Raw genomic sequence first — 144,179 nt, forward strand, 5'->3', positions numbered from 1 at the left:
GTGATGTTTCAACCTTAGCCTACAAGATAACGATACTCACACCATGTGAAATTTTTGCGAAGTATTCTGTTTGTGCATTCTGCGACTTAAAAGGAAGAGGTCCGGACACTGACCAAAATGGTTTAAAGTACTTATTTGAATTTTTGAAGTTATTTGAATTTATTTGAATTTGAAAACGTAAAGAACTATTTTAAACATTTTGGTCGGTGTCTGGACCTCTTCCTTTTAGTATGCATCATCCCGACCAGACGGGCTTTCGTCATACACTCCACTTCATTCAGTCTGCAACTGTACAATGGGCTGTCATTTTTCCTAAAATCTGAGGTGGCCAAGATGCACTTGGAGTGGTAGCATTGAATGGCCCAGCACTGTTGAATAATTGGTGATGCTATGTTTAAATATTCATGCGGTGTCTGTTTGCAATACAATAGTACATAATCTATTTACGTTTGGTTTTCCAGAATGCTCCCTATCATGCCCTGCCATCTCAACAGTACCATGGCGTTTTGTGTGGATTCCTTCGCTTTTGAAGGCCACCACTGTTTGCACAGCATCACAGCCTGCCTGCCTTGATCTTGCGGAAGAAGAAAATACAAAATGCCTATTTTTTGAAATGCATGCATGGCTCCATGCAACACCACCTGTCGTCGGGGTGTTAAGGCTTTTTGCAGAGAAAATGTAATGACGCCTTATGTGTGCCCTGGTGGCAAAGTGTTTGCCTCTTTGCCTGTGTAAAAATTTCACACTTATGCATACTGTTAAGGGTTCCTGTATCATATTTTCTTTCACATCCTAAGAAATTTTTGTTTCATTATAAAACTAAAAATTATAGTTGAATTGCTGCTTTGTGTGATATGCAATATTCAGCTGAAGGTGATCAGCAGAGGTCGAACAAGTGTTATATCAGGTGGAGAAATTTTTTTGAGAAGTGGACTTCTTCATTAGGGTAACAACCGTTTTCCTTGGCAGTATTTATATAGTTCACTTTTCTCCCCTCCATGGATATCCAGCAAAATGAGTGAGTGCATAGAGAAGGTGAGGTAAGTTTAAATGCTCACCATGGGGGTTTAGTTGGGGTAGCAAGGTGTGTAGAAGTATGGGAGTTTGGCAGGTTGCTGGCACCAATTTCTATGAGTGATCTTGTTGTTTGTGTCTATGTCATTTATATAATGCGAGGCGTCTTCTGAGGCCAGAAATTTTGAAAAAAAAATTCCTTATATTTGTGGAAATTCAGTATGTGCCCCTGGGGCTACTACGAGCACTTGGGGCCACTGGGTAGATGTAGCTCTCCAATGAACTTTTTTGACACAAACTTGTGTATGTACACTGGGTGTGTGCCACTGCATATGTGCCACTCTTTAATGAACCTCTTTGATGCTGACTTAGGTCATGGGGCATCACAACACAAACCTATGTAGCGACATCTGTGTATGCAAGTAAGTGTGAGCTGGAATTGTCTGCTTGGATTTTCTTTCCCTGACGACGACTAGTCCCCTTGTTGAATTAACTTCAGCCTGAGATATCACCTGTTTGTCTACTGTTATCACATTATGCCCATTTTGCTGTGAACTTGTCATGTTCTCTAGCTGGCAAGCTTGAATTTCAGGTACTGCACGCTAAGGAAATTGATTCAGAGTGGGTGGTACCACCTCTGCTTTTTCTTTGCAGCTGTGTGTTACATGAGAGAATAAGTTGTACGTAGATGTCTATTAGAAATAGCATAGGTATTCAAAGGTACTTTCATTATGTTCTAGGTCATTGGTGCTGTCTGGCCTCCTTTGCATCACTTTTGTAGCATGCTTTTTACATGCAAAAACAAATGTGGCCTATTCTAATGCATGCAAGGACTGCCCAATAGCTCATGATGTTTTGAGCCGCTGAATTTCAGTCTTGGCTGCACTTGTGGATTTTCAACTGTACTGAAGCTTGCAATATGCTTGAATTTCCTGTCAAACTGGTTTGCTTGTTTGTATCCAATTTATTGAATTATTTCACTTTCATTATGCTAATAGTCATTGATTGTACTATCATGCTGGCACATTTGATTCTGGAACTGCAATAAATTTCCAGACATTTTATTGCTTTGTCATGGTTTTTGCACTCGTCAGACACAATCTACTGAACACACACACAACCTCGTAAAATTCCCCAAAAGTGCATAATAAACTCCCAGACCTACCTGTAAAAGCTCTAATAAGGAGCTAAAATGCACTCCCAAAACATCTGTTTAAAACTCCCTTAGTAAAACAGCTCCCTAAAGCTGTAAAAATTCACTCCCAAGCATTCTCCTATATGTTCCCATAAAAAGCAAAAATCAAACTCTCAAAACTATCCATAAGTGCTCCCTTAAGCAGAGCTCCCAAAATATGGGAACGGTTGCTCCCAGGTTTACACCTAAGCACTCCTACAAGGAGGTAAAATAATTTCCCAAAGGTATCCTTTAAAACGCCCTTAAGAAGCCAAACGTTTCCGAAAATATGTACGTAAGAACTCCCATCGCTTCTCCTATCAATTCCCATAAGAAGCAAAATAAAATACCCATGTCAACTTGTAAAAGCCCCCAAAGCTCCTCATAAGAACTTCCATAGTTCTGGTGTTCAAAAGAGGAATGAAAAACTCCCAACGTTCCCCATATAGACTCCTGCAACCACTCGGGGGTTGGTGTTCAAAGGAGAATTAAAAACCTCCCATAATTCTCCATATAGACTCCTGCAACCACTCAGGGGTTGGTGTTCAAAGGAGAATTAAAAAACTCCCATAATTCCCCATATAGACTCCTGCAACCACTCAGGGGTTGGTGTTCAAAGGAGAATTAAAAAACTCCCATAATTCCCCATAACACCACCAAACACAAGGGTGTGAAAAAAAACTCCGTTCGAATGGAGGATATGGTCCTCCCTTAAGGGCTGAAGTTATGCAACGAGGCCAAAACTCCCTAAAAGGGTCAAACCTGTTTACAATGTGTGACGAACCTCGGCGTTTTTTTTTTTTTTTGTGGCTGACAGAAAGCGGTGCAGGCTGAATATGCCACAGCGGCACAGCTCTCGACGTACATCGTGTTCGTCGCAAACGGTGTTTTGCAATCTGCTTCGTTTTCGGTGCTTATTTGCACATCCATATATGACGCAGTGACGCCCCGATGATGTTCTGTACTTGGATGTTGCGGGCACAGACATATTTACACATTGAACACCCCGTAACACACGCACGCTGTACATGCACGCGAACGCGTCTTGGCAGCTCGGGGAAGACGGCAGCTGTGTTGCCAGATGGCGCAGAGTGCCGTAGCCAAAGTATAGGAAAATTGGAGCCCAAAAATAGCCAACCACACAACCAGGCCAAGACAGTTAGTAGCCAAAATGTAGCCAACATTACCCATCGGACAGTGAGATGAAGTTTTTTTATTCGCAACTAAAATTCGAACGGAAAACAATAAACTTGTTACAAAAAATACCTACGGTTGACTAGACCAAGTGACGCAGCAGAGAGCGACAACTATCGCATTCGTAAAAAAAAAAAAAAAAGCGAGATCACTAGGCTATAAAAATCTTACTCGCGTTGACACATGGCCACTCAAGGAACATGTTTCAGATTACCGCACACCCGTTTATACCCTTCATTCATTCACATCACTACTCGTGCATGACAGCACTGTTAAACTTCTCCAAGAAACGCGGGCCTGGTTCAAGATTGTTGCAGCACCCGTACTCCTTTAAGCCACATCGCACATGGAGTATCATTTCCAAAGTACGCACGCTTAGCTTGTTTCGATGGTCTGTTTTAGTTACGGTCACCAGACTGAAAACTCTCTCTACAGCGGCGTTTGAGACTGGCAAGCACAGAAGTGCGAAGGCAACTGCCGACAATTTAGGAAAGAGAGGTTCGCCTGCACTGTTAGTGAATTTCGCGACCGCTCGCCAGAATTCACTCACATTGTCACTCATAGCGAGAGACGGGAGCATCGACTGCAATGTTCCGTACTCGCTTTCAAGGGTTGATGTGCTACTCGGTGCTGCAACAATGGAAATGACTCTGTGAAACGTACGAAACGGCGTGTCACGAATGCATCTGGGCCTCAACAGTTTCAAGTTCTGCAGTAGCTCTAGGTTGTTAGGCAGCCTTTTTAGCAGTGATTTGATACACGCCACAAGGTACACACGACAGCGGTCAAGCATCTGGTCGTTCTCGCCGTCTGAAAGCGAGCTCTTGTGAAAGGCGTCAGAGAAAACAGTTCCGTAGTTACACGCACGTACGTGAAGCAAGTGCTTCTCGCACTCTTCAGTTGGACAAGCATGCTCCTTCAGGACCACTCTAAACAGCATCGACCTGACATGCATATCTAAATCTTCAAAAAGCTTAACTGGATCAGGATTTTCCGATTGAAATAACCTATTGACTCTGTCGAATTCCGAGATGATGGGCTGAATGAAAAGCATGTGCAGATAATTTTTTTCGTCTTGGAAGATTTCGTGCAGTAGTCGTGCTGTATAACACCGCTCTGTGTTTTGAGCTATCTGAAAATGCAACCGCAGCTCCGTCCACTGGTCGATAATGCGATTCACAACTGCAGCAACACTCAGCCACCGAGTGTTCGCTATGCTGACCAACCTGATTGGATTGGTCTCATTGATAGCAGAGTAGATAAGGCGATACTGCTCTCGCCGTTTTGGTGGACATGAAAACCAATTATAGCACTCCCGCACAAGAAATTCAATGTTAGCAGGAAGAGCAGCGGTTGCTTCACTGCAGGCTAGGTGGAGGGAATGGCAAGTAAACTTCGCAAGTTTAAGTTTTGGGTTTTCCTCTTTTAGAAGAGAATATAACGAGTGGTGCCGGCCGCACATCACGCTGGCACCGTCCGTACCAATGCCAACACATTTTGTTAAATCTAGGTTGCATAACTCATGAAAAGATTTAGGTTCCACAAACGTGCCTTTAGCAGACGCGTCAGTGATAGGGATCAGTCCCCAAAACCTGGTCTGAAAATCATCTGCTTTCATAGAAAATAACCGAACGACAACGCCCATCTCTTTTTCGCATGAAATGTCCGTGCTCTCGTCGATGATAAGGGAGTAGGGCTGCTCTCCGATGTCTTCGAGTAGCATCTCTCGGAAGGTAGGTCCAAGAACCTTTGAGACCAGAGCCGTACACTTGGTGCGTCCAAGCGTTACTCCGACCGCAACATTTGACTCGGGAAATGTACTTGCCAACAGTGGAGCCAAGTGATCCGCAGAGCACAGCGAGCTATGCACGGCGACATGCGCTGCCAGGCGCAGCTTTGCAATCTTCAGCTGAGTTGATGTTGGCTTCGAAGGCCCGGGCTTGAAGTGCGAATCGATAGGCCTGGTTACAGACGCAAGCTTCATCGATTTCATATTTTGAATGTGCTTGTGCCTCGAAACATGGACCTTGAGGTCCTGCACGTGCGGCCTCAGCTTGCACTTGTATGCTTTGCAGTATACCATGTCGATGGCGTCTCCGTTGCCCTCCTGTCTCGAAGGCATGATCCAGTCTATTTAAAAAAATAGTAAACTGTGAATTTATGCTATAAACCTGTCGTAGACTATAAAATTAGCTAACAGCACATACTTACCTTTGTAATCTGGGTTCTGCTCCCATTCTTTCTGGTATTTCCTTGGGTATTTCGCCCACTTCCCCACTGTGCACAAATGAAGAGGCGAGACAAACACACAGAGCGAGCACAACAGCAGCAGCTTTCATGCATGCATGGTTTCACTATCCAGACACCATAGTTTCACTTTAAAGCAAGCGAGCAGGAGAGCGGCTTTGGCTAAATGCGCCGTACGCAGAATCCCTAGCCAAAAAAAGCCACGACATTCTCCACGGAAACACGCCACGTAGACGGAAGCAAAGAATGCAAGCAAGCCGCGAAAAGGCTGCAGCAGCTACTAATTAAACGTAGCGCTCTTCCAAAAACACGCTTTTTTACCATTAAAAATTTCAGGGAGCGTATAGCCCAAAAATAGCCACAACGCCAAATTATCTAAAAAGCAGCCAGGAAATATTTTAAATAGCCCAATTTGGCTATAAATAGCCCAATCTGGCAACACTGAGCCTGTTCGCCGGGTTCCGGGGTATGCGCTATGCCCACCCGGTTCGAGACTATCATGTCCTGGTATATAGGGGGTAAGCACATCACGCCATCATCCGCGAAGAGCGCTAGCATCATCCACGGTTTTCACCATATTGCCGGTCGCTATTTTGAGCGTTCGCGTGTTTTGTGTGTGTCACCTTGTGTTGAAGCGGACGTACCGTCCTTCGCTCTCGTGTGACATTTACAGCGAAGCTGTATGTAGCTACCAAGGCTACCCAGGCTGCCAATGTAGCTACCCTCCGGCGGTGGTCGATGGCCGTCCATCGACGCGTCGCGTCGACACGAAAGATAATTCCGGCCCCAGTTTCTCGCGAATGCTCTGTGGCTCTCAGTATAATGGAAAAAATCATACTGAAATTGGCCGATAAAACAACTCTATCATTACGCTGAGTCTTATTTACTTGTCGTAATTGGGTAGCTCACAGTGAGGTTGTAAAGGTTACATAATTCCCGTCTGATGTGAATAGATGGCCGTTTACGGAGGGAGTATGGTCACAGAAAACGGCTGTAACTTGTTTTATCGAAACTGTCCCGAAAGAAATTATGTGACAATTAGCCGCTAAGACGAATCTAACATTAAGCCGAGTTTCATCTGCTTTTCATAATTGCGTAGTTCACAGTGAAGTTGTAGGTATTCTGGAACTCCCGTCTGCTGTCAATACATGGGCTTCTACGGGAGGGAAACGGACAGCCCCATGTTTGTCGGCTAGAATAAAACTCTAGTCCTCCCTATAGTTTAATTCAACTAATTAACTGGGAAGTATGCTCAATCGCAAATTACAAAAAAAAGAAAATTTTTTTTTTTGTTTCGTGCAGTGCTCTGACTGAGCTCCGGCCAACGCATGTCGTCACTCGCTTCGAGGCTCGGTTTAACGGCCACCTGCGTGCTATACACACGGTTACCACCAGTGGGCGTTGTGTGTTGTGGTCCCGTCATAGTCGCCTAGGCGACCTTATTGGCAGTTTCCACGGGGCTCTGGCCTTGGCTCTGGTATGTCCTGGACGCGTGTTGAGCGTAGTACTATGGTAATACCTATATATGCACGGATGCGTCGAATTAGGTAAAACACACCACAACTTCGCTGCTCGTCCTTCTTCCCAGAGTGTGAGGGCTGATGATTTTTTTACTTCGTCGCCTACCCGTGTAGGTGTCATCGAGTGTAAAAGAAAAAAATCGATATGAAAGAAAGAATCGAAGAAGTTTCTCGCTTAAAGGCGGCGATCCACTGCTGCCATCACGCCCGCACATGGAGCCTGGCGGGCTATTTGAGGCATTTTTAGGCGTCTGGACAGCCCACCACACAATCGTTATTGTTCTACATGCACTGAAGCTTCGGCCACTACACACATGTGATAAGTGTTGCTTGTCTTGCTTTGGAATCGTGAATCAAACAGAGACGCATTAGCAGCGACGCAGAAACCTATACGGTTGACGGCTGCTTCCTTCTCTACCGCACTTAGGAAACAAGCCACCAATGGCGCGTCTATACCGGCACGCTGTAAGCGTTCCATACTTGTTCATAAATATATACGGAATATCACAGTGACGCGGACGGCGAAAATTCACCTGCAGTGTAGAACTAATTCGCAATAATATTTATTTTCCTGCAAAGGTATCTGCTGTGGTTTGAATTTATCCGGAGCTGCAAAGAAAACATGCGATACTTCAAAATAATACCACGCGATTACGCTCTTGTGCGCACTGACATTAATGTCCTTCATGATGATGATATATTGGCATTCCTTTGGAAACAGGGCGGTGACAAATAGTCACGGTCACGGCTTGTCACCCGTTCGCTGTCGGCGCGAAGTCGTCGACGGGGTATACAAGCCGGTTGGTCGTTCCGTACTCAAGCGAGGACAAGGAAGGGGGCAGAGTTGGGAGAAAGAAAGAAAGAAAATTCTTGACTTGACAACGACAAACAAATGAAAAAAAATAACACAAGAGTACTAACACACATGTACTTAATACGGATCAATGATGACGACAAAATAAATAGAACGAGCAAGCAATAGTGGATATACAAAGTAACAATACACAATGATGCACTTAATAACGCTCCACTAAAACAGTGCTCAAAAGAATACAAATGATGCCATAAGCATGGCCGGGCAGCAGCAGCAAGTCCATAAACCGTGGAGTCGACGGCAGAGCTTTGCCGAAGAACGCTGGCGAGCCGATCTCGTTGCGGTGGATGCGACTGCTATGCTGGGTTTACCGGGAGTCTAGGTCTGACGACTTCCCTCGGGAAGGTTGAGCTAACTCGAGGGGAAGTACCATGCGCTTCGTTGCAGACGTTGGCTGTCTCTTACGTCAACTCATCACTCGGAGTTCTGAAGTAGCTAGGCGGCCCATGCGATACTGTACCGCGCTAGCCCCTCAACGCTTCTCAGCAAATAATAGGCACAGCTTGAGACTGCTTAGCTCGGTCTAAAACCTACGTTTAAATAACTTCTCCCTTCCATGATTCCCTTGGTTGGGGAACTGCAGACACTGGTGACGGCTCAATCAAGTTCACCTAAATGTATCACGACTCCCCCCAATGTCTTGGCCGCGCTCCTATTGATTAGGGGCGAGGGAGCGGGTGAGTCTTTCCTGCTGTTGGAGGTCGAGCCCTTACATAGCTCCACACGGACACATACGCACACTCTCGAGTCTGTGGCGAACCTCTACTAACCGTTGACAAATGGAAGAAATAACGGCAGCCGAACATATGGCGCGAAACCCTCCGGCAACATATACACTATTAGCAATTGGTGGAAACGGTATTGCACAGAGACACCAAATATTTCAGGGGAATCACAGCGCCTCCCGTCTTAGCAACCTACTCCATGCACGCGCGAGGCAGGGAATGCACAGGGGGTTTCTACAAAAGACTCTCGGGACTTCAAGGTATACCTCCACACACAAAAAATCTCTAAATCTAGCTTCGACATTTTCAGCCGCTTGCCCGCGTGGCCGGCAATACCCGTCTTGCTTGCTGGTTCCTAGTCCCACGACCTTTTGGCGCCCGTTGATCACTGCTTTGCCTACTCGAACAATGCCGCACCGTGACAATCACGTGGGCTGCTTGAGCTAATCAAGGAATCGAGTAATAATTATCCGTCTACCATTTTGTGTGTCTCTCCTTAATCTTTTGTCTCCTCCTAAAAACTTTATCTACCTTGTACAGTTCCTAATTATGGGTGTACTGGATTCGGTCCTATAATACGTTTCCCTGCTTCCACCAACACTCTAATCATCTGCTATCTCAACTGCGCACCAGTAAATCCTTCCATCTTCGCCGAATACCAACGCTTCTGTAAGATGGGCACTCCCTATGGGTCTCGCTGGGTGAATATCCTGGCATTCCATTAGGGTTTTTATGTCCTTGGGCAACAAGCAGCTCGAGCCTCGAATAGGAAGGCGCTGCCCTTTGCGTTGTCGTACAGATTTTGACTTCTGCTTTCATTCTTGCCAGTTTTTCATATGTTCTCCGCGAAATTTCCGTGAAGTCAGTTCATACAAGGTGTGGAACAACCAGGCACAGCAGTGTCTACAGTATGCGGCAATTTTTTTTTGCTGCGCCAAAATGCGACGCGCGTTATCAGCTGCGTTGGGAGTATGTATTGTGAAATATGTTCGGCTTCCGACCAAGAACCAGTGTCTGTGAATTGCCAGAGTGAACTGGAAAATCTTCTATCGGATCGCTTTGCGTGGGAACTAAGCCTAGGAGTTCTCGTGTGCAACCAACCCAATGGAACCCCGAAACATCTAAGCGTCATTGATTATTTGCGTCAGCCATCTGTATCGTTATCACGCATTTTATGTTTAGTGTATTTTAGGTTACTATAATATGTCTACGTTTGCCTCCTGTATGAGTAGGGTTGTTCGTTTACGGGTTTTATATATTTTTAAAATAGGGGTGTAATAATTGGGTGATAATTTTCAAATTGATAATCGAGAAGAAATCGTTTTTTTGTGAGAAACCATTCCGAAATACGGGTTCTCTCGGGCTATACCTACAGATGGACGAAGCAATACGCTCAGTTTATCTTATCAGAACGTATCACGGGCTTCTTAAGTCTAACGCGTTAAAATTGTTGTTTCTTTCAAGCTGGTAATCGGGGTCTACATCAGCGTTCTCTAGAAAGTGCTCTCCGGAATTTGGCGTTTGTTTGGAAAGGAATCAGTAATGATGACAATAAAGAGCTTTGATAACTTCTTAGAAATGAAACATTTTATTCGCAAAAAGCTGGTCATGGATTTTTTACACAACCTTGTTTACATACATTATCATCCGCATGCGCAACATGTAGGTCTCCATTCGAGGTCTGCCCGGTCGTTGAACGCATCTCAGCTGGGAGAAAGTTCTCTCGACATCGCAGCTTCCATTAGTATAGGCACAACACTGTCAGTGCAGCCGTTGCCAGCCTGGGGTACCGAATGGTAGAATCATGCCAATACTGAATGAGTTCGACAGCTGTGTTAGTGGGGGCTTGCTTCCAGCAAGTAATGGTTGAACCTGTCGTGAAATGCATCTACATCGTCGGTTACGGACGTGAACAAAGGCTGGTAGTCACCACATGACTGCCCCAACAGACGCTTCCGAAATGGATCCAGGACGGCTCCCAACTTCCTCAACGTTAGCTGGTTTTCGGCTTTGTCTCAGACGTTCCGTTCAAAAGTGCAGTGCCATTTTGTGGCGAGTTTCGTGCAGAACTCTTCACAACATGTTTTTACTAATGTGGCGCTGCTCTTGGGTAATGTAGACAAAACAGCTCCGGCCTGATCACCTTTACGGATCATCGTTGAAAGCTCACTGACAGTCTGCTGCTGCTTGACGTTTACCAGGTGATCAAAACTGGGCATCAAAAGTTTTCACCTTTCAAGCGTTTTCTGGACGTCTAAAAAGGTGTCGAATGTGTCTCTCGTCAGGATTGCCTTCGAATAAACAACTGTGTTTTTCAGAAACGAGAAGAAAGGGGGTTAACCGAGAGGCCCATTTTTTAGTAATCATATGATAAGAAGCCAACAAACAAAGGCACCAAGGACAACACAGGGGAGGTTATTTGTACTTACAAATTAAAAATAAAGAACACTCTCAGGGTTAGTTCTAGTAGTAGCACATAAATACCCCGGAAAATGTATGGGAAGACGGCGTTGTGGTAGCTCAATTGGTTGAGCATCTCACGCATAATGCGAAGACGTGGGAATGTTCCGACCCTGCGGCAAGTTGTTTTTTCATCCACTTTCAATTGAATTAGCCTATAATTTTTTTTATTTTCAGTTAGCAAGTACAAGTAATTTCCCCTGTGTTGTCCTTGGTGTCTGTTTGTTGGCTCCTTATGATATTCTTTTTCAGAAAATGTCACTCAAATAGGTTCCGCTTTGCTGCTATCTTGCGAGCTTTCAAGAAGTTCCATGAACGAGATCCAAATTTCTATGACAACCACAAGCGCTTCGTAGAAGCTTTGCCATTTATTCGCAACAAGAGAAGGTGGCTTCTTAACATCAGGTCCAAAGAGGCCATTAGAAGCACAAATTTAGGTGCACTTTTGGTAGAGCTTGTTAGCGTGCTTAAATAACGCTCCAAACTTAATCACTACGGATAGAACTGCTGACATGCATGAATTGAATTATGGCGTTTTACATGCCAAAACCACTTTCTGATTATGAGGCACGCCGTAGTGGAGGACTCCGGAAATTTCGACCACATGGGGTTCTTTAACGTGCATCTATATCAAGGTGCACTCCCTAAATCTAAGTACACGGGTGTTCTCGCATTTCGCCCCCATCGAAATGCGGCCGCCGTGGCCCCATTTCGATGGGGGCGAAATGCGAAAACACCCGTGTAAAGATATGGTATGGTCAACACTCACATGAATCAATCGATTCGCCGCCAAGGGGCCGTGGAGTACTGACGTGCCTCACATGGGCTCCTGCGTCCTGCGCTCATCTCTACAGAAAGGCCGCTCACCCCTTTCATTTTGCACCGTTAGAATCGGCAAGATTCAAGGAACCAGCGGATACCACCTACATTAAATGTGAGTGCGTTTTGGTCAAGATTTCGAGCTTCATCTTCGCCGACCGCCCCGCGCCTTGCTACGCCTAACGCCCCTCGAGACGACGGCGGTCCGCCGGGGAGAACACCTGTCGCACGTGCAGCAGGCACACGGCGCGTGGAAGGAGTCCGACAGCGCTCGATGCCGCACGAGCAACAAGCGTTGCACGTGCACTGTGAGCTGAAGCCGACGCATCCAACACCCGAGGGTCGTTTCGCGGAAGATATGATAGGCTGCGTGTCGCTCTGAAGTCTCGGGCCAAGATGGTTTTCGCTTCGCCCGGAGAGCGCCCGCCACGCGTTCGCCACCGTCGCCATGCCAGTTTGAGCCTGGTGACACTCGGCCCTGCATCCCTCGACGAACTCCGGGCAAGGGAGGACCTGGAACTTCGTGCCACTCGTATGCTGGGCCAGTGGCTCAGTCAACGGGCCGCCACGCTCGATCTCCCTGTGGATCCCCCCCTGCCTACTACCGCTTCGAAGCCTCTCCAGGACGGGCACCCAGTACAAGAGCCCCATGCTTCGGTCCCGCTCCCCCCCTCCGACGACGAGGACATGGATATGTCCAGCTCCCGGAAACGCGCCCGCGAGACGGGGAGCGAGGACGAGGAGCCAACCGGGCGACGTAAGCAGCCGTCGAGCTCTCCCCCCAGCCCGGAGCAGCACACGGCAGCCAGCTGCCACGTGCAGCAACCGGACCACGGCAGCGCCATTTCCCCACAATCGGGCGAAACAGCCGCCACCTCCTCTCCGCCTGCCGCCCAAGACGGAGGCCCTCCAGGAAGGGCGAGCACCACCTCTCGACATCCCGCCGAGTCTACAGCCGCCGCCTCCGCGGCCCCTCAGAGCAAGGGCGCGCCCGGAACCATCCTCAACGCGCCGTCTGCTCCTGATGGCGGCGCGTCCACTGCAGCGTCTGCTAGCGAACCAGCTACAAACGAAAGCGCTGCCGACGAGATGGAGCTGACGGACGCAACACCCACTGTTTCGTCACATCAGGGCCCTGATCACCCCGCGGCGCGGTTCCTGAAGGACCCACCATGCCAGCCTGCTTCGCGGCCGAAGCCAAAGGGGCAGAAGAAGAAGCAGAAGAAGAGGAAGGAGCCTGCCCATGTTTCCCGTTCGTCTCCCGGGGCAACGGACGACTCGCGGCGCCCACCCGCTACCCTGGTCACCCCTAGTGTGCCTACAGCCGCAGTACAGAGAGTGACACCATCCGCCCGCGAGTCCACCACGTACGACTTCACGCTGGTGCAATCAAAGAGGGACCGACGCCGTGCACGAGCCCTGGAGACTGCTGCACTCCCGGTTGACCCCGCGGTCGTCGGTACGGTGCTCTTCTGTCCCTCGGCGCCCGGCGGAACCTTCCGAGGAGCACCGCGCCTCTCACTCGCTGCAACCCTCTCTTCGCGGCCCGGTGTTGCAGTGGTTCGCGTTAACCATAAGCGCAACATCGTGGCCGCCGATACTACCACCCGGGAGTGCCTGGAGGAGCTGCTGGCAGCCACTGAGCTGCACGGAATTCCAGTGACTGCCCGACTGCCAGCCGAGCGCGGCAAGAGCACCGGCTTCCTGCACGGGGTGGTCGGGTTACCCGCGGACACAGACCTGCTGGGAGCCATCGAGTCGAGCGTTCCCGTGCTGTCGGCAACGAGGGAGGAGAGCACCATCACCATCCGATTCACGGGACCGGTCCCCCCTGAACACGTGCGCCTTTTCAAGCTCGGGTTCAGGGTGAGACCTGCCTGGCCCCGTCCAGTGCAATGTCGGCAGTGCGGCCGCTTCGGGCACGTGCTGGAGTCCTGCAGATGGCCGACCGACTGCATGTCCTGCGGCAAAAGCCACGCGGAGGGCGCCTCCTGCGAGAAAGTCCGCTGCAGGAACTGCGGGGGCCCCCATAGGGCCGACACTCCCGCCTGCCCCAAATGGCAGGAAGAACGGGAGGTGGCCACCATCATGGCTTCCTCCACCTCGGCATTGTCGAGGCGTGCTGTCAGGGCAGCAGTCCGGGAGGAGAAGCAGCCACAGCAGTCCTCATCTTCGGCGCGGTCCTATGCGAGCGTGCTGATGGGCCCCAGTCCTGCACCTAGGCATCCGGTACCAGCCCCTCGTGCCTCTCAACGCCAGCAGACACAGGATACTGCTGCTCCACCCGCCCAAACTACTATGGATCAGCTGGTAGAAAACTTGCTGCTCACCATGCAAGCAGTCAGCACCTTGCTGCCAGCTGACAATCCGCTCCGGGCCATCTGCCTGCAGGCAGTGGCATATCAACAGCAACACAATCACCATGGCTAGTCGCACAGCAAAGCGTCGGCCGCGCATCCTGCAGTGGAACGTGCGCTCGCTGCGCCGACGACACGCCGAACTTTCCGAACACCTACTTCTGCACGAGTAAGACGTGCTCGCGTTGCAAGAGACATACACGCGCGACGGGGAGTGCAACTTTCCGGGATTTGTGGGATACCACAGTGCGACCACCTGCGAGTTACGGACTTGCGCCAACGTGCAGTGCTGTGATCCGCTCCATCCACCCGGTCGCTCCCGCGCGTCTATTTACGTCCGTGCGCGTCTTGCCCAAGCCGTCGTTCGTGTGGCCGACATTGTACCCACCTCCGTAGAGTGTGTGGCTGTGACTGTGCGCGTTGGGGGGGCCGACACTTGTGTCGCCAGCGTGTACGTGCAACCCGTACGACGGTGGGATACGACCTTCATCGAGAGCCTCACCGCGCGCATCGGTGGTGACTGTGTCGTGTGCGGTGACTTCAACTCCCACCACACGGCGTGGGGCAGCGCCCACAGTGAGCCGAACGGCAGGGACCTGCTGAGTTCCATCCATGCTTCGGGCCTGCTAATCATCAACACCGGAAGTCCCACTTTTGTGCGTCGGAGGGTACACGGGAGTGCGATAGACTTGTCGCTCGCGAGTGAGCGATGCCACTACGAGTGGGTTCGCAGCCCTGACACGCAGGGGTCGGATCACTATCCGATCTCTCTCGACCCGCTCGGCCTGAACCGCACGCGGACATGTACGTACCGCGTCACGGACTGGTCCCATTTTCGGTCCCTCTGTGCCATACCCCCTCCGGCGAATACAAACTTTCTTACGCATCTTACGAGGTGTTTGCATGCCGCTACAAAATCGTGCGCGGTGCCTGCTGGAACGCCGGTCCCCGATATCAAGCTTCTCAATCTGCGCGCTGTCCGTCGTCGCGCCGAACGCCGTGCCATCAAGAGCGACAAGGTGGAGCATTAGACTCTACACAACCGCCTGGACGCTGCGTGTCGCCGTCACGCCAGGCAGCGCCGCAATCAGAGCTGGCAAAGTCTCTGCGTGTCATTGGCGGACACTCTCCATCGCGGTGGCTACGGGCTTGAGCACAGAGCAACTGGCCGAACTCTTCGCCGATGCCTTCGCTCCACCGCCACCGTCTGTGCGCCCCGTCAGTGCACCCTGCGAACTACCGCCGCACAACAAGGCTGAACTCCTCGCTCCCCTGCGCTACTTTCCTACGAGGGCAATCTTGGAGCACGTAGAGGTGCTTTGCTCGGCCGAGTTTACCCTCAGTGAGTTGCGCATTGTTTTGAACACGCGTAAACGACGCTCAGCGCCTGGTGCCGACGGACTAACTCATCAGGTCCTCAGGAACGTCGATGCAGCGCAGCTCCCTTCCCTACTCGAGGCCTTCAATGGCGTCTGGCGCAGTGGCATTATTCCTGCTGACTGGAAAGAGGCGATCGTCGTCCCTATTCTCAAGCGCGGCAAAGCTGCCACGAGCGTCAGCTCCTATCGCCCAGTGTCGCTTACTTCGGTAGCCGGCAAAACTCTGGAGGCCATGGCTTTGCGCCGCCTTGAGTGGATTGCCTCCGCCCTCGACGCTTTCGCCCCTGAACAGAGTGGTTTCCGGCGACTGCGCACAGCAGCTGACTCGCTCGCGGACGTCGTGGCTACGCTAGAGCACGCAGCAAGTCGCCAAGAAGCCGGATATCTCGTGCTGCTCGATGTGCAACGCGCATTGATGGTCTCCCTCACACCACCATCATTCAAGCCCTCCGTGAGCTACGTGTCACCGGCCGCCTCTTTGACTACATCGCGGCCTTTCTCAGTGACCGCACGCTCAGAGTGCGAGTTGGCGACACGCTCAGTGCCCCTCGCAGCGTGACCTCCGGGGTTCCCCAGGGAAGCGTGATCAGCCCATTTATTTTTAACTTGGCTCTGGCAAGACTACCCGACTACATCCCCAAGATGACAGCCCACGAAGTCCGCGTGGCGATCTACGCCGATGACATTGCACTGTTTGCGTGCGGGCCCACTGCCCTCGGCTTCCAAGTGCGAAAATCCCTGCAGTTGGCGATCAACGCCGTCGATGAATATCTCGCCAGCATAGGGCTCCAGCTCTCGGCGTCAAAAACTGAGGCGTTGTTAGTACACCCCCGTGCTCGTGCGCGCTTCGAACAGCCTTGTCTCACGCTGCGCGGAAGCCCCCTCCCGTGGCAGAGAAAAGTGCGCTATCTCGGACTCGACATCGACTGCCGGGTCAACTTTAACGCCGCCGTCTCCCAGCTCTGCAAGAATTCTAAGAAGGTGGCTGGCGCCGCACGCTCCCTGCTCGCCCGTGGTCGTGGTTGTACACCGCAACTTGCGCTTCGAGTTTACAACTCCGTCGCAACAACGCGAGCACTCTATGCGCTTCCCCTCACGAACGCCAGAGCCACCAACTGGAACGCCATCGACATGGAGCACCGCACCGTAATTCGTCAACTTTACGGGCTTCCCCGCAACTCGCAAGTAGGAGCAACTCTCGCCGAAGCGGGAGACTGGCCGCCCTCACTTCGCGCACGGAAGCAAGCGATGAACCACATCGAGCGCCTTCAACGATCGCCACAGGGACAACGCCTCGTTTGTCGCCTCCACACCCTCGAGGGCTCGGGCATGGGCCAGCGCGCCACCGAGTTCAGCGCACTCGTCGCGTCGACGCCGCAATTCCTACCTCTGCCGGTATCGCCGCACGCCTCCGCGCTACTCGATGTAAACACCACGGTGCCAGGCGTCAAGTCCAAGCGTCGAACAGCTGTTTGTGCTATGCAGCAGGAAACGGCCGCACTGCTACACGAGCGCCTAGGGGGCCGGCTGCTCGTTTACACCGACGGCTGCGTGGCGAGTGATGGTTCTGGTGCTGCAGCGTGCACGGCGCCGGATATTTGCGCTACACGGCAGTGCCGCCTTCGTGTTCTGTGGTCGTCGACGGTGGCCGAGCTTGCGGCGATCGACCTAGCCGCTGATCTCCTGCTTCAACAGCGCAGTGTTGTTTCTGCCGCGATCCTTTCGGACTCGCGCGCGGCACTGTGTATGCTGGCGAAGGATTACCTTGGACCTCCGTTGGTGCAGCGCGTCGGCTCAAAGCTCCGCCATCTCGTCAGCCAGGGCTGCGATGGCGCACATCGGCCTGCTAGGGAACGAAGCCGCGGACGCTCTCGCAAAGCAGGCTCACTCTCTGCGCTTCCCCCTCGCTATCTCGGTCAGCGGCTTCGACGTGGCCAAAGCAACCATTCTGCGAACGCTCCGTGCGCAGCATCCGGACCAGCGCGTCGCCGCGGGTGCGTCACTTCGACTCCTCCCCTGCGTGGGCTTCTCCCGGGCGGACCGCTCTTTCCTGCTTCGCCTGCGCGTCGGCTGCTACAGGACGGCTGCTAGAACGCACAGGCTTCAGGGAATTGGCGACCCCGCGTGCAGCAACTGCGCCGATCTGGAGACGCTCGACCACTTGCTACTTCGCTGCCCTGCCTTCGATGTGGAGCGCACGGACTTGTGTACAGTCTATCGGCGACTGGGACTGACTTACGATACGGCGACCGCGCTGCTATTCCCTGCAGCCCACTCGTCCATCGTGAAGCACGCTCTTTCGGCACTGCTAGACTACTGTAATGCGACACACTTGAGAGCGCGGCTCTGAGACCCGCACTCACATTTTTTTTCCCCCTTGCCACGTACGACCTGTCTTTCTCTCCTTCATCTTTTTCTTCCCATTCCCCCTTCCCCGTGCAGTGCTGTTGAGGTGTCCTCCTGTGAGAGACAGTTACGGCGCTGCACTCATCTCTTCCGTTTCCTTTCCTAAAATCACTTCACACACACACATGAATCAGGTCTGGTAAATCTCTCACATGCAAGGTTTGGATCCCTTCAGTTTGACAGATTTCTCGTAACATTTTTTGCGTGTACTCCGCTGAGTGTGTGGCTACAGCCACAACGTCTTTCCACGTCTTGCCTACACTCAGGAGAGCCTTTCTGACTACGCTGGCCACCGTGTTCGAAGCATTTGCTATGTCGATGTTGACCAAGGTAACCTGCTCCTTCACGTTTTTTTTGGCCATAGTAGCCCAGGAGAGTGTTGATGGTAGGCACTCCAGTGATGTCTGGGGATTCGTCTACGATGACACTCGCCATCATATCTTGCATATCGTCGCGGATTTTCATCATGTCCTTGTCAAAAGCGTCTTTCAGGTAGGTATTTCAGCCTAAGTCTGTCCTGTTGGCATGGTCTTCGCGGCCTTGCAGCATTTGCGTACGATATCCCCCAGAGGTCCGTCCGCCTGGTGCATGCTGACTCCACTGTACGCTAGGGCACGAGAGAAGTCCTGGATTACGCCGTCCGCTTCACTTTATTTCCCACGTTGTCTACAGGACATGTCAAAGAGCGTCTACTGAGATGTTCCAGCCTACTTAGCTTCCTGGCTCTAAATCTTGAACTTCTTATGACGAGATGACGCTAGATGCTTGCGAATTCGGTCGTAGGGCTTCTTCGCTAGAACTTGAGCTATACTAGTAAGGTAAAATTCCTTCACAGCCTGCTGGTAAATTCACTGTCTGTCCGTCCCCTGCGCGGATATTTGACAAACATGAAATGTCTAGGTAAATGGTTTACGTCGCGTTAGCAGATGATGTAGTGTTCCAAAACGCCTTCCTTATTTAAAGTGCACTTGACAGGTCTAGCGAGAATTTTTGGCGACGTTCTCGGCTCGTGTCATCGACACGTTCCAAAAAACATTTCGCATCACTGTCCGTAATACATCATGTGTGACATAATCAGATCGATCACTGGCAAAGATGATTCGCACGGGCCTATTTTTAGCCTCATTTATTGCTATGAGAATCCGGAAATCCCATATGCATCTATATATCGAGGAGACTATTACGTTTCTAGCAATTTTGTAATTTAACGACGGTTGCTTTGTTTACTCGGTAACGCTCACTGTAATTCAATTACCTTTTTAATTATTCAGTTACACTTAACCAGTTACATTAGTCAGCTTTGAGCCCTTAAACGTGGCACGAACTATGTACAGTGTTCAAGGGGATGAAAACGCATACGTATATGGTTACATACTCCCCGCAATTAACGTCCTGCACTTGTGCCTCGATTACCTGAACAAGCAGTCCTTTCAGATATGCGCACCTGTTTTGGAAGTCCGAGCATGAACTATTCTCCTATAGTAATATAAGAAGCCGAAAAACACCGACACCAAGGACAACATAGGGGAAATTACTTGTGCTCAATAAATGAAATAAGGAACGCTAAATTAATGGAAATGAAAGTGGATGAAAAAACAACTTGCCGCAGGTGGGGACAGAACCCACAACCTTCGCATTTCGTGTGGGTTCTGTCCCCACCTGCGGCAAGCTGTTTTAATTAATTTCGATTAATTTATCGTTTCTTCATTTCACTTATTAAGCACAAGTAATTTCACCTATGTTGTCCTTGGTGTCAGTTTTGTTGACTTATGATATGACTAATAAAAAAAAATCGGGCCCCTCGGTTAATCCCTTTCCTTCTCGTCTCCTATAGTAAGTATTTCTCTCTCTCTCTCTCTCTGTTTCTCGTAAATGCTTTTAAGCGACCTTAATAGGCGGATAGAGCTGCTTCTCAAGTTTTCTTCACTTAGTGCAGTCTGCGAGTTTTTAAACATAGACACGTGTTTTTGGCAGTTAAACGCTTATATTTCTCTCTGTCTGATATATACGTGACTTACATACAGCTATTATTTCTGTAAAACATGAATAGCATTTTAGGGCGGAATAACACGCAGCTTTATATTAAACTACCTTATTTATTTGGCTGCCTTCGTAAGAAACGTGTACGTTTACTGGCATCCGTTACAATTAGTCGTTTAAGTTTAAATGGCTAACGATTGAAGAGTGCCGGGAAAAGGTCCACCAGATGGCGTCCGACAAATTGACACGCCGCTTCTATGGTTATCGGGAGCGCCTTCAACTAGCCCCAGCAACAGTGAAGCGTTGCGCTTCACAGAGAGACCCAGACCACGAGAATCGCGGCATTGAGTTACCACAATCTTGTGGGGGTAGTGGCAGTCTGGTGGCAGTGGCGGTCTGTTGCAAATGGCGAGTTTAGCCAGGCGATCGAGGCCGGCAGTCCCTCCACCCGAGCGTATATTACAACATTACTGTGGTATGTCGTCAGACTCATCACATGTTCAGAAAAACAGACTTTCTTTGGAATGCAGCAGGAATACTTGATGCTTTTTGTGGGCTATAGCTAACCATTCTGGGAACACGAGGTGTTGCAGGCGCGCATACGGAAGGTCATCTTCTTCTTTGCAATTTCTCAAGCAGACTCCCTTTCACCTCGATGATTTGGGCAAGACCACGGAAAGTGTTCAATGTCTGCTGTGTGTTCGAGTGCAGTATAGGTGGGAGAATCAATACGCCCCCGCCCTAAATAGCCATGCTGATGTATCAGCCGATCATAGCTTCTGAGCGGGTTGTTCGTACGTTTCATCACGAGCCTTCTCTTCAGCGCACACCGAGCGAGATTACAGTGTCGCTACCAGATGTCTTCGCAAGAAAACGAGGGAAAATTACTGAAGGAGCTTTCGAAAAGCAATTCTTAGTAAAAAATAAACATGTGAAGAGCTGGGTAGGACGCACTGAAAGAGGCAGTCTAGCTCGTTCTTTTTTTGTATTTATGCAATGCTAATAAAGGCAGGGTCGAAAGTAACGCTAAAGTAATCGATCGACTTTTCGTGAGGCTGTATTTATAACCGTAATCAATTACATTTCGAATGAAGTACTTGTAATGGGTGAATATTTTTCTCTGTAATGGGTGCAACGCTGAACCAAGGGCGTGCTGCTCCGGATGATTCAGTTGTTTCAAAAGCATACGAAAGGAACGAGTGAATGTGCGAAACATTTATTTTCTTCCAATGTTTTGGCCGGGGTGTGGCATTTCTCACAGAAGTTACCTCTTAAATGTTCCCAGATGTTCAACTCATTCACTCACTCTTTCACTCTCTCTCTCTCTCTCTCTCTCTCTCTCTATATATATATATATATATATATATATATATATATATATATATATATATATATATATATACCAGAGAAAAAGCTATTCTGGGTCCGGGTAAATATTCACAGTGAAGTGACGCGCGTATGAAGCGGTTTATTGACGTTTCGGCCGGGGTCCGGCCTTCATCAGAATGATTAAGGCCGGACCCCGGCCGAAACGTCAATAAACCGCTTCATACGCGCGTATACTTCACTGTATATATATATATATATATATATATATATATATATATATATATATATATATAAGCGGAAAGCGTAGGGCACCGCACCCTTACCACACGCTGATGGGCAAAAAGAAAAAGAAAATAAATACGAAAAGCACGAGACGTGTCCATCTAAGCCTTAAACTTGTGCAGCTTAGGAAAACATGGGTAATGCTACTCCATCGCGAATCGTACACTCACTCACTCACTCACTCACTCACTCACTCACTCACTCACTCACTCACTCACTCACTCACTCACTCACTGCTTCTTGTTCTGTGTCCGAACAGTATGCGAGTAAGAATTGGAACTGCGCCCAACTTTTCTTGTATGTCTATACTTTCCACGTTGAAACTCCTCCTTGACATACTTTTACTTTTGTTTGTAGCAAGGGGCATACATCCAGCTACTGTGCTCCTTGCGAAGGAAGTGTTTGGTTTCGTATCGACTTAACCTGCAGAGACGCGCGACACTATTTCGGGAAGTGACAGGCACGTGACCCCTCGGTGCTCTTTTAGAGGCCAAGTTTGCCCTAACCCGTGAACAGCACCAAAAGCGAAAGCCACCCGTGAGGAAGAAGTGCTATCCGTTTCCCCGCCGGCCCGACCTCGCCAGTTCCCAGAGCGAAGGGGACGCAGCAAGGTCGGGCTCTTCCTGACATGTCCAAATGACGTCGCGCACCCGCTCAATGCGCGCCGTTCTTTTGTCTTCTTTCCCGGTGTACCCTTTCAAGGTTGCCCGGCGCCTAGGCTGTACACGCGTTTAGCGTTCGCTAATCGTATGCGCGGATCTCCATTCAGTCTCACATGAATGCAACTCGTGCAGGTCGAATGAACGGACGACATTAAACGAGTAACGAGGCGGAGAAAAAAAAAGGAACGAGATGGAGGTTGCCTGTTCGTCACTGCCGATGCTGCAGTCGGTTGTAGCGAGTTGGCAGACGTGTCACCCTATGTAGCAGACGACACAAAAACCGTTGAGTTGTGACAGTGGGAATAAGAACTACCGCGAACGCGAAGCCTGGAACTTCGGATACATCGCTCCAAAGCCCGCAGGCGTCAAAAAACGCGTCACCGCCTTTGCCTGGATTCGGATTTCGAAAAGAATGAAGGTGAGTCATAGCAAGGTTCGTTACAGTGCATCGCAAGACGAGGACAAGAGAAGGTATAAAACGACGACACGGCGCTTTACACAAAGAAAAGAGCCCCGAGTACTAGAAATATACTGCATCAAGACGGCAAGTAGGGCCAGTTGGTTGGCATTCACAGTAAGGTTCATTACAGCGCAACACAAGACGAGGACAAGAGAAGGCGTGTCGTCGTTTTGTACCTTCTCTTGTTCTCGTCTTGTGTGGCGCAGTAACGAACCTTACTGTGAATCCCAACCAACTGGCCCTACTTGCCGTCCTAATGGAAGTGAGGTTGCTGAAAGACGCTGGTGAATTTCTACGTAGAGATCCAAACGAGCTGTCCTGCATTTGTGGACAGCTACATTGCAAAGTCTACTGTAGCTGGAGGCATCGGAGAATCAATGGTTGATGTTATTTAGGAAGGCACTCGGGGTAAGTTGGCAGCCGCGCCATTTGCATGAGGACTATACGCGCGAGACTTTCACGTGGACCTGAGTGGTATTCGCACTGCGTGAGAAGTTTTCAGAGAAATCAGTGACAAACCACTGTTGAAAAGCCTTGCATGGTTAAGCACTTCGGATAGAGCACGTAGACTTTGCGAGAGAAGTCCTGTACAGATTTCTCCTATCTTGCGGTGCCTGCTATGTCGGTCAGACACGAGGATGTGTGAAATATTGGCTTCGCGAGCACAGCAACAACACCAAACGAAAATTAGTACTTAAATAGTTTAGTACTTAAAACAGAAGTACTAAAGTACAAAGCTGGACTATTTAAGTACTTTAGTACTTAAATAGTTTAGTACTTAAAACAATAAACTGAAATCTAATTTCAGTTTATTATCCTAATAATGCCTCCAGGGGGTATTACACAAGGGTTGGGATTACAGAATAATCATTTAAGAGCATGGCTCAGGATGACAAGTGATCGGCTATGGCTCTAAAGAATAAATAAATTGGGCAGGTGATTGCGGTGATGCCGTGGGAAATGCCGTTCAATTATGCAGCTGCGCGGGAAAGAAAGAAGCAGAAAACGTGGCAATATGGACAGGTGGCCTGCACACGTTCCGCATCCATCCTTTGGAGATAAATGCTGACATTAATGCGCTCAGCAATTTATCTTACGACTGCTGCGTTAATGGGGACGACATGTTTTGTGTGATGATTACCGTGAAAAGCAGCAAATAATCAGTGACCCAAATCGGCATCGAAGATGTTCATTGAAATACCCAGTTGCACTTACCCTGTAACCCAAGTTTGACCCATGGGTGGTTTTGAGCCGGCTACTTCAGTTGTGCAGACGGATGGTGCACATGAAAGGAAGCAGTGTTCTGGGTTGTCTGAAATAAATATAAACATTTTTGGAGGGCGTGGAAATGGCGTTGTGGGCCATATAACGAGAAAGTCTTAATGCTTCCTTAATACCCTCTTCTATTTCCTTTTTTGTTTCATTTTTGAGATATACAAGATATCTTATTTGTTCTTTTGAAGGGGGGTGAGACAGGGCGCGGAACAGATATTTAGAAATGCGCTCTATGCTTTATTTATTTATTTTATTTATTCGGTACACCTACATCGCCTGCACGGCATTATCGAAGGGGGGTTAAAATACAGGTGGTCACAATGGAAAAATATTCAGCAACATCAAAAGAATACATCAGTAAATACAACATTCTTTTAAAGCCTGAAATTCACAAAAGCGGAAGAAAAAGTAACAAATTATCAAACAAAGCAAGTAACAAAGTAACTAGAAAAAAGAAAACAGTAGCGTATGTACAGAGATAAATAACAGGACATTCAAAGAATATGGCTCTCAATAGCATTCTCAATACTAGACGCTGCCATCACTTCATTAGGGAGCTCATTCCAATCGTTAATGGCGTTAGGAAAAAATGAATACTTAAACACATTGGTACGGCACTGATAAGCTCTAATTTTGTTAGCGTCGTCTCTCCTAGATGAAACGTAATGCGGCTCCTTGATGAATATTGTTTTGTCGATACCAGTTTTACTTGTGTATATATTGTAAAAGAATATGATTTTCCTGCGTTAAGAGAGAGTTTTCCAACCCAACCCTTCCCGTATTCCGGATCCTCTCATAGGAAAATTATAATTTCCGGTTACGAACCGTGCTGCTTGCTTCTGGACGCGTTCTATTTTGTCTGTGAGGTTTTTAGTGCATGGATCTCAGGTAACGCATGCATATTCTAGAATAGGCCTGACGTTTGTTAGATACAAGGTTGCCTTCAGTGATGAAGGAGAATGCTTAAAACTTCGTCGGAAAAAGTGAAGACGACGGTAAGCTTTCACACTAATTGAGTTAACATGATTAGTCCAGTCAAGTGTTTCTTTAGATAAAGCAGTTCTACCACATGAGATGAACTACTCGGAAAGGCGAACGAATCACCGTTTGTTAAGAGAAAATTTGACAAATTACAATCTTGATTACTCAATCCAAGCCACGCGCCTCAACTGCGGAATTCAAACTTAGCGGTAACGAAGTCTAATCAGTTCAAAAGAAATCCTGCGCTTAGCGCCACTATAGAGAAATACGTGCACAGAATCCTCAACGAAATGCAGCGTTACCGATCTATGTTAAGGAAATCGAAGTACGACTGGAAAACTAGATTACGCGGAGTCATTGCAAAGTTTATGTTTTTCCACCACAAATGTCACAACTTTATTCTTATGTTTGCGCACTACACTGTTCACAAGCTATGCCGAAGAAAAACCGCGTATTGGCGGTTGCAGTGTCGCCACATTGATTCATTGTTAATCGTAGCATCGTCGACAGTCATCCTGATGTGGCGTCTATCGAAATTGTTTGCCATGCAGCGTAATCTCGGTACAACAGTGTTGTTGCATTCCGTCCTATCGCAAAGCGCTCGAGAACCGAACCCGCGACCTTGTGCTCGGCAGCAGATCGCCATAGCAACTGAGTTACTGCGGCAGGCAAAGACGAGTCCCAGTTGCTATGGGTTGTTTTTTGATACCACACATGTCTTACGATGCTGTATGTATGCGTTCTCCAATGCCACGTGTACGTTTCAGTATCAAGCGCAATTTATTCTGTAAGAGGTGGAGTTGAAATTGGAGGGTATCACGTATGATATCCCATTCACGTTTGCCTTTTCTTGATGTTCATTATTAATTTTAGCGGACAGGTACTTTCGCAATATGGCAATTATACATCAGTCCGGAAACATCAGTTTGCTGCTCGCTATAGTGCTGCGATATTGTTCTTTTCACTCTGTAATATCTGTGATACGAAAGCCACACTGGAAGATCAGTACGAGGCGTGAGATACACCATGCACCAGCCGTATCCAAGGTGTTTATGTATAGGTGACAGTGCACTTGACCCGTCGCAGTGGCTAGATGGCTCCGACGCTGTGGTGCTGAGTCCGACGCGAACGCAGGTTCGACTTGTGCCTTCTGGAACGTATGAAATGCTAAAAACACCTAGTGCATTTAGACTTAGGTCAATATCGAAGTGCGCGTTTCTCCAAAGGACTGGGGAGAGGACATAACGCGATTCGTTCGTCTAATTGTGTATGCACAAAGCTGGCCTACTTCGGCAGCAGCTAGCGTGCGACAAGAGCTCGCATTGCGCACGCCTGCATGTCTAGTTCTCCCTTATGGAGCGGTAGCGTGGTTAATAAGGTGGAATAAACGTAAACGAGGAAACCGTTTACGCTGTAACAGTAAGGGCGACTAGGTCAGTGCGTAACCATAGTTTGCTCGTAACGCCACTTCATAATGGCGCTTCATAAAGTGCATAATGTACCGTTTCGGTGCTGGCTATATAAATTGACAGTTTAGGCACGTTTACGAAATGTGTTTGTTGCCCAAACGTTGTTTCAACGTCACCTCGTGTTGTCATCCGTGAATCATTGAGCAATGTATTGTGCGCGGAAAAAAACGGTGACACAATGGCTTCCGACATTTGCAATTTCGTCGAAATAAATCGCTCACACACCCACTCGTAGCTGCCGCGAAAGGTTTCGTGCATTGATCGGGGGCATCTTCCAATCGAGCGCGATGAGCGAGTCAGTGCGATGTTGGTGTAAGCGACGTTGGACACTGAGCCGCGCGCGTCTTTGCTACTCGGGGGGGACGTCGGCAGGTGGCAGCAGGTGGGCGCATGCCGCTTTGGCCAGGTACCTCATTTATGTAGTTGCTGCAAGCTCATGGGCGGGTTCGTTGGCATCCGCGTCGCTGTGGCTTTTTCCGCTGCAGTCAAATAACGCAATTTAAACCGCTCTCATGATAAATCTCAAAGAGATACGGAGACGCGATAAAACATAGAGTTGATGAATTGAAATAAGATGAGGTTTCAAAATTTTCGGGGTCACCAAAATTAATCGGTGAAGGACTCTGCGGACACTGATCAGGGTGGCTTTCAGTACAGCTCTAGTTCTCGGTGTTCCTCTCACAATGATCCATAGGCGCCGACTATGGGGGGGGGGGGGGAGGGGGTAGGTGGCGCTCCGCGGCCCGAGCCCCTCCCGAAGTTTCCCGGGAGTGGGGAAAGAGAGTCCCCCCCCCTTCTCCCCCCCTCCCCCCCTACCCCCAAAGTGTCATTACCGGAGTTTTGTACGCCCCCCCCCCCATTTATTTGAGGTTTCTTTTGAGTTGCCTCTACCTATTCGCTTAAACTTTATTGTGGCCAAAAGCTTACTGTATCAATGCTGGCGCGAACGTACAAGGCTTTTGATTCGCATTCGCACTTTCGTTTTATTTCTGCAAATCCTGACTATTAGAGGACAGGTGCAATAGAAGCCCCACCAGCGGTGGCTACCTCATCCGTATTTTCACACTTCAATTTTTTTTCTTTAATTTCCACTGTAAACACCATGCACACAATAATATTTAAACGTATAAACACGACGACGTTTATTATATTTTTTTTAAATAGAAGGCGGTAGCCAACTATCAATTGTTTCTAATGATATGGTTATCTTATGCCTAGAGAATGAGTTGTCGTTCTTTCCTTGTCTTCGTCTTCCACGCTGTTTCTCCTTCCAACTAGAGAATGTATATGTTGCTGAATGTTCGCCTCACTTCAAATTGCTTTGCGTGCTTTTTTGACCCTTAAATAAAGCTGCAGCCTTCAGTGACCCCTTAGTCAGAGTTTTTTATCAACGGCGTGTGAAATGCACATGAATGATATGAGTCGCTTATTGCTTCTCTTTCCAGTAAGAAATGCTAACGACTCGTCAAAGAAAGAAGGAAAAGGGGAAAAAAGCGTTGAACGCGACGGGGCCAATGCCCTTTAGGATATGACGAACACAATCAGATTCCGTCATGGTGGCGTCCACGGTGTCAAAGGGCGAGGACGTCCTCGATATAAGAGGTGTATGTTTCCCCTGGAAGTTGCATGCGTCCGTCAAGCTTTTTCTTGGCGACCTCAGAGCGGACGTTGGGGGCGCCAAAAATCTGCCGAAGCTGGTGTTTGAATGCCGCCCAGTCAGGCAAGGTGCTCTCGTGTTTGAGAAACCAAGTCCTGGCAACGTCAGTGAGTTAGAATACGACGTTGCGAAGCTTGTGCATATCATCCCACCAGTTAGAGTCACTCACGCGGTCATAATTGTCCAGCCAGTCGTCAACGTCGTCACTACAAAGGCCAGCGAACATGGTGGGATCGCGCTGCCGCGTGCTGACGGTCCATGAAGGAACGGCCGGTGGGGCAGAGACGTTGACGCCGGAGGCTCCTGGTGGGTCTTCTTGGGGCATGGTGGCGGAAAGGCGGAGCAAGCGGCGACCTGAACGCAGCTCCAGGGAAACTCGAAGGCATATAGAGGACCAAGGGATCGAGAGCAGCCTCCACCACTTGCGAGACAGCTGTTAAGCCTCAACGGTTTATTTCGCAGGTCGCGCGCTGAAGCCGATAACGCTGGCCATGATGATAAATATGTACACATAAAGCAGATGAAGGGGTGATACAAAGCTCACAATATATAGGGTGTCCCAATGAACATGCCAATGAAATGCTAACGACTCGCGAAAGAAAGGAAGAGAAGCTCTTCTAATAATTTACATTTATTAGGGATGGAAGTATGGTCACTTGTATGCAGAGGTCATAAATATATATATAAGGTGTCCTAATGAACTATAATTCACCAAGATTTTAAAGAAAGAGCAATGCGTTGCTCGAAGATGATCTAGTGCACATTGTTTCCAGTACAGTGGAGTAGCTGCTAGTAATTCTTTCGTTACTGAGATTTAATTAGGTCATTGTAATTAGTTATCTAACTCGAGACGTACTATCGTAATTATCAAAGTGTCAACGAGGTATTTGTAGGCGCAGCCAAGGGACATCTAACTGTGGTAGTTTCAGCGACGAGCTAATTGCGCACTAATTTTTTACGATTGATAAATAAACCCTGCGAAATATGAAAAATACCACGTGACTACGCTCCCACCCGTATCATAAAGCAGTGGCCTCGAACATGCTCCCTCTGAGTTAGCCAGGACGAAATAATGGAAATAAAGAAATACAGCGTCATCGAGCTAGTGCCTTACCTGCCGCAGCCCGGTCGAATGAACACGTAGAGTTTGGTGTGGGAAACAAGCTTCGATAGCTGTTGTCGTAGTGTAGATAAAGTGGACGGATGGTACTTTTCGTTTTCTGGCACAGAACCTATCACCACAAAAGCGAATTGACAACGTCAGCGCAAAAGTTCAAGGGTGCGTTTTGTTTCGTCCAAGTTGCCATTTCTTTCTCTAACGAACAGAACGTAAAACTGATCCTTACCTTGGGAGCTGCAAATGGCAAAAAGAGGAAAGCCGCAAATATATAACAGTTATGGAAGTGTGGTGGCAGACCAAACGCATCGACTATCATGAGAAATTATGATAACCTGAGACAAACCGGCAGCATCAAGAAACAGCGACGGAGGATTACATCTTTGAGACCTAGCCTACGCACGGATGTTCTACCATTTATGGCCTCAAACCCTCATGATAGCGTGCGGGACGTAGCCCAGGTACTAATTTCCAAGTCATCTGTTTGGAGGATTCTAAATGACGGCCTTTCACCCGTGCCACCTTAACCAGCACCAATACTTGAAAGACTTGGACCTGTATAGTCAAGTGTTCGACGAAAACTCATCTGGCGAGGAAACATATTGCTTTTAGAATCATTTTACATCCAATCAACTAGACGCATGATAATCAGGCCGCGGGGTAATCTTCCCGAGATATAACACCTGCACGATGCGCCACCTCACGCATATATAACCGCGCGGCCCTGCTTATATCTTTATCACGTGATCATCTTTATCACTAGATCAAGAGACCCGTACGGGGCCCGAAACGTCTGTTCTTTAATTTTCTTTTATTCTTGGCGAGAGCACGTTTTTTGGCACCAATACGGACCTGTATAATCGACTAGATTTCTCAAATTGGGTCCTCACAAAAGCCGACGAGCCATCGGACTTCTTGAGCAGCATCATGCGCACAGATGAAGCCAATTTTCGAAGAAACGCCCTGATAAATTTGCATAATGCACACTGTTCAAGTGACTCTAATCCACACTGGGTAAAGCGCAATCGGCACAAGTACCAGTGGTCGTTCAATCTGCGGTGCGGAATTTACGCTGGTGCTATAATCAGTCCCAGCTTCATCGATCACACACTGACTGGACAGCGTTACGTGAACGAAATCCTTTAAGGAGTGGTGGATGAGTTTCTCAGCGAAGTCCCGGTGTCACGTCTTCCACTTCTGTGGTATCAGAAAGATGGAGCACTAGCACACAGGAGCACCCGAGCAAGAAACTTGGTGGACGCGACTTTTCGCGCACAATAGATTGGAAGGCACGGGCCTGTAAGTTAGCCGGCTATAGGTGACTTGACCTCTCTCCACTCGATTTCTTTCTTTGGAGTTATGTCAAAGATCGAGGTACATGATAGAGGCGGACTTCATATGAGCTCAAAGCAAGGATAGCGGATGTCTGCCGTAGAATTCCGGCGTCGGTAATCAAGAAAGCCAGTGAAGATGTGATAAAGCGGACACAGTACTGAGTAGCTGCAAAAGGAGACCTATTCGAACACGTCCTCTAGGTTGATGTTCAACGGAGCTTGCGAATTCATAGGTAATAAGAGCACACTGAAATCTGATGTTCCTTCTTTTTTTTCATTTTTTTTTGCGCAGACATCCTGATTGCCAGTTTGGCTCATTTATAGAAGTGGGATATTTACGTTCTTTCTTATTTACTTTTGCCTTTTTCTGTACGCGTTGGTGGCTTCGGGGTGTGTTTATTTCGCTTTATTTTTTTTTTGTATAACGTATACACATTCACGAAACCCGCCGTGGTTGCTCAGTGGCTATGGTGTTTGGCTGCTGAGCACGAGGTCGCGGGATCGAATCCCGGCCACGGCGGCCGCATTTCAATGGGGGCGAAATGCGAAAACACCCGTGTACTTAGATTTAGGTGCACGTTAAAGAACCTCAGGTGGTCGAAATTTCCGGAGTCCCCCACTACGGCGTGCCTCATAATCAGAAAGTGGTTTTGGCACGTAAAACCCCATAATTTTTCTAAACATTCACGAAAAATAAAGCGGTCACTTTAATTTGGTTTTAGTCCGAAGCGAGTTTCTGGCGCAAAATATAGCCTCGCGCGCGCACTCTTTCGACGCGGTGCGAGCAAAGCCGGGATTTTGAAACGTTCTATGCCTATTCCACTGCTTTTCGCATTTCGTGCGTGGAGAGAGCGGCGCTTCGACCGCGTTATCAAGGGGCTTTTGTTATCAATGTGATCAGTAGGCTTTGAAAAAACGGAAAGTAAGTGTGACGTAGAAATGAGAGGAAGGAATATTGGCGAAGCCGAGAAACCTGCTGTTGGTGCTCCTTCCGTACTATTATCAAGATAATGCGCTGTCTCTTCGGGCTTGCGACAGGCAATGTAGTTGCTTTCATTCAGCTTATTTAAGAGCGCTACCTTATTATGTGGGTGGGAGCTCGGTCACGTGGTATTTTTCATACTTTGTGAGGTTTCCTTGCCATTCGGAAAAAAATTGTATGCAATTAGTACGTCGGTGAAAACACCACAGTTAAATGTCATTTTAGTGTCCCTACGAAGGCCTTATTGACACTTTGACAATTAGGACAGTACTTCTCGAGTTAGATAGTTCATTACAATTGGCGAATTAAATCTCATTAACGAAAATATACTCGCGGCTACTGCACTGCGCTGGAAACAATATGCACCAGGTTTTCTTCGAGTAGTGCAACTGCTTTTTTTTTTTAGTCTTGGTGCGGGATAGTTGAGGCATCCTGTATAATTTACTCAGTAATCGAAATGAGGCCAACCCGGATTCACTCGAAATCAGAATCAGCAGCAGGCACGCGCAGCGCTGATACTCAGACTCAAGAGAGAGAGAGAGAGAGAAAGGCTGCAGTATTGCCGGAGAGGGAAAGCAGTATTAATGATAGCCAAGTATGCGACAATTACACGAAGGAAGATTACACCAGCGAGAAGACTCATGGCTGTGAAATTGAACTGTCTCCTACACCATGATGTCTTGTATACACTCATATAACGCCGTCACTACAAAGTGAAATTCTTTGAGGTCGCACGAAGTTTCTGCGAGTGCAAGAAACATGTATATATTATATGGGGTTCGGAAAGCTAGCCGGGCCCTAGCCCCCCCGCGGAAAAATGAAAACTCTCCGCCTATGTATGTATGTATGTATGTATGTATGTATGTATGTACGTACGTACGTACGTACGTACGTATGTATGTATGTATGTATGTATGTATGTATGTATGTATGTATGTATGTACGTACGTATGTACGTATGTATGTATGTATGTATGTATGTATGTATGTATGTATGTATGTATGTATGTATGTCATCCTGAAACGTTCAATTTATCTCGTGACGTTTTGTCGTTCTCTATTGTGTTTATAGTCTTCGTGACACCTTAAATTGCCTTGCTCTCTGGCGACGCGCATGCTTTCAGGATATTCTTTGCGACTTCGTTTTATAATATGCTTCATGTACTTTGGCGATGTTGTGCGACTTGCGATGTATTTCCCTGTTTATCTCGTGAAAATGAATAGCCCACAGTGCGTTTTTACGACAAAATTACCTTTTTTTATGGCAATAAAGCAAGTATAACAAGTTAACTGCTTCGCGCAGTAGGTGACTTGCTGACGGATTTCAAAGGCAACCACATTTTAAAATTTTCCTTCCCTGCCAAGGCCATGCTACGAAGCGCCGTTAACACAAAGCGACCATGCGAAATAACCCGCGTTTATCGGCGTAGCATCCGCCTTGGTTTAAGGTGCATACATGCCACGGGTGGTATTCTCACTTTATTAACCACGATACCGCTGCATAATGGACAACTAGACATGCGAGCGCAATACGGACTCTTGTCACACGCGAGTTGCTGCCGAAATAGACCAGCTTTGTGTACACACTATTAGACGAACGAAATGCGATATGTCTAGCGCGCGACCTTGGTTACATTCAGCGGCAGTTCGAAGCCCGCACAAAGGACACGTGTCGTGAGTTAGTGAAAGACCCGCTCAGTTGAAGACACGATTAGCCCGCGCAATAGCGCACGGTCTACTACACTCCCGGTAGTAACTTAAAAGCAGACACTATATCATGTGTGCAATTTTTTCAAACACGTTAATCTAGTCTGATAACCAAGGCCACACGCAGCAACTACCGCGTCCGTTTCATCGGCTGAGTGTCGTACACACAAATAACGACACCAGTAAAACATCCTTTTGTATAAGACTAACACTTGTGCACCAAGAAAGAAGGACCGTGAATTCAAGGCTATACCCATGAAGGACACGCATGCTGATATAGCAGAAATCCATTTGTATAGAGCTGGAACAATTATTTATGCTTGGGGCAGGAGAGTATAGCTGTGGTCATTTATTTGTTCATTTTACAGTACTGCCAGATGCTTTCACAAAGCAAAATATTGTCTAAAGAAAATTCCAACATAGCCAAAAATTGTACTTATTTAGCAGACGTACGCAACTCCGCAGAACGATAGCGCCGGTTATTAATTGCGCGAAGGTTATGTAACAACGTGAGATCATCGAGGTCACCAGCACATGACTTGAAGAAATAGCACTTAGATTGCAACGGCTACGAAAGAAATTTCAGGCTTCGCTCGTAAATGACACGCAACCGCGGATAGAAACGAGCCGGCCGAGTGCTTGATCGTGATTTGTTTTGGAAACATGTTCCAGTCTTCTGTAGTTGTAGGGAAAAAAAGAAATTAAAACCGGTAAGCGTCTGCTATAGCCTAGGTATATAATGAGGGTGTATTTTTGTCTTCCACGATCACTTCTAGACATGTTGTTAGTAACTAAAATATGTGTTACTTTGACCGTTTACTACAGTGTAAAGCACCTAGAGACGGTGTGGCTTACGGAGTTCCTCCAGTGTTGGGAGACCAGACGTTAACGGAGATCAGATACTCATACTTGTCTACCATATGCGCTATATAAATGAACATAAGTACTCTTTTTTGCGCTCTTTCTAGCTTATCTGTATCCGTAGTTATGTGTGGGTCTCAAGCGACGTCGCCATATTCAATATGACAGTGAGGCTGGCTATGTATGCGAGTGAACCTCCGTGAAGAAGTGAGTCTTAGAGACAGAAATACTACGCCCCTGGCTTTCAAAAAAAAAAAAAAACATCACAGAAATAAGGCACTAAAGTAGCTTCGCTAATACCACTGTTCCAAACCACGCAATGAAGACAGCAGCCCTATGTACTCCCAAGGCTTGAGCAGGTTAGGTGTCACAAACATAATGCGAGAATGCCGAAGTGGTCATGTTGATTTCATGATTATTCAAAGGTAATTCAAAATCAAACGTGCGTAAGTGCAGGACGTAAACAAGCTAAAGCAAAAAAAAAAGCTGCAGGACAAGTAATATTATCTGCCTTCAGATTCGCCCCTTTACCGAGCAGAATACAGTGAAAAACTACAGCCCGATTTATGATGAACGTATTCTTTCATATCACACATCGAACGAAGTCAGCCAAGAAAATCAAGTGAGCACAGTGTGACAGGAGAAATAAGTACTGTGAAGAATGGACAAAATGTAGGCTAGACGAAATGCAACCAACAAAAAGTAAAGTATATATATATATATATATATATATATATATATATATATATATATATATATATATATATATATATATATATATATATATATATATATATATATATTGTGACGCAGCAGTTATCACGCCGTTTATTCCGCGTCGAAGATTTAGCGAACCGACCACGCCCACAGCACGGATCACACACAAGAGCAAGCCCCACAAGCGATGATGAAAAAGAACCCCATATGAATCCCACATGATGATGATCATGTACGGATGACAAAGAATGGCTTATAAATGCCCACACTAATGTCCCCTCGCCCGAGAACGGCCATTCTGGCCGCAATTCAAAGGGGCGGCGAACGCCTCGTGAAAGGCTTCATACGGGAAACGTGGACAACCTCAGCAGCGCGGCAGCGGCGGTCATTTGTAACAATAACTGGTGCCACGCGATAGTTAACCGGAGAGGTCTGCTCCAGTACTCTGTAGGGGCCGATGAATCGAAGCTGAAACTTGTCACACAAGCCAGGAGCACGAAGTGGTGTCCAGAATAGCACTTCCTCGCCAGGGCAGAAGCACACGACGCGATGAGAGGCATCGTAATGCTGCTTGCGGTCCTGTTGCCGTGCTTCCGTGTTGATGCGGGCGAGCTGGCGACAACGCAGAATGCGGGACACATATTCTTCGCAGGAGGATGGACATTGACTGACAGTTGGCGCGAAGAAAGAGACGTCAAGACAGGCAGAGGGCGAACGACCATAGACAAGGTAGAATGGCGAGTAACCGGTCGTGCGTTGAACGGCGGTATTATACGCAAAAGTCACTAATGGCGAAATTGCGTCCAATTTTCTGTGATCTGGTTAGACGTACATGGCTAGCATGTCTGAAAGCGTGCGATGAAATCGCTCTGTTAGGCCGTTGGTTTGCGGATGGTAACTGGAGGTAGTCTTGTGGGTGGTTCCGGAGGCTCTGAGTACTTCGTCTGCTAGTTGCGAGAGGAATGCTTTTCCACGGTCGCTCAGAAGGACGCGAGGAGCACCGTGACGCAGTATTAAGGATTGAAGCATAAATGCAACAACTTCAGAGGCTGAGGATGGACTCACACAAGCTGTTTCGGCGTAGCGTGTCAAGTGGTCAACGGCTGTCACAATCCATCGTTTACCGGTGAGAGTCACAGAAAGAGGACCATGCAGGTCAATGCGAATGACTTCAAATGGTTGCGACGGACACGGAACCGGTTGCAGTTGTCCGCTTGGAAGTGATGTAGGGACCTTTCGACGCTTACATAGGGCGCAGGAAGCGACATACCTCGCTATACTGGCGGACAAGCCAGGCCAGTAGAAGCGACCTTTGATGCGGTCATAGGTTTTCTAGAAACCAAGGTGACCAGCAGTCATGTCGTCGTGAGAAGCCTGCAGGACATGAGCACGTAGAAGCGCGTCTGCATCCTGGTGTTTTTTTTTTACGCCCTTGTAGGTAATAGCAAAGTCGTATTCTCGCAGACGAAGAATCCACCGATTAAGTCGTGCAGACAAGTTCTTCAGCGTTGAAAGCCAGCATAATGCATGATGGTCTGTAACGATTGTAAAATGGCGACCGTGACGATAAAGTCGAAACTTCTGCACAGACCAAACGATAAGTAGGCATTCCTGCTCCGTGATGGTGTAATTCTTTTAGGCGTTTGTCAGAATGCGACTCGCGTACGCGACGACCCTCTCACATAAAGTGTCGTCTCGCTGTAGGAGAATCCCAACAATGCCGCGACCACTAGCATCCGTATGCAGGAGGGTAGGAGCAGATTCATCAAAATGGCGACGTACTGGTTCACATGTGAGAGCACGCGTCAGACGGGCGAACGCTGATTCACATTCGGGAGACCACACAAAGGGAACATTAGAACCAAGTAAATTGTGCAGAGGTGACGCTATTGAGGCGAAGCCTCGTATGAATCGGCGAAAATACGAAGCGAGGTCTCGGAAACTACGCAAATATTTGGTGTTTTCGAGACGAGGGAAGTGCCGAGCTGCCGAAGCCTTGTCAGGATGAGTACGAATGTCGTCTTTGCTCACAATGTGACCTAATACCTTGATCGTCTTGCTCGCAAAATGGCATTTCTTGGTGTTTAGCTGAAGTCCAGCGTTGGCAAGGCAAGTTAGAACGTCATCCAGACGTCGCAGGTGCTGAGAGAAGGTCGACGAGAAAACAACAATATCCTCCAGATAGCACAAGCAAGTCTTCCACTTCAGGCCACGAAGAAAGGTGTCAATCATGTGCTCGAACGTTGCGGGCGCATTGCAGAGGCCGAAAGGCGTAATATTAAACTCGTAGAGCCCGTCTGGTGTCGAAAACGCTGGTTTTTCTTTATCGTCCTAATGCATAGGTACCTGCCAGTAGCCGGAACTCAGATCGAGACTGGAGAAGTATTCGGCACCCTGCAGGGAATCCAAGGCATCGTCTATACGTGGCATAGGGTGCACATCCTTGCGTGTGATCTTGTTAAGTGCTCGCTATTGACACAAAATTGAACACAGCCGTCTTTTTTGCGAACCAAAACAACGGGGGATGACCAAGGGCTAGCAGAGGGGCGTATTATGCTCCGTTGGAGCATGTCGGGGACGTTCTCGTCAATGACTTTCCTCTCAGCTAGCGATACGCGATACGGTCTACGGCACACGATGGATGTATAATCTGTCTCTATGCGATGCGTCGTAATCGAAGTCTTTCCCAACGAAGCTTCATGTTTTTGGAGCAAAGCAAGCAACTGTTGTGACTGCGAAGGTGTCAGGTCGGAACTGATGGCAGCTGCAAGAGCTGAAGGAGATGCGGCCCGTCCGGCACAAGGAACATCACAGGAAGCTGCTTTAAAGGAAACAACAGAGCTAGACTCCGATTCAGCGGCGCAAGCCAATGTAGTGCCTTTACGGATGAGAATCTTTTCGGATGTCGGGTTTGTAGCGTAGAGAAGTGCGAAGCCATGATCAAACCGAACCAGCCCTGATGCAAAGGCTATTCCTCTTGCGAGATAGCGTACAGATGGCAATACGGGCACGTCGCCGCAGTGAATGACATCAGACGTGATAGTAACAACGCTTTGATGGCGAGGAGGTAGCGCGGTATCTTCTGCAGCAAGCAAGTGAAGTGGTGCGTCATCTGCATGAAGTGAATAGGCAGTGTCCGTCATGTGGAGTACGCGTTCCTCGCAGCAGATGGAGCCGAGACCGTAGAAAGAAAATCCCAACCCAATATGAGCTGCTGGGTACAAGAACTTAGCACTGCAAATTGTACGTAATGCAGAAGTCCATCGATGGAAATACGAGAAGTGCACATGGCGGTAGGTCAATGGCAGCCCCTTGAGCAGCGAGTAGCGTAGGTCCATCATAGGGGGTCGTAACTTTCCGAAGTCGCGAACACAATTCACGGTGAGTGACTGAAGCACTAGCACCAGTGCCTATCAAAGCTTCTACTTGTACACCTTCTACTACAACCAATATCATATTGGACGGACGCGATGGAGGAATTTCTGTCCTGTCGTTCGATGCAGCTTTTCCTCCAAAAGCTGCATAATTGAGAAGCAGGTCTCAGTGGGGACGTAGAGCGGCGAAGGGGTGACGGCGAGCGGCGTCTCGCAGGACGGCACGTCGGAGCCGTCTCGGATGCTGCAGTAGGTGTTGGAGAGCGGCTGCGCGGTGGAGCATAAGGACGGCGTTGGTCGTGGAGGCTCCCTAGACGCTGGAAAGTAGCTCCGGGTGAAAGGTCATCCCGTTCGTATACGTCACATCCGCGACGCTCGTCTTGCTGGCGCTTGCGGCAAAAACGTGCTATGTGGCCACTATAGCCGCAGTAGTAGCAGATAAGACGAGGAGGACGCAACTGCAGATAGCTGGTTTGGGTAGGTGCCCTGGTAGTCATGGAAGTCATGTGGGCCGGCGTTGGTTTTGGAGGCATCGGTGGAACGATGACTGGAGTAACTGCGGCTACTTGTGCGTACGTTGGTGGGGACCTAGGGGTTAGAGGGTCCGTGTACGCTACACCAGCCATGGACTCCAATTCCTCCTTGACAACATCTCGCAGATTGGTACCCGAGGCATGAGAAGGCATAGTCTCTGCGGCTAAGCCAAGATACTCGAATTATTGCGCGTATCACTGCTCGTAAAGTAGGGTCGTCGGCGGTAGTGTTTGCAGTGGTGTCTGGCTGCAACCGTACTGATTCGAGTTCGTCAAGGAGCTGGCAAGTAGCGACGATATCAGCGACGGTAGCGGGGTTCTTGATGGCCAAAGCATTGAAAGCAACAGCTCCGATGCCTTTGAGGATGTGGCGAACCCTGTCAGATTCGGTCATGGCTGTGTTCACGCGCCGACAAAGAGCAAGCACATCCTCGATGTACGACGTATAAGATTCCCCGGGTTGTCGCTTGCCAGTGTCGAGCGTCCTTTCTGCGAGGGCGGAACGAACAGCCGGAGTGCCGAAGATTTGGCGGAGCTGCTGTTTGAAGGCGCCGCAGTTCATGAAACCAACCTCATGGTTGAAAAACTAAGTCTTCGCTACTCGTGTCAAATAAAAGGCGACGTGACGTAGCTTGGACGCACCGTTCCGACGGTTAGCCAAACTCACTCGGTCGTAGTCGTTCAGCCAATCCTCGACGTCTTCCCCGGGAAGTCCAGCAGATAGATGGGAATCACGCTGGTGCCCACTGACAATCCAATACGAAGAGACTGGGGTAGCCGAGGCCGAGATGGTGGAAGTAGAAGTGCCTCTAGGCTCGTCCTGCGACATGCTGGCGGACAGCTGGCCCAATCGGCGACCCGATCGAAGCTCCAGGAGGTTGAGCGGCGAGTCAGACTACGGAGGACCAAAGAGCACGTGCACTCCACATTGTAAAATAATTTGCATCCTTAAATGTGAAAAAGGGTGTAAATGTGTCTATAACTCACACCCTTAGGGTGTGATTCATACGACTGACACCCTGAGGGTGCGAGTTATAGACACATTTACACCCTCTTTCACTTTTAAGGGTGTAAATTATTTTACAGTGCACCACTTGTGACGCAGCAGTTATCACGCCGTTTATTTCGCGTCGAAGATGCGGCGAACCGACCACGCCCACAGCACGGATCACACACAAACGATGATGAAGAACGCCATATGAACCCCACATGATGATGATCATGTACAGAGGACAGAGAATTGCTTATAAATGCCAACAATATAAATATATATATATATATATATATATATACATATATATATATATATATATATATATATATATATATATATATATATATATATATATATATATATATATATATATATATATAAAAACACAAAACAGGGTGTGATGTGGAAAGCAGAATTTACATAACAAGCTTGCTGGCGAACTTTCCATCGGCATAATCTGAAACGACGCGAACAGGATAAAAGTGCCAGAACATCGGCTGCACGCCATTACACGGAGTGCGAGTCTGCAGCTGGTTTCTAAGCTCGGTGTAGACCCGAACGTTCCTTTTATATGGAGGCGATCTTGGAAACTAAACTGGACGCGTTGCAGTCGTCTTCCGACAGTATACGCGTTTGAATATATGCCGACAGTAGATAGGGAATCGGGCCAAGAATCCGCCTCTCTCGGTTTCATGGAGCAAGCTGAACGTCGTGGACACACGAAAGGTCGTCGGCACATGCGAGCACCGGAACGGCCCCATGGAAGAGAGTTCGTCGCCCTTGTTTGAAGTCTTTCAAATTATGCGCAGTGATAGTCGGCCGAGCTTTCTCCGCGCACAATGAAGCGCATTCGGAACGGCCCACATTCGCGACGGACACAATGATGCCCGTCGACACGGCATTATACGCTCGAACGGTGGGCTCAGTGCGGGAAACAGACACCGCAGATATAACGTTCTTTTCATTTCTTCTTTTTCCTTTCTTTTTTTGTAACAACACGCAATTCTCGAGTAAAGCCCGCTTAATAGGCCTTTATAAAAGGGTTCCATTGTAGTCCATCTCGATGGCGTGCTATTCGCGGAAAGTCCGGAGTGGTGCGCTTTGTGTTTTTATTTGGCCGAGGCTTCGAAATGAGCGATCGGTTCCGAATTTGACGGATGTTGGCCTCTCCGTAAGTTTGTTTCGTTCGATAGCTCCGCATTTTTGCCGTCATTATTGTGGCTGGTGACGCTTTCTTTTACTTTTTTTTTTTTGTTCAGTTGGAATGTCTCTGGGCACCGTTTGCGCCACTTTGCCGGCACGCGATGTTCTCGCTTCCGAAACCCGAGAATACGCCGGGTCACGTGCGAGCGTAGAAATGGCGGGAAAAAAAATGTATATATAAAAAGGATCGCGTACAGTGTATACAACTGTCCGGATCTGGAAATAGCAGCGTACCGTGTCGAGTCGTACAAAAGCGCGAACAGGGCGCGCGCAGAATAAGCGTAAAAAAACTAAAAGAGCCGCCGTTGAATTCGAACAACCTTGCAAACGGTCGCGGACGCGACAAACGCGAACGCTCTCAATTTTTTTTCTCTCTCGCTATTCAGGGTTAAACAGTCGCACGCGCACATAGACGACGTGCATGGTCCGCGCGAAGAGGCGCCCTGCAGTCCAGCAGTGGCCGCGTTGACCGACTCAGTGGCGCACGGTGCAGACGCGCAGCTAGCACCACATAGCGGAGTTAATATCCCTGACGTCATCGCGCTCTAGACTTAGGCTACCTTCTGGAAGGATAATCTGACGGCGTGTGTACGACGCGACTTTCGGTACGTAGACCTGCGTTTCTTACAAAGTCAGGTATAGCACGCTCGCCCTTAGCTTGCCCGAGCTCGTACTACACGAACCTACAAAGCCCCGCAGCTTTCTTGCTCACGTGACGTAACGCTGTCCTGCTGAGGCAATCCGCAAACCCACCTCTCTTCGGAGTTTCTTTTTTACTTTTTTTTTACAGCAAAGCTGTATACGTCTGCCGTCCAAGGAAATTTTCGTGTCGGTGGCGTGGTAAGCAAAAAAACTCCCCATACGTGGGCCGGTACCGCAGATTGTGCAATGCCGGGCCGACCCGCGGTGGAGGTGCAGTTCGCCATTAAGGGGCCCACATACAGAGTTTTGCTGGTAATCCTTCTTCACAGAGTGGAAGGGCACCAAGCTTTTTTTTTTCGCTTTTCTTTCGGAAGTGCTCCCTGGCTATTGGCCGGCCGCCTTCGATTAGGATTAGGATCGGCGGACGTTTTCTATTTATAACGATTCTAGGGTAACAGCTTTTTTGTGAATATGGGCCGGCCAAGGTGTCTCGTCTTCAAGTATGCTTTCGCGCAGATACTGATGACTCGTTTCGGTGAACGACTTCTTTTCCACGCCTCAAACGTTAAACCACCACTACCAGCTCTGTGAGCAGCTCAAGGATTTGGCTCGCGCGAAATTGTCGCCAGACCTGAATCGCACGTAGAGAAAAAGAAATTATGACGCGTACGCATCCGAAGTGTCCGCATGTCCCAAGCATGTCCCAAGCATGCCCAAGCATGCACGAGCATGTCCCAAGTGTCCTTGTATATACATTTTCATTTTTGAAGATTCGTCCGATGAACGCCTGTAATGCGTATACCATAGCAAGCAATTGATAGTTTGACTCGCGACATGGTAAAGCACGCCTTACTTTTTGTATTCTTTTTTTTTTCGTAAAGATTCAACATTTAATATAGAAAAGCCTAAATTTACCCGCCATCTGACCTGTAAATATTAGTATCAGGTCCTTTACCGCATTTCATATTTATGTCTTCTCTCTATCTCTTTTTGGCACTCTCCGCTGGAATCTTTTAATCCCCTTCTCCATCCCTGTAAAGAGTAGCATGCCAATAGTTGCATACACGCCGGCAAAAATATCTATTTTTCTAATAAATAGCCTCTCTCTCTCTCTCTCTCTCTCTCTGTCTTTCATTGTTATTCTACAGGGCTTAACTGACAAAGCTCTCCGTAACTATTCCAGCGAGAGACCTAAAGGTGAATACAGACCCTGATGTCTAGCTAACTCCTGACTATCGCAGAAGTATCCCCGATACCACTTGCTACTCCACCGGCAGGTTTATCCTCCACTGTGGGACAATGGCTCCATTCTCGTCGTATGCGGTATGCATAAATGTATTATTAGTTATTACTTATTAGGTTACACATGTGACTTGCGCACTTCGGGTAAAAGAAAAGAACACGTACTACAATACTTTGTTGATGAACGTACGTTGTCGTGATGGCATTAGTGCGCTCATGTGCAATTGCGCTTGAGATGGCTCTTAGCCTATCAAATTACGTCCTCGCATGCACTGCTAGTCGAACGACGCCGTGTCACTTGGTATTTGCCTGCAGAACACAACCCCACGGGCAGCTCACGCTGTGTTGACAGACTTTTGTGTACGCACACGTATTTGTGCGCGTATGTTGTCGGACACTTCCTTGCACGTTTCTTTCTTCGCTAACTTAGGAGGGCCGAGGATAGTACCCGCTGCCAATTTGAGGTACAAACGCTTCCATTTGATTAATATGTGATTGAAGAAAAACGCATTATTCTCGGTCGCGGCAGCACTTTCCAGTTACAGCGACCGCATTCCAGTACGAGTGAAGCCCAAAGACGCTCGCATACCGCGATATTGGGCACACGGTGTTGGTCTGAGCTAATCCGCCGACTTCCCAGTTGAAGTTAGGCCGTTTCTCATAACCAGTGGGTTGCATTGGGATGTAAAACCACCTTAATGTAATATTAAATTAAATTGAATTACATACACCTTCTTGCTTTTTTTTCGCGTATACGTGTGCAAGTGCTTTCTTTATATTTTTTTTATTGACGTGATAGTAGAATATGTTGTCGCACAATATGCAGTGCCGGCTACTCAGTATATAGTGTCTGTTTAACATGCGGTAAAGCTATATTTATTGTTTTCTATATTCTTGCGCACAGTTTCGTAGGAGGAAAGCCAGCCGAACTAATTTACGAACACACAAAGACGATATCACGTACATACGATATTTATTGTTTTGTATATTTTTGCGCACAGTTTTGAAGGACGAAGGCCAGACAAAGTAATCTACCCACACACAAAGACGACATCACGTACGTATGAGTGAGAACACCACCACAACATTTTATAGAAAGATCTGAAAGCTACAATGCGAACAGCAGCAACATCACACAAGACAGTGACGTCCCTATATGCCTTCTGCTTCGCTGTGGGTGCCCGCGCGTCGTCTGCTTTCCAATTGGTCCCCGCGTTGAAGTCGCTGGGATCTCCGAGCCTCGCACGACTCCGTGTTTGTTCAGCGTCGCCGTCTACGGCATGTGTGTTTGTGTGTGTTGCCCGCACTGTGCGCGGCTGAATCGACGAGGAAGCTGTGGCCGCCCAGCCACCGGGGCTCTGTAGCCAGCCTCGTCCGCCGCCGCCCCTGCTTTAACCTTGGCTCGCGCGATCGTTCGACGGCTCTCGAAAAGTCTCCTCGTCACCGTCGCCACCGAGGCGTCGTCGGCCGTGCAGTTCGCGGGGATTATGTACTTGCCTTCGGTTTCGGGAGAGTGAGTAGTGGATGTTTGTTCTCGACGGGGGGTCGTCTGACGCGTGAACACATTCACACTCGTCTCTGTAGCGCTCATCGGGTTATCTCTCGCGTACCTTCGAGATGCGTCCATTTTAGGCGTTGTGGCCTCGCCTGTGTACGTCGCGACGTGCTTCCTGCGACAGTCGCGTCGATATGGCGTCTCATCTGCGTCGCTGGTACCAAGTTAAGGTTTGTGTCGTTTCCTTATTAAGCGCGCGAAAAAAGAGATTTTTTTTTTTTTTTGCTAGTTTCGCTCGAAGTGCGAATAGGGATGATTGTAATGCTCGTTTAGGAAGACGTGGCTGAAACGAAAAGGGCCTAAGAACAGCAGGGAACAAATTCACAAAGGGTTGCTTGCCACCGATCGGCCGCCTTCGATATGACCACCTACGCGATTGGCCGACCCTTCCTCGTATGAAAAAATGCTAGCATTCTAAATCCTTCGCGAATACCTGAGTCTTACCTGTGATTGCCCTTTCTTAAATTTACTGCTGGCTTTCAGAAACCGCGTAAATTTCGAGTACGCGGAAGAATGCTTGTAGTGAAACCCGCTGCAGTTAATTCACGTAGTTTTTTTCTATGTGGTGATTACATTAGGTAGTGTTCTTTTTTTATCAAGCCTGCAAGCATTCACCATCCTACTTAGCCAGTGAGCATGATGGAAACTTTCGAAGTTATCACGCTTTTGTTATCACAAAGTTACCTTAGATAAAAGGTGTTCGGACCCTCCCGCACGGTCTGACATTATCTGACTATAAGCTATGTCGAATGCTTGGTTACCATAGTTGGAAGTTCGAATCCCTCTATAAGGGCTTTCTTTTTCTGACGATAGTGAGCTTGAAATCCACCTCCTCCAGTGCACAACATCTGCAGGCTTGGAGTGACGCCTGTCACCGGCAAAAGATGCCGAGAGCGAGTGGGGCTATACTAATCCACGAACAACCAAATTAGGAAGGCCCACTAAGCTTCAACAAGACACTCATATGCAGCCTCACCAGAACAAGAATTGGCCTCCCTGGTGCAGTATTCGGCAACTCCCGCCCAAATGACTCACTCAATTACCCATTGGCCCTCAACCCCCAGCAGCTGCGGAGCACCTGACCAAGGCGGCGGTCAGACCTGTAACGCGGCAGAGGGTGCTAAGGATCTCTGGGTCCGGACAGGCTGCGAATGGAAACTGACCCTTGCAACGTTTAACACCCGAACCCTCCCGAGTGAGGCTAGCTTAGCAGGACTCTTTGAGGAACTATCCGACATTGTTTGGGATATCATCGGCCTTAGTGAGATTAGAAGAACTGGTGAGGGTTATACATTGCTGAATAACGGACATATCCTCTGCTATAGAGGCCTCCTAGATAAGCAATACGGGTTAGGATTCCTAATCCATAAGGACATAGTGGGCAACGTTGACGAATTCTACAGCATTAATGAGAGGGCAGCTGTAGTCGTAAACAAACTTAATAAGAGCTATAAATTAAAGGTAGTACAAGCCTACGCTCGAACATCCAGTCACGATGATGAGGAAGTACATCCGTTTTATGAAAATGTTAAATTTGTGATGAGAAAAGTGCAAACTCAGTATACTGTAGTAATGGGCGACTTCAATGCAAAAGTGGGGAAAAAGCAGGCTGGTGAACAAGCAATTGACAACTGAGGCGTCGATTCTAGTAATGCTAGAGGAGAGATGCTGGTTTCGCATATTCGCAGAAAGGAATAGGCTTCGAATAATGAACACCTTTTTTAGGAAGCGTAGCAACAGAAAGTGGACCTGGAAAAGCCGTAATGGTGAAACAAGAAATGAAATTGACTTCATAGTTTCTGCTGATCCAAGCATAGTGCAGGAGGTAGAAGTGATAGGTAGGGTAAAGTGCAGTGATCATAGGTTAGTGAGGGCTAGGATTCACGTCAATTTGAAGAGAGAAAGAGCAAAATTGGCCAAGAAGAAACAGATCAGCCTAGAGGCAGTAAGGGTAAAAGCAGACGAATTCAGGCTGGTACTTGCAAACAAATATGCAGCCTTAGAACAGAGAGATGATGATGACATAGAGCTAATGAATGGAACCGTAGCTATGCTGGCTTCAGAGGCAGCAGCTGAAGTGGGAGGCAAGCCGCCAAGGCAAGCAGTTGGCAAGCTCTCCCAAGTAACAAAGGATCTAATAAAGAAACGACAAAGAATGAAAGTGTTCAACTCAAGAGATAGGATAGAATTCGCGGCACTGTCAAAACTGATTAACAAGGCGAAAATAAGTGATATTCGAAACTATAACGTGAGAAAGGCTGTAGAAGCCGTAAAAAATGGACGCAGCCTGAAATCAGTGAGAAAGAAACTTGGCATAGGACAAACCAAGATGTATGCACTGAAAGATAAGCAGGGTGATATCATCAGCAATCTCAAATATATAGTAAAAGACGCGGAAGAATTCTATACTGACTTGTACAATATCCAGAGGAGTCAGGATACCTCTATTCGAAACAGTAATGAACAGGATACAGAAACTTCTTCACAGATAGATTTCCTGTCGCCTCAGCAAAACTACCTGGTTTGGTAAGCAAACTAAGAAATCGGAGTTATACTTTATAGACCCATGTATAAACCTATCAATGCCGGAAAATCTAATAGACAATAGCAAATTTGAAACATTGGTACACCGCCTGCGTCTTGGCACTGCATTTACGAGACACTTCTTGTACAGGATACAACGTGTCTCTAGTCCGCAGTGTTCTTGTGGCCATCCAGACGAAGATGTTCATCATCTCCTCGAGTGCTCGAAATGCGATCCACAAAGAAGGGTACTGCAAGCAAATTTGTTGATATTAGACAGAAGACCATTCACCCTAGAAAAGATACTTGGCCCATGGCTAACTGCGGGCCTTCAGAAAAGAGCACTTCTTGCTCTGAAAAAGTTTTTAGAGGACACCAATATTGTGGGAAAATATTAAGTTTCAGATGATCCTATTACGCTAAATGAGTAACATAAATGTTGTTCTGGGTTCAAAAATTGATTTATGCGGTGATCTCAATTTTACGCAATATGTATAATTCTGTTCTGTACTTGCAGTGTATTACATGTGTTGTGTGTTTTGGCTGTTCAAAATATCTGACTTTATATATGCGTACGTGTACTGAACTCATACACAAAACTTTGCGATTCATGTACTGTTGGAGTGTATATTTTTTATTCATCTAGCGTTCTACTGAGTGTCATATTATGTCACTATTCTCCCTTCTTACGCAAATTTGTTTCCTTTGCCAAGTGACAAGGGGTAGCCGGTGCCACCATAAAGGCGCAAACCTCTCCTAATATTCATTTCAATAAAAAAATTCTCCTATAACTAGCAACGAGGTCAGAAGGGCCTCGCAAGGCATGAAACGGGGAAGAGCGGCATGAGAAGATAGAATAACAGTCGATTTAATCAAAGATGGAGGAGACATAATGCTTGGAAAACTGGCGGCTCTCTATACGAAGTGTCTATTGACTGCAAGGGTCCCAGAAAACTGGAAGAATGCGAACTGGCGGCTATCAATACTAATTCACAAAAAGCGAGACGTTAAATAATTGATAAATTATAGGCCCATTAGTTTACGACCAGTATTATATAAAATATTCATCAAAATAATTTGCAATAGAATAAGGGCAACACTGGACTTCAGCCAATGAAGGGAACAGGCTGGCTTCAGGAAGGGATACTCTACGATGGATCATATCCATGACCTTAATCAGGTAATCGAGAAATCCGCAGATTACATCCAGCCTCTCTATATGACTTTCATAGATTACTGAAAAGGCATTTGATTCAGTAGAGATACCAGAAGTCATAGAGGCATTACGTAATCCACGAGTACAGACCACCTACGTAAATATCATGGCGAATATCTACAGAGATTCCACAGGTACCTTAATTCTGCACAAGAAAAGCAGGAAGATACAGAAGGGGTCAGACAAGGATACACAATCTCTGCAATGCTATTTCCTGCGTGCTTGGAAGAAGCATTCAAGCTATTAAACTGGGAAGACTCAGGAGAAACGATCGACGGCGAATATCTCAGCAACCATAGGTTTGCCGATGACATTGTTCTGTTCAGTAATACTGCAGACGAGTTACAACAAATGATTGAGAACTGAAATGAAGAGACAGAGTGCAATAGTGGGGTTGAAGATTAGTATGCACAAGACAAAGATAATCATGAATAGCCGGGCGAGGATACAATAGTTCAAGATCGCCAGTCAGCCTCTAGAGTCGGTGAAGGAGTACGTTTACCTAGGTCAATTAATCACAGGGAACCCTGATCATGAGAAGGAAATTCAAAGAAGAATGAAAATGAGTTGGATCGCATACGGCAGACATTGTCAGCTCCTGACTGGAAGCTTACCATCTTCATTGAAAAGGAGGGTGTACAATCAGTGCATTTTACCGGTGCTGACATATGGGGCAGAGACTTGGAGACTGACAAAGAAGCTTGAGAACAAGTTAAGGACCGCGCAAAGAGCGATGGAATGAAGATTGCTAGGCATAAAGTTAAGAGACATAAAGAGAGCGATTTGGATCAGAGAGCAAACGGGTGTAGACAGTATTCTAATCACATCAAGAGAAAGAATGGTGCTGGGCAGGTCTTGTAATGCGCCGGTTAGATAACCGTTGGACCATTAGGGTTACAGAATGGGTACCAAGAGAATGGAAGCGCAGTCGAGGACGGCAGAAGACTAGGTAGAGCGATGAAGTTAGGAAATGAGCGGCCGCTTGTTGGAATCGGTTGGCGCAGGACAGGGTTAATTGGAGATCGCAGGGAGAGGCCTTTGTCCTGCCGTGGACATAAAACAGGCTGCTGCCGATGATGATTAGAGCAGGATATTTGTAGTGTTATCCGGGATATTGTGCATATGAGTTTGCATTCTGTACGTCTGTGCACGCAACTAATTTACTGCGCCATGCATTTATAGGTATCGGGATATCGCTGTCCCGTTCCTTCTAGCATCCAGGTTGCGTGTGACACCGTGGCTCGTTTTAACACCCGTTTCTCTTCGTCATCCAGCCGTTGTCACACGGTCACCGTCGCACCATCATCACCTCCTCCGTCGTTGTCCTTCCACTGTCGCCACAACGTCGTCTTCGTGCATCCGTTGTCATCGCTGCGCTGCTGTCATTTTATTTTAGCTACGTCACATTCATTATACTGCCGTCATCGCCACCGCGTTGTCATCGTTTCACAGGCGCTCTTCTCGTAGACAAGTGGACGTCTCAGCAGTTTTACACCACGAAGCTACGGGCTGACATAGACGATCGCCCCCCCCCCCCCCCCCCTCCTTATGCTGCATATCATATTGACCTCAAATAAAGACGGAGACAACAGAAGAGAACTCACAACCACAACACGGGCTGTGTTGTGTGTTCTATTCCGTTGTCCCCGTCTTTATTTGCGGTCAGTATGATATGCAGTAAACGCCAATTAGGCCAAACTGAAGTTCTGTTCTCCTTATGCTCTCCTTTCCCATTGTATAGCGTTAAGCGGTCATGTTCTAAGCAGTGCGATATCCGTATGACACCATGGTTTCTTGGAACATCACGGTTGCCAGTGACGTCCTAGTTCCTTGTAAAATCGCTCTCGAAGCTTCAGAAACAAAAACACAGGTTGTAAAGAAATACCCCCTTTGCAGGGGCACTACGCGATATGAGTACACAGTGGTGTTCAAGTGAATGCCAAAATTGAGCGTTGGTTATGTAAAGAGAGCGACAGTTTATTATAGGAAAGGCAGAGAGGTCGGACTGAGTCAGCTGCCCGCTATAGATAGCACAAGGCCGGCACACTTCGATCCGCGACGTCATGTTACCTTGCCCTGCTGCCATAGAATCTAACGGGGACGCTCCCGAGTAAGCCGTGGTGATTTTGACGTCACCTCTCTCGTCACGCTGGGCTTGGCAGTGGAAATATTGATCAAAGTAGCATCATGTTATAAAGCAGAGTGCACAGGCTTGCTATCTAGGAGGTGCTGACTGCGCTGTTATGGTCTGGTGTGCTACTCTGCACAAGGAAAGGAGGAAATGGGACACAAAGAGTGACGAAAGATGATGATGATGATGATGATGAGTACAGGAGAAAGGGATGCTTGCATGCAATAATAACACTACACAACCGGTATTTAGAAAGTCTGTAGAGTCTATAGTCCAGTGTTCTGCGCGCAGACTGCAGCAGAATTCGCAGCTGATCTTGCTGCCGTGCGGTCCCGCCAAGGGCCGAGGAAGATAAATTGTGGAAACGTTTGCCTTCCTACGGTTGCCAAAACCGATGTCAGCGTCTGTCGCTCCCGCTAGTAAGCAGGGCAGTGGCAATGTATATGCTACAACGTCTTAGGCACGTGGTGACATTGACAGTTAGGGCTGTTCTCGCGGTCGACGAGATGTGCATAGCGTCGAGCAAAGGCGACATCGGGGCGAATTTGATGAATCCTGATTATTCATCTCCGCTTACGTGAACCCTCGTTCAGTTCTATGACTGGATCGGCCAGGTCACGTGTAGTGGCACGTGACCTAGCATTAAGACTTAAGCACAGTCGTTGACTAAAGGCTGCCGAGTCAGTGTTTTTTCAGAGCGCAGCTCTTCGGCGCCCGTTCCTGGGTTGGGCGTCTGCGCCCCCCGGCGTAACCGCGCGAACTCGCACATGCCACTGCTCGAGTGTTCGTGCTCGTCTTCTTCCACAGCTGGCTTCGATGCCGCGCATCATGCCAGCGTTCCCATACTGCCCCTCCCTCTGCGAAGGTGCTGACGGCACTGGCCCACTGCTAGTCGGTGCGGCGATTTCAATCTGAAATTGTTTGCATCATTATATCGCGAAATGAAAGCAGGTATACAACTGCGCTCAAATTTCGCATTAGGGTGTATTGTAATCGTCTGACATTCCTTCCCCTTGCCCTTGATTTTTCTCCTTCGTCCATGAACATGATATACTCCACAAATTGTGTTCGGAAGGTGGCGGGAGTGACGTGCTTTTGGCTCCACAATTATATCCGGCGCATGCAGCCCACAAACGCGTAGCCTTCGAGATCTGTTTCTGTTACTCAGAGGGGGCAATCGTCGCTGTTGCGTGAACTAGGTCACCGGTTATCGCCACATTTATTTTTTTTATTTTTGTTTTATTTCTCTCGCAAATCTTCTTCCTTTCATCTTAGTCTTCTCTTGCTTAAATATACCTAAGGTCTTAGAATTTCAGGCACTTTCGTCACACCTTGCTGACAAAAGCGCGCACACTTCATAGCTAGCAAAAACAACATAATGTGCCCACGTGCTTCTTTCATACTGTACGCAACCTGTACGCAGCAGCGTTCGTTTTAGGTCATTGCGCTTCACTGTTACAGGCGATTCCGTTTTAATATTCAGGCAACTCTAAATAACCCTTGTTTTGTATTCCTCCGTGAAATCTTAGGAATCAGATGCAAGTGCACGTAACTCTTTTCGCGCAGGCGATGGCACCCATGCTGACGGCGGCCATGTTCTACGCCATGTGCAACGCCTTCTCTCGCTGCTGCCCCCCGGACAGCGTGACCATGCCGTGCCGGTGCTCGGGACCCAACACGTTCACCGTGCTCACCTGCGACGGACTCATCTCCACGCGACAGGTGGAACGGGTACGTGCCCCCGACTTGCGTCTTCTTGATTCTTGCGTTTTCTTACTTCGCGCCGCATCTCACTTGTGTCTCTCCGACAAACAGACAAACAAACACACACTTATTCAACATACCCAGTGAATCTATCTATCTATCCATCTATCTATCTATCTATCTATCTATCTATCTATCTATCTATCTATCTATCTATCTATCTATCTATCTATCTATCTATCTATCTATCTATCTATCTATCTATCTATCTATCTATCTATCTATCTATCTATCTATCTATCTATCTATCTATCTATCTATCTATCTATCTATCTATCTATCTATCTATCTATCTATCTATCTATCTATCTATCTATCTATCTATCTATCTATCTATCTATCTATCTATCTATCTATCTATCTATCTATCTATCTATCTATCTATCTATCTATCTATCTATCTATCTATCTATCTATCTATCTATCTATCTATCTATCTATCTATCTATCTATCTATCTATCTATCTATCTATCTATCTATCTATCTATCAAGAAGCAATTCTATAAAATGTAGCATTCAAATTCGAAGTCTAATCTCTGGCCGCAGATGATTCATGCGCCACAACTTTTGAGAACGATAGCCGTGTGGGCTCTTTTAAGAACCTGTGAGATGGCCTTCGCCGTGTGACAGATAACTCGGAACATGGCGGCACGGCGCTTTCTCGAGGCGGGAATTAACCTGCAGGAACAAGAAAGAAGAAGACGGATTTTTTTCAACGATGAACAGTGGTACAAACAATGCTGCTGGAGCCAACGTGGCACCAAGGACAATACCTTCGTCAAGTGTGATGAAGTCCGCTTGGCGTAACGTTGGCTCCGACATTTCTTGTTCCACTGATGCTCTCCAGGAATACAGTGCTGACAGCTCCTTTATGAGGGAGCATCTGCTTGTCTGACGTTAGACTTCCTCTTCTCCATATTTCTTTTATTCCCCCGGTGGAACACACTTTCTCGGTTGCTCCCATTCAGAGTAAACACATAGATGGAGATAAGTACAGAGCAAGACAACTCGTGCCGTGAAAGAAACTGTCAGCGCTTTGTTCATTGTTCTAACGTTTTACTATGCGCGCCCAGCAAGAGGGGAAATTCGTTTAGAGGAGTGCTGACAGGAAAATTGAGGCTTCTCATTATTTAGCGTTAAATGAAGATCCTAGACTTCGAATTCCTAGAAGAACAGCTGGCAAGCTTAAAAACACTGTAAATAATTTACTAGAATAGCTTTTCTACGAGTCACTTATGGATTCGTTTCGCAGGATGTGTCGTGACGTCATGATGCAGAAGGTGGTCACGTGGAAGCGCAGCTTCGTGACGTTTTTGCGCTCGTTCCGCCTCGCTCGGTTGTCGTCTATATCATTCTATATTCTGCACAGAAGACGACCGAGGCTTGTCATTATTTGTTGTGTGCTTTCGAGGTCTGGAACATCAATTTAACGCAAAAAAAATTATAGGTCGGAAATATATTGACCTGAAGTATGCTTCTCTACAGCTTGCTGCCCTGCGCATAAGGGGAGAAGATAAGAAAGGAAAACAAACTTTGCCCAAATACGCTTGTGCAGAGAGGGAATGCTATGCAGGAGGTGACGGAGCCGTAAGGCATAGTGTGAGGAAATACAGGCGCATAACCGATGTGTGCATGAATGAAGCTGGTTTAAGATATTGCAAATGGCCCATCACAAGAAAAAATGAAGAAAAAGAAACTGCGAAGGGGATTTTCGCTCCCTACTAGGAAACTCTAAGAGCATGTAATTTGTAGGAGTGTTGCCGCAGGAAGCGCCCAAATAATGGAGAACACGTTGGGGATAGGGTTGTCCACATCATTTCAACATCAAATGTGCTATGGTTTGCAGGTAGGTTCAAGTGAGGCCCAAAGGCAGAGCTTAGAATCAACACATTTCCTACTGCTCGATTTCAACCTGGATGAGCCGCAAACTTCGAAACGCTATGAGGCGCATCGATAAAGGCGCCCCATATGCAGGTTACCACGACGACACGACAACCGTGAGCGTGAACGCGGTAGGCACCAATGGCTGAATGTCGTAATATGGCGAGCTTACCCGCCGGCGTAGCTCAGTGGCGATGGAGTTGCACGGATGAGCACGAGGCGACTGGCTTGATCCCAGCCACGCCTGTTGCATTCCGATAGGGACGGAATGTGAATTAGGGACAGAAGTGGTCAGAATTAGACCGGAGTATATTCACGACGGCGAACCTCATAATCAGCACGTGATTTTGGCATGTAAGACACCTAATATATTTGAATTTTGATATGAGAACATTTCACGGTACCGCCATCGTCTCCGCAGCGCGAATTTCATTTTCATAAAGGTCGATGTCACTGACCTTTTTTTTTTATGGGACATGATGGAGAACCAATCAGTAGTTCCAAGAAATGCTGCGAATGTTCAAATCCTTCGCTGATAATGTGACGTTGGAACCACGAATATGTGGCAGTGAATTGAGACGAGTAGCGTTTGACTGAATCCCTGATGATAGGGTATATCTGAAGATAGAGTATATCTGAATAACTGAATCACCATGGATGATAGCGTATATCTAACGTCAAGGACACGATGTACGAAGCTTTTTTATAGGTTGCGTAAACCTTTGCATAACTTCTTTTGCGCTGTGGCGCAAGTACACTTCTTCCACTCTCATGAACAAGTTTACTGCATATCACTGTCTGCCTCCTTCCGCTCCTCTCCACGTCCCCAGGTGGCGTCCCGGCTAGCAAGCCACACCCTGGACTACGGCAAGTTCAGCATGTCCAACGCCAAGGTGATGAAGCTCGAGCGGGGAATGTTCGGCGACCTGCGCTTCGAGTACATCCAGGTGAAGAAGTCCACCGTGGTCCAGGTGGACGACGGAGCGTTGGAGCCGTCGCGCGACACCCTGCGCCGCCTGGAGGTGGTCCACTGCGAGCTCAAGTCGTTCCCCTTCCAGAACGTCTCCACCTTCCCGAAGTTGGAGAGCCTCTCGCTCCAGTACAACAACCTTAAGGCGGTGCCGGACTACGCATTCAGGTCGGTCTTACATCGTGCGTGTAGGAAGACTCTAAACGGATCCCGTTATTGGAACTAAACATCGCGTACAGATTTATGTGAGACAAATGTTACGGGAACTTGGTCACAAGCAATAGATTTGTCAAGAAATGGTAAACAGTCAGAACATACATACATACATACATACATACATACATACATACATACATACATACATACATACATACATACATACATACATACATACATACATACATACATACATACATACATACATACATACATACATACATACATACATACATACATACATACATACATACATACATACATACATACATACATACATACATACAGTGCTTAGCGACTGAAACGCGATACGAGCGCGTGGTGGCTGCCGGAGCTTTTTACGCCACCGGTGGCTGCTGACGACACCGATCTGATTCATTTTTTTTTAAATGAAGTCCCTTTGTGATAAATTATGACTGCTTTCGAACCCCTCAACGGTCATCCAACTTTCACCGGAGGTTCAATAAAGGGGCCGGCCGCCATGCCGTCCGACTATAGCGTTCCAAATTCAAATTCAAATTCAAGTTTATTTACCAGATAATATGCTGGAAGGTCCGCTGGGCTAAAAGCCGTAAGAATGGCTTGACGGAGCCCAGGTGACTGTTTCATGGCAGCGGCTATACAAGGTACACAGGAAAAGGACTAATATACGCCGTTACAAAGGCAAAAATGAAAAACATGCAGATTAGAATGCATAACATAACATTCATAAATCCCACAAATACACTTGAAATACGATGCACATGAAAATGCATATGCAAATTTCTACACATAATACCGCACATTTACCACTCACACAAACACGCCGAACCCTACACCACAATCACACAGCCCCAATCGCTGACTCGTCTTCCACCGCGCAGGTACAATCCCGGTCTGAAGAAGGTCGACCTGTCGTTCAACAAGATCGCCTACGTGGGCAACTACGCCTTCTACTACGTGCCCTTCCTGGAGGAACTCAACCTGCGCAACAACAAGCTCAAGGTGCTCAACAACAACGCGTTCACCGTGCACGTCAAGCCCAACAACGACATGGTGCTCGACCTGTCGCACAACCAGATCGTGCTGATCGCCGAGAACGCGTTCCACAACGAGAACTTCCGCCTGCTCAACATGTCGCACAACCGGCTGCGGTCCTTTCCCGAGAAGCACTTCCGGCCTCTGCTGGTGCGCATGGCCGTGCAGCTGGAGGGAACCATCGACGTCGAAGGTGAGAGGCAAGACGAGCGGCTCAGTGCAGCGTTGCTTACGTGGCACGTGACCTAGAAGCTCGCAGTGGTGTTGTCACGCTAGTGGACTAGCTGCGCGCCCAACGTGTAAAGTGTATTTCCTTTTTTTTTGGTCACTGAGTGGTTCTTACCCTTTAATGTCTAAACGGAGTATCGCATCGAGAAAAATTGCAACAAACTGTTCAGTTATATCTCTGGTCATGGAGAGTCAGTGTTACCAAAAACAATAAAAAGCTATTTAACCGAAAAGCCTAACTGTAATTGTAATTATTACTTAATAATCCGTTTGTTAAACTATTGACAGCATCCGAAGCTTCCCTCCAGCATAAGAAAAACGCGATTTCTGGACTCACCGTTTTGAGGCGTCAAATGCAGCGTATCATATACGATACGTTGGGATTGACGTGCAGGGCTAAAAAAAAGCAGATGACCGCGCAGTACGCCCCAGCACCAAGTTTTTTCCTGCGAAAAAAATGCACGCAAAAGGGCCATGGTTCGATGCTCTCATCTAAAGGTTCTAGCGATGTCTTTTCGCTGAACAATTGCGAAATGACCTCATTAATATGCATCAAAGGAAAGATCTAAATAAATGATGCTAATATTTTGCCTTGATCGTTGGGATATTATAACCATCATAGTCATCATCACGTTCTTAGTGTGTATGCACCGTGAGACAAAGTCATGTCCCAGCGACATTAAATTACCCAATGAACCAGAGTCTCCCGAAAGGTGATTTCTTGCAATGCAGTGCGAACAATTTATCACGGCGAGTCACCGCGTTAGCGCATTGGATATGACTTTCGGTTGTCCAGCACGAGGTCGCGGGATCGAATCCCGGCCACGGCGGCCGCTTTTCGATGGGGGCTAAATGTAAGAACGCCCGTGTACTTTAAGAACTCCAGGTGGTATAAAGTTGTCCAGATCCCCTCCGCCGCGGCGTATCTCAGAGCCTATCAATCAATCACGTTACATTGACGTCATGTGACTTCATGGGATGTGGTCCGACGCCGCTAATACGCGTGTGATTTAGCGAGGCGTTCATGTTTTATTGCTGCCTAAGGGCTTCTCGCTTAAACCCAGCGCAGCTTTCGAGAGGCAGTGATGCGTGCGGCCTCTCTTCCAAATTGTTTTCCGTGCGGGAAATGTACAGCGTTTTGCGTTCTTCTTTTTCCTTAACTTTGGTATCCTTTGGCAATTGTTTACCTGCTGCAATACTGGTCGCTGTTCTATACTACGTAGTAGATGTGGCAAGTCTGACAATGAGAACAAGGAAGTGACCGCGGAAAGAGCAAACGAATTGCTGCTTCTTCATACGGGCTCCTAGTTGTACACCTGCGGTGAAAGTGAAACTGGCGGTCGTTCTCTTGTTATCTGTGGTTGCTTGACAGTCGTACGAGTTTTCTTTCTTTATTCTTTAGCTGTGGATGTGTTTTGGCTCTGAATGAGGTGTTGCGCACTCACGTCATCAAGACCGCCATATTGTTGTAAAGTCAGCAAACTGAAAAGCTGCGCTTTATTTCGATCAGCTTACCATAAAGCTTCCTGCAAAAAATTACCGTATAAGGAAATGCTGACAATATAGTTAGTTAATTCGGGTTTAATGGAGCAAAAGCGACTAAGGCCATGCTGCGCCATGCCAATATAGTGTCTATACGGGACGTGCAAGCATGGTTGTTCAGTCAGCGCGGTTAGTGCACGAATTTGCCTAAATTTCGTACTTCTAGCTTCGAACCGCTTTGTGACTTCGCAAACTGATTACTTTCACCGGAATGTTGCGTTATAATTTCAGCATTTTGCAGCGATTATCAAAGTGCGGATAGACCCATCGCCTTGCTTCTTTAGCCAAATAAGCTTGCTCTGAAATTTAGGCCATAAAATGCAGATGCAGCGTAGTGTAAATAAAGCCACTAGGACGTCCAAAGCCACAAGCAAGGAGACAAATCCGTGTACTACATGTCATTACCTTGGTAGCATATGACCGATCGCCGCGCCACAGTTTCCTCTAATAACGTTAGTAGGAAACTTTATGACGCTTATTTCCAGCCGCACAGCTGAAGCTGCATGCAAATAGGGCAACAAAACGATGTTGTGTGACTTCACGGGTATACTGACTATAATATATATATATATATATATATATATATATATATATATATATATATAAGTTTATGTGGTCACAAAGACGTCCGCGTTCACTTGGTAAATCTAAGCGAGCTAGGAGCTACGAGGTTTAAACGTCGCAAAGCAGTACATGACTTTCAAGAGACGCCGCGTAGTAGGAGGCTCCGGATTATCGCCCACATGGGGTTCTTTAACGATACGCTTAATTATGCGCGTATGTGCACGTGTAATTCCGCCACCGTCAAAATGCGGCCGTCGGGGTCAGGATTCGAACCCACAACATTGTGTGTTGTGTGTGCGTGTGTGTGCGTGTGTATGTGTACACATGTGTTCTCTCTAAGAAGTGAAAAACCATAATCGGGGACGCAGGAGCGTTTTATACGACGATTAGAGATTGACGAAAAACAAAATATTTACTCATTGTAGAAATCGCACACGCATGTCTTAATTTGTGTTACCCTAGCACTGGACACGCTAAGAAAACGTTGTTCGCGGAGTAGGTATACGCGTGACTGCGAATGAATTCTTGTTCACAGAAACGGCAACAGTCGGAGACAATGTTTGTCTATCTTCTTCGACTTCGCATGGGAGGCTATCGCTTCGCGGTGAACCACACCACCAGAATCTCCCAAGCCATTCCGAACATTTAGAATATATTTTCCGCGCTGTTCTTGCTCTTTCGTTGTACGAGTAAATGCTGGGTCAAGGAAAAAAATAAATTCTAATTCTTCCTCGCTAAAACATTATTTTGCTACAGTATAATGATATAAAGATGTACACGCCTGAGCAAAAGTATACGCATCAGGGATTGCATGACAAAACTCAATTTGTCCTCTGTCTGCGAATGCAACTTAAAATGAAAGATAGCAGTCTAAACTTGGCATCACGAATTGTCTAGTGCACTTGTCAGTTTCCCTTTATGCGAGTTAATTACGATGAAATTCAGTGTTTTCGGCGACCCTGTGGTCCGTATACTGTTGCTCATGGGTGTACCATGACATTTGCGACGACGTCCATGTTTCAACCTAAAACCAGAGGCACAAAGGCACACGTGGAGCGGATCTGCAAGGAAATTAGCCAACTTAATAAAGTAGATGAAGCAGTTGCGCTTCGTCTGTGTACGTTTCCGTGTTCCCTTCGCAATTTTTTTTTTTTTTGCCGGCTGTAGGAGTTGGGGAGGACTTTGGGATGAAAAACTTGGGAGGTTTATTTTACATTATTTACAGTGAGAGTCAATGAACAGTCTTAAAAGTCATTACGGGCCGGCAGCAACTCGGACGCTGCGGCCCGTCGCAAGAAGTTCGAAAGAGATGAATGAAGGAATGCTCTAGGAATCCTCTAGAATCCTCTTCTTGCTGCTCCAGGTCTCTCTTTTAAGCCCTTCGATGTCTGGAAGACGCGTCATGTTCGGCCAATGGGCGAGCCCGCTCAGATGACGCCATTTTCAGCCAATGGAAGGCGCCCGTGCGATGGTGTCACACCCGGCGGCTCCCTGCGGTCTTGCCTTGCTGACTTGCAATGCGTCGTCACAACGAGAGAACGGGGACGACGCTTGGGCCCCAATTGTCCGAGGGCCCTCTTCAAAGGCGGCCGGGGCGACGCTGCCAGGCCTTCCCGGTACATCACAGCCGTCTTGCTTCGGGACTCACGTTACCTGGAACAGTGCCGGGCTATCCCTTCGCTTTCTGGAAGAGTCAAGCATTGAATAGCCCAACCGGCGGCGTACGAAGTGGGGGCCTTCAACTTGTTTGCCCGTGCGCGCCTCTGGAATGTGGCATCCGTGCTTCTGCGCTTCTCAATTAGCTGTGGTGCGATTGGATGTGGTCTGGGGAACTCGAAGGGGGCTCAGAAAAAGGTCCCGTATCTAACACGGCGTAAGACTCAGGGCAACGTAATCGTGGGCGTAATCATAACCAACTTAAGCCCGCACTACGTTGAAAGAAAGTGCCACAAGTGATGCCCACTCGAAACTCAGTGTAAATGAAACCAATTTCGAAGTTCATACTTTTATGCACTGGAAGCGTCTAAAAGGATCGCAGGAACCGGAAACGTGTCACGGTCGCCATGCAAGTTTTGAACACCACCTGTCTCAAGGCGACAGCTTTGAGAAAGACAAGTCGACTCGTCGGAGCATTGGCTCCCGCTTTTACCATGCTCTCGTTTTGCCCATCGGCCTGTACACACTTACGTTGTTGCGACTATGGTAAGGTGTCGGCGATGCTTCGCTTTCGGGACACCATCTCCACTCAAACGATCTTATTTCAGAACCTCCTCGGTGCGAACGACCACTTTCGTCCAGTTAGAGAAGGGTATACGGCAGACGAGCAGTGGGGAGGAGGATCTGCGGGCAAGGGGGTCCCGTTGTTCGGCGTTGCGTGACAAGATTGGGACGCGACGCTCGTCTATGCACAACGACCTTCGTTCAATGCCACCTGCGTGAGACGAGCGTGCGTTACCAGCGTTGGTCGGGGCGGCGTATCCGTGACGGAGCGGTGGAATGCACGCGTGCTGTATGCTGCACGTCTAAACCGGGGCCCGACGCTGATTCACACCATTGTGCGACTGCCGCTCTTCCAATGGCCACGCGCGCCGGTATCGTGCACGCACCGCACGCTAGCATGACGTGTGTTTTTTTTTTCTTTCTCTCTTTTCGGTCTCTGGGCTCATTCATCGGCTGCTCATTGACTGCATGATATAGAGCACGCATGTGTTCGTGCCGGTTGAGCAGGTTGAGCCTGTGCCTGCAGGCTGGCTAATTAGCGACCTCAGCGGACGTTTCGGATCGCCGACGAAGAAAGACTCGGCGTTCGTTACAAACAGCGCGCTGCTTCAACGAAGACGAGCCTTTTGAAGGTTTCTTCGGGAGTTTCGCGGACTTTCGTGTTTCGTTCACGTTTTAAACGCAGGACGTACAGCGCATACATAACGAATGATTTTTCCTATTTCTGCATATATGTTGGTGGCCGGTTCTGTTCTCTGAAGAATCACACAGTGAAACAACAAAGGACTCCTGATTATCCTTGCTGACACAAATATACGCCTTCAAGCGCAGGATTCGTTTATTAAAGCGAAGCTCTCTCTAGGTTCTTTCCGAAGCCCTTCAAGGATAGAGAGTCCTTATTCTTTCCCGTGCTTTAGCGCGTCCTCTCTGTCAATTTCTTGCCGACTATAGACTCTATTAGTGTCGCAGTTCACTCTAGAGAAACGAGATGGCACTTTCGGCTGCGCTGCGCACGTTTCCTCAGCCAAAGCGCACGAATACACCATTACAGTTTCAGTCCTACTGTGTGATCAGCGGTCGGAAATGCAACTGGGCGTCCGCTAATGGACGGTGCTACATTCATGCTGCAAAATGTGGAATGGTAGAGGGAAGACGCGTGCAGTAGTTGGCTGCAAAAATAGAGAATGGCTTATTAGAAAATGAAATGAACCTATGGTGACCAGGTCCACGGACCTCTCCTACATAAAAAGACTGCCTGTGTTGCCGGTCACCCTTCCCAATTTACGGCTTTTCTCGAGTATTCAAATAATAAAAAAAAAAAAAACTTCCGTTGCGCTGTATCGGTAATCTCCAAAGAAATTACTTCAATCCCGGAACGTCGGCAAGGGTGTGTACCGCTCGTTATACGGTGACGATGAGAGTACAGCGCCGCTTCATGGCATAGCGAGTTTCTCGCATCGTTTTCTACACACATCCGCCTCAACCCACACGCAAAACATGCACCCACTATATTGCCAACGTATCGAGAATAAGCGAATGGGTGCAAACTTGAGTCAGTGCGCCGAAGCATGGGTGACGGCGACTATACCAACTACACACCAATGATCGAAGCTGAACGTTTCGGGGCGGTCCACAGAGTAAGCGAGTGACTAGCAATATTCGGTCTCTGCTACAAGTGTGATAAGTACAAAACAACTATGTTCCAAGCCTTGTGCGCAGTGAGGAAAAATGCCTTCCAACTGAGCGCGCCCGCGAGCGACTAGGCAGAAGATAAACAATTCGATAGTGACCGCACCGATGAACCTTACTGAGTCAGAAACGGGACAAACCGCTGCTTCGAAGTGTTTGTCAAATAAAGAACGAAGAGCGAAACACGCTGATCCCGATTTAATTGACAAGCTAATAATTTGGACAGCTTCGGATGCATTTCTAGCACCGTTTTAAGCACAAGCCCCGCATGCGGCAACTCTCGCTGCCTGAACAAGGCGCAAATAGCACCGAAATAGCTTGCATGTCCTCTGAAGCTGTGGCCAAAGTTTCGTGTCGTCCGCCCAATCAACGCGTCTACGATATGCGCTGAAGGTTTGTTGGGCCGCACCGGCTTCACGGAGGCAACGAAGGCAGCTGAGGCAAGCAATGGCCGCGTCACCACGTGATCAAACATGGTGACGCCCACGGGATTGTTTTGAAAAGGGGTTCATAAGTAGGCCGAGCTCGGGGTCTGTAGTAGTAAGTTAGGTTGATCACGTACACGGTGCCGTCGAAACGGGACCGATCCCGGAGGCAGTCTAATCCGCGGTCAAGCACGCCACATGGTTAGCGTAGCCGGCGCGTCCGCGTACTTACGACTTGCAATACAGCTGCACGCATTCGCTGTGCAGCAAACGCGGTGTTACGTGCGAATTGCCGCGAAAGCAGGTAACGCAAGACTTCTGCGATGGGAGACGAATGTAACAAATTCTTCGCGCTTACTTTGAAATAAAACAACATTCAATCATTCAATCAACGATAACAGAAGAATATATGAGAAGCTTCAATACTCTGCAAAAAGGCACGTAGATTCCAATTGCCTTGGATCTGCGGTAAATTTTTTATTCCTGATGTGTTTCTTAAGAACAGCGGGCTTCTCTCGATCGTAAGGATCTATTTCCTTTATTTTTTTGTGTGTGTGCTTCGTCATTGGTTTAGACATTACCACATCGCCGTTATTTCCGGAGTGAGTAACTGGGCGTGGCGAATGATATGGCAATCAGAACAGAAAAAGGAATGGATGGTTACGAAACCCTGTATGCACTAAATTGAACATTATTTTTTCTTCAGCAGAAAATTATCTGCGCAGCAAACAACATAATTTTCTACGATAATGAGTGGTTAGCCACTTGAGTTAACAAAATTCACTAATGAACTTGCTATGCTTTTACTACAGCGCACAAATTCTATCGCGGAACTGAAGCCAGTCAACGCATGCCGATTTAGCAAGAGGCCTTTTTTTCTACCACACACCATCGAGATATTCGTCCATAAAATCCGCAGCGAAATGCGTACGTGTTTCACGAAGGTTTGAGTGGCAATGCTTCATCAAGAAAAAGGTCTGTTAAAAATAAATATAGGTTGCGCAGTAATGCATGTCTCTGGAAGTTTGCAGCCACCCACGTCGAAAATGGAATTACAGCGTGCCTCTTGTGAGAAAACTCAAAGACTACAAATAAAAAATAATGCAGTCGTAGAACTTGACGCCTGAAAGCAACTCACGGGTAGTGAGAGACGTCGAAGTGCAGGGGAGGGGGAAAGTGGCTTTTTCAACCATTGCAGTTTCAGTAATTCCACCGGGAACCACATGATTGAGTTCGTTACAGAAATGCTTCAATTACATTCTTTATAATGCAGCTGTGACATTCAGAAAGATCAAGTTTTTTAGTTAGTTAAGCTGACATCCTTGTGCACGCCAGTAAAGTGTTCAATGGGTGTAAGTGTATTTTGTGCACTATGCGTGTCATGCGTGAGGGCACTGGTGTAGTTCAACACCTGTCCTTTAGGAACGCCAACAGACTAGCCCCACTCGACATATTATTGCGGGTGGGCAACACTGCAGAAATATCACTTTGAGGGTTTTCCGCACATTTATATGCACCATCTCGCGCTCTTCACGAATTTCTTTCTTTCTTTTTAGAACTGTCTTCAGAGAACAGTATACTTTCTAACCATCCTCAACAGCAAAGAAAACCAAATGTTATGATTGGTTACGGATATACCATTTCGCACAACCTGAAATAGAATGCTGCTTGCTATTAACGTGCAGGTTTCACTATTTGCACGAAATTTATCTCCAGCAATATAGAAAATTGCCGATACTGTGTGCGCTGCCAAGCAAAAATGCAACATAGAGGAAAATAACAAGTCCATGACTCTACTCACGGTGCTGACAATCCGCATGACATCCTCCTGCGGTAACTTCTTGAGAAACACAAGGGCCCAACGGGTAATCAGTACGCGTGGTTGAGCTTTCCCATTCGACCATGTGCAGCGTCATGCGCGAAACTGAGAGCAAGCCGTCGGACGTCTCATTCAGGATACACCGGTTCCTGCGACTTATATAGGTGGTTTCTAGGTGGCAACGACACCTCCGACGGGGTAGCAAGGAAACCGATCTCGAAGGCAATGGTTCTGCATACTGCAATGGCAGGAAGCAATTGCAGGAGCCGGAAGAACGTCACTGTTTTGGGTGCCACCTATCGTAGAAGCTAATTAAGTAGGGCTGTGCCTGTTCATTTCTTACTAAACAGCCGGGAACGCAGAGCGCAGGCTCCACCTTCTCTTGCCGCGTGCAGCAGTTCAGAGGATGAGTGCCAACCCTGACCGTGGCCACCGGAGGCCACGCTCAGGGTTAGCACTCATGCTCCCACTCAATTTCCACACACCATGACATACGCGAAATTCGCGAGCTCGGCGCCCTCCTCGTGGCTGCGGAATATCTTGGAAAGGAACGACCTCGCAAGAATGGGCAATGTTATGCGACTCTGAGGCAGCCCTTCGAAGCGTGCGGAGAAAAACGCGCGAACTGTTCTAGAGTGCCTGAAGGCGACAGACTTGTGCGCTCGTTCAGTGCAGGCCCGCAGTTTGAACTCTTGTCTTCTCTTTATCTTGCTCTCTAGCTCGGCTCCCTTCCCTTTCACTCTGGCAGTGTATTCTTGCAGTACTTGCATACTGGAATACGGTGCTCGATCGAGGCTCCTTATTGTTGTACCTCCACATAAAATGAAAAATAAATTAAATATATATAATAAAAGATCTCGACCGTACCAAGACAGTATACTATACCAAGTGTGTGCGTGTGTGTGTGTGTGGGGGGGGGGGGGGGGGTAAGCAATCGCTCGGCAGTGCTCTTGAGTTTCTTTTTCCGTGCACCTGTCTTGTTTGATTGGCAGCACGTGCGAGACGAAAATGTCCGTTTCTCGGTGAAAGAAAAAAAGAACAGTCAAGCAGACTTCGTAAGCGGTCGTGCACTCTATTAGCCACAACCCTCGTTGCAGAAACATATCAGAAGTTGCTCCTTAGATCGCGCAATGTAGAGGCACCGGAACACGGTGTGCATTTCTTTTTTCTTTTTTGGTGAAGAACTTGTGTGGTGAACATGTCATTGGTGAAAGACACCCGGGCTTTACTTCAAAATGAACACCTAGTATTGTCGTCTAGCCAACGTACAGTAACTAGCTTGACGTTCACGTCGACGGTGGCCCTTTGATGGGGTAACTTGATACTGATACCACAATTGAGTGCTAACCTCCGTCGTCGACTAAAGAAGGTTCTCACGCCTGCTACTAAACTTCTTAGGGCGGCAGCAGTTAAAAAAAAAAAAAAACTTACATCGTGGGGCTGCAACACAATCTGCAGGATAGCTATCACTAAGAAGGAGCTGTCTGAGAGAGCAGTCTTCAACTGCGCACGAACAAAGCAAGGCTGTGAGCCAGAAGATAGACGAAACAATACCACACATGGCAAAAAAAACAACGCGAACGGAGCACGCAGGAAGTTCCCTTTTCTCCCCCCCCCCCCCCCCCTCACCTCTTCTTGCGTCTACCGCGCACAGTATAAATGATTGACGGATCAATGGAGATAAGTCCAATCCTTGCACTACACACGCGCGTGTTCGCAGGCAACCGGATGAACTGCACGTGCGGCTCGCTGGAGTGGCTGCTTCGCATGCAGCCGTACTACCGGCGCTTCGTCAAGGGCTTCGTGTGTGCCGAGACGCACAAGACGCTCGAGCACATGACCACGTGGGACCTGGACTGCGCGCACGGGGCTCAACAGGACGATGAGCAGAGGCCGTACCTGAGGCGGGCCTGATCGACGCGGCCGCTGCGGCTTGCACAACTGCCTCGCGGATCGCAGACGCGGGCTTGCAGTTGTCCGTAAACGCTGCACTACCGTTTGCGGAATACCGGACTGCGGCTGCGAGAACGCTGGTAGCGAGATGTTGCGACGCAGAGTTCAACCAGAGAGTGCAGAAAGCCGCTGACTAAAAATATCACACTTAGCTGCTGGTGTAACGCCGTTGGCCGCTACGTAATCGTTAGCGTGAAGTCCTTTTATGATTCTCCTTCGACAAGAACACTCATGCAATGCAGAAATATCTCAAACTTGCTGTAGTTGGACAAACCGCCGCCAGATGTCGCTACCAGCTCTGCTACTGCGTTAGATTGCTACGGTAACCCAGTAATCCGTAAGCTGTAACAAGTTCAGAAAAAGAAAAAAAAGCTGTAAACCCTAAGCTTTCCTGCTGGTCTAGGAAACTTGGGCTCGATCTGGTGCAGTTAATGGTTCGGTCGAGTTACTAAGCGCAGCCCGAATTCAGCGAGCGCTAGCATATCTCCCGGTACTCCCTTCGCGTCGCAGAAATATGGATCGTGATTCAGTGCATTTGTGTACATCTAGACGCTGAGAAAACTCCGGGACAGACATGAGTCTACTACTGTCATTTAACGCAGCTCGGTCTAGGAGCCGCGGGGCCGTCCAGACAACATATGTTGTTGCTGTGATGAGGACCACAGCACTGCTTTCTTCACTCTCAACCAGTAATATTTCACCCTTCTTACGAAGGAGAACACGTGCACAATAGCATATTCAGTAAATTTTAAATTGCCCAAAACTAACAACACCTTTCGTCAGCGCGAATTCTTGAAAGCATTCACAGTGCTTATTTTCTTTTTTTTTTTTTAGAGGCAGTTACACGGCTCTCACTATTCGCAAAAAAAAGAAGAAAAAAGAAGAAATCTAGGCGGGTGAAATTAATGATACTCGAGAGCGAGCAAGAAGCAGCGAAACTATCGTTGTTTCAAACAGCTATCGTTGTTAAAAAACAACAACAACAACCTGTAGATGGGGGTAGGCCTCTCGATACACTTGGTCTGCGTGTGACTGCTCCTGCGTTCTGAGGCCTGCATCATCATCATTATCGTAACCATAATACCATATTCATCACCATAATTCAGCCTACTTCAGGTCTGCTTGTAGGACGAAAGCCCGACCCTCCATTAACAGGGCTCCGTTCAGTGCATAGGATGAAGGCGACAGATGTGCTTGCAAGTTTCCTATTAGCCCGCCGAATTCTCCGCCGTCAATTTCATTTCCCTTCACTGGCGTCCATTTTGTTACCCTAACACACCTGATATCAGTTGTACATGGTAACTATCCTACGCCATATCTCTCTCCTAATCTAAGCTAGAATATGATGTAGTATGGTACGTAGCTAGCTGGGCGAGTCGGTACATGTGCATTATTGTTACTGCGCACACTAATGCAGAATATGATGTACATGTGTTGGCATTGTAATTCACACCATCGTATTCCTATTTCATAAGACTAAGATATATTTCGGCGCGAACGCCCGTTTTTATATTAAAATACACGTAAGACACCGAAATGCTCGCATTACATGACCGCTCAACCGATTTAAATAAAATAGGTTGCATTCATGAAAGTAAGCCTGTGTTAGCGATTGTAGGAAGCACAGTTTATAGTAACATCTCTCTCTCTTTCTTTATATATATGTGCGCGCACGTGTGTGTGTGTGTGTGTGTGTGTGTGTGTGTGTGTGTGTGTGTGTGTGTGTGTGTGTGTGTGTGTGTGTGTGTGTGTGTGTGTGTGTGTGTGTGTGTGTGTGTGTGTGTGTGTGTGTGTGTGTGTGTGTGTGTGTGTGTGTGTGTGTGTGTGTGTGTGTGTGTGTGTGTGTGTGTGTGTGTGTGTGTGTGTGTGTGTGTGTGTGTGTGTGTGTGTGTGTGTGTGTGTGTGTGTGTGTGTGTGTGTGTGTGTGTGTGTGTGTGTGTGTGTGTGTGTGTGTGTGTGTGTGTGTGTGTGTGTGTGTGTGTGTGTGTGTGTGTGTGTGTGTGTGTGTGTGTGTGTGTGTGTGTGTGTGTGTGTGTGTGTGTGTGTGTGTGTGTGTGTGTGTGTGTGTGTGTGTGTGTGTGTGTGTGTGTGTGTGTGTGTGTGTGTGTGTGTGTGTGTGTGTGTGTGTGTGTGTGTGTGTGTGTGTGTGTGTGTGTGTGTGTGTGTGTGTGTGTGTGTGTGTGTGTGTGTGTGTGTGTGTGTGTGTGTGTGTGTGTGTGTGTGTGTGTGTGTGTGTGTGTGTGTGTGTGTGTGTGTGTGTGTGTGTGTGTGTGTGTGTGTGTGTGTGTGTGTGTGTGTGTGTGTGTGTGTGTGTGTGTGTGTGTGTGTGTGTGTGTGTGTGTGTGTGTGTGTGTGTGTGTGTGTGTGTGTGTGTGTGTGTGTGTGTGTGTGTGTGTGTGAAAATCCACAACTCTGCACGAAAAACAAACAGATATCGCAGTTTCGTAGACTGCACCTTCTATAGAACATTTAATGAGGAGTAACGTGATACCTGAGGTTACAGTTTATGTGAAATTGCTACAATGGTTACGGGTGTCTTGCAAACGCTCTACTCACGAATTAGTGGTACATTTTAGTGTAGTGTGTACATATCACACTATGTCCATTTTGCAAAATAGTGGTGTGGCATTTACCGAGTTTGAGTTGTAAGCTTGATACGTATTAAAAACTAAAATGTTCAGCAACTTTTGTAAAAGAAATGACGCCTTGCTGAAATAAAGAATCTTGTTGATACATTCGGTAGATTTAAACCTTTTTTTTTAAAGTGCAACAGACATCTTCAAGGACGGTGCAGTGGATCCTGAGCGAAAGGATCGATCAATTACCATGTACTTTGGTAAGAGCTGCTTGGGCCAGGCTTCCTAATCACTCTGCAGGTATTATTCTGAACTACATCGCATGCTGCGCAATCCGTTGCTTTAATTATTGTTTCCTTTTGTTTCTTTCTTGTTCTTACAGTAGCATCCTCGTATGTTGTAAAGTATAAATATCTGGTTGCCTTGAAATCCAAGTTACCCGTATAAAATTAGGTTCGCAATATTCGCAAGTGCCACTGATGAGTGTTACGATGAATTAGGAAGAGAAGATCCGACAAATGAAAGTGAAGTTGGGCGCATCCGCCAGCCAACTTTGCCGAGTCAGAATGCTTTCGCCGAGCCCATCGCAAGCAGCAGGAGTATAACCTCGCCGTACAATCCGCGCAGTGGAACAAACAAGCACAAAAGCCAGCACCTCACAAGTAATTCCTTACTTACACCACATGAGTAAAGATAACGCTTCGCCGCTGCCGATTGATACCAGTACAGGACGCGCATTTTTACAGCGAAACTGTTTACCTGACGGACCTGTACGAGTGAGCCGTATGCGTGATCTCGTAGGGGTGGGCGTGGGGTGTGGTATCTGGGCTGGCTAACGTCCGTAACGTGAACAAAAAAGATAACGAGCAGTAGTACGGCGCAGAAGAATAAAGGGACACGTGATTTCGCCAACCCGCCGTGGTTGCTCAGTGGATATGGTGTTAGGCTGCTGGGCACGAGGTCGCGGGATCGAATCCCGGCCACGGCGGTCGCATTTCGATGGGGGCGAAATACGAAAACACCCGTGTACTTATATTTAGGTGCACGTTAAAGAACCCCAGGTGGTCGAAATTTCCGGAGTCCTCCAGTGCGGCGTGCTTCATAATCAGAAAGTGGTTCTGGCACGTAAAACTGCATAATTCATTTTAAATGAAGGGACACGTGATTTCACCGCGTGGCGCACTTCCGCAGCGGGGGTGTGAACCCGCGCTGGCTGCCGTTGAGGCCGACTGCGTGCGCTGTCTTCTGCCCTCAATACAACGGCACGGCAGTTGTGGCGGGAAAACACGGGGAATGTGCGCAGCGGTAGCCGCCGCGGTTCGTAAGAACCGGATTGCGCATTGCAGCGGTAGACCACTGCATCAGTTGCAACTCCAGCGAAAAATGGGGAAAAGTGGGAAGACCGCGCATTGTGCGCACGGTCGAAGAACAAGCTGAGTACGAGGAGACGCATCGACGGCAGAGACGCGACTGTAACCAACGGCAACGTGCCCGTGCGAAAGCGGAGAATGCGGCCATGTGACTTTGTCTCCGACAAACGTCAGCGATAGCAGATGCGATAGTCTAATCGTCGGCGTCGAGCGCAAGCTACCGATGAAGATCGGGCACTGAAGGCTGCTCGTAAGCGTCAAGCTAAGCCGTTCGAGTCTGCGCCCAAGCGGTAGAAGCGGGAGTTGCCACCTCCTTCGATTTTCAACGGGGCGAATTCCAAATTCTAGATAGCGTCTCTGGACGCGGAGTTTGGCCGTAGTTGCTCGGTCTGCAATCAACAGCTTCTATAACTAATCTGCCACCATATGAATGGTTCGGCCCGAAATTTTTTTTTGTGCAGCGGAGTGGTATGTACGCCCCCCCCCCCCCCCCCCCCCATAGATTTTTCAAAACTCCCGCGCCCTCTATGAGGATGCAAAGCAAGCCAGCAAGGCATGTCCTGACCTCGAAGGTTATATGCTAAAAGTTCTGGAGTCGGGGTGGCTCCAAAGTGCGGAAACTCCCTATACCTCCTTAGGGGATACTCGGTCTCATGCCGATACGCGGCAGCAGCGCCAGGGACTTCCACCACTGGCAGTTGCCGGGTGTCCAACTGAATATAATGGACAAATAAAACAATGTCTCCATGACGTCACTGATGAGGTCAGAGGGAGAGGGTGCGCCGCCGGGAGGAGGAGGCTTGCGGCGAATAGCTCCTTTCGCACTTCGCAAGCAAGCGGCCTGTGTTCGTGCTCTCCGCGGCCGGCCAAATGGCGGGCCAGAATCGCTGACGTGTGCCGTGTATACGAAGCGATTTTTTTTCTGCCGCGTTTACCTTGGAAGCTTCCATTTTTTTTAAAGCACTGAGATAGCGCTCGTACACACCAGTGTCAAGCAATTATAATGAAAAATATTTGTATAGCAAACCGTCGTTAACTACCAATATTCGCAGGTAATATACTACATTTCGTCACTTCGTGAAAGCAGTCGCTCTGAAATTCCTAACTTGTGGTTAAGTTTAGGGATACAGTTCCACTAGTCTACATATATAGTGGGGGGTAGTATAAAAAAAATAACTTCCTGGCACCATCAATCGTTTATTTTGTTCACGTGTTGTCAAGAGGATCCACTGAAGCTGGCCGATTTCTCAGTCAGCCAAAACTCAACACAAGTAAAAGTTGAATGTTTTTGTTTTTATTCACACATTCCGCACTCTGGAAAAAGACTGACCTCTACGCAGCGCGAAAGTGTCAGTTAGCAAAAGCAACTTTCATTAACAAGTGAAATTTGTATACAAGCTAACATAGATTCAGAAGATCCAAACCAATGAGAAAATTAACCACCACGGATTAGTCACACGGAACTTGACTATCACGTATGCCATGACGGCGACACATTTTTTGGCTTACAGAAAGAAGGTAGAGTACGCTACACGTATTTCATAGACAGTATGAGATGTAAGGACCCAAACAATTTTAAACTGGCTTCATGCATCTGCATGAACAGGAAGAAGCGTATAATAGCTCTCATTATTTGAACTATATGCCGAATGAGGGAGTACATTTCTATAGCGCTTACAAGCGCATATAATCTGCTTGTCGTAAGACTTTGCGTCATATTTATATATACAGAAACGCACGGTGAGTATTAGCACACTGTATTGAAGCAACAGCAACGCAAGGAACCAATCATTCATAAAAAAAAACTTCATCGCAAGGAGGATTACCAGTTCGTGCCTAATTAGCATTAAGTACTCTATACTTGTATTACCGATATAATTAAATATATTTTGCCGGCAAATAAAAAAAATTGCGCCGCGCCTGTAACGCAGGTGCTCCAAAACTCGCACACACCGAAGCTGAGCCTAGAGCAAAGTAAGTGAGCGTGTGGTGCAGTCTACGCTCCAAAATTAAGACAAAATAGAGAGCTTCAACTTTCCTCAGTACGATATCTTAGTAATGGTGCGCCAAAACGTAACAACGAATTATGTGCGTGCATCCTTTTGCCGTCATTGCTCCTGAAATTTGAAAAAACAATACATCACGGCTGTGTCTTCTTTTTCTTTACTTTAGCCTTGGCTGTTTGTGTCGACAAACAGTGCACAAAATGTACAGCCGCACAAACGCGCGCTCAAGCCCTTCATTACAAGTATTTCACCGACAGCAGATGGGCTGCCCTCGTGACAAATGGGTCGAGCGACACTGCTCCTCTGTCAGTCCACTCAGGCTTGCACAGAACTGGTTGACTCGTGCAAAATGAATACCTGCTCAGAAAATGAAGTGAATTACTTGCGCTTACCTGCTGTGATTAGGAAACCTGACAAGCTTCGCAGAACTGGGATTCCCGGTGTTAGAACAGCAAAGAGCCACGCAGCACATGTGGTGCCCCGATTTGGCCATCTTTGTCTAATGCTTGGTTGACATGATTTCGTGCTTCCGTTCGTTGCACGCCTGATGAAGCTTCTCTCTCTCTCTTATCTTTCCCATCTTTATACATGGGACGACAACCGCAGCAGATGACCAAGCGCGATCGGACTTGTGATATCGCTGAGCGAGTGGCAAGGTTGAGCGGAAGCGAGCTCCACGGACGCAAGACAACTACTTCCCGCGCTTCGCCCGATTTAAAGAAAAAATGATCAATAAAAAACAAGTTAGGATTCCCGGTACACGCTTGGAGCACGAATGTTCCTTGAAACCGAAACTTCACTCGTCTTCCGGGGGTTGGTTGCTCACCGAAAGTGAAGTTCGTCGCCGCCATCTTGCTCGGGGCAAAACGCCCACGCCGCCGTGGTTAGTCGTCGCAGCAGAACGCGGAGTGTGCTGCCACGCTGCTGTTGTAATGGTATTTAGTGATTGCGGCATGCTTTTCTAAAGGGTTGCAGCACCTCAGTAGGCCATGGTAAAATCATGCGCTGCTTTCGGCTGTACAGACCGGCTTGAGAAAACGCTGGAAATAACATTTCACCTGTGAGTACACCTTTCATTTTGTTTGCCTAAGGCCACCTATATGGTGTGCGTCTTCTTCAGTTGGAAACCATCAGGAAGCTGCATGTGCACGATGCCCTAGATTACGCGTGTTTCGATGTTATATTTACGCCTTCAATACTCATTGGCGCGTCGCTGCTCGTGGTTGGACTGGCATTTCATCGCTAGCTTGCCGCACGCTCGAGTTATTCTCAAATATGCACGTGGTCTGATTGTACGTACCGCAATATGTGCGCTTGTAAAATGCCTTAAGAGGAAGCTTTAGCTCAGGCCCAACTCCGACGCGGCCTATTCAGATACATGTAAAATGCAAAATTCGCTTTTCTGACATACCCCCTGGACCGATTTTAATAAAACTTATTGTATTTGAGAGAAGATGTTAAATTCTAGTGTCTGTTGGAAGCGGAATTTCGATTCAGGGACTAAATTCTATGAAAAAAGAAATTAAGAAATTTGAAAGTTTGAAAAAAGATAGCTGCACGAAGTTTATAAATTACTAGCTCTGCATTAAAAACAGATATCGCTGTTCTGTAAACGGCATCCATTAGATCATTCAAAGCGGACAAATTCGATATGTCAATTTAAATCTTACGTGAGTTTGTTACGTTGTGTACAAGGGTTCTGCAAAAGCTGCATTTACATATTACTCAATTTTTTTAGATTCATGCGTAACACATCAATCTTGTCCGCTTTAGATGTGCTATCAGATGCAATTCACAGAATCATGATGTCATGTTTGTTTGCCGAGTTAGAGAGTTGTAAACTTGATGGTTTTGCTTTTTGAAAATTTTCGATTTTTGCCAATTTGTAATAAAAAATTAACGATCTAAATGAAAAATTGGAAGCCAAGAATCACTAGATATTAAGATTTTGTTTTAATTTCCACAAACCTGGTCAGATTTCGTGCTGTGGTTGCCGAGAAAAACGAATTCTCCTTTTACATGTATTGAGATAGGAGCACCGGAGCTACAGCTTCCTCTTAAGAGAAGGGCGTTTATTAATGGAGCATTATGCACTAGGGGGAACTAGTAAGGAGCTGTGGATGCGCTTTGAATTTGGAGTTTATTATTGCGTAAGCATTCTTTTGCGAGTACCCCAGATCCGTGACGCGAAGAGTGTAATGCCTTGTAGCTGCACAAAAATGCCTAATTTGCTTATAAAGCTACCCATAATCTACATATACACTATTATAACGGTTAAATGTCTTAACTGCGCAAACTACGATTTTTTTTGTGTGCAGATACAAGGCATCAGAGTTTTCGCGTGACGGAACTGGGGTACTCGACAAAGTATGCTTACGCATTAAAAGAAGCTAATTATTGAAACCTTTTCATGCACACAAAAATGTAAGTGTACTATCATATAGAAATGTAACTAAATTGTTTCATCGCAAGTAAAATATTTATGTAATATAAACAAACATTCTTTGTGCAGTTTTTTGATCGGAGAGCCGAAAACACACTCGGCGCCGGGTCGGGATGAGTTTGGACCGGTGGCGCCTTCATGCGGCGGCGCCACTAATGTAATGGCATGCGACGGCCGGACTCGGCAGGTTCTGCCGCCTGCTACGTTAATTTAATACGTTCCTGGTTTTTCTTTCCGTTTTGCGTTGCCGAAATAACGCGTGAAACCAAATCTGATCAAACATGTGTTTTTGCGTGCGCGAACAGTGAAAGAAACGTGACTGAGGCTGGTTGGGCCATTCACTTCATTAGTTTTTTTATCGCGGCTTCACCAGATGGAACGGCGGAAAGACTGGATACGCGCGGTCTGTAGGCAACAGTACGCGCAGTGCTGAGCAACTGAGACGCGATACTTGAAGCGCATGTTCGCCGGCGCTTTTTGCCCCGACTGTATGCGCTGGGGACACCGGGCGGATGCATCGTGGTGAGAGCGAGAACCTTTGTGGCGAACTGTGACGTCTTGCATCATGACTGCAAGACGGTGGCAGCCGCGCGCTCCAAATATTGCGTTTCAGTCGCTGAGCACTGTGCATTTCCGACGCTGCTTTGCTATGGTCTTATAGTTCTAACATTAATAAAGGAGCCGGTCATACGCAACAGCTTCGTGTTTCTTGGTAATTGCTTGTCTTCGCCTCCGCAGTTGTAACGGCTCCGGAGCTTGGGCTACGAAGGCGAACACTCAGATTTGTAGTCGCCACTTTGCCGTCTTATCAGTGCATCGGTCTTCCTTTTAGGGTGTATTTTCCTTCCTCGCACTTCCCAACTCTAGTTGCATCCGGTACATGACTGTTTGCACGTGCATCGACGGCGAACGCGCCGGCATGTACACACTTAACGCCACCGGCGTCCCTCGTCGCGCTAAGCTGCGTGAACTGGACCATGACTGATGATTGGGCTAGTTTCTAAGACATTAAGAATGACGAAGCATTGTAAAGATAAATATAATTGTAACGGACAGACAACGGTAACTTACCGACACACGTGCGATCGGCGAAGAAGCTCACACGTGTGACACATGAAACAGCTCAGAGAGCGTACGTTTTCTTTCTTTGTCCATAATTTTAGAGCACAGTTCTCAGGCGCCCCTTCCTGCTTTGACTGTCGGCGTAACCAAGTGAACGAGCACAGCGAAGGATGAAAGAACGAACTCGGAACGCAGCGCGGTATGAAAGACGGTGATAGCGAAGAGAGCGCGAGAAAGAAAGCGGAGGAGGAGGAGGGTACAGCTGAACCAGGAGGCGGAGGAGGAGGGTATGGCGAAAGCGTGCGAAGGAAATCGTAGTACCGCGCAAGATGGGCTCTGCGGCCACGACCGCTACGAGATGGCGCCAGAATAGCGCGCCGTCGTCTGTTCGCCGATGGCATGTGGAGAGCGCGCCGACCGATAGCATATATGGAAGCAAAGCGCTGCATGAGCGGAGGTTTGTCTGCAACGGCTGCTGTGAATCGCGCCCACGCCTCACCCACGCGCTGCCTCTCGCGATCTCTCGATTAGCGAGGCAGTCGCGCCGCACTTCGCCCCGTTTGCAATGGGTCGCATGAGACATATTGTCCGCGCCAGCCAATATATCGTGAAATACGAACCCGCACAGATTTCGCGGTAGGGAGTATCGTAATCTCCGGCGATCTTTCTTACTCCAGGAAGAAACGGCACAACCTGGGTCGAACCCGAAGGTGGTACAATGTCTCGCATCATCTTCGTAGCGTTCAGCTACAGGGAAAGGACTGGGGAATGAGAGCCGACCCTGAAGGCGGGGGTGCAGTTTAAGACATTGTCCCATAGCGTTGGGTGCCAGGAGGCGAGAATGGGACAAACTTATACGTTCCAAATCGTGACATAAGGAAGAAGGTCATTGAAATTGCATTGGTCGAATGGAAGCTAGAGGGCACACCAATGCTCTAGCTCGTGCTGACGTGACGTATACGTGCCAGTCGTGTCAAAGAGGTGTAATACAGTCGAACGTCTTCACGGCGAAATTCTTCGGGCGTCCGAAACCTTTCATTATACAAGTCACTACATTCTAAAGGTCGCGGGGAGAGAGCTATTCTTCGTTATACAGGTCATTCCGTTCTATAAAACGGTTCTCTACTGTAGCATGCGTACGGTTCGAACACCGCGCTTCCTCCGTACTACTTAGCTGACGTACGTTGACTGTTATTAGATGCAGAAAATGCGCCCACAAGCTTACATGTTATCGCTCGTAACCACCGCGGTCACTCTGGCAATCTATTGCAATCTTCTGACAAATAATTCGTCATTGTATGGTTAACCTGAAAATCAGAACAGTCTTCGCGCACCACTTTGCTAGCAGCGAAAGTCTTTTAGCAGCCTCTTCCATGCAAAACCCTTAAAGAGCACGAACTGTATGTTGAAGGTCACATATATTTTGCAAGAACGCGCCTTTTTGAGAGTCGGGGGAACTAAATGGATAATCACTCTTTCAAGAAATCGGTAGAACACGAAAGGGAGACATGTCTTCACAGAAGCTGTTCCAAATGATTGCTTCGTGAACTCACGGTCAGCTGCAGCGAAAGTCGCACGATTTGCGCGTCGGCGACCGCGTTGCAGGTTTGCTCGGCGAGCGGCGTCGAGTCGCTTCGGCGACCGGTGCGAGCATTTCCGTCCGACGCTGTCAAACAGCGCACGATGCGGCGGTTAGGCTCGGCCTACCGGTCCCCACGTGGGAGCGGCCCGCAGCTCAGCCCTAGGGCAAACCTTCTCAGGACCTTGTAATTAAAGTTCTCTGTCTGTCTGTCTGTCTGTCCATCCGTCCGTCCGTCTGTCCGTCCGTCCGTCCGTCCATCCGTCCATCCATAGTGTCTTGGACTGTCAGTTGAGTTGTGACGCGCTCCGCTTCTGGAATGCGAGTGGCAAAGTTCGCAGCATGCGCCGCGAACGCGCGAAGGCATTCTGCTTCACGCGTGCTTGTATCTCGCCGGACCAAAGCGAGATCTGCCCGTCGACGGTGTTGCCTTTCTGCGCCGCTGCAGAGCATCAGTTTTCTTAGTTGGTGCCATCGCGACCGAAGAAGTGGGCGGCGTGTAAGCACTGCTGATGCGTGTTGAAGGTGCCCTCCATAAACGACGAGGCGCCACAGGCTAATCCGACGCGAAAGACAAACCATGCGCGATAAGTGCCAACACTATAGACTATACCGCGTTGGGACCTTCACTGCGCCGTGACTACCGAAGCGCTGCCTGTCGGCGCTCGTTAGTGTCACGACGCTGTACTTCGCTCCACCGCTCCTATCTACATTTCACAAGTTGGTTGCAGCACTGCCGAAGGTACAAGGCGTACGCAGGTAATATTCTTCCGCAGCGGTATATAGTTCCGGGCGTAACTGGCTGATTATTGACTTTGCACTAAAGAGTTTTATTTTTGATCACTACATGATACGGTACGGCGATACCTGACGTGTGGACGCTTGCGCGTGCATGTCGTATGCGGATAATTACTGTGACAGTTACCGCCGGTATAGCCGTAATAGCCACCCAAACCGTGATCATCTAGAGCAACATGGCAGCGCCCATACAGTGCCGACCACCCGCTTCAAGCCGGATTCGAGCGTGTCACTGGCTCTCCACCCTGTCAGCAAGAAACAAGCCGCAATATTTGTAATTGCTAAGTGTAATCTCAAGCTGGAGGTCAAATCATTAGGTACGTTTGGTCGTAATTGTTAAAATCGGCTGTTTTCACGCTGCTAGGACTACAGCCACGGCTCCGAGCCGTAAAAGTGGTTTGATTTCCAGTTAGCAGATGGCGGCACAGCATTAGCATTGGCGATGCGTTGACGATGCGGAACGCTATAAAAGCCTAATTGTTCGCTGCATCATTAATTTACTACCCCGCTCTAGCATGGTACGTGATGATTGCAGCGAGCGAACGCCAAGTAGACGCCGAGCAGACGTTGTGGCGCAGCTGGTGAACATCTGCAAGGGCATTCACCCGTACTACTTGCTAAGAGGGTTGCAATGTAACTGCAGGGAAAGCGTACAGGTAACGCGAAGTCCTTGTATCGCATGCATGCAAACGCAGCTTACGGTTACGGCGTCAAAACATCTTTTGCGTCAATGCACCAGCCATGGAACATGTAACAGGTTGGCAAGCAGAAGCTGAGAAGATGACGCGGCGCGGATGAGCACATCTCGACGAGCGTTCGGCCTTCCTATTGGCTAAGAATTTGTGTAGCTTCCACAGTGTTGCAACCAGCCAGCTATTTTACTTCCCGGCGCCTACGTCAGATCCGTTACAGGAAGTTAAACGTGGACCGCGGCATAAAACACTTTCGTGTTAGAAACCACAACGACGACACCGACCCTCGTTTGCAAGAAAAATCACATTACGTGAACGTCGCCGTGTACGTGTGATGCTGTGATACTTGCAGTGCCCCAAGTTGACGTCAAAAAAGCTTCATGTTCTTTTTTTTTTTTTTTGATGAGCGGCAGGAGGTCGGTGGCTCCTGGGGCAAATACGCACCGAATGGCCCCATCATACATACCCAACGGTATGCATTTTATATATTTTTCATACTTCGTCGGTGATTATTTTTTTGTTCTTCCCCTATTTACGCGTTTAGGTACGCGACTATGCTAACGTGCACAGCAAATAACATCTTGAATATGAACGCTGGTGCTCCACGTCTTAGGTTACCGCGGTGAGCTTGGCTGTTGGCGGCGTGCATTTGCAAGGCAATTTGCACTACTTTTCTGCTTTACGTAGTACCTGCTGCCATGAATGTGGCCTGCCTCGTGTATAAGAGTGGCGACCTTTCTCAAAAGGAGACGCACGAAAATGCGTTTTCTGGTACGTAAAACCTTAAAACCCGCGAGTCCTATCGCCTGCTTCACATGCCAGTGCTCCGACTTCTGCCATCCGCGGCGCTGTTCACCAGCGCGTCGCTGGCGCCTAACCATGGCCGCCCGGTGCCTATTGTACGGCCACCTATGTGCTCGGCCCGTCGTCTTTTGCCCTCGGCAATATGGCCGCCGGTGGCTTTACTCGCTCCCGCAGGCGGTCGCAGCGACTGCTACTGCAGAAGTTTTAGTATATAATTTCCTTGGTGCTGACACCTGGCCTTGCAAGAGGAAAGCTAAGAGACCACCCAATAATAGGGTGCCTCGATGTGAAGGTTTATTTTGCTTTTATTCAGAAACGGGAGCAGGAGCAAAAGGCTACAAAGGCGGGACATATGGCTCCCGCTCATATCATAAGAAGTCAACAAACACTGACACCAAGGACAACATAGGGGAAATTACATGTTCTTAATAAAAGAAATAAAGAAACGATACATTAAAAAAATCTTGCCGCAGATGGGGAACGAGCCCACAATTTTCGCATTGCCGCAGACGGGATCGTACCCCACCTGCGCCAAGTTGTTTTTTCATAAACTTTCCTTTCCGTTAATTTATCGTATCTTTATTTCTTTTCTTAAGCACAAGTAATTTCTCCTATGTTGTCCTTGGTGTCTGACCTCTTATGATATAACTTTTAAAAATCGGGCTCCTCGGTTAACTCCCCTTTCTTCTCGTTTATTCCCGCTCATATTGACATTCGGCACAGTGGTACATAATATGAAATAAATTGGTGACATAACAAATCAATGTTACTTTTGCGGTACGCAGGTAAACATATCATCCAAATAAAATTGCGGATTAGTAGTGCGAAATACAAAAGAAACGCATACATTATATAAAAAGTAATACAGATCGACTATGTATCTGTAGATACAAGTTCCCGAGTCTGAGAAATAAGTAACACGGTAAACATAAATGAATTGTATAATTGAAACCCATACAAAAACCATACCAATGTGTTACAACGTAAAATGTTAAAATACACATGTCCTCTATATATTGCATGTCATGTGTTATAATGTGCATTTTCATGGATTTCTTAGATAATTTACTGTAATCAGGTAAATTTAGGTGATTTAATATTTGAGTGATCTGGTGATTCAAATACTGTCTACTATAAATTGTTGGAGACTGGAATTTCCCTAGTTTCCTTGTGTAGGCAATAGTCAGATTTTGATTAAGATAATTTTGATGTATATGGTTTGTTAGCTTTTATATGTTGCTATAACCTATTATAGTATATCTGGTTGGCTTTCAGCATAGTGTGTTTAATGAATAGAGTATGAGTTCTCATATCTTGAGGCTACCCCTGTAGTTTTCGAAATATCTAAGGACTATTTTTTGTAAGACCATCGCTTGTCGATAATATTGTGAATATGTTGTACACCATAGTAGTAAACAATATGTAAGTTGTGAATAAAAGATGATGTAATAGCCAAAGTGGAATCAGAGTGGAATCAGATCCCCGATTCTGTTAAAACGTCCCCTGATTTTGGGAAGTTCGACAGATACTTTTTCTACGTATGTCTCTCAGGACATATCACCTTTAAACCAGATATCCAGAAACTTACGAGTGTCTACTCGTTCTATTTGTACATCTCGAAACCACATTGTTAACTTAAATTTCATCGGTTTCTTAATTGGTGCAAATATTATGTATTTCGTTTTATTGACATTTCATTGCAATTTGTTGCTGTGTAACCGTGAAAACAGAAGATTCAATCAACCATTGAAATCTGCAACGTTCGCAATGGCTTGTTTGTGAAAAACACATTTGTGTCATCAGCATACATGATTAAACTTTGAGCATTTGGTATCGAAGAAAGACCAAGCGCTGCCACCGAAGAAGTGTGGCATCGAGCCACCCTACACAATACTACATACGGCCGGACTGGACTCACTCGCTCCTCCGCAGGGAGCGCGGAGGACAGAGTCGAGTTACTGCATAACTCTCCTCTCTACGAGGAGACGGAGCTGCAGTGTAGCGGAGCAAACAAGTAAGGCATGTGCTGACACCTGGCGTAGCAAGCGGAAAGCTAGGAAACGGGCCGCGAGTAGGCGCGAAGATCGTTCCCGAGAGGCGGCCGCCCGTAAGCGGCGCGGCTCGACAGGAAAGACTAGGGTGCCTCGATGTCCTCCTCGCCCGCCGCTCGGAGCGGCGGGCGAGGAGGACATCGAGGCACCCTAGGAAAGACAAGCTGCTGCCGTGAAGCAGAGAATGCGGCGAAGCGACGCAGGTACCACGCCATTAAATTGGACGAGCACCAGGGATCGTATTCGAAATTTCAGAGGGGACCTTCTGGACAGACGTTTGTGCGATGCGGCGACAGACTGTGGTTCGAGAGTGATTCGGTGGCGATCGGTAACGTTCGAGACGTCGCGAAGCGCGAACGCAATGCGGTTTTGACAGCCACCCCGGCTCCTTCCTGACTTGGCCAGCTGCTCGGTTTGGCTGCGTCGAGGGAGCGCTAATGGACCTAGCGCGCATCGATCATTTGGTGTGACAGGCGGTTGCAAAAAAAGCCATATGCTGCATTTCCGCGCCTACGTAAAGAACCGAACAGGCAGTTAGTATGATGCGTGCGCTGGTAGGCGGAAGCCGCGTGCAGAGCCTGCTGCCGAAGAACAGCTCCGCTGGTAGCCCATTCACAGAGTGGAATGGCCGCGATTTTTTGCGCCAGAGGCAGCTACTGCACTCTCACCATTCGCAAAACAAGAAAACCAAACAACAACAAAAATCTATCACTTCAGTAATGTCTGTCGTAACTTACACCGTCGATCGCCTAAGGCGCTTTGTTTCCCGTGAGAAACTTTTCTCGTATGTAGAAGGCACAGCGCAAAGATGCAACAGCAGCTCAAGGACACAAACGCAACGCACATGAATGTCACCAACTAGCTGACGTGCGAACCTTGCTGTAATTCTTTTGCACCTCAACGTAAAAGATCGCCTCTTATCTCGGTGTTTCCGATCAAATCACAGAGACCACAACTCGTATTTATATTTTTGTCTGTGAGTGGGTGTGCGAAGAGGGTTCAGCTAAAGCTGATCGACACACCGCCTTTTTGTTAGAGCTTGAACAGATTATTTTATAAAGAATCACGTGTGATGAATAGCGCCGGTCCGCAATTTAGGTGCACAGATGGTAGAGGTGAATATTATCTGCATAAGAAATTTCTGAGTGCTAATTTAAAAATTTATTACATTTTTTATTACACTCTTTATTACATTTTTAATTATTCTCTTAAGGCGCACGTTGAAATTGTAAAATTGCGAAGATGTGCTTGCTTAGCAGCAATTGTTAGTCTAACACCATTTTCGAGACAACCGCTTTAAATTGCGCTATAAAATACTTTGGCGTTCCAGCTAACAGTTTCTCAAAAATCAGCATCAAACAGCACGGGGTATCTTAATTTTAACGCCAGTGCATTTTTTTTTGTGCAGTATACAGGACGGATATCTCGAAAGTGACGCTAGCCTGAACATTACTTTTTAACAGACACAATTTAAATACTGTACGGTTTACATTTTGATAATACATCACCTGTAGTGAATAATTAAAGAAAGATATTTTTAATTAGCCACATGGACATTGTAGTTTCTCGCGTAATGTCCGCCTCATTATATAATCCATTTGTATATGTCGAATCGAGTTATATGCTCCCTGGGATTAAAAAAGAAATTGTTAGAACTGAACAAAGAAAATTCGAGGACACCTAAGCACTTATCAATTGTGAATGCGCAATCGTTAACGTCCAAGTGAACGCCGCTGCGGTTTTCGAGTTAATTCCTCCGGGAAAAGCGAGCGCGTTGAGACGCTTGGCGCGTTTTCATTTGACTTTGTTGAGACGCAGTACGCAGGCGGGAGCTTGCGCTGATAAGAAACGCGCGGATAACACAGGCGTTTGAAAGCAAAAGCGAAGGTGACCTGGCGTCGCGGTGATGCCCTCTCCCCTCACGCAACACCTGGCGCGCTATTGCAACAGCAGGTGTTCCTTCTCACCCGCTATGCTCCGTCGAGGCGCGCTCGTGACGTGGCGTCGCAGCCAGTGGGGAATTTACCTGCTGTTTCGCTGCTGCGGACGAGAGACACCGGCTTTTCGGTTAAATAGGTCATTTGACGCTTTCGCATAAACAAAAGACGGCATAAGAAGGTCACCGAGCCCTCTAGATGACCGTCCTCCCGCTCCCAGATGCAGTGACAATTCAGCATCGGAATTAATTTATGTTTTACTGCAGTTGTTTAATCTTCAACCTAGGCTACTGTGTGAATGGCAGTACCATTAGGTACTAGCGAAACAGGCTGATTAGTGACCAAGTTACTTTTTCCAAGCGAGTGCGAGCAAAGGGCCACTGGAACAAGTGAATGGTCGCAGCTTGTTTGAAAGTGAAAAATTATGAGCGCTAGAACAAACGGCGAGGGTGGCGTCGAAGACTATGTGCAGTTACTGGCCAGGCATGCAAGCACGACGCTTAGATCACTCGGTGGAAATCGTGTCCGCAAAGTACAAGCGGCTCCACGGCTATAAAACAGCTGATATTTCAAGCACAACTTTGCACGCCCTTCCCTCTTGAGGCAGCTCCGCTTCCAGCCAGAGTGTCAAGATACCGTGGACGTGGCTGTTGGTTTGCAATTTCCTGAGGGATAATTACTACATCTTCCCTAGTTAGGCTGGGGTGAGGTTGCGGTTAAGTTTTTCTGTATAGCCTGTAGTGTTGCAGAATAGTGCTGTACTTTTTCGGGACTTCATCCGTTCTCCTTGGCGCGTCCTTTGAGAAAGCCCGGTGAACGTGAGCTTGGGCGGAAGCGTCGGCTGCCTCACTGCCCAGGAGGGACTCGTGAGGATTTGCAGGGCTTGCCTGGACATTCTCCCTTTCTCAAAATTCCATCAAGCTGCTTGTGAATCTGTGAATATTATTGCCCCTCACCCCAGGTTCAGGTGGCCAAGGCGATCGCTGCTTCTTCTGCCGTATCCGTTTCTCTTGTTAAGATATTAGCTGCCGTTCTCCCTTTACCCTTGCTGTTGACGACGCTGATTGCATTGGCCGGAGTTCCTGTATATTTCGCTGCATCGGTGTATCCTGTCTCCGGATTGCGGCCGTAGGTTTTTCGGAGAGCCTGAATTCTGTCTTTTCTTCTTTCTTCATGCTGGGTTGGATGCATGTTTCTTGGAATGGGGGCTAAAGAGATGTACTGTCGAATTGTCTCTGTCGAATCGTCGCGCATTTGCACATCTTCAGCATATTTTAACCTTCTGAGTGTTGCCCTTCCTGTTTCAGTAAGTTTGAGACGTTCGAGTTGGTTAACTTTGTGTGCTTCGACTAGCTCCTCCTAGGTGTTGTGGAGACCTAACCGGAGTTGTCGTTGTGTCGAGAAGCGTTCGGAGATGCCAATGGCAATCATAAAGGCATCCCGGAGGAGGGTGTTCACTTTTTCGATTTCTGCATTCTTTAGGTCTAGGCAAGGGGTGCCGTAGGTGATTCTGCTAATGATGAGGGCTTGGATAATACTTACTGCATCTCGTACTTCCAAGCCGTATCTTCTGTTTGCTACTCGTCGTACCAAATGTACTACTTGCGTGACAGTTTCTTGCAGCTTGGGTAGGGTGACGACGCTTGTTCCGTCCTTGTGTACATGTAGGCCAAAGATTTTGAGCGACTCTACTTTGTTGATTTGCACTTCATTGAGACACAGTTCTGGTTCTGGGATTTCACCTTCTGGCGGTCTTCACCTGTTTCACGCTTTTAGTACGAGCAGCTCCGATTTGTCCGCTGCACACGCTAGCCCGCAAGTCTTGAGGTTATTTTCTGTACGATCCACCGCTTCTTGCAGTGCATCCTGTTGAGTTCCTGGGGACCCACCTGTTGTCGAGATGGTTATGTCATCTGCATAAAGGGCGTGTCTTATCCTCTCTATGCTGTTCAATACATTTGGTAGTTTCAGCATGGCTATGTTAAAAAGGAGATGCGAGATGACAGAGCCCTGTGGAATTCTTTTGTTCGCCATCTCAAAGTTGTCCGATTTCGGCTGCCCAGGGTCACTGTCGCTGTTTTGATGGTCAGGAAGTTTTGTACGTAGCGGTATGTTCTTTCGCCACAGTGCATGTCCTGGAGGCTCTTCAACACTGCCTCGTGATAGACGTTGTCAAAGGCTCCTTTCACGTCCATGGCCTGGATTGAGCTCTTGCTATGTTTGATTAGATCATCGATGACGTCCTCCTTCAGTTGTAGCAAGATGTCTTGAATCAACAAGTGCGGGCGGAATCGATACATGGTGTCGGGCATGTACCTATTTCCTTCCATGTATGGAGTTAGTCTGTTAAGGACCATATGCTCGTACAGGTTGCCTGCGCATCATGTCACACTCCTTAAAAAATTACGCGGCTTTGGGGCTTATTTTCTCCCACAGCAATAATCGTCGTCTGTCTTACCTGCATTTCCTTTCTTCAACGCTGCGAGCCTGGTACTTCCAAGTCACGAACAGCTTGCGCGTTATATATCAAAGTGACATAGCATTCTCGAGAGGAAAATAGCGCGCGCCGGATTTTAAGAAAGGAAACACAAGCAAGGTAGACGAGGATTATTGTTGTGGGACAACATAAGGCTAAAAGGGTGTAAATTTTGTTCGTTAAGAGTGTGATATCACGGACAGGCAAGCTGCACAAGCATATGGTCCTTAACATACTAACTTCAGTCCGCCTCCATTCCACCCTGTGAATGTGGATACATAACGAAGCTATAGCCAACGCTATAGGCAAGCACAACCGACGTGAGACGACATTGCACAAGCACCACCACCACAAGCGACGTACGTCACGCGCACACACGGACGTGCAGCATACATCCTCATTCTTGTGGGCCCTCCACCAAGCGCAAGTACATTATTGAACTACATGAATGTTTAATAGTCGATTCCGTCAGAAAATGCGCAATGTAAAACTTACACACTAGCTGCAGACATGATAGCTTCGTATATTTATTTAAATATACGAGAAAGCATGATTGTGTTACGCGGAAACTGAAAAAGAGACAAAGCAGTTTCCAGCTGCGATTAGGGATCCGTCCTTGTAGGCCCTCCACCTGGCGCGAGTGTGTTAATGAGCCAATTTAATTTCTCAAAGTAAACTATGCCACAAAATTCGCAACGTACTACTTACACACAACATGCAGACATTATAGCATCTGATTGGTCATTCGGATATGCGAGAATACGTAATTCTGTTACGTGGAAGCTGAAAACAAACGTCTTTTTCAGCCAAAACTTTTTTTTGGTGAGCACGCCACGAAAAAACCCCGACCAACTAGAGAGTAGCAGCTTCGCTGTAACAAGTGGTTTCCGTTCGGCAGTGGGACACGAACCTCGGCCTCTCAGCGCAGGAGCCCGATGCTCTAACCATTAAGCCTCAACCGCACGTACAGTTCTCTTGTGCTAACTCCAACTAGCATTTTCCGATGATCCCCACGTGTTGATTATGATGATCATTTTCATGCTATGATACATATCCGCAACAGAAGATTGGCCCAGAAGCGGGCGATGGGCATGGTGCCGACGCCAACTAGCAAGTTGAGACGATCGCCGCGTGTTGATAGTGATTATGATTTCCATACTATGGCATATACCCAAAAGAGGGAATCACCAAGAAGTGGCCGGTACATTCAAAGTAAATATTAAACAAAGAAGTGCAAGCCAGTATAAGGGTCGTCCCATCGCGTAGCGTGGGCACGCCAGGGGACATGCGCGTGCCAGATTCCTTTACGCTAAAGAAGCAGGAACGAAATGGGGAAATTTATAGAATTTCATAAACAGTTTAGCGAAATCTTTGCTTCATATAGATTTCAACATGTGCGTTGAGTAAGCATAACTTTTTTTTTCGTTATTGTTGTGAAGAAGCGCCTACTCGGCGAGAACTCGACCAGCGACCGACGGACTTGCAAAAAGATATCATAGGATGGTGGGCAAGAAGGCGCTCCCCCCCCCCCCCCCCCCACCCCCCAAGGAACACCAGATCCTAAAGTAACACTAAATGGATTCCACTACCAAAATCTTAATACACTTCGTATCCTTGGATTAGTCTTCTAGATGGACGGAGCGGCTCTTGCCACAGTGCACCGAGTTCAAGAACCGATCACGCAGGTTACACACCTGCTTAAGAGGGTCACAAATAAAAGACGGATTAAAGGAACAAGACACCCAAAACTCATACAAGCACTGGTCATCAGCAGAATCACCTGCGGTGCAACATACTTAGGAAGAATAGTGAAAGAGACAAGTCGAACACACTGATAAGAAAGACATACAAATTGGCAATAGGACTACCACCCACCATGTCAACAAAAGAACTGCTGGAACTGGAAGTACATAATACCTGGGAAAGATTGGCGGATACTCACAAGACGAACCAAATCGAAAGGCTAAAGCTTAGCATGGACAGTAGAGCTCTTGTCAGAAGACTTGGATGCCCTGTCGAAGAAGAACAGCCCAAAAAGTGTAGCCTGGCCCTGAGAGCAAATATATACGTAGCACCCATACCAAGAAACATGCACCCAGAATGCGACAAAGAGAGAAAACAAGCGAGAGCCACGCGTTACAAAAGATGCTAAACAAGGAAAGCAGCCGGTCAGAAATAAGGTACACGGACACAAGGCAGAGGGGTGTGTTGCCTGCGTAACCAACAAGCAGAACGAAGAGATAGCAGCTGCACCAGTAGTCGCTAGGGACATTGAGGTAGCCGAACAAGTCGTCATAGGAATGGCCATACGGAACTGCCGATGTGACGCGCCGGTAATTGTCATCACAGACTCGCAGGTAGCCTGTCACCATTTTCGGGCCGGAGGATTTATCAAGAACGCACTCAACATCATTAAGAACCAAGACATCCTTAAAACGTACATTGTCTGGACTCTTGGACACAAATACTTGGTGGGCAGCGAAGCGCCTCACGCCGCCACCCGAGAATACGTACTCCCAGCAACTCCACCAGGACATCGTCTACCGTCAGACCAAGAGAAAATGAAACAAAGGAAATACTACAACACTCTAGAACATTAGAAGAAGAACAGGAGCGAATATCCGCTACCGCACTCCAAGCTTAAGAGATAAGAAGCCGTCGTACTACGCAGACTTCAGATGGGCAATTACCTACACAGTACTCTACTACCCAAAATGTGCACCTCAACATCGACAAGAGACTGCCAATTCTGCAATGCACCACATACCTTTGATCACATGGTATGGGAGTGCAAAAAGAACCCGCCGACAACGCCTATCCAAGCAGCAACAGCAGACCAGTGGGAGGTACAGTTGACAAGCCCTAAACCCGAGGACCAACTTCGGCTGGTGCTATCAGCTGGTATTGGCTGGTGCTTCGGCTAGGCTATCAGCGCAGGGCCGCGGCTACCTGGAATAGGGTGGCTGCCCACCTTCGGGCATGAACAGCTTGGTCTCCGAAATAAAGTTTGTTCACTCACTCTCTTACTGGCGCTATCCTACGCAGGTGGACAAAAGGAAATCTAAAGCAGAGAAAGGGAGAGGTGGTCTGGACAACAACAACATTTTATTTCGGTTCACAGTATGTGCACTGAAGAGCGAGGAAGATTGGGCTAAAGGTGTTTCGCAACACCTGACCCCCTTCGGTAGTTCCGGCACATGCGGTTGCAGTAAGATTTACAAAAAAATGTTACACAGTGTTTACACAGTCACTAAGTGGAATTCAAACATTTTCCTTGTCACGCGTAATAATAACAACAAACACAAAGATAACATGAACGAAGCTAAAATACAGCAATGCAAGTCATTACGTAGCATGCAAAACAGTAGTTTGAAAAATCAGTCATTGGTAGTTACTAAGCGTTCATTAAAGATACAGAAATCATAACGAGGTCACTGAAGAAGAAAACAAGAAAAGGGTACGATACTGGTTTATATCTCTCGTTATAGCAAACTGTTTAAAAGATTTGAAAGAAGCTTACCGTTTAAATGTTTCCTAATTAGAAAATCATTTCTGGATGAGCGTTTAACGTACGAGGTATAACAACCGAAAGTTCTTGAAGGCCATAATTTGTTCGTGTTGGGTCAAACCCATAGTGTTTATGTCGAAAATCGTACGATGTGCCCACATTTAAATAGTTTTGTTCAAAAGCTTGTTTATCATTTCTGACTAGTTTATGCAATCAATCGATAAATTCTTTAGATATGTTTCTGCAATGCTCAGTAGGCTGCGTTTTAAAAGTAAACTTCTCGTGCTTTTACGAAGTGATACATTTTGAATAGCACGTACAGCTCTTTTTTTTTTTGGAGTATGGAAAGCTTCATTACATTAGTTTCCATAATCGTTCCCCATAATAAAATGCAATAATAAACATAGGAGTAAACAAGCAGTAATACAATACCAGCTTTACTCGAACGGGTAATGCATAAAGAAATTTATTATGCCGAATGAACGAGCTACTTTAATGGATAAATAATTGATGTGTTCCGACCACAAGATATTCTCTTGAAATGCACCAAGAAATTAGATTTTTGACTCGCACTTGATTTTGACTTCATGCAATATTTCGAGTAGAAATTACTGTGAATGATCTTTTAGTCTGAACACTACATAGTTTGTATTGTTAACATTTAATTGCAAGTGATTTTCTTTTAGCCATATTGCGAGTTCAGGCTACCGTGCATTTGCTATATACTGCAATTCTTGATAATCTTGTTCAACAAAAATAATGCACTCGTGTGGTTAGCCTAAATCACAATATCGTTAGTAAATTGTACGTGAACTACGCCGTTGATTTATATCAAAAATAGGACCCGACATAATAAAGACCGTTGAGGTACGCCTGTTGAAATGATTCCTTTATTCGACTTGATACGATATACAGTTGTGTATTGTTGGCAATTATATTGCGATAGTTACTGAGTAAGTCTTACGCTACTCCTCTTATACCGTGATAACTCAATTTTCTTTTTAGTACGTCGTGTGATACTGAATCAAAAGCTTTACGCAGGTGTAGGAACATCCTCACCGTTATTGATTTTCGCGGAAAGTTGCTAAGCATTTTTTTTCTTTTATACTAAGTAAGGCGGATTCCGAACTTCTTTTTCTAAAGCCAAATTGTCGACCTACAAAAATGTTGCCGGAAATGTAACTATATAGGCGATGGTTAATTACATATTCAGTAACTCTTGCGAAAGCTGACAGCACAAAAATAGGACTATAGTTATTTAGGTGACCACTCTTGTAGATCACACTGACTCGAGCTAATTTCATTTCCCCAGGAAAGCAACCAGAGATCAGCATGACGTTGCATGACGTTACGATCACGTTTACTGTCTGTTGTATCTCCGCTTGACACGTGCAGAGTGGCCTTCAGGCCAAGTAGGCACAGCGACGTTAGGCTAACGAAACCCGCTTAAAGGCAAAAGCCTTGAGTGGCTCATTGCAATGGCTCATACGCGCAAGAATGCGGGGTCTAGTCGAGTTGTTCAAAAAATACTACCATCAAGTCGAACGGTTCAAAAAAGTTGACGAGTGGTACGAAAATGTCATCATCAGCAATGGCTCATACACGAAACAAATAACGCAATCTGGAATAGCTGACACAGCCGTAAGCAAGCAAATATGGAATGGCTGAATATGAAAGAAGAAACGAAAAAAGAAAAGAAAGAATGAATGAAGAAACGAAATAAAGAACGAACCAACGAAAGAAGAGAGAGAGAAGAAACAAAGAGTGACAGAAGGAAATAAAAAACGACGGAGAGAAAGAAAGAACGAACGAAAGAACCTTTAGGTAGTGCATTAGGTGTTCGCGTGTGTCTTTGCGGAAGTCGATCTACATGGCAATACGTTTACTTCGCACTGCAGCTCGTTATGCCTTTGCAAGAAGTCCGACCCCTCCGATTGGATAACTTAATGCGTTACCACGTGTGCAGCACGTTTTCACCTTCACGTGTTTACAGGAGTGTAACATGCTGCCGACTTTTTCGATTAGTGTCGGAATATATATACAACTAAGGGTAACCCGTGGCGCCCTCCAGTGCTATGTAACATAACTACAGCACCGTCCGTGCAGACGCTGATTGAACACCAAAGCCACTGACCCGTGACCCGGAAGTAAGTCACGGGACTTTTGTTCATTGTCAGACGGACTTCGCATGTGTAGAACATCTTTGACTGCGTATGGAGTGTTCAAGATACCTAAGTACGCGTTCAGGAAGACCCTCGACTATGACTGTAGAATAAGAAACTGGAAAGCAGGAGTGCAATAACAACATTCGTAGAGAGCAACAGGGAAAAGCGCGAAAGGCGCAGAAGCCGGTATTCAAGGGAGGCATGACGGTGGAGAAGCCAGGTATGGAATTTAATCGAATTTAACTCTTCAGAAATTATGAGGGCAGTTGTTTACGTTTCTCGGGATACATTGTTTCGGTATACAGCGCCACACTTCGTTTCACGTGTCCAATATGTCATTTTACATACGCAGTAGTTAGAACATCACGACCATTCCGCCCGCGTTGCGTGGCGTTGCATGAAGTCGGTGCTGGTAGCGCCATCTCCTGGCGCTTCGAAAAGTAACCGCTGCAAACGGTCAAAAAAAGAAGAAACATGCTGCGCGTTGTTCGGGCGTCTAACCAGTACAGCGCCTACCCGTCGCTTCGACGCCGCAGCGGCGTCTATCGGCACGCCTAGCACGGCTAGGGTCTAACCGCCAAACTCGTAGGCTGCCTTGCCCTTTGCTCCCAGCTCGGTAACTCTGAAGAGGAGGCCGTCCTCGGCCCTAGTGGCGTCCGGGCGAAAACTGGCTGTCGTGACGTACAGCACGTCGTAGTTCTCTCCTCCGAAGCAGCACGACGTGGTGTACTTGGCTGGAAAGCTTATCTTGGTGAGGATCTTGGCTGCCGAAAAAAAAAAAAGATGACTATGTGTGAGCTGTACGGTGACGTCGAAGAAGGGTTACCGGCACTAGTGTCACCCGGTAAATACTTGTGCGACAAATTTATGAAAGCCTGCAACCATTTATTGAAAGGTCTACAGATTACCTACAGACGATTCATGCTGACTACTACAGTTCGCAAATTGCCTACAGATTACGAGACTGTCCACCGATGGTTTTGCACTTTCAATCAAACTTACCTGGTTGTTCCTGGTGGAAACGTTATGTGCCCTCTATCTCTTCTCCCCATCTTTCATCCCCCCATCCCGCTCCCATGTGTAGGGTAACAAACCGGTTAGGCTAAACTGGTTAACCTCCCTGCCTTCCTTCTCCACTTTTTCCTTCCTTGGAAAGCTTGCTTCCTGCCTTTGCTACAAAACGTATGTGTCTGTCCATAAATGCACAACGCAGGCTTTATCGGCGGGAAAAGTCGCTCATATGATGCCTATGAGCACTGGAAACACGCAAGCGCGCTATTCCTTAGCTAGAGCCGAGCTACCTCTGAATCTCCAAATACGTAGTTTCTACCGACGTAATCCAAAATCTGTATACACTTATTTTACCGTAGAAGCGGTTTGTGATCAGGTCTCCGCCGATTTCAGGAGCCAGGATGAAACAGAAACGTTATGTACCTACATGGTTGTGCTCTGATACCCCACGTCACGCCAACACGTGGTTGCGTTTACATCGCTGGCCTCTTTCACGGGAAGTGAATGCTGTTTCATATTTTCGCTTTTATTTATCTCACCTCGAGAGCAAAGTTCAGGCATCATTTCGGCGGTCTTTTTGAGATTCGCTCTTGATATTTAGGAACGCGTACCTAGTCAATAACGCAGACTAGTCCCTATAGTAACGCTTAGACGGTTCGCCATGTCATTGGCATGGATCGGCATGCATGGAATGGCATGCCTACACGCAGCATACGCTCTCCTTCCCTCGCAGCACCTCTCATCTTGAAACAAGTCAGAGGGGTAAGCATCGAACGTACGAACGATTCTCGTTTTTCCAGCTTCCGGTCGTTTTTGGGAGCGCAGACCCTCAGACGACCGAAACACTCATTTACGTTTACGAAGGCACGAACGGATAAAAATGATTTTAGTGCTGTTTCAGGACAACATGGCACGGACAATTTGTGAGGAAACGCTGCTAGGTACCCAGTTAGGTACCCCGGCCAAAGGAAGAGTCAAACTTCCTTTGTCAAAGAGTCAAACAAAGGAAGAGTCAAAAGCTTCCTGGTCCTAATTTGAATACATAACTGACCACCGTACTCAATTAGGTAATGACCTCGAGTGCTTTACATATCTTGCCAATCTGGGAGTACCGCTAGGATCAATACTGGATCAACTACAGGTCATTTAATGTTGTTTGTAAATTATGTAAGCGAAACTGGTCTCTGCAGATGCTAAAAAAATTAAGCTTTATACGGAGGCCTTTTCTTTCTACAGAGCCGCAGATGTGTCTGACCAAATATTATTGAAGAATAATCACGATGAAAGCTACAACTCGTGCCCCGGTTGGATCATGATTCTAAACTGCTCAAAATGCAAGCATGTTTCGATTTCAACTACTGATTTCCAATTAAATGGAATTGAATTCCAAGTACAAGCAAGAATTCGCAGGGACCGGTGTGCGCCCACCGAATCACATCGTTCACCCGAAAATTCGCCGTTGATTTAGCAAGGGTCCTCCCCTACTGTTTGCTTGTATTTCCCGTGAGATTTCCTGCAAATCTTAAGGTGGGCACATGCGCCCCGTAAATTGTGGCGCTTTATGCAGGAGGAAAGCCCCACCGGTCTCTGGGTCAATCTGAACCACCGCGCTGCCTTCGAAGCACGCCATCCAGATCTTGTCGTTGACGTCCATGGTCATGCCGTCCGGAAGGCCGAGGTCCTCGTAGCCAGGCGTCGTGCGGAAATCGGCCAGCACTCGCCGGTTGCCTGTACAGACACGGGCCGCTTTTTTGCAGCGAGGGTCTCGAATTTGCTATTCTTGATGCCAATAGGTATATCGTACGAAAGTTTGCTAGCCCTTTGCTTGCTCTTAAGCTTACGTACTACTACATGAGCGACTGCGTTTGAAAGGGCGTTCCTTGTCCGCGAACTAGGCCGTCAACGGCACTAACACCCTCAGGGACAGCCTTGTAAACAAAAAGACAAGAAAGAGGTCGGAAGGACAGTCGCCTCTGTAGTTTATTGATAATAAATTGCAAGCGCAATGCCCAAGATAGTTCCGCTTCCACGTGGAGCAAAGTATAATTTTGTTCACTTTAGTTTCCCTTTTTGTTATTATTTCCACATTAGAATAAACCATAACGATTAACTTTTCATGTGGCTTCCCTGGCTTCGTTCTCCGTCACCTTGTATGACTGTAACTGACAAAAAGTGAAATCTCTGGGAACCTCTTGATCTTCTGGCTCAAAGCCAACCACGGTAATATAATGTACTGAAGAAGAGAAGCTATGCTCAAGATCTGTCTTCGATCGATCGCCACTGTCGAATGCTCAGTAACTGGAACGGCCTCCCTCTGCCATTTTCGACATCGTCTGTACATCCGTTATTATGCAACGCGTCACTGACCATTTCCAATATATATATATATATATATATATATATATATATATATATATATATATATATAGATCATAAGAAGACACCAAACACTGACACCAAGGACAACATAGGGGAAATTACTTGTGCTTAATAAATAAAATAAAGAAACGATAAATTAATGCAAATGAAAGTGGATGCGAAGGTTGTGGGTTCGGTTCCCACCTGTGGCAAGTTGTTTTTTCATCCACTTTCATTTCCATCAATTTATCGTGTCTTTATTTCATTTAGTAAGCACAAGTAAGTTCCCCTATGTTGTCCTTGGTGTCAGTGTTTGTTGGCTTCTTATGATATGACTGATAAAAATCGGGCCCCTCGGTTAACCCCCTTTCTTCTTGTTTATATATATATATATATATATATATATATATATATATATATATATATATATATATATATATATATGACTTGATCTTGTACAATATTAAACTTGTGCCCCAACCCTTACGTAATATCCCCGAATCGGGCGTCTCAAAGGAACATAAACCGAAGCTGTTGCCGCTGTGTGCCTTTGCAGGCGTACAAAATAATCGACCAAGTGGTATTTCGTGTTATGGGTGGCACGATGAAGTTTTAATTTTTCCAGTGCGTAAGCTGCACATTCAATAACCGCCCAAACAATCCCTCCAAAGAACAACGCAACATATCGCAAAGATTGCGATGGCTCAGGCTCCTGTTCATCTAGGAAGTTCAGCTTGGACGGAGGCTTATTCTGTGCACTGTACGCTTCAACTAAGCATACCCTCTATGGTGCACCAATAGCAGTCAGTTACAGCGCATTGTATTAAAGCTCGGAGATTAGGGAACTGGGTAAGAGTCTCGTGCACACTCCGCTAGATGCTTGGTGCCCCGAAACCACAAGTTTCAGATATACCTCTAACAAAATGTTTAAGGTGCAATTTAATGGCACCCGCGCGCCCACGCACGCACGCACGCACGCACGCACGCACGCACGCACGCACGCACGCACGCACGCACGCACGCACACACGCACACACACACACACACACACACACACACACACACACACACACACACACACACACACACACACACAAAGAAATTTTATATTTTCTGGTGCTACGTTTAATGAGGCTCATTCGAACACTATTTCCAGGCAGTTGCCAAGCAGAAGAGCAAGGTTATAACGGAACTATTTTCACGGACTCTGCAATACAGTTGTGAAGATGTGGTGGAGAACCGGGACAGCTGAAGAACGCTTCTTGCTTCCTATCTAACTAATGACAAGAATGTATTGTTTATTTACGTTGAGCGTGAGCATTACGAACTGAAAACCACGCAATCTGGAGTACCGCATCTTCAACCTTGAACATTTGGTGAGATTACGCTTTCTTTTCCTTGTAGCGCAACGCTACAGCGCTCTAGATAACCGTGTCAGAGGCTTTCCACAGATTGTATGAATCTGGTCCGAGCAGTACTGCCCGGACGAAGATCGTAGGCTGCTGCAAGCATTTATCTATGTTGTGTTGTGAGGTTGCGTGCCTTCGGAGTAGGTGTTCATGACTCGTGCATCTGACACGGCAGAACCATTTGGATTTCCTCAAGTCGCCGATAACCCGAACCTGCAGCTCCGGCGGAAGACAGAGAACACGAGGTTGCGTGATGACGGAGCGATAGTCAAGTTCCGAACCCATAACTACTTGCGCTATCGCTGTTGCCTAATTGCAAGAGGCAACAAGAAACGCTACCCTCATAGCCTGACTAAAAAAAAAAAAAAAGGTACGCCATCGAGCGCATCGTTCTTTTAACAACGTGATTAGCCTTCTAGAAGTGTTTGGCCATTTGCCTACATTGGCAATCGTCGTGTACGGTTTCTGCACAACTTTATAACAATAATTAGAAGCGAACTAACGTTTAGAAGTTTAGGTCGTAAGGACTAATTGACAAAGGCCGGAAGCGGCCATTACAACTGTTGCGATGTTATCAGTTGGTTTGCGTCCCTGCAGGAAAGACTCACTTGTTCGCACTCTCCGGTGTTTCTCTGAACGACACGAGGTCAACTATAGTCATTGGTTTGCACAGCCTTTGTTTATGTGCACTTTGTGCAAAGCGAAAACTGAGTGGCTGTGCCTTCGATGCAGCTACAAAAAATTACCTAAAGCCATCACGAAACACCAGGTAAGGGTTCACGACTCCACAGGCAGGCGAACGAGCGGCATCTTGCAAGCTAAAGATTTGCATTTTGTATCCAAAGTGAAGGGGATATAACTGCGTTAGCACCACTTCCTTCGATGCGTAAATAATATGAACTGTATTACAATATGCGTGAACTGCACGCGCTGTATGACGTATTGGTGGTGCGGGTATTGTCTACTGTAGCGCAGCGTCGAGTAAATGCGTGAGCAATAGTCCAGCATCTGCAGTCTCTGTTTCTAATTTTCCGGCCGTGAAGAAATGCAATGGTATCGTGTTCAACCAGAAGTTCTTCCCTTCAAGTGATGTAGCTTTACAAGCAAGGCGTCAGGCACGTTCTCTGTGTCCTAACAACCGTAAGCTTGGGAAAGCTTGTGTGACCTTCTTCTTGTGGCCGAAAAAAAAAAAAAAACTGGCCTGCTCAGATTTCGTGGCTGCCCTTCTCTTGCTGTCAGTCTTTGTTTTGCGCACGTCGATTGAAAGGCGCACTTCCAATGGAACTTCCCCAAAAGGCTGGCACCCAAAAGTGTGACAACAGCTTACCTGACACCCCTCACTCTACTTACCTTTGCCGTTCGACAAACAACCTCAATGTAATCATACCAACGACGACACTGTAGCAACAGTAAACATCATTACTCTTGGAGGTATTAAATGGATTGATGACACAACAGATTTTATATATTACACCAGCTTAAGTTGGCCCAAGTCCTTAGCAAGTGTCTCTCTCATAAGCTGCCATGAAGTGAATAGATCGCGAGTGGCACGATCAGCATACTCACTGATCTCGCCCGCGGCAATGTCGAAATCGAAGGCGTAGATCAATCCGGGCACCGAGTCGCCGTAGAACATGACCCTGCTGTCCGTCGTCCATGTGACGCCGTTGGATAAGGTCACCCCGTTCAACTTGTGCTTCAGCGTTCCCTTCGAGTAACACCAGAAGTTGTTCTTCTTTGGTATCAGGTTCTGCACCCCTGTGGAGGGCATCGACCCTGAAATTGAAAAAAAAGAATTAAGTTCTGGGGCTTTAAGTGCCAAAACCGCGATACGATTATGAGCTACGCGCCGTAGTCGGGGGCTCCGGATCAGTTTTGATCACCCAGGATTCTTCAACTTGCACCTAAATCTAGGTACAGACAATCGAATTTTTGCATTTCGCCCCCCACGCAATGCGGCCGCCTTGGTCCGGGATCGAATGCGCAGCGCCATATCCATTGGGCTGTCACGGCGCATGCGTGACACGGTGACGGGGATACTGTATTGACTGTATCGCAGCGGAGACGGAAGGCGAATCATAAGAAAGGCGAACGATAGTATACTGCGCACACGCGGGGCTGACCATTACGCTTTCAATCGGTCACTGAGGGTAGTCGATTTCAGAAGCTCCAGCGATCCCTGCGCAATGCCAATAATGCCCGCGCTATGCCAGAAATAGCGCTGCTACTGCGCCAGCTTCCCCGTGGCTCTAAGGCGAGAACCTAATGCGACTGGTGGAGTGAGCATGACGTTAGGCAACTAGCCTGGATGAGGAAACCTATGCAGCCATCTCTACTCCGTTTGGAGCCTACCTGCACTTCGGCTCTTGTGAACTAAGTATCTTTCGAGGCATTGCTTGGTTCGTGGTAGCTTTTAGTGACACCATAGTCTCGATTGACCTTCGCCACTCAATCACTCTCGCTTCTACTCTCCCGCATAGACTCCGCAATGACAGTGCGCTCGGCGCTATGTTGATGGTGAATGAACGACAATTGAAACTGTGACTTGTCGTTCGAGCTGGGAGAGTCCCTTATTCCAGGAACCTTCTGGCCTGCACAGCCCGCCGGGCCAGGGCATCAAATGGGCGCTGGTCGACCAGGTCCGGCTTTGAGGCCACAGCCAACCTGTGAGACAAACAGCAGTAGACGCAGACCTCCTCGGCACTAGAAATTCAGTTTGCCTATCGCACGGTGTGGACGTATCTCCTGCGAGCGATTCCTTTATAGTATCTTCTGAATAGACTTCAAGACCGTCACGCGACGGTCCGTCTTAGCCTTGTGTCATGCTCCATGATTGCTGAGGAGAGGAGGCGCAGGAAAAGCGGCGCGCTGAGAGGGCCAGACAGGGCGAGGCGTACAGGCCTTCACCGATGCAAGGGGCACATCGAGAACGCGTCGCGGACACATGTGGCAACGGGAGACATAACCCGGTTCGAACACGAGTTGGGTGCACGTGTGAGCTGGTTGGTTAGATTAACATGGTGGAGAAAGTGCGCTGAGATAGAATGAGAAGTAGCGCTGTATATACTCTGTGTACGTTAAAGAAATAATTCTGCAATTTTACGTGAAAAACCACATGATTAAGATGTACGCAGCAATGGGAGGCTACGGATTAATGTCGACCACGTGAGGTATATTACCTTGGGCCTAATGAACATATTAGAAATGTCGGCTCCGTAGGACACCGCAGGCGGGATTCGAACTCGCGACCTCGTGTTTAGCGCGCAACGCCATATGCACTGAGCCACCACGGCGGGTGCGGGGGTATTTAGCTGGCCATTTCATTATCGCGCTGTTTCATCAACAGGGGTTGTATTTGCGCGATTATGTTAAAGCGAAGCTTTCGAGGTGAACTCTCCCGGAATTTGCTGGCGGCGAGTTATAAACGGCGGTCATTCGCCTTTGCATCGAAACTTGCATTTTATTCCGCTCCTGTCCTCCCCCTCTTCCCTACTTCTTTGTCTATTTGGGTATGTGCCCTAATTTTCAAGGCGCCAACAACAACGAAAACCAAGAAGTGCGTTTCTGACCTCATAACAGTACAATCACCGCAAATTCTATTTAACGCTCATCAGAAACAAAAGCAACCTTTTGGAATTGACTAGATGTAGTGAAACGCACAACAGCGTGTCGCGAGCCAGCTCGAGGAGAGCGACAGCCTTTCCTCACCAGTCCAGAGGCGTCCCAGAGCGTCACACTTGCCGTCATTGAGCCGGGACTGCACCGTCGATTTGGGGTCGAGCATCTCGACCAGCAGCTCCCTCTGGTGCGTGTCCAGGTCGAGCCGGTACAGGCCGTGCTCCATGCAGAGCGCCAGCTGGCGGTTGTCTTGCGCGAAAGGGATGACGTTGCCCAGGTCACCTTCTGCGAGACGATGCGACATGCGTGCCGTTCAGAACGAATCATCATCCCTGGTGACTCGGCGGCTGAGGAGCTTCTTGTATTGATCGAGCAGGTTGCGTGTTGGATTACAGGGGGAAAGTGAGATTACGCAAATAGCTCCGACTATGGCGTAAGCGAAATTTCGTATTGCCATTTCCAGAAAGGAAAATGAGCGAAGTAACAGAAATTGAGATATTTAGAGTAGCAGCGTCAATAGGGGGCTTCTCGCTCGCAGCAATCCTGTGGCCAGACAGTGTACAAGAGCAACAAAGCGTAAAACAATATACATAATTACCCAATATGCTCATACGCGTTGCATTCCCTATGAAGTTCTTCAATTTGAATAGATAGGCGAAAATATACGCCGATTAGGACAGACTGGCTTCGGGAACGGATACAGTTTCCTAAAGCTTAAACAAAACGGCTTTACCCCATGCCATATCTTGAAACGCCTGCGACTAAGAGTTTCTTTCATGAACGCCTACTCATTCCTGATTGTATGTCAGACAATGCCAATTGCAACACGCGTGGTGCAGAAGAAACGATCAAGCATCTGCTTAGCGACTGCCTAACATGCGAAGATGAGAGGATTGCCCTTCGAGCAGCTTTAGGGCACTCAGACGACAGGCGTTTCACAGAAGACCTTGGGACCATGGTCTCGTGTTTCTGCGATTAACAAAGTCACAAAAGCGCTGCTATACGTTTCTTGAAATGCGTCAGCCTGTATGTCCACTGTGACTGATGCAATGATGGACGCTTGATTGAGTACATACTAGTGCAGAGCGGCAATTTCTCTCTTCCTTCTCATCTTTCAGTCCCCTCACCCTTTCCCAAGTGCAGGGTAGCCTACCGGGTGGCTCGGGCTGGTTACCCTTCCTACCCTTCCCTTATCACTTGTCTCTCTCTCTCTCTCTCTTTGTGCTATACTGCTTCCAAAACGCTTGGTCTTCTGGGCCGCAGTCTAATAACCTCAACAACTAACGTTCGCAAATTAGCGCACGTCACATTTGTACGCCCGCAGTCGGAATTGCACCGTCTGCGGACCGAAGTTTATTACTCCCGCCCACCCCTTTAGAGCAAGCGCGTTTAAGGGATAGGGGCATAATATTTTCGACTCATCGTCTTCTTATATTTTGGTGCTTCAAATGAACGTCCAGTACCTCTAAGCCTCAGAGAAAATAGTGTTACGCCTCACAGCGCCCTACATAATTTGTTACAGTAGCTTTTCTACAGTCAGTTTCGGGTTTCGTTTTTACTGACTCTTGACGTTGCGACACAGTATGACACCACGTGGTAGTAGGACATTTCGGCGCTCTGAGCCTTGTGCCGGCTCGATCGGTCATCCACCCTGCTTCCACGTAGGCCCTCGTAACTACCAGCAACACACGGATCGACTGAGCGAGCAGGAGCGAGTGTCCTGCTCCCACGCGAACACGTACTACGTCGTGACGTCGCAACGCAGTACAACTGGCAGCAGTAAATATATTATAATAAATTATTTATAGTGCTCTCAGGCTTGACACTATACACGGCGCCTTACTAAACTTGGGCCAAACTTTAAAAATACGTAATTGCTGCGTAGCTGGGCACAACCAACGTTGTTTGCCATCACATGAAGAGACTCAGATCATTTTTTTTTGCATTCCGCCTGATTAGATAATTAGTCTTAATTAATCAACTTCTTATTTATTATAATTATATGAAAAGTGTCAATACAAGTATAGAGCAACATGAGAAACTCCCGATACAGCTTTCTGTTGCTCAATACGTAATACATAAAAGTGCTTTTCCGAGGGTGAAAGAAGCCAGCGAATACACGCTAAGCGCTAAGCCAGTCGCGCGGCAATTTCGCATCTATTTGCGGACAATCTTTCAGGCCCGGAAAACACTCTTATGTAGCATGTATTGAGCAACGCAAAGCTGTATCGAGAGTTTTTCATGTTGCTCTACAGTTTCCTCATTTACACTTCTAATCTTAATATAATAATTGAGAAGTTAATTATTTAATTAGGACAAAATATCTAATGAGGCGGAATGAAAAAAGAAATAGTCCGAGTGTCTCCAAGCGACGGCCAACAACATTACCTTGGATTTGTCAGCTGCGCAGCATATGTATATTTTTTATTGTTTGGCCCAAGTGGGACACCCTATATATTCTAGGGTATAGAGGTCTAGCAGGTCTAATCCTGGTGTAGTTTACGCAAAAGAAAATTATATTCAGAAATATAATATGGTTCAAATGAAAACGGAGCACACTGAGTTGTGGACATTGAATTGTATAATATCTTGTATCTTGTATAAAATTGAGTATCGCTTTGAAAATGTGCTCATAGTGTCCCTTTTTATGGCGAAGCTTTCTTTGCCTCTTCCTTCGATTTTCCCACTGCTGCTGCCGCTGCTGTGGGCTGCTGCGACTGCTGCTATTCGGCACGCCGGTAACGCCGGCCACGTCAGGACGTAGTTAAGAGGCACGTCACTAACGCCAGCCGCGTCGAGACGTGGCAGAGACATGTCCATGCCACAAAAACATAAAAAGCATGCGCTGTCAGTGTTTGTTTCATGACATTTCTTTATGAGCTGTCATTCTCAATATTCCAAGGAATGACTTTGTAAAGAATGTAAGACAAGGTATGAGCGACATGGAGGGCCTGCACAGCTGTGGTTCAGAATGATTATTCGCCAAGTGATGCCCACGGCATCGACAGCAGATTTTCTACGACACGGGGCCCTTAACGCTGTCGCGTTAATACATGACGAGAGTGTGGTACAAAGGAAAGACGACCAGAGAAGAAGCTCGTGTCAAGATTGACGTCGCGTCGCATCTGCACAATGCTCTCTGGACGCCTAAGCACGCGCGACCCCACACGAATACTGTGCAGGATCTGCCGCGCTTGGCTCCGTGCTCACCCGCAACAGCAACGACAGTAGAGAGAGGAGGTGGGGAGAATGTTAACGAGGGAATAGAGAGAGAGAGACAGCAGGCAGTACTACAACGCTACAACCCAAAATGGCGCCGAAGCGTGCCCTTTTGTGCCGACTCCATGCGTGCCGACGAGACGAAGGCTCGCATAAAGCGTCGAGCGGAACAAGAACAACAACCGCAAGCGCAGCAGGCAAGGTAACATTTCACATCCCGTCACGACTGTCGTATGCGGTCAATATATCACCGCCAAATGACGCGAACGAACGCAAACAGCAGACGAAGCTTCGCTTACATCCATTCCCACAGTGCGTGGGATGTGTTTTTCAGTTATTCCAACATGATATGTGACGTTCGCCAGTAACGAGGAGCAACGCTTTCTGAGCACAGTGCCGTTTTCATCGTGTCATGTCAGTGGCATGCTGTCATAACAGTACTCCTTGACGTATGCATCACCGATATTTATGATGTCGGCACAGCTTTCAGCTCGGCGCAGCCGGCGTTGGGCTTTCAATCATGATGACGGGGCAGCTGAACGGCAAAGTCATGGCGAGCGAACGCGGCGTCAAGCGTGCGATAAGAACAGTCTGATCGTTATCGCAATTGTTCTCTAACATTTAATATATCAGCATTCTTAGGATACTTCACGCACTTTCCGGAGGCTATCAATGTATGTATGTATGTATGTATGTATGTATGTATGTATGTATGTATGTATGTATGTATGCATGTATGTATGTATGTATGTATGTATGTATGTATGTATGTATGTAACCGTGTTCCCGCCTACCTAGGTGACGGGGTAGTCAATGGTCACATGGGTAGCGCAAAGGACTGTCTGTACGGACGTAACAGGGTTCTAAGCCAACCATCGCACCGACTTAGGTGACACATAAGTGTCGCGTTGGACGAACCTCTCTCACGCCGACATGGGTCACTGTAGACGCGGGACTGGGTTGCTAGCGCTGATCGAGGAAAGTCTTTGACGCAGACAAGGAGTACAGGGTGTGTGACACTTAGTCCGTGCAGGTCTGCAATGCACCACTTTTGATGCCAACTTTGGTCACTGAGTATGTGCAAGTATGTTTGTGCCGCTCTTCAATGTACATCTTTGACGCCAACTTGCGTGACTAGGTATGTGTCACTGGGAATGTGCCGCTCTACAATCGCTAAAAAGATGCCTTAAATTTATCCGAAGGCGAGCGTAATCGAAAAGACGTCACATGGGTTCCTCGAGGACAGCAACCCTACGCATTATCAGGCTGCGTCACAAATACCCTGGGTATCTACCGCTTTTCGATGAATGCCTTTCACGCCCATGTTTCAGTGAGCTTGCCTATGAATATACTAGGTATGTGTCGCTCTTCAATGAACCTCTCGGCAACATGGGGTTACTGAGTGTACGGCCAGTCGTGAGAACAATTCCCAGGTTTCGCAAGCCCCAGCGCGCCTGACTTCTCGTCTCCGAGGCCACGGGCAGACTTTGCGGCAGTTCCACTAGATGGCGCCATGTGCCACATGGCGTCATGATATGGAGTCGTCATAGGGAAGAAAGTAAATTGGCTGGGGGAGTGTTGCGGTATCTGTACAGGAAAAACATTGATTCACAGTGGAGGAAAAGAACTAGGAAGCTTACCAGCAAGTATGCAGCCTGTAGGTTGGGCAACACAGCAACAAAGAACGTCAAGCGAAAAGTCAGAGAGATTAAAATAATTTCATGGGCGGCGGCAATGGGAAAGAAACCTGACATGAGTAACCACTTAAGAGGAAAAAAACGAAATCAGGAAAGAAACAATTTATGATAACTCAAAGGGAAGCTCATTACTTTTCGAAGCGAGATCGGGATGCCTTAGAAAAGGCACCTATAAAGCGAGATATAGAAGGAACAAGAAGCATGTGCTTGTCGCGGTAAAGGTAGGGAAACGATGGAGCATGTTTTATTAGAATGTGAAGACGTCTTCGCAGCGGTTGATTTAGGCACCACTGGCCTCCTTGAAGCCCTTGGGTTCAGCGAGAGCAGTGGAAAAGTAAACATGTCCGCAGTAGAGATTAGTAAGAGGCAATTGGAAGATTGGTGGAAGGAGGGAAACGACAAAAAACGGAGACGTACAAAAGCAAAGTTCTCAATAGGGGATCAGAAAATTTGGTTGTGGTAGCTCATAGGTTTTTTTTTCTTTTTTTCTTGTTTAACCTAGGTAGGGCAATTAGGCAGTATAATAGCAGGATCTTGGTGGCGCAACCCACCGACCCGTTGCAAAGGAGACGCGCTTAACATCCATCCATCCATGCATCCATCGGCGCGTTTGTCAGCATTCGCACGCAGCGACGTGCCACGAATTTCGGAGGTCACACGCAGGCTTCGTAGCGGTGGCACGATTTCTTAGGGAAGCGCGAAAGAGGAATCCCGCTGCAGTACACGCTTCATACATAACTCGTTTGGACGGTACGTTGTTTCTCTATATACATTCAATGCTAACACCTTACCATCGAGATGGGTTCTGCCGCAACTTTTTTCTCCCCAAGCTGCCACAGCCCCCACAGAAGATAGTTGTCCCATAGAAGTGCTGAAAATTCTGGTTTATAGACCAGATGGTGCGCACAGAGCGACTGCTGTACAAAGGATGGAAAAACATAGGACGAAGGACGCATTGTGCACATCATCATGGATTACCAGAACTAGCCTGGTCCCGCACTTTCCTTCAGTATAGACCAGAATTTTCAGCGCTTCTCGGGGGCAGCCATCTTTTTCGCACATCGTCGCTTTGTCGCCCGCTGCCCCGTCATCAAATTGACACAGCAGCGCGGGCTGCGCAGACAGCTGAAGACTGGTGCATCGCTTACGTTGATCGAACTGGCCAGTGTATCAATCAGGGCTCTTACATGAACCCGACAGAAGTGGGTCGAGACGGCTTGCCGGACTTGAATCGAGCTTTCGAGTTCAAGTAAACGCTAGAGCCGGTCGGGCTGAGCAAGCCCTACAGAATGTGGCGTGTTGACCCAGCCTGACCCGTTTGTAATGCGCAAGTAAACTTGTACGGGTGTACGGCCAGCAGCGGTAAGACTCTCGCGGGAACACTGCGACGTCGCGATTTATGCGACGTCAGCGGGAAGTGGTGTCACGACAAGGTAAAGACAAGCACTGTCCAGTGCCACCTCACCGTAACGATGAGACCCACGAGATAAAGCTGTTTGCCGGTGGCTGCGGGAACTGGAAGCCCAGTTCTAACGCACTGATGTCTTGGCTCGGCGCTGCGTGCCATCTTTGTTCGGGCTAGCCAGAAACGAGCTGATGTAAATGCGGTCACGTGGGGATCGGTCAGTCCGATATCTGACTCGACCAGCTCGTGTCCGGTTCGCGTAAATGTAGCCAATGTTCACTTGAAGGAATATCTAAATTGCCTAAAATCTATACACTTATTTCCCATTGATCCAGTCAGTGTTAGCCTTGCGTCTGCTGCGCAGATTTCACGTCCATTCTCACGAGACGCATACGTCAGTATGCTTGTGGAATCGCCGAGGATGTGCAGATTGAAAAGCATGCGCAGTGTCATGTGAGCCAACCATCTATCGCTCTAAGCAGCAGTTAGCTTTTCTAGATAACGCCCACCTACACACTTCCCATGTGACCGCTGAATTAGACATCCCTTCTTTTGTGTCTTATCTTGTTTCGTTTTTTGATTCTACGTTTAATCGGCACATGTTTCCAATAAGCATTCACTAATTAAACGACAGCGCTAGTGTGTCATGTGCGTTTATTAAGGTGGAATCCTTAGATGGCTCATGGGTCGAAAAATCCGTTGTCAGGCGTTATGGCACCAACATTCAAGCTGCAAGTTAGCTCCAAGCTCCAAGACATGGGCAAACCGGCCATGTCCTCAGGTTGGATTCCACTGGACATCGCAAAGGTCGAGAGTCGAACCTACGACCTTTGGTTTAATTAAGACGATGTTACTTAAGGCACAGTTAATTTGGATTGAGTCAATTAGTGTATTCGAACCCACGGCCTTTGGCGGAAATCTAACCCACGACCTTCGGTGTTAATTAGGGCGAAGTTAATTAAGGTTGAGGTAATTAATACACTCGAACCCCCGACCTTTCATGGGAGAAAACCAGTTATAGGAAGCAGCAATGCATTCGAATGAAAATATTTCGTGAGAGCGCTGGGTTTCGCCTTCATGCTCTTTAGCGTGTGCTAAAGGGATTGTTGTCTATTTGCAGAGAGAGAGAGGGCTCTTTATTAGAAAAACAGAGAATTTTGCCGGCGCATATATAACCGGTGGCATGCTACTCTATAGGGATGGGGAATGGGATTAAAAGATTCCAGAAAAGAGTGGGAGAAAAACAGGATAAAACTAAATATGAAATGTCCGAGTGGACCTGATACTAATATTTACAGGTGACATGGCGGGTAAATTTAGGCTTTTGTATAGGAAGTGTGCAATCTTTAAAGCTTTCCTATTAGACCAATTAGACCCAGTGCGTTCTATTTTCTGCATGTTTTTGAATGTATTGTTGCAATTCCTTTTCTTATGGTTCATATCCACAACCATACAAACACTCCGACATTGTCTTCGTTTTCTTTTTTGTACGAACTTATGCTGTTACTTATGTTCCCGTTTTGTAGGTTTGTTTCCGTTGTTCGATTTTTTGTACTTATCACAGGAATGCCCCATTACTCAATGTCAGTACCGGCAAGGAGTTAAGCTGTAGCAAGGGGGCTGCTATTTAAATACATGGTAAAAGAGAAATAGCTTTACAGCGAAGCTTTTATCCTCTTTTTGGTCAGCATTTTTCGCGTCCATGTCCGTGGGAAAAAAAAGTGGGCCGATGCTGGAGGTGGCGCAATACCGAGCCGAACCGTGGCGGACGTGAAGCATGGCTCAAGCACTCAGCAAAGTGACAGCAAAATTGCATACATTCTTTGGAATCACGCATGCAACACGCAGAACAGCATTCGTTTCAATAAAGAACAAGCACAAAAGAAGCATCCGGACCGCATAACTGATGATAAGGCGCTCCGGATAATAATGCGAGGCACGCAGCGCTCCCCGCCTGCATTTACCGGTAAAAATTACTGTTGCGCAAGCTGGCCGCGGCAGCGGCAGCTTGCGACGCGGGGATTGCCGTCACTAGCGTTTCGTGTGTAAAAGAAGTGGCCTAGCAACCGATTTAATTGTTGTTGCCGCGCCGCTATGGGTAGGCAACGCATGGTTAGAACTCCCGAGGAGGAGCGCGACTACGAGTAGCAGCAAAGAGAAAAAGAAACGGCAGAACGATCAGCGGCGGCGTGCTGGCAAAGTTGCCATCGCTGTTATTACTGAAATTACTCTAAATTGCCATTACTACCATTACTACAAAACAATAAAGCCTCTTATGCCATCATTTTATTCATTTTATTGCGATAGCGATTATTTGGACACTCCCAGCGCATTTCTGCCGTCGGCGTCGCCGTGAGGTTCCGCATAAAGTCCGAGGGCGATAAAATCATCGCCGCGCGCCGCATGCTGTACGCGCGAGTGAAAACGTGCGAGCGTAAGCCGGCGATCGCGGCTAAATCTCGCACACGCAACGGAGCAAAGCGGGCAGGAAGCGCGCCGCCTTCCGTCGCGCTCAAGGCTTCGGGAGGACGCAAGGGAAGGGTGGCGCGTCCTACACTGGGCGGCCAGGACAGCTGTATCTCAGAAGCCATTTGCGACGGGCACAGAGTCTGCGCTACGATGTGTTTTCGCGGCGAAGTTTGCGTTGATGCGACCGGCAGCACGAAGGTCCATTCGCTCGCTGCTGCTGCCGCGTTTCCTCACTGCAGCGTTTTGACAGCGAGTTTCCGGAGTCATCGAGTGATATGTGTTGAGGTTTTCTTGTGCACGCCTGACACCATGATTGTTAATTTAGTTATTATGGCTATGCTTACAAACTTATACGGCTGATAAAACTACTAAGCTCACTTCGTGTAGCTCTCCGCTAATTTCCTATTGTAATGACGCTTCGCCTTCCGGGCGGAACTGCGACTATTTTTCAAAGCTCACCAGTTTCACAGACTATATCTTTTAATATTTTCTAAATCAAACTTCTGTTTCACTGAGTGACTAGCTTTTCACGTTCTCTCTAAAATACAGCAAATGCCATTGAAATTGGTCCAGCGTTTGTCCGATGAAAGCATTTCGCTGCTTAACGCGCATTTGAATAAGGAAATCTGTGTTGGTTTCGAGCCAAAGCTTGCTCTAGCGCTCAGCATTTGTTGCTTCCGCTTGGCGCCTGCGTTCTGTCTGTCCTTATCTGGAGCCTCCTAACAAGAATAACAAAAAAAGAAGAAAATAAAAATAGAGGTGCGTTGGTCGGGATTCAGGCCACGGTCACCCACCGCAACTGCCGGATGTTCGACTTATATATTTAGGCTGCAAATGGGGGCATGCCTGTAATGAAAAAAAAAAAAAAAACGCGTAAACCATACGCCTCGGAGCATTTCTCCCGAGCTAATTGGGTCGTGGTAGCGTGGCATCTGAAGCTACAATGGCGCAGCTTTCATGCAGCAGCAGGATTTCATGCGTGAGCGGCCGAGGCTGCGCTTCAGACGCATCTACTTTGGCGCGAATTCTCCTCCTACGTGCGCTGCAGATTAGTCGTACCATCTTCCACGTTATCCCTACTGCGCATTTCAGCGTCACTTCTGCTATCCTAGTGCAATTTCTTATCGCGTTGCTTACATTTGTGCGTGAGAGTCACTGGTTGGGATATTCTTGCAAACGCCGAGCTCGGGAGAAAAGTTGAGGAAATGAAAGCGAAATTCAGCGAGGACATTTGATCGCTTGGATCACGATGCCTTCTGCAAGGTTTTGCTAAGGATGCAGTTCTCAGGAATCGACGTTAAGGAAATAAAAAAGAAAGAGGTTGAGAATTTAAAACAGGGTATGAAAATCTTGGGTGATGTTGTCGAAACACTACGCTGTGAAAAATGCTGCGCTCGCCGCCAACAAAGAAAGAAGCAATAAAAAAAACTTAAGAGTGACAACTGCGCGCTCTCAAAGAAGTGTGGATAACTCGAGGAATACTCGAGAATGAATAACGTAGGAATCAAAGGCATTTCAAGCACGCGGGGCAGGGGAGGGGGAGGAGGGAGGATACTGTATAGCGGTATTGCAAGAAGTCGCAGAAAAAGATTGAGTGCTCTCTTACACATGCCGAACTTCACACTGTGCCACCACGTTTCGATGAAAATAGTTGGCATCAAGCACGTCATTTCTCGGTTCTCCTCGCGTTCACAGAAAAATGAATTCATTGGTAAGACGCGTAAAACTAAGCTTTGTCTTGGCGATAGTGGCATCACAGCCGCAAGCAGCAACCCAGTCTACGTGACTGACTACTTGACGCCAGAATACAAGCAGCTATTCACCGAGGTTCTGGCCCTAGAAAAAGCCAAGAAATGGAAGTTCCTGTTCACTGGACAATTGTCTAATGAAGGCCAGCAAAACTACCGATAGCCACATCTACCGCATTTCCAGCGAATCCGACCTCTCTTTAATTATCTGCACACGAGTCTTTTTCTTCGTTTGTTACTGCTTTTTAAGCAGCACGTCCTCGCATCTAACAACTGGTTTAGAACGATTTATTTACAAGAGTTCACGGATGCTTATTCATTTCAATGCAAATAGTATGCGAAAACATTTTTATAATATTCAGAATCTTTCCACGATCACCAAATCATTTTTCATCATTTGTGTCATAGAAACGTGGCTCTATGACGACGACAAATATATATTCTGCTTCCCCAATGACACATCAGAATACACACATAAACAATCAAGTAACCAAGGTGGAACAGCTATCAATGTTTCGGCAAACTTCAAACGGCGGCGCGATATCGTACTAAACTAAACTTATCTAAGTGCGAAACCGTTTGGGTAGAATTCGACCATTTGTTCCTTAACACTAAGAGCAAGAACTTTATTTTGGACTACGCTCATCCTTCACCTTCCACTTCATTCAGTGATCTCTGTAGTGCCTTAGATGATGTATTAGAATCATTATCATCTCAAAACAAGAACGTGATGTTTATGGGTGACATGAACGTAAATTTAATTGACACAACGCCCCTTAACTGCACGCCTAATTGCAGTTGTTAACGTAGTTTTGCGTATGAAAGCTTAATTATTCAACTAACATGATACTCTCACGATGGCAAAAGCTAATTGCTTGATCGCACATTATCTTGCATTTTAGTCTTGCTCGAAGGACGAATGCTTACTGTGACATCACAGATCATTATCCCATCTTTCTGAAGGTAAACTCGATTCCTTTTTCACGCACCTCTACTCCACACTTGTTCTTGGTAAACATTTTTTTTCAAGCTGTAACTAATTGAGACTGGATTATAATAAAAGAAACTAACGACCCTCAACAAGCTTTCTCGCGCTTTTTGTCTGTACTCTTACAAAACTTCCCTTTCTATTCCCACAAGAAAAAAATTCAAGAAAGCACAATAGCGTCACCGCAAAATTCTTCGCTAAACGACGGATTACCCAAGACAATGCGCAGATGTGAGAATCTTTATAAAAACAACTACTAACCAAACTACTAACCTGACTTTCTATAGCTCTCCATTAATTTCATATCGCAATTGACGCTTCGCCTTCCGGGCGGAACTGCGACTTCTTTTCAAAGCTTACCAGTTTCGGAGACTATATTTAAAAAAAAAAAGTTTCCTGCATCAAACTTTTGTTTCACTGAGTAAATAGCATTTCACTTTCTCTCTAAAAGACACAGCAAACGGCATTGAAATTGGTCCAGCATTTGTCAGATGAAAGCATTTCGGCGTTATACACGCATTTGAATCGGGAAATCGGTGTTGGTTTCGAGCCAAAGCTCGCTCTTGCGCTCAGCATTTGTTTTGCTTCCGCTTGGCGCCTGCGTTCTGTCTGTCCTTATCTGGAGCCGCCTAACAAGAATAACAAAAAAAGAAGAAAATAGAAACAGAGGTGCGTTGGTCGGGATTCAGGCCACGGTCACCCACCGCAGTTGCCGGATGTTCGACTTATATATTTAGGCCGCAAATGGGGGCAGGCCTGTAATGAGAAAAAAAAAACGCGTAAAGCATACGCCTACGAGCATTTCTCCCGAGCTAATTGGGTCGTGGTAGCGTGGCACCTGAAGCTGCAATGACGCAGCTTTCATGCAGCAGCAGGATTTCATGTGTGAGCGGCCGAGGCTGCGCTACAGATGCATCCACCTTGGCGCAAGCTCTCCTCCTACGTGCCCTGCAGATTAGTCGTACCATCTTCCACCTTATCCCTACTGCGCATTTCAGCGTCACCTCTGCTATCCTAGTGCAATTTGTTATCGCGTTGCTTACATTGGTGTGTGAGAGTCACTGGTTGGGATATTCTTGCAAAAGCCGAGCTCGGGAGAAAAGTTGACGAAATGAAAGCGAAATTCAGCGAGGACATTTGATCGCTTGGATCACGATGCCTTCTGCAAGGTTTTGCTAAGGATGCAGTCCTCAGGAATCGACGTTAAGGAAATAAAAAAGAAAGAGGTTGAGAATTTAAAACAGGGTGTGAAAATCTCCAGTGGTGTTGTCGAAGCACTGCGCTCTTAAAAATGCTGTGCTCGCCGCCGACAAAAAAAAAGCAATAAAAAAAACGTAAGAGTGACAACTACGCGCTCTCAAAGAAGCGTGGATAACTCGAGGAGTAGTCGAGAATGAATAATGTAGGAATCAAAGGCATTTCAAGCACGCGGGGCGGGGGAGGGGGAGAAGGGGACTGGAGGAGGGGACTATAGCGTCACCGCCAAATTCTTGGCTTAATGATGGATTACCAAAGACAATGCGCAGATGTGAGAATTTTTATAAAAACAACAACAAATAAAATATCCATTTACTGTTACACTGATAGCCGGGTACAAGAAAAACTGCAACTACCTCTGCGCGCAGCTAAAGAGACCAAGAAGAAGCTCCTTTAACAGAAAATATTGGAGTGCGTGAACAACACTGATAAATAATGAAAAAAAAAAATAGTAAATTCCTTCCTAAATAGAAACAACAGCCAGGAAGCCGTAACTAGAAAAACCACAATGGCAATGAATATTGGAATGAATGAATGGAATTTGGCTTTCGACAAGCTTTGTGATCGCCAATTGACACGCCTCCCACATCCCTTTTACATGTTTGCTACTACTCCTGGTGAAGTGATGTCGGTAATTAATAATCTGAAAATCAGAAGTGCCGGTCTCGACGATATTAAGGCATGCCGTATAAAATAATTGTGTATTATTTCCTTATTCTTGCGGATATTAATAACTTTTGATTTAAAACGGGAATGTTTTCTCGAGAACTGAAGTGTGCCAAAGTTAACCGTTTCTAAAAAGAGAGATCGCTCATGACTGACGAACTACCGATCCATCTGTGTCCTACCATACTTCAGGGAAAACACGGGGAATACGGCAGATGGAAAGTCAAGACGATGAGCAAAACGTGAACAAGGTGAAAGCAGGAGCCAACGTTTCGACAAGTGGACTTGTCTACTTCAAGACAAGGAGGCCTTGAAGAAGACACGCCCACTTGTCGAAACGCTGGCGCCTGCTTTCATCTTGTTCACGTTTTGCTCATCTACTATACTTCAGTAATAAAATCCAGACATTAACTGAGAAACGCCTAACAATTACTTCAACAAATTTAATATTATTACGCTGCATGAGTTGGGTTTTCTATCAGGGTATCATACTGATCTCGCTGTAGTATTTCTCACAGGTTACAGGTTCTTTCTCACAGGTTCTTTCTTCTCAAAGAGAAGAAAAAAAAAGCTATTGATGATGGTAGGTTTTCCGGCTCTATTTCTGGCGACCAAATTAAAGCCTTAGACGCTAACAAACCAACAGATACACTTTCTAAAACCCGAAGGCATGGGAATACCTGGTCCTACCTTGCTACTACTGTGAAGTTACCGCCATAATAAAAACCAAGTTAGCGTCCAAGGCAGGTGGTAAAGCTCAACGTCCCGTTCTAGCGTCGTACATTTGGGACAGACAGCGTAGTGTTCCACGAGGCCATTTATTTTGCAAGAAGGGTGACCACCCGTATTCCAGATGGTAAGTCCGCAACCCTTCTTTACCATGACCGCTCTGCTCGAAGAATTTCTCACGGATGTCCACCGAAGCTTGCCAGCGTGCTAGAACTATTAGTTACAAACGCAATACGCGTTCTTCGAACGTGCACGTTGATGTCGTGCATCGCCTTTGCTAACTTCCGCCGCATCTTGGTTGTCCGCGGTTCGGGTGGCGGCCAAGATGCCTCGCCGTCGGCTCCGTGTGCAGACACGTGTTAGGCCACGCAACTTGGAACCGGACGACCGCTCACCCGAGCAGATCGCGGACGGCGCAAGCCCGCGTGTCTCAGGTCACTGCGCACTTGCGAAGCACTTACCCGTGCGGATGACCTGAGTCTCCGTGCCGCAGGCGGGATCGTAGCGCGACACCTCCCGCCCGAGACAGTCGACGAAGAGCAGCGTTGAGCTCCGCTCGTCCCAGTGTGGCCCTTCGCCCAGGAGGTGTCTGCGCGTGCTAGCTACCTCCACTTTCATCTTGGCGATCTGGAGAGAGAGAGAGAGAGAGAGAGAGGGAAAAACAAAAGCTGCAGACTTCAGTGATACTCCATTCTCTTGGCTCAGCTATAACAGACCGCAGTTATGAGCTCCCGTACGCTTCGACAGATGTTTAGCGGCTTTTACATCGATGATAGCGATGGCACTAAAATGGTTTCCCATCGGAAATACATGACGTCGAAAGAGCCGTAATAAAAAGCTGACAAGGAGATCTACACCTTGAGAGGGGAAATCGCAGCCGCTTATTAACAAGAAATGCCACCGAAAGGCCGGCAGAAGGCGTTGTTCACAGCCGTTTAAGAACTGGCCATCGGTAAGGTGCAGCCGCGAGCGGTGAACCGCTGTGGTGATCAACAGCGGACCACTTGTAGGTCATTTACGTTCACGAAAAGAGGGCTTCATTAAAATAAAAAGTATATCGCACGTTCAACAACAACAGCAGCGACAAAAAAGAATGAACGTCATATGACATACGGCGCAGCGCTCGAAGAAGTTACGGTAACATAAGTATAAACAAACATATACTTAATTTCACAAGAATGCACCATCTCTTACTAACTCTGAAAAGAAAAAGCTGGCAAGCAAATGAGAACACGTCCCGGCGCCCTCAGAAAACAGAGCCCGTCAGCGCAGCCTGAAGGACCGCTTGGAATATGGATAAACACTAAAAGGATTTCTCGCTGTATCGCGTATACACGCTGGTATTCATAGCACAAGAAAGTTTGCGCACCCTAAACGTTTTCTGGTACGGGAAGACAATTCAACCCTGCAGTGCACGCAATTAACAGTTTTTTATGCCCCTTTATTTCTGGACATGGAGAGTCCATTTCTAATATCCAATAATTTATTGTAATTCCTCTGCGACACCATTCAGGAAAATACTAAAATTAGGCATGAAGATATTCAGGCCCTCTGAATGGGCGTTATATATAGCCTGCACTCTAGATAGAGGACCACAATAATCTGAAGGCTGAAAGGCGTGCGGTTTGATTGTGCCTTTCAGCGGAATGTAAAAGCGCACATTAGCAAGCAAGTGCGAGCAGTAGATTTTTCCATGCATTATTTTTGTGAGGGAAAAGAACATCCGATTTATTGCGCCTACAGGTGAGAGTAGTTAACGTGAGTGCCTGTATTAGCTCTATGGATATCGAGGGCTTTTGACTGAACCGATGTTTAAGTATAGATGTGAACTTTTCTTGCACATTTTCTACAAAGTCGCAATGTGAACTACAAGTGCAAACCACGGAGGCGTACTAAAGAACTGGAAGGCATATGCTCTTATATAAAGTTACATATGGCCCAGCTTGTTTGAATTTTCTCGTCAGCCGACATACTATACCGAGCGTTCGAAGTTCACGCTACCTCGTCTGTTGAGCGTGGGGCGAGAAACTCAGAGAGCTATCGAAGTACACTCCAAGGTGCTTCGTTCCCTGAGCTCTTGGCAGGAGAACGTCTTTAACGCTATAGGGAAATGAAGTCCTGCTAGTCATCCGCGTAAAGCTTACAACTTTCGTTTTTGATGCATTTATGGCAAGCTTGTTTTCAGCGTACCACGACGCAAAATTTGGAATTTCCTTCTGAAGAGCGGCGCAATCATTAACGTTTTGTACCCTTTGAAAGGTTTCGCCTCATCAGCATACAACAACATTGAAGAGTTTTGAATGGCTGTCGAAAAGTCGTTACTAAATATAGAGAAAAGAAGAGGGTCCAAGACAGACCCTTGAGGAACTCCACTTGTAACCGCATAAAGTTCTGACGACTGGCCATTTACGCTAACGTAGCAGTACCGGTCGCGTAGGCAGCTTCTTGTCAGCGCTGTGACAGAGTGGTGCCGATCAAGTAGTGCCAACTTTTGAAGGAGTATTTTGTGGCATACGACATCAAACGCCTTACTGTAGTCAAAATAAATGACATCCAGTTGTCCTTTCTTATAGACTGCTTGAGAGGCATGCATCATGAAGCTAACGAGGTTGGTAGTTGTGGAGCGTCCCGATACGAAGCCATGCTGCTGAGGAATGATAGCATTGTTAACAGAGGATGAGTGCAGAGTTGACTCGAATAATTTAGGTGCTGCGCATAGGAGACAAATTGGCCTGTAGTTACTCGCAGCAGTTTTTACCCCTGATTTAAGGACGGAAACGACCCGTGCTGTTTTCCAAGCCTTTAGAAATGTGTTCGTCCTTAAAGCAGAATTAAAACTACAAGTAAGCTCTGGAACAAGCAAGGACCTGTACGTCTTAATGAAAGCAGTAAGAATCTCATCAGGGCCACACTAAAAAGACGGTTTTAAGCGTTTGATGCTCTTAAAGACAAGGTCCCCTGAGACCGATAGACTTGCATCCAGGGAAGGGTGCTTGGAAAGCTAACTCCGTCACTGTACCCTTCAGTGTATACAGACCCGAAGTGTAGGGCGAACGCGCCCGCGACATCTGGGACAGGTTGGCCGTCAGCACGAAGTAGAGAGATATCTTGTTTCGTATTGTTTGATGCCTGTGCACGAACATGTCTCCAAAAACACTCTGAATTTTTAGAAGTACTAGCTTCCACATGTGCTATATACGGATGGAATGATCCCGCTTGTAAAGGCGTTTAGAGAGTGACCTGTGCATTTTAAGATCTATATTCCAGTGTTCTTGATTTGTACGCGGTGCCTTCCTGCGAGCACGGTATTTTAACTTCATAGTTGTTTTCAGTTCAGCAGAAAGCCAGTGGGGAAATTGAGAGCATTTAGCATGTTTTAGTGGCATAAAGTTCTTCATTCCATCGTGAATAATATTAGTGAATGCCGTGACTTGGCCATTAACATCTCTTGGTTCTACTACTGAAGACGAGTCCGCATTATTAAGATAGCGGTGAAGACCCACGTAATCTCCGCTTGGGAAATTAAAAGATCGAGGTGTTGCTGTATCCTTTAATCTCCTGCTACTAGGTATCGTGAATTGTAATGAAATATGAAGTGAGGGATGATATTTATCTGGCTTAACAAGGGGAAAGTCGCCACAGGACACATTCACAGCTTCTGCGTTACTAAGGTATAGGCGTAGTACATTGCCACAAGAGTTCAGAGTATTGTTAAATTGGCGTAGAGATGTAAAGTATATAAGACCAAGTAACGAGTTGCACATCAACGCAACTTAAAAATTCCCTGTTAATAGCCTATTGCTACCAGAACCAAAAATCTACGCCCAGACACATTCCGTAGCGCATTCTAAAGCAGGGCGCCGAACTGATCTGAATGACTAATTTATCGCAATCAGGACCCCACCGCCCATTGATTTCGGTGAAGAAGGATCGCAGTCTAATAAACATAATAATAAGAATAAGAATATTACGAATAAGAATTAAGAACAATAATCTCTTGCGCTATTAAGACACACTTGCGTGGCTGCAAACTCGCCCGAATATAATGTCTTAATTTTTTTCCTGTCGAGTGAATGCTCATGTAGAAGAAAGAAAATATTAAAAGCACTGCGCCTTAGCCTCTAATATCGGTACGAATGCTTTACACTGCCTGAAGTTTATTACGGTGCGGTAGGCCACTGGAGTGTTAGCTCTGTGTATTATCCGGTTAAACACTGTTGTCGTCTGCTAGCAGCGTTGCAGACGCCGTACACCTCCCCGGTGTCGTGGTATTCGTTCACGACAAATACGTTCACGGACAAGCTCAAGCTATCCATCTAAAACTACGCGGCGGATACTTATCACACCGCCCCGCCGCCACTACTCACGGGTAGGCAGAACCTCACCTAAATGATATGCGATGTACCACTCGACGAAGGGAGCCCGACGCTGGCAGCTCGTTAGGTAGCAAACGTGGAACCGCGTGCGTCCTGGGACTCGACTGTCGATGTGGGAACCCGGGTCGGTTGCTGGTGGATCACGAGGCACGGCTGCAGCAGCTGTGAACGTGCCCGACTGTCCTCGCTTCCTTGCTCAGACCGGATACTGATCGCAATGCACCGCCCAACACAGACTGACACAGGGATGCATGAAGCAAAAGAAAGAAAGAAACACTTTTATTTTGCATAACCTGCTTGATGCAATAAGGAGAATAAATATTTTACGTTCATCCGTGTGCAAGCAGAGAACCGCGCACGCATTCATAAAATTTACCGCTAAACGAGAAGAAAGGAAAACCAGGGATCAGAGTTTTGTTAGGTAGCGACCAATGTGAAGCCCTCACAAAATGAAGTCAAGGGAAGCACAGGGGATGTTAATTAGGGGTTTAACCAACCGTAGCCGCTTAGTGGCTTTAGTGTTGCGCTACTAAGCATAAGGTAGCGGAATCAAATCGCGGCCATGTCTGCCGCATTTCAATGGGAGCGAAACGCAAAAACACTCGTGTATTTAGATTTAGGTGTCGCGTTAAAGAATACCAGGTGGTCAAAATTAATCCAGAGTCCCCCAGTACGGCGTGCCTCATAATCAGATCTTGGCCATTGCGTGGGCTTGTGAGAATTTCGGCACCTATGTATTCGGGCAGACTTCTCAAGTTGAAACTGACCATAAGCCATTAGTGCCACTCTTCTCGATAAAAGTCTTGACGAACTGACTCAAATTTGCAGCGCCTGAGAATGCGCATCTTCACAATATCACAAGCCCCAGGCCAAGAGCTGTACGCGTCTGATGCCCTGTCAAGGAAGCTCCTCACAGAACGCTGCATTAAAGAGGTTACTGAGACAGCTGCAGAGGAGTACGGAATGCTTACGGTGGACCTCCTTCCCGCCTCCACCTCATTCCTGGAGCGCCTAGAGCAAGAGCTCTTGAGGGATCCCTGCAGATCAAGGATCATGGAGTACTGCGAAAAACATGGCCTGAGCGGCAGGCAGGTTGCCACCTGAAGCAAAGAAATTCAGGAACGTAGCGGCCGAGCTTTCAGTTATTCAAGGCCTACTCATAAGAAACAAACGGCTGACAGTTCCGCAAAGCCTGCAAATTGAATTCCTAGAGCGTCTACTCTGTGGTCACCAAGGCGCCATTCGATGCCGGGCAAGAGACTGTGTGGTAGCCAGGCAGCAGCAGAACACAAAACTAAATGAATCAGTGCCCCGAATGTTAGCACTACCAGAAACCTGCAACAGAACCCCTATTGCAAACAACCACCACTACCTACCTGATCGGCAATGACGACAGATAGAAGTTGATGTCTTTGAACACGAAGGCAAGAAGTACCCGGTTATCGTCGATTACCATACAAAGTTTTTCGAGCTCGAAAAGCATAATTGAAGCTCAGCAAAATGCGAGCTTCAATTGTGGAGTGTTTGGCCAGGTCTCTGCCAGACATCGGCAACCAGACGTGATTTGCTCGGACAACGGTCCGCAGCGTGAATTAAGGAAATTCTCGCAGTTCGTAAATGAATGGGCGATCAAACTGGTGACTTCCAGTTCGTACTAGCCTCAGAGCAATCGCGAAGCGCAAAGGGTGGTCCAGTCCGCAAAGAACCTGATGAGAGGGAGCCCAAATATTTCGCAAACACTCTTGGCCCACCGAACACATGAACCAGAAGGCTTTTCCCCAGAGGAGCTTCTCACAGGTAGGAAGCTCCGGTCAACCCTTTCTACGGCGCGGAGAAAGCTGAAACCTGGCTGGTGTCACAATAAAAAATACCGGCAAAGGTATAAGAAACAAAGTTAACAAGAAGCATCCAACAACACTCAGCGCCACCATGCTAGATAAGAAAGGAACCTGCTGTCCAAGACAAACGTGTGGATATAGGCAGATGCTGCCTCGCAGGAAATTGTTCAAGAGGAAGCAGGGCTACCTCGTTCGTACCTCGTGGAAACGGACAAGTGGCGGTGTGACGGACTAAACACCACCTCCAGCCAGTGGGCGGAGAAAATGCCAGCCAACCAGTTACCCATGTAGGAATATCTAATACCCGAAGCGGCCGAGCATCCCGATGTTCAACTCTCTACGGACCGTTCTTCTAGACCGCAACTCTTAGGAGCCCGTTCCTGTAACGAGCATCGGCGTCGGCGTCCGCGTCCGTCGTAACCGAGTGAACGAGTACAGCGAAGGATGAAAGAGCGAACGCGGAACGCAGTGAGGGATGAAACACGGCGATAGTGAAGAGAGAGCGAATAGGAAAGAAGAGGAGGGTGGCAGCGGAACCATGATGCGGAAAGCGGAGGACGAGGGTACGGCGAAATCGTGAGAACAGCGCAGTGCCGCGCAAGACGGATTCTGCGGCGACGATGGCTACGAGGTGGCGCCAGAGTAGCGCGAATCGTCTGTTTAACGATGACGACATCGATACCATGTATGGAAACACAGTGCTGCATGAGCGGAGGTTTGTCTGTGCCGGCTGCTGCGGATCACGCCCACGCGTCACCCAAAGCGCTGCCTCTCGCTACCTCCCGATTAGCGCGGCAGGCGCGCCACACTTCGCTCCGTTTGCAACGTGCCTCACGAGACTGATTGTCCGCGCCAGCCAATATCTTGCGAAATGAAAACGCGTATAGAGATGCGCTCAAATGTCGCATTAGGGAGTATCGTAATCGTCGGTGAATTTTTTTGAAGCCAAGAAAAAGGAAGTGTCGTATAAACGTGCATGGCACGCAGCGAACGGTGTTTTCAACACAGTGTCGGGCACCATGCAAATGGGGAAGACAGCGCAGAAACACATTCTTCAACAGTGTCTCGATATCAGTCGTCACAGCCGGCAATTCCGAAGCGTGTTTGTCGTAAACCGACTCGTCTTACTCGACAGATGTAACAGCACACGACACTACGTGCCATCATCATCATCATCATCTATTTAATTCCACTGCAGGACAACTGCCTCTCCCGCCTATCTCCAATTATCCCTGTCTTGCGCTAGCTGATTCCGAGCTGTGTTTACAAATTGCATCACCCCCCTAATTTTCTGCCGACTTCTACTGCACTTGTCTTCTCTTGGTACCCATTCTGTAACTCTAATGGTCCATCGGTTGCCTGCGCTAGGCATTACACGGCCTGCCCAAAGGGAGAGAGAGAGAGAAAGAGAGAGAGTGAACTTTAATGAGCACCAGCAGTTTAGTCGGCTGGGCCTAGGCCTCTCACGATGGGACGTGGAGGTCTTGCCTCTTGGCCGCTTCGTATGCCTGCTGGGTCGCCCAGAGTTGGTCGTCGAGATGGGAGCTGCGCAGGGCGGCGTGTCATCTCGACGAGAGGGTCACGGGATTAAGGTCTGGGTATTGATGTTTGCACTCCCATAGCATGTGGGGGAGTGTTGCTGATTGAGTTTTACAGATCTTGCACGTCTGGCTCGGGTAGAACTCAATTCCTTTTCTCTTAATTTCAGCTAGAATATCAGCCACCGCTCACTTCCTGTCTCGTAACCACCTTACGCCTAACATTATTACTTCGATATCGCCCCTTTCGCGGTCCTTAACTTGTTCTGGAGCTTTGTTGAACTTCCATGTTTCTGCCCCACACGTTAGCATCAGTAGAATACAATGATTGTACATTTTCCATTTCCACGATTGTGGTATGCTCCCCGTCATGATATAGTAATGCCTCGTGCACGTGTATGCACTTCGTATCATTCTTATTCCGTAAATTTCCTTTTCATTATCAGGGTCATCTGTTAGTAATTGGCCCCCATGAAAGTACTCCTTCACAGACTCACGAGGCTGACTGGCGATCATGAAACACTGTTCCCTTGCCACGACACACAGCATTGTCTGAACATTGTCCACGCTCGAGACGATGTCAACCACAGTTGCAGTGCATTCGCCACGGCTGTGGGAGGCAAGTACTGCCTCTACTGCCAGTAAACCTGCCTCTACTCCGGTAAATTAGGTGCTGGTACTGGTATTCGGTCATATGGGACCTCAACGCTTGGAAAAGGGTGTTTGCCTTTAACCACAAGGCGTCTCCACCTCAATAGGTGCAGTTGGAGCGCCACATGGGAAGTGACCGTCATGGAAGAGGCCCAAACATCACATCGTCTTTTTTTTTTTTTTTGTGCTCGCCAATGTTTTGACGGTAATTTAGGGCGCAGGCGGCTTTCCAAGCGCACCACCCCTGAAGGAAGCCGAACGCCAGACCCGGGGCACACTTGCGCCAATTTGAACCAGTGGGTGCCCGGCGGCGGTGGGCATCGAACCCACAACCTTCCGCAGCTGATCCTACTCTTACACTTTCTTGGTTAACATTTGTTTCAATTCGTGTCCATTGTTGCTGAACAGCACAATGTCATCTGATAAGCCAAGGTTGCCGAGATGTTCACCGTTGATCCTCACTCCTAAGACGTCCCAATCCAATACCTTGAGTACTTCTAAGCACACAGTGGATAGCATTGATGCGATTGTGTCTCCCCGCCTGACTCCTTTCTTGTTAGGTAATTTTATGCTTTTCTTGTGTAGGACCAACGTCGCTTAGGAGTATTTGTAGATATATTCCAAGATATTTATGCACACCTCCTGTACTATATGATTGCTCAATGCTTCCATGACTGCTAGTACCTCTACTAAATCAAATGCCTTTTCATATTCTATGAAAGGCACATAGAGAGGTTGGTTGTACATGGATTCGATCCATTGTTGAATATTCCTTACTGAAGCAGGCCTGCTCTCTTGGTTGGTTAAAATGTTGCCTTCATTAAATTGGAAATTCGCTTGAATATATTATACAGTACTGAAAGCAAGCTAACGGGCCCATAATAATCGAATTCTTTAACATTTCTCTTATTAATTATTAGTATAATGTTCTAATTTTTTGTGCTCTCTGGTACAATTGAAGTCGTGAGGCATTGAGTATAAAGAGCGTACCTATAGCATAGACAAATATAAAATTAGTTTTTGGCTCAAGCTTAAACGTTGGCACGCAAGACACGCCCGGATTAAGTTGAGCATCTCAACCCCAAAGTGACAGACTACAAGCATAGATCGCTACACGCCCATGCGGCATTTTTTCTCCGGGTTCATGAACGACGCCTTCTCGCACCCGAACACGAGTGAAAAGCCACTGCTGTGACGAAGCGGTATATTGCACAGGCGTTCACCGTCCGGCTCCCCGCAAAGCACGTAGCAGAAAAATGAGAAGAAGAGCTCTTCATCCGCGAGGAAGCCGGCACTGGCATCTTGAGGTCCGATGGCCGAGCCGGAGGAGGATTTCGCCACACTCACAGTTTTCAGAGCAGACCATGCCACATCGACGGAAGCGACGGCACCATGAATTTCCAGGTCCGACAATCCCATACCAGTGCCGGGAAAGAGGCACTGCTGGTTCTCAGCGTAGACATTAGCGGGGTCACCTGGGCTGCTCGTCCCGACGTGATCGTAAAAAAGTGCCGCCGCCAAGCGCGCTCCGACTCCTGCCATGAGCACCGCAGCGCTGACATTGGCCGCGTAGAAGGGTTCCTCCATATGCGCCAGACCCAGGCGGAAGTGGCGAAACCTGCCAGTGGCGCGTCCGATGTCTTCATTCAAGGACTCCCAGAGTGACGCTCCCGTTGGCGACTTGCCGCCAGCAGAGGCGAAGGCAGCGTGCTCCATCCAGTTGTGTAGAGCGCTGTCCGTCTCGCGTGGATAACGGTCATAGGAACTGGCCGACGTGCTCGTGTTCAGGCCGTTCAAGCTAGACAGGGCCAATTCAAAGTTCTTGTGCCTGCCAGATGGCGCCGATGAGTTATTGGTGGCTGCGCCTGGATTGATGGCGCCGAGCGTAACGTCGCCACGCCGAAGCGTCCCGGAGAAGGCCTCGTGGACAAGCGTGGCCACTCGTCGGATGTCCACAACTTCGTGGCTCAGCGGCTGGTGGAAATAGGCATCTATGGCGGTGCCGTAGAATCTGTAGGCGTCCGAGAAGCACCTGTCGTAGATGGACTCGGTGGCGAGTTCTCGACTTCCTCCGAGCAGGCTTGCCAGAAGGTCGGCGCTCGTGTAGTCGACGAGTGCCTGCACGCAGAGGCCTCCGACGATGTCGTTGGTCACGTGCTCACCATGCTTAGCGTGTACCTCGAATAGGGCAGAGAAAACGTCGATGCTCTGGATGGCCACGCCACCTCGGAGATCGTCTTGGTCGTCCACGAGCGAGATGTTGAAGTACCGCTTCGTCAGGGCGTCCCAGCGAACCTTCGACACCGAAGGCGTGTACTGGAGAAAGAAAGAAGCGTTGGCGTTTCTGGTGACGTAATCGGACGCCCTCTGGCAGCGTTCAAAAAAGTCGTCCAAGTAACCGAAGTGACTGACGAGTTCTTTCAGCCTGGTTTCGCTGACCGCTAAGTCTAGCGTCTCGTAGGTTAGGTGCAGGTGGTCGAGGAGCCTGCCCGACCGTCGAAGTCTCGCCAGCGCCCTCGCATGACCGAGGAAACGCGAGGGCAGGCCGAAGAAGAGAGTTGGGGCCCTAGATGTGGATGTCACAAGTTGATCCGTCTCCAGGACAGCGACGTGGACAGCGACGTGGAAAGCGACGGGGATGAACACCCGTCTCGCCATGTAGAACAGCGCTCCGAGGAAGTCTGGACGTTCGCTGCGCCTTGGCCAAGTGATGTTGCCCCTTTTAAGGACCTCCTTGATCTCGGGCGCCCTCGGCACTTTGATAATGTCCAAGCACGTCTGCGTTTTATAGTTTGAGCGTGAAATTTAGACTAAGGAAAATGTATCTGGATCGTTAAGCATGGTAAAAGTAAAGCAATAGAAATAACCGGCCTTTATGAATTGTATACGCGATGAAAAAAGTTACTTGATAGATTCTAATTAGGTCAACGTAATACCCAGGTAAATTTAATATCAGCTTTTTATTCAAGCTCTTATTTCGTCGCGAATATGTAAAAGAGCTGCCACTCATTCATATTGTTGACCATTTTAGTGATTAAAGAAAAGCGGTAGTTTCTTAAAGAAGGCGAATCCTTGACGGCGATTGGAAGCCTTGATCGGTGCGCTGGGACTCCTCCACCGGTATTCAATATTTACAAAGGTACGACATATTAAGGAATTTTGGTACTGCGTCATGACGATAAGTAAGCATCACGCAAGCGCTCTGCAAAACGTGGCAGCGCGTGTCGCCAAAGGGTTTTCGTAAATGTGATGGCTCATGTAGGTAAACGCACGTAAGCCTGCAGCGCCATTCAGAAGAGAAAAAATAAAAGCACTTAGACGTTGTGAGCTCTGCGTGCGCATTTCATCTTTTTCATCTGTGCAGACTCATCGTCAAGTTGTCTACGGTCAAGCCAAGCCAATCCAAACGTGCTGCATGGATCCCTAGCCGGATTACGGCACAAGAGCCGCCATTTCGTGAAAACAAAGAGTGTCGCGCTGTCACGAGCAAACGAGAACGACGAGATCAGCACTCGAGCACCCACCCCTTCCCCCCGCAGCACTGCCATCAGTTTTAAAGAATGCGTACGCGGCGGCCACGTGCGCATCACGTACCGTTTGTGCTGCGTCGTGCACGTGCGCACTATACAAAACGTAGCGTATGCAACGTACGCAGTAGCAAAACTGTCTATTGGCGCGACGCAACATGCAAGGCGAATACTGCTGGGTAGAAGGAAGAGCGCCCTGGCAGCTACGAAGCGTCCCACAACACTGGCGTAATCAAGAGCGCCGTCAGTGGCGAAGCAGCAAGCGCACCTCAGTGATGCATGTGATCAGACCGACGGTAAAAAATCGGCGTTGTGAAAGGCATTCTACGCGCTAGCCAGCACGCGGTAAATTCTTATGGGTGTCCTATTCCTCTCGCTGAGCTAATCGTCCGTGGCCTAATCGCTAGAGTATCGGGCTTCTGCGCTGGACGTTCCCTGTTGGAATCCGTCCATTGGAGAATTTTATTACTGCGATATCAATTCGGACACTGCAGGAACATTTTTGCCATCGCCGTCACCGTGATGTTCCATATGAAGTCCAAGGGCGATAACATCGTCGCCACGCGCAGCATGCTGCAGCTGCAATTGAAAGCGCGCGAGGGGAGCCGGCGATGGCGGCTAAATCTCGCGCACGCAAGGGAGGAAACACCGACGTCCGTCGCGCGAAAGGTCCCGGGGGACCCGGGGGGAGGGAGGGCTGTAGCGTTGTAATCCGGCAGCAACTGCGTATTGCAACCCGACGATCGTGGCTCCATCTCGCGCGTCAAGGGAAGAAAGTGGGGAGGAAACACGCCGTCTTCCGTCGCGAGCATGGCGCCAGGGGAATGTGGGGGAGAGGCGGCGACGCTGTGCTCCGGCAGCAACTCCGCATTGCGCGACAGCGCGCGCCCCATGTTGAAGGCGATCTGCGTCCGGGGCTGCGTCTATAGGTCTCCAGGTGCGACGGCGGCTCGTACTTTTGTGCGTGCTCGCCGCTGAGTTTGCGTTGAAGCCGATACACGGCACGAAAGTCACGCCGCTCGCTGCCGCGCTTCTTCACGCCAGCGCTGTGACAGCGTGTGTCCGCGGTCATCGAATGTGATGTGTTCAGGCTTGCCTGTGCTCGCTGGAATCGTGCTTGTTAATTTAGATAGTAAGTGAATGTCTGCACGTTCATACGGCTGATAAAACTGCTAGTTATACTTCGTACAGCTGTGCACGCATTTGCTACCGCAATCGATGCTTCGCCGTGCAGTATATATATATATATATATATATATATCCTGAACATCACGGTAACGATAGCGGCGAAAATTCGGTTGCAGCCTCCGTATCATTCAAGAAAACATAATATGAACAAAAAATCATTTGCATGGCAGCTTTTATTAAACTAACAAAGACATTCGATAGCACACATTATAATATCTATTTCGCTATGCTCGAGGAAAATCGTCATATGTGTTCCAGTGATTTCGCTACTAATAAACGGCACCCGTTGCTTCTATTTCTAATGTTTACATCCTGCACAAGACCTCAAATATGGGAGCGCCTCAGGGCTCTGTCCGGGGGCTACTTGTATTTTTCGTACAATAGGAATAATTTGCTTAATTAATTGGTGTAATGCCAACATGTTACCGAAGACTGCCCCCAAAACTAAACTTGCAGTCTCTTCACATGAACGAAATTTAGAATCCATGGGAACTATAATATTCTGCGCTCACTTTCTTTCGCCAAGATTGTTCTACATTTTCTTGGGCCTTAACTAGGCTCTATCATGATGATTCTATTGCTGACATAAATACGAAATTGGCGTAACAACTGCAGCACTCCTCAAATATAAGTGACTTCCTAAAAAAACTAATCTATTTTCTTGTAGATTTGTGAGGAATATCTTGTGAAGAACGCTGATCACAACCTTACGATCTACGCTACCACTAGAATTGCGCTGAATGGCTTTTATTTTTTTGACAGTCCAAACTAACTACCGTAAAGAAACTGCAATTAATTTGAGCTAAAGATGCTCAGCATAACAGCACCTGAAAGAAGGAAAGACAAGGGTGCTGACCTTTTCTCACGTCCGTTTATTTTGCGCTCTTTTCGCTCAAGTCTTGCAGCCCAAAGGCGTAAGCTTCAGATGTGCAATTCATTTCCATATCAATGTGAAAAACACTACAACTCAATAAAAATTGTAGAATCGTTTGAAATTTAAAACAGGATTAACTACGCGTACATAATACGGATAGAATACGACATAGTTCATTGTACCCGTTTTGATTTTCATTCAGTAGGGTGCTCTTGGATAAATTAAAGGACATTTTCCCTTGTGTTTGTAGGCAATTCATTTCCCTTATGCTGTGATCGATCTTATACTATTATGCGATAAGATAAAAACTTGTGATACTTCGCAACTTCGTCTTCTTTTTAATTTATTTACACTTACTTACCATTGTTCTTGTTCACTACGATATTACATATTTACATTTAAACTTTTACCAGGTCATTTATTTTAACGTTAAGAAACGTTTTTAAAATCAGCTGTGGCATTTAGCACGCGAAGAGGTGTACATGATATATACACTGCCAATTGACATGCGTAATCGGCTAATTCACAAAACTTCACTAATTACTTTTTCAGATAATTACTGTAGCGCAATTGCAGCAATACACGAAGGGAAGCCAGCGATTTTACAACATATATCCACTTGGAATGAATTTTGAAACTACCACCAACTTTGAGATATGCGCAGTCAAGCTTGCCGTAAAAATGCACTGTTGTTACACTTACATTTAACAAAACGACATTTAATGCAGTGAAGCTCAAAAGTTACTGGAACACCAATGGATTTCGTCGCAAAATTCAGGAACGCATTTCTCGAAACTGATGTCATCCTCAGAATTCGTTCTGAATTGATATGACATTGAGTCACCCACTACACTTCGTAAATTGCGATGTGTTGAGTGCAGTAATTAGCTTAAAATTTAATGAGTAAAATGCGTTAATTATTGGAACATTCAGAGTCATTTCTTTGTGCAAACACTATCTGCGTCTGAGACTAATCTAGCTGAACAAGTAGAATTGTTGTACATGTGACAGGTTAGATTTAAAAATTCCGTTAACGAGAAATAAAACACCCCATATAATGCTCAAACTGTATCTGTTTAAGAAGTTCACAACCAAATCATCAGAATTCTTACGCCGTCTATGATTCGCTAACGCCAAGACCCTACTACACGCCAACAATATCGGCACGTTTAGCGCAGGGTGAAGAACCAGACAGTAAAAAAACTGAAAATCACGGATTTAAATATTTGAATTCTGGGCTGTTACACGCCAAAATAAAGACTTCATAATGAGGCACACCGTGGTGGGGGACTGTGGAATAATTTTGGTCACCAGGGGATTTTTTAACGTGCCCCCAATGCACGGGGCAGCGGAGTTTTTGCACTTGGATCCCATCGAAATGCGGCAGCCACGCCGGGATCTGATCCCGTGACCTCGTGCTTAGCAGCGCAACACCATAGCCGCTAAGCCACCGCGGCCGGTTAATTTAATTATTTAGTCGGTGAACTTGTTCCCCCCCCCACTCACCCCCCCCCCCCCAAAGGAATTCACTGGCAATTACGAAACTCCGTAATGCGATATTTGAGCGCAGCTCTATGCTTGTTTTCAATTCGTGTGTCAATATCTTGTATTACAATTACTTATGTAGGTACACGGTTTATATTAGGGAGAGAACACTGAGTAGCGTAGCTACCGCGGACAATCTATCTTGTGCGGCAAATTGCAAACTGAACGAAACGTGGCGCGACTGCCTCGCTAATCAGGAGATCGCGAGGCAGCACGTGTGTCACGCGCGGGCGCGATTCCCAGACGCCGCCGCAGACAGACCTCCGCTCATGCAGCACTTTGTTTTCGTACAGACGACGTGCGCTACTGTGGCGCCATAGCGTAGCCATCGCCGCCGCAAAGCCAATCTTGCACGGCACTACGCTTTTCTTCTCACGTATTCGTTCCACCAACGACGAGATCGACCCTTCGTCGCGGGGAAGACGTGCAACCAGTGTCAGCGGAGAGAACACCTAAGGGAGCGTCGCATCGGGTCTTACTAGTAGCCGCTCGCCATCGCCCCTTGCACGAGCTGTGATCCCCTTCACACACGCCTGTACCGCGCATTGACCTTAGCAGCTGACGCCCCGGACAAGCGTAGCCCTCCCCACCTCACGCAACCCTGCCCACCCCCCTCGGAAGCGCAGATGAGATCACCCACCCGGCTGCAGATGCCGTGGCCACAGAGAACAAATGTCAACAAGATGGGACACTCGACGAAAACTGGCAACAGGAAATACGTCACGCTAATATTAATGTCGACCGCTTGCTGCCGCGAGCATCGGGGAAAAAAATTTGAAAGGAAGTTAACAGACACAGTTTTATTCTTTTTATTCTTTCCCGGCAAAACTAAAGATATGTGCGCATAAATTAGGTTATATATTGCGACTTAGTTTTGCTACGTTACCTAGCGACAGGCCAATGACGCGCCAGGTGCATGCGTCATGCGTCAGACGCGCCGTCGACGCGAGCGAGGCGGGCTGCGCATGTGAGCACTGACCTGTTCGACGACCTGTTTTCCTTTTTTTTTTATTTAGCCTCGTTTTTTGGGGCTCCCGGCGTATTCTTGCGTTCCTTGACAGTCTGCGACGCATTTCGAGCAATTTAGGCTTACGGCACGGAACCTTGTGACGCAGTTAGCGAAGAACAGCCCAGCCTTGCTTCCGCAGTTAATTTGAGTTAATGACTCCCGCTGGGAGATGTATGCGATGCTTTCTGTGAATCCTGCATTATTGTGACTAATTTTGGTAGTTTTTGGGCGTGCTCGCCGCGCCTCGTGTTGTGATACGCAGTTAGCGAAAAGCAGCACGGCCGTGTGACGCAGTTTTCAGCGTGTGCTGAGTGTTACTGGGACAAGTTCGTGACGTTTTCTCTGAACCTCAACATGATTGTAATTAATTTCATTACATTTTGGGATAATTTCGAGGCACGCTCGTCGCGCCTGTCGTGACGCAGCGAAAAGCAGCTCGGCCGTGGTGGCATATTTATTTCGGCGAGTATTGGGTCTCAGTGAGACAAGTTTGTAACGCTTTTTCTGGCCTTGCAACAACATACGCGTTATTTCGGTACTCACGCTTGTCGAAAACACGACGGGCGATTGTCAAGCATGATAACACGGGATTGTGTTGCTTGCGCCGGCAGTACGCGCAAGAGATAACGCCAAGGAGCTCAAACACAAGGAACTTGTAACTCGAAAATTCTGTCTTCTGAGCGACTGGAAACAGGCTTTGCATCCAAACATTTGTCTTGAGTGCGAGTAGAAGGAATTCTGCGAGCGTTCAGCATGGTCTGTTTGATAGCCTGTGTTGGGGCCACCTCTGTGTATACGTAGCGCACTATTGCGTCTGTTGAACCCAAGCTCTTTTGGAAGCGCTCAGTCGCCCGTTTATTTCTGCTCGTAAAGTGCAGGAAATGAGGCCCCGGAATGGGACAATGCTCGGAAATCGGATGTTTTCGTTTTATGTACGGTATTGTTTGTGATGAGCCGGGCAGTTTCTACGCCATATATGTAAAAGCGAATTGCTCTTGTTTGTGATGCCGCCCATTCACAACTTTCGCACGCTTCGCCTCTATACGCATTCTTCCTATAAAATGCTAATACCAAAATGACCATGCTTGTAATGTAATTTTTTCAAGCTGACGTCGTCCGGTGGGGCTTCGTACGTAAACTATTGCTGCTTACCTGGGGCCACAACGTTGGATGAATGCACAAAAAGCCCACAACGAGCATTTATATAGAGTAAAATTAACATGTCCTCATTGTACAAGGCATCTTGCGTCTTTATGAAATTAGACGTGATGCACATTCGACGGAGGCTTGTAAAGATCGTTCGCAATCAGTTTTACTTAATGACACGATTTCGCACCAAGACCGCGCGGTGGTGAGCAGTAGAAGGAACAAAAATGCCGCTGCGATCAGCGCAGCTAGCCGGCGTAATACGTCTCAGCTAGCGTTCAAAACGCGCGCGCCGAATACCGAAACCGGATGTGTGGTTCAGATGTTAATACCATCCGCTTGGTGCGCTGCAGTCAATTCGGCCGCTGGGCTCCATGGAAGTGTCCGCTCCTGTTGAATCCTTTCTCTATGCCGTGGCCACCACGGTGGTGGCCGCAGGTCACTCAGCGCATGCGCAGGCCGTTTCCCCTCCGCTCCTCCTCCGCTTTGCGCTTCATGATTTCACTGTAGCCGCCTCCTCCACATTTTTTTATCCCTTCCCCCCTGTGCAGCGCGGTTAAGGTGTCCTCACCTGAGAGACAGTTACTGCGCTGCACTTTACCCCATGTTCCTCCTTCCCAAACAAGAATCTCTCTCTCTCTCCTCCACTTTCCTCATCTCCCTCTCTTCTTTCCTCTCCCGCCGCGCTCCACGTTCGATTTCATCTTTCGCTGTGCTCGTTCGCTGGGTTACGAACTACGAAGCCGAGGCAGGCCGACGCTCAACGCAGGAAGGGGCGCCCAAAGCACAGACCACGCCAGCAGACGCGCGCAAGCTCGCGCCTACGCGCCTTGCGCCTGCCGCGCCTCGCGAGGAATGGTGGTTTGCATCCACTAAGACGCGCTTCTATGCGCGCGACAGCACGCGTTCACTGGACCAAGTCATAGACACCTCGGAAAACGCCACTTTGTACTTTCGTATTGACAGTTTTTTTCAAAATGCTTCGATATCTGTAAACGTAATTGTTATATTTTTATAGCTGTTATGTCAGGACAAAATGGAAAGATTAAGCACTTTATTGCATGGTATAAATCTGCTTCATCGAGAGCTGAATATCGCGCGCCGAAGCTGCATAGCACGCTAGGTGTGCGGACGCGAGGCAGCACTCCAGGCGCGCGATAACAGAGAGCAGCTGTTCACCGAGGTCGCGCCGGGTTTCGACGCGTAGGAGCCGCGCCACACGGTCTGCGCATGCGTGGGGGCGCGAGCGCGAGCTTGCGCGCGTTCGCAACCGTAGCTGTGGTGTGGGCTTAAGAGGTGCGCTCTAAAACAAGTGACTCTCCAAGCACGACAGTTTGAGAGCACAGTCGCCCGTCGTCAAAATCTGATCGGCGGGTCAGATGCGTCGACTATTTATACATGACTCGTCGTAGACTACAGCGTAATCGCTGGGCCTCGCATGTGTTCCAAAATTTTAAACGCTAACCACGTCAGACAAGCAGCCTTACTAGAAAAAGTTATCCTCGTTGCATATGTGAGCGACAATGCTCGAGAGAGTTGCAATACATAATTAGGATGTTTCTTGCGCCGAGTAATAACTCTGTAACATTTTTAGACCGTGAAAAACTCAGCTGAGGAGTATAAACTGCGAACGTCCTAAGCAACCTAATCATTGCAGGACTCTTCAAGTACAACTTACGTATATGTATGTATGTATGTATGTATGTATGTATGTATGTATGTATGTATGTATGTATGTATGTATGTATGTATGTATGTATGTATGTATGTATGTATGTATGTATGTATGTATGTATGTATAACACACGCCTTTCTTTTCATTGAGAGACAGCGTTAGCCCCGAGAGGTAACTTCGTTTCTGCAGCGAGAGCATTTCCGACTTGAAGAGAACCAACTACCCGTCGGGCGACTTTCCCGATTGTGTTTCCTGCTTACTGCGATGCTTGTTTCAGCCTCAGTGAAGCAGCGCGGTGACGTCATGCCTCTATCCTCCAAGGAAGTGAGCGCGCTTTGACGCTTCGAGGGCGAGGTACAAGTACAGCAGTTTAATAATGATGATCCTCCGCTGCAGCGCGCTTTCTCAATTTCGCAAAGTGGCAATGTTAGAGGGGAGGCGGGAAAGCGGGGAAGGGGGTGTGAGTGAGGAGATAAAGCCTGTGGATTATGACGCCTGGTTCTGTTGTCAATCTCTTATGCCTATGAATACGTGCTCTGCAAGTGTGTGCGCAGCATATTTGTTCTTCGCTGCTGAACAACCCCCAGCGCCTTCCTCTCCGTGCATGCGTGAGTCGTGAGGCGACTATTTCTCAAAGCGCCGAAGGACAGGTACCAGGTGTGCATAACACGCGCTTGTCAGGATCGTCTCCTACGTACTTTGAGTGTCGTGTCTCGTCGTCTCTCGCGCTGCTAACACGGGGAACAAATGCACGATCTTGCCCGATGTGCTTTTGCTGAATTCTTAAGTTGCGTGTCACTACAGAAGCCTACTAAAGGACATCGTTAGTAGACCCGCGGATCAAGTCGTAACGAAGGATTCTCGAAGACGCCGTCTCGGCGTCCTTGGGTTTCTCTCATTCTCCATCTGTTTTCCAGTTTAAACAGAGTCACAGCAGCACGGTCTCAGTGATGCGGCGTGGTTCTTACGTAGATGAAGCGCGAGGCCCTCTGCACCGGCTCTGGCTTGCCCGTGGTGCCCGGGACCATGCTGAGCCGCGATGCTGCTCTCCTGGCCAGCCGTCGCCAGGAGTCGGTGAGGACGCTGCTTTCGCCCTTCTTCGAGTGAGATGCGTCCCACCTTTGTCGCACAGAAGCAGAGGACGCAAAATGACGTGGCTCAAGTCTCGTGGTCTTTTGTGTGTTGTGCTTTTTAAGACAACTAAATAAACCAGTGTATGTTAGTTTTCCTCGAATAATTCTCATTTGCAAGATAAAAGCAGTACCAACGACTGCGTTGCGAACTTTACCAAGCCTAACTAGTGACGGCAGCCGTACAACGTCGACACGATACGTAGTTCTCAACGTACCGCTCCACATTTAAACAGTGTGTGTGTTGTACGATATCTGAATCACATTGAATTGAATAGAATTCTGGGCTTCTGCGTGCCAAAAGCATGATTCGCTTTTGAAAACTGTGTGGTAGGGGACTCCGGATTAATTTTTATCACCAGGGGATCGATAACGTGCACCCGAATGCATGGGACACGGACGTTTTTTTTTTTTTGCATTTCTGAGCTATATGATGCAGTACATTCAGATACACATAGTAATCAGGCTTAAGTTGCAAACTATCAATAGCATTAATGTTATTAGGAGAACTCAGCTACACAGGAGAGTAAAACTTGGTGCTGGGCTAGTTGGTGACGCATTCTTTAAAACTGATGGTAGCGCTAAAAAGGACGGATACACGATGAAAAGACGACACGACGACGAGGAAACGCTCCTCGTCGTCGTGTCGTCTTTTCATCGTGTGTCCGTCCTCTTTAGCGCTACCATGAGTTTTAAAGAACAAAGGAGTAAGCAGGACAGTGTTTTCACGCTAAAAGATCCAGCATCATATATCGATACCACTGAATTCGCTATCGTTAGAAATGTGAAGGCTCTCAACCTTTTTGAAGTATATTCCCCCAAAATTTCTCAAATTATTCAACCAGTTCAAAGGGGCGTTTAAAAATAATATTACCTTGCACAACGACTTTTGGTGCAGATGACACATATTGGAGAGAGGTCTCGAAAGTAGTAGTACCGTTACAATGTCTGCTAATTCCATGAGTAGGGCTTGCTGGTTTTCAGGCTTCGTTTGTGCATTGACAACATTAGTGTTCAAATCAACATTGAAAGAGTGCTTAGCGGAAACATTGTTAACAGCCTGCTGAGCAATGCCTTTTTTTTTTGTAGGCATGCCCACCTATTCTGGTGAGCAACCTGAAGAGGTTGAACTGCGTCTTCGTGTGACACATGTGAGAATTAATATTGTGTTCTTCAAGATTGACCGACGAAAACATTTATACAGTCACTAGAGAATCTCGGGTATTTCCAACACGAATTAGAAAACTGCAAAAAAAAAAAAAATAAAGGCCCCGATCCGCGCTGTGAAGATAGTTGGCCAGCGAAGCTGTGTTATCACTGGATCCCATTGTGACGTAGCCTTGAACTGGGTCCTGTCGGGCCTGAGCCCGGCGCCTCTGTGCATATTGACGTTGTTGCTCCTTCCGTCGCTCATCGTGTTCACGCTGCACTTCAGGAGTCCTGGCTATGCTTGGCCTTTCCATAGCGGTATCACCACACCAATTAAACCAGTTGCTAGGCGGGTTATTCTTTTTCACATGTACGTGTAGTTTCGTATGCTTCGTACGCTGCAGTTGTCGGTTCCCGGCAACTGCAGCTTATGCAACCGTAATCTTTATCGGGAAGCGCTTGCGGCGAAAACTATGCGCGAAGGCGAGCATCCCGGATTTTTTCTTTCATTCTTCCGCGCAGCTGGCACCTCTGCTGCCGCGGAAGCGTGGAGCCGAGCGCCACCTGTGCTACCAGAAACCCAGTGCTATGATTGGTTGATCTTTTGTCCACGGTCACGGCAAGTGCATTGGGGATAGATGTACAGTCGCGGACAGAATAAAATGGACCACGGGATCTCCGAAAACGTTCAATTCCCGAGCAGCCTGTAGCAGTAACCAGTAAAACTGCCCACGACAATGTTGTTAGCATATTCTAGTCGAGGCCCAAAATGCAAATACCAGATTGCGTTGTGAGGTTGCGGAGATATTCAGCTTTTTCTTAGATTTCATGGTCCATAATATTCTGTCCGCGACTGTACACAGCTTCAGCGTAAAAAAAAATATAGAAGTTGGAGAGTCGAATTCATTCGGTGCCAAGTAAAGCCAGCTTTCACACCCTGTAAGATAGTCTCACTTTTGACTATTACACTCGGAAGGCGTTCAAGAGACCGAGCTTCGGATCACGTGGCCGTGTTGGACACTGTCTTTGGTGGTGGCGCGCGTGGTGTCGCCGAGCCGGGGAGCCATCAAGTGGCGAGCAATTGAAGTGCAGAGTGGTTCGAATTATTCTGGTATACACTAGTGTTAGCAAACTGGCGTGTACTTACAGCGTCGCTACTAGTTCGTGCGCTAGCAGTCGTGCAAGAAAATGTGGTCATTCTCATAAACGGCTTTTGTGTGCGTGTGTTACTCCCATCCCTTGTGCAATGCCTCCACTTAAGCAAACAAAGTGAAAGTTGTGACAAATTGCGTGTTGCTTCTCATTGTCGTCACCAGCGTGCGCACCTGCTGCAGACGTGCGCGTAGAAGTTGTCGCACGCAGGCTCGCTCAGGTTCGCGGCGCCGGCGAACAGTTGCGCGTAGTGGTGGCACTGCTGGGACTCGCAGACGCCAGCCGCGCGGTGTGCTCGAGGCGCCCTCTGCCGCCGAAGAGGAGCGGCGATCAGCAGCTGCAGCAGGATCACCACCACCAGGGCCACGATGGTCGCCGCCAGGGGCCAGTACTCCAGCAGGCCGGTGTTCGTGGTGGCAGTCGGATGCGGACTGTCGCGGGGCTCCGAGACGATTAACCTTTGCTCCTCGTCAGCGTGCGCGGCCGCCTTAGGCACCTCGACCGCCGCTTGAGGCTCCTGCCGGCCGTCACCATGCGCGAGAACGCAACCACCACAAACCTTGGCCGCGAGCTCGTGTACTTGTGTGTCTATTTTAAGCAGGAGACGCGTGTTAGCACGAGGCGTCTCATACGACAGGCAATCAAGCGTCCTTTTGAGTCACATGTCTAGGAAACGTTGTAGGGACCACTTCGAAACTTGCCGAGTGTTTCTTTTTTTCTTCGTGGGACGAGTCGTCGATTGAAATGAGCGCAGCGAAAGAACACACACAGCAAAGGGGCACGAAGACAAGCCGTATACTTACAGCGGGAAAGCTTTCGCATATTATGAGCACGTTGTCACACCTGCTCACAAAAGCTGTATAAACCACTATCGTAGGAAGAAAATGTGTAAAGCAAAGGCAGGTACTTCAACCGAGCTTCATCCAGATGGCACGCTTTATTTTGTGCTTGTTTTAAATAACGTCTGGTGGCGCAATGATCTGTTGAATAGTGAAGTCGGGAGCGAAGATTCTTTTGTGTGCAGTAACACCCAGCTTCGCCGCTGTGTAAAAAAAAGCTTTTTCTTAGTTAACTTCGCCTTTCTGATAGAAATTGTTTGCATGATGTTCCTTTACATGATTACCATAATCGTTTGCACATGATGTTGGGAGCATCCGCTTACCTTTGTTAAGTGACGCCCACTTTTGTTAAAGTGTAACAATTTCTTTTCCTGGTAAAAATCATATTACTGAGAAACTTTTCATGTGGTCTTCCTTTAAGTTACCAGTAGGTTCATTTGCACACTGAAAAATTACGCCTTGGCAATTAAAAATTACTTAACACCCTTAAATGGTTAATCGTAGCGTTTCATAGCTATGTCTACCAGTTATTCATATAAAGCAATACATCTATGCCTGAATTCACGTCACCATTTGCACGAAATCAGTGTCTGAACCCAGGTATAGAACAAAGCTGGAAACGAAGGAGGCACCCGAACCAGAATTCCAGCCGGAACTGAGACTGAACCCGAACAAGTATTCGTGCGACGTGCTTCAACCAGGACGGAAACGGAAACGAAGCGTAATAATGGTTGCCGGTCCGGCACGACACAGTTCAAACATACAGTACAACAGGTACTCCGCAGATTCAGAATCAGTGGACAACAGACATTCAGCAAATGGAGTTTTTCGACTCCGTAAATGCTTTTACCGTGAACGCTTTAAAATGTTTACGTCCTTTGGGACACGTATTTTTGCCACACCAATAATCGTCATTCGTTTTGCTTCCGTTTACTTTGTTAGAAACTCAGTGCTCGCTACTTTCTTGTTAAGAATGCCACGTCACTATGACAGACAATTTTAGAATTGCGTTTGCAACCCAACGTAAAAAGCATTGCGCACGTAAAGAAATAGCGCTGTCCTCCCTGCGCATACTCCGAACGTTATTGGGTTTCTGCTGTTTACGTGCGCTAAGATAACGTACCTTATTTGGAGAGCTTAACTTTCGTAATGTTCACGCGCGCTAGGAAATAGCGTTGTATAACACGGCGGCACCCATGGTTCCCGTTTTAGCGTGAATTCTCGTGGTTAAAAAAGATTAAATTATGGGGTTTTACGTGCCAAAACCACTTTCTGATTATGAGGCATGCCGTAGTGGAGGATTCCGGAAATTTCGACCACCTGGGGTTCTTTAACGTGCACCTAAATCTAAGTACACGGGTGTTTTCGCATTTCGCCCCCATCGAAATGCGACTGCCGTGGCCGGGATTCGATCCCGCGACCTCGTGCTCAGCAGCCCAACACCATAGCCCCTGAGCAACCACCGCGGGTATGAATTCCCGTGGTGGCTACTCCCTCACTCTCGTTGATCGCCACTAACTATCGAAATGAGCTTTCGCTTCCTCTAAAGCCAACCGAAACCTTAGCTATGAACGCATAACACGTCCAGTTTCTGAGATCGTTCGGCGATTCCGGCGTCCTTAGGCCTAACGAGACGCGCCCGCATAACAACGTCAACGCCAAGCTGGTTGCTAATGGATTGCCTTGACTTGAATACCTGCGGCATAAGCCACCGGACGGCGCCCTGTCTTCCAACGTCACCCTTACGTTTGCGTTACCGTACGCTGAACTAAATGTCTTGAAGCGACGCGCACCGTAACGCATTGCAAAGGTGCTTGCGTTCAACGTACACGTAAGGCGACAAACACTATTCTATAGCTGCCCGATAGCACGCATGCCGTTCGTTGCCTTTAAGTACCGCGGGCGGGCAGCGTCAAAGAAAGCATATCCACGCTATAGGTAGACGACCATTATTGCTACGGGACAAAGAATATTCCCCCAGCATGAAAACTGTCTTAAATTCGAATGTTTTGTTCGCCTAGCCAGAGCCAAGCGGCGAGAGCAGGGTCGCGCTCAAGCAGACGCCCTCGGGCGTTTTAGGCGGATGCACGCGACGAAATTGTACTCCTCGAAAGAGCCGAGACTCCCCGCGATGGTCATGAGGGGAGGTTTCAACTTTGACCTCTCGGACCGTGGCGAAATTGGTGGTTCCTCGGTTACGTGGGGGGAGTGTTTGGCGCCACACTAAACGCCAAGAACACTACTCACGCGACGTGGCGGTGTCATCGTGACCACGCGTTCACGAGAGGGGTCAATCTGTATTCTCTTGCGAGTACATCTCGCACTTCAGTATGCGCAGGCCGCGACTATCTATAACGGGCGGTAGCATTGATACGACTGAAGAAGCGTCAAAGAAAATAAAATAGCAAATAAGAACTGCAAAGAAAAGCCTTGCCCAGACATTTGCATCTTCTGTACCTTTCAGAAATGCTTCCGATGATATAGATAATCGTCAAAGATGATTTTTGGCCTTCGTTTTTTTTTTTAGAGAGAGACTAGGCTGAAACCTATCGTTTCAGGCGGGGAAAGTAAACTGTGTGGCCCCAACTGTCAAACCGCAAGGAATGCGCCACCGTTGCGACTCACCGGCGGCTGAGGCGACAGAGTCTTGTCCGAAGACAGCGACAGTGACGTCGGCAGGGTCGTGCCCGAAGCTGCTTGCGTCACGCTGCGGCGGGAGAGAGATCGCCAATTAAAAATTGAATTATTGGGTTTTACGTGCCAAAACCACTTTCTGATTATGAGGCACGCTGTAGTGAGGGACTCCGGAAATTTCGACCACCTGGTGTTCTTTAACGTGCACCTAAATCTAAGCACACGGGTGTTTTCGCCTCCATCGAAATGCGACCGCCGTGGCCGGGATTCGATCTCGCGACCTTCTGCTCAGCAGCCCAACACCATAGCCACGGAGCAACCATGGCGGGTCGATCGCCTCTGAGCGTGAAGGTCCATCACGCAACAAAGAGCGTTTTCTTAACGTATACGCTGATGTTCAGTGACGCATATACGTAAGTGCGACGCAGTGTCTAACGAAAATGCACTGAAACCTTCCTTGCGGTAGGAAAAGCTTTTGTACAAATTAATTTAGCCGACACGGCTTTCGCGTTGGTGCACATCTGCAGACGCAGCCAGGACGCGCTATCGTACTACACCTTCTTGCAGCAGAAGGCAACACTGGAGGCGCTGACAGACAGCGTCTGTAATACAGACTCACAGTCGCTGGGCGTTGTGGAGGCGAAATGCTTACGCGTAGAAGCAGACAGCTCGCGAGGAATGCAGCTGGCACATGCGTGCGAGGCGGCGAGCGGCATTCGCGACCGATGTCAACGGCCATCGTCGATGCGTCGGCCATGAGGAGCGCCACGAGCGTAGTCTTCCTGTGGCCCACATTTCGCAGCAAAAAGCTTTGTTTGCCTCTTTTTTCCCCATTATCGTGGTTGGAACCATTGCAAGGACATGCTGTCTTGCTACTGTGTTCAACCGAAAAAAAAGAATTTGATATTTTATATCCTTCTTAGTTCGGAGCCAGAGAGGTTTAGGAACAAGTTCGGAAGTGCAGAGGATGCATAAATGCGAAGTAGGCCGCCGCCATCTTACTGAAGATATCTATTACCGTTAGCATATGGCGGTGAACAGGAAGGGTTACCATCTCACTTTCTACGGCTTTAATACGGCCATTTCTGACGTGTAGATATTGCTCGATGGGTCTCCTTGTGTCACTGGTGTTGACGAATTGCATGTGAGATCACGACGTCATTACTCAGCCGTTGGTAATATTTCACGCAGAAATAACTAGCTTCTATTTTCAAATTACCTTAGAAGGGCGAGACCAACTTATCGGTGTTCGGACTCCATCTAGTGCGGCACCCTTTCAAGGGTGGAGAAGAGGCAAGAGCTCGCTCCATCTATGAGGGTAAAAATGTGCGGGGGCTGCGACTCCAGAATTTTATTGCGACGGCATTCACATGGCCACTCCGGGCCAATTTTCGCCATCGGAGTTTCGCTGCTGTGGAGTTCCACATCTATTTAGGTATATACATGCTATATGTTTAGTCACGACGTATAGTAATGGTACGTGCTATACCATTCAACCGCCAAAGCGGGTCGGATCAGGTTTTACGTTCTTGACTAAATTATTCCTCAGAATTTTCGAGGATGCAGCCGACCAAAATATTTCATCAAACACATAACTATCAAAGCAGTTGACTTTTATCGTAAATCTTCGGAGACTATTAAATATTGCAAGCGCAACACAACGTCAGTGCTCAAACCTCAAAGTACTGTGGCGCGGTTCTTTACCTGCAGCGTAGCGGCCCCTGTGCGATGAGATTACAGGTCCAAATGGGGGTGTCGAATAATTTAAGGACGCCAAAAATTATGGTGCGCCCGCGTGTGTGGCGTCCGCGTTAGTCGGATTCGCGTATAGTTGGAACACTGTCCGAGGAGTTGGAGTGCATAACCAAACTTTGCCATCGCCGTCACTGCTTCGGGCGAAACTGCCAGAATGTTTTTAAAGCTCCATAGATTGATACCGCCCATGGTAAAAAACACGCACTTTCTATCAGGCCGAGTGGGCCGTGAACCATGTTGCGGGTGGGCCGAGTTCTCTGAAACGCACGTGCGGTCACATCAGAGTTCTGTGGCGTCTGAGGGCCCACGGTGGAGCGTTCGGGCAGGACAGCCCTCATATCCTCCTCCCACCCTTCCCCACGAGGAAGCTGTGGGAGAACGCTCCGTCAGATGAAGATGGCAGTCGCCTTCCACTACTGCATTCGCACCGCTAAAGACAATGCAGATGAAGCGGTTTGTATGTATATCCACCTATGCTCCCACCACTGATTAACAGCTCTGTTCTCTACGGATTTACGCTGCGATACAAGTGCGGTCTCAGTGTCCTTACGGCAGGAAGCAGAAGCTTACGAGTGCAGCATTATTTTGATGAAGCGAATAGCTTTCTAGCAGCGCTCGGGTATTCGCTTACATTGACAATCATTGTCGATAATTTTTTTCACGGCTTTTCCAGTCACAGGCAGTTCAATAACTGTCAAGGCTCTCTTTGACGTCTCAACGTCATCGCCTTTTGGCTGGAGGCAATGTCGTTTCACCAGTCACAATTGCGCTGGAGCGCGAGAACAGTGCTTAAGCTCCAGTGTGGCCGCGGCCATTGGTGCTGTTCCACACCGATTTGATTTGGAATGACCCTAGACCATCTCGGCGAGCGCGGCAAACAATGAAAGCTACGATCATCCAACTACCTTGATACCTCTCACGTTGATTGACACGGTGCGGGGCAAGTGCACCACAGCGCCACGATGGTCTGAGCATTTGAAGATTCGAAAAGGATTTCCATTCCATTATTCCTATGTTGCCGAAGAGATTGGTCAGAATTTTGATGGCACAAGGCTACCATGCACACGTAGCTTGTACACCTTAGATGGTTGGGCCACCGCCGTAGTCGAAAGTGGGAATTTCGCCCGAAAGGCGAAGCATCGATTGCTATAGAAAATTGCTATACATCTATACGAAGTAAGGATAGGACTTTTATCAGCCGTATAACCAACTAGTAAATATTCGCTTACTAAATGAATTAACAAACATCGTGTAACGCGCGCACACGCAAACATGAACACACACCACTCGATGACCGTGGAAAATTGCTGTCAAGACGCTGGAGTGAGAAATCGCGGCAGCAGAAGCGAGCGAATTGATTCATGCAGCCTCTCGCTTCAAAGCGAACCATATTAAGCGGCGATAACGCCGTAAACTCTGTTTCCATCG

The 144,179-nt window shown here is 47.5% G+C and overlaps 2 protein-coding genes across 2 annotated transcripts; one reads left to right on the forward strand and one right to left on the reverse strand.

Annotated features, from left to right (window-relative positions):
* Nucleotides 1–43,690: 43,690 nt before the first annotated feature.
* On the forward strand, nucleotides 43,691–68,440 carry LOC126528394 (uncharacterized). The gene is made up of 5 exons (XM_050176286.3): nucleotides 43,691–44,695; nucleotides 51,962–52,126; nucleotides 54,872–55,179; nucleotides 56,091–56,437; nucleotides 66,452–68,440. The coding sequence occupies exons 1-5, from the start codon at nucleotides 44,660–44,662 to the stop codon at nucleotides 66,643–66,645; spliced, it is 1,050 nt and encodes a 349-aa protein (XP_050032243.2). The 5' UTR covers nucleotides 43,691–44,659; the 3' UTR covers nucleotides 66,646–68,440.
* Nucleotides 68,441–89,572: 21,132 nt separating this feature from the next.
* Nucleotides 89,573–119,282, reverse strand: LOC126528396 (regucalcin-like). Its single transcript, XM_050176288.3, has 6 exons — nucleotides 119,111–119,282; nucleotides 115,187–115,352; nucleotides 100,638–100,832; nucleotides 98,496–98,705; nucleotides 94,744–94,890; nucleotides 89,573–92,915 (listed from the first exon to the last, which is right to left on the reverse strand). The coding sequence occupies exons 2-6, from the start codon at nucleotides 115,341–115,343 to the stop codon at nucleotides 92,722–92,724; spliced, it is 903 nt and encodes a 300-aa protein (XP_050032245.2). The 5' UTR covers nucleotides 115,344–115,352; nucleotides 119,111–119,282; the 3' UTR covers nucleotides 89,573–92,721.
* Nucleotides 119,283–144,179: the final 24,897 nt, after the last annotated feature.

This window comes from Dermacentor andersoni, chromosome 9 (genome assembly GCF_023375885.2).
Source record: "Dermacentor andersoni chromosome 9, qqDerAnde1_hic_scaffold, whole genome shotgun sequence".
Taxonomy (NCBI): domain Eukaryota; kingdom Metazoa; phylum Arthropoda; class Arachnida; order Ixodida; family Ixodidae; genus Dermacentor; species Dermacentor andersoni.

Excerpts from the sequence above, each read along its gene's own strand:
- LOC126528394 (XM_050176286.3), top strand. The coding sequence starts at position 44,660 with ATGGCGTCTCATCTGCGTCGCTGGTACCAAGTTAAG. Across the intron at positions 44,696-51,961 it reads GTCGCTGGTACCAAGTTAAG|GCGATGGCACCCATGCTGAC; the intron begins GTTTGTGTCGTT and ends CTTTTCGCGCAG. Across the intron at positions 55,180-56,090 it reads GTGCCGGACTACGCATTCAG|GTACAATCCCGGTCTGAAGA; the intron begins GTCGGTCTTACA and ends TCCACCGCGCAG.
- LOC126528396 (XM_050176288.3), bottom strand. The coding sequence starts at position 115,343 with ATGAAAGTGGAGGTAGCTAGCACGCGCAGACACCTCCTGGGCGAAGGG. Across the intron at positions 98,706-100,637 it reads TCTGGGACGCCTCTGGACTG|GGTCGATGCCCTCCACAGGG; the intron begins GTGAGGAAAGGC and ends TTTCAATTTCAG. Across the intron at positions 94,891-98,495 it reads CATTGCCGCGGGCGAGATCA|GCAACCGGCGAGTGCTGGCC; the intron begins GTGAGTATGCTG and ends GTGTCTGTACAG.